Consider the following 143152-nt stretch of genomic DNA (forward strand, 5'->3'; position numbering starts at 1 on the left):
GCAGGGACAGATGAGGTAGGGAGGGAGGGAAGAAGGGAAGAAGGAAGGGAAAGAGAGATGCAGGAACTGAAGGAGAGGAAGGAGATTAAAAGAAAGAAGGAAGGAAATGGGAAGAAGGAAGGAAGATCAGGAAGGGAAGGAGAGAGGCAGGAACAGAAGGAGGGAGGGAGAGAGGAAGGAAGGAGGGGGATGAAAAGGAAGAAGGAAGGTAATGGTAAAAAGAAAGGAAATAGAAGGAAGGAAGGAAATGGAAGGAAGGAAGGAGGGGGAGGGAGGAGAGAGGCAGGGACTGAGGAAGTAGTGGGGGCGGAAGGGAGAGAGAGAGGAAAGAAGGAAAGTAGGAAAGAAGGAAGATCAGGAAGAGAAGGAGAGATGCAGGGATTGAGGGAGGGAGAGAGAGAGAGAAAGGAAGGAAGGAGATGAAAAGAAAGAAGGAAGGAAGATCAGGAAGGGAAGGAGAGAGGCAGGAACTGAGGGAGGGAGGAAAAAAGAAAGGGAGGGAAGGAAGGAAGGACGATGAAAAGAAAGAAGCAAGGAAATGGGAAGAAGGAAGGAAATAGAAGGAAGGAAGGAAAAGGAAGGAAGGAAGGAAGGTTTATCTAATTTAGAACAAAGAGGCCCTCAAAAAATCTCAGAGGTTGAGCAATTTCTGTACAGCATCTCCATTTTATTACATCTAATTAATATCTTGCACTGGTTCCTATCCAAACCACTCACTTTATTTCAATAAATGACTCAGCTCACATTAAGCCTCCCTAGTTAAGTAGAATAATGTTTGCCAGACTGATCCTGGATGGGTGGAATTACATATCCCATCATTCTTGAATAGCTTGGCCAATGCAGCCTGGAAAATCATACCTGAGTGGGCAGGTTTGGGGCATTGGAGAGGAACCTCAGGGTTCAAAATATTTCATTGCCATTTTTTACCATTACAATATTTCATTACAATTTTAGACACAAGCCTCCTTCAGACACAGGGAGAGATTTGATGCTCTGAATAGAAAAAGTCAGACCAACTAAGCAGATACCTCTAAGGGATCAGAAGGAGAGGAAATCTTGAAAGAATGAAATCTTGACAGGAATCTTGAAATGGTGGAATCTTGAAAGGATTGCTGAAAGGATAGAATCTTGAAAAAATGCTTGAAAGGATGCATTCTTGGAATTTTGGATGCAATTCTGAAAGGAAGGAATCTTGAAATAATCTTGAAAAGATATTTGTTTGTTTTAGTTATTTAGTTATTTAGTTATTTGGTTATTTAGTTATTTAGTTATTTAGTTATTTAGTTATTTAGTTATTTAGTTATTTAGTTATTTAGTTATTTAGTTATTTAGTTATTTAGTTATTTAGTTATTTAGTTATTTAGTTATTTAGTTATTTAGTTATTTAGTTATTTAGTTATTGAATTTATATTGTCACCTATTCGTCCGTGGCGACTCAAGGCGGCTTACAGAATATAAAACCACTTTTAAAACAATAAAACTAACAAAAAGAACCAAATAAATTAATATAGTACAACACGACAAAATCACTTCCCACCCCCAGCTCCGGCAACAGCTGATCACACGAGCCATTGAATGGGCTCCATCTCACTCTGGGTTCATCAGGCCCGTTGGCAGAAACAGGTCTTCAGAACCTTCTGGAAGAGAATTATAGTGGGAGCCCTTCTAATCTCTAGGAGAGGGGATGATGTTCCGGAGAGAGGGAGCCACCATGGAGAAGGCCCTTCTTCTGGGTCCCACCAAGTGTATCTCCCTCAGGGATGGGATTCTCAGCATTCCCCGCCTTCCCGCTCCGATGCAGCTCCCGCAGGAGAGGTGATACTTGTGCACACCAGGGCCTGCAGAAAACCATGCAGGCCACTGCATTTTGCACCAACTGGAGCTTCCGGGTGCTCTTCAGGGGCAGCCCCATGTAGAGCGCATTGCAATAGTCAAGATGGGAAGTATCATATTTTTCCGAGTATAAGATACACCTTAGTTATGGGGGAGAAAATAGGGAAAAAATTCTGCTTACCAGGTATTCATTTTTATTCCCATAGCACCAGAAAAACAAGCAAACACAATAGTATAATAAAATGACACTTTTTGCCACTTTTTTTTCTTCCCCCAGGAACATCTTAATAAGCTTAACTAGATCTGGGCATTCAGCCCAAAGCAATTCACACCTCGTAAAATGTAACAAAGCTGAATCAACAAACCAGCCCAGGCTTGCCTGAAGGAAACCATTGAGAAAACTCAGATAGCCAATAGGAAAAATACCTGCCTTGCCCTTAAAGGGATTACTGTATTTTTCAGAGTATAAGATGCACCGGCCTATAAGACGCACCAAGGTTTTGAAGAGGCAAATTTTAAAAAAGGTTTTGCACTCTGCAAATCTTCCAAAAGCAGCCCGTTTTTGGGGGGGAAGCAGGCCTGTTTTCGTTTAAAAGGGGGCATGGATAGCCTTTAGGAAGCTTATAGAGTGCTCCTGTGGGCTGGGAGGTAAAATTGAGCAAAAAATGGGCTGTTTTTTGCTCATTTCTGCCCTTCCCAGCCCCACCAGAAGCTCTCTAAAAGCTTCCTAGAGGCTCTGCACGGCCATTTTGGTGAATGGGGCGGGGTTTCAGGAGGCAAAAAACGATGTATTCAGTGTATAAGATGCACCATAAGACTCATTTTTGAGGGAAAAGGGTGCATCTTATACTCCGAAAAATACGGTATCCCCAAAAGAATAGAAATCACTAGTCACAGGAACTTTCTGCCTTGCCCTTGAGAGGATTATCTCCCCAAAATAGAAACTGGACAAAAGAAATACCTGTTAAGGCAGTGCTCAAATCTTTCGTCCTCGGCTTCTCCCAGCTGGAACGAACCGGGAAATTTTTTCAACATTATGCTGCAGTAAAAATATCCGAAGCTTTTTTCAGCCCTAATGAGGTGCTAATGATCTTCTATGCTTTGCCTGAGAAGTTCACTTCACTCGTTAGCACCTCATTAGGGCTGAAAAAAAGCTTCCGAAAACCTACATTCGGAGTATGAGACGCAACAAATCTCCACCCTCTTTTAGGGGGGGGGGTGCGTCTTATAGTCTGAAAAATACGGTAACTAAGGCATGAGTGACTGTGAGTAAGGACTGTTGGTCCAGGAAAGGGCATAACTGGTACAACACCTACAATTGTGCAAAGGCCCTCCTGGCCACAGCCACCATCTACTCTTCGAGCAGGAGTTGTGAGTCCAGGAAAACCCCCAAATTACGCACAGGGTCTGTTTGGAGTTATGTCCCCCAAAAGGGTACAAAAAGTGTGTTTCTGGGTGCGGCTTATCATCTTTAAAGGCATCTTTGAGGTTTGAGACTAGATAACCTGAAGAACCAGCTTCTTCCAGCCATTTCTTTCTTTTCTTTTCCTTTTTAAAAATATTTTTATTAGACAGTTTTTTCCCATTTTTTAAAACATAAATATCATCTTTGCAACATTTATACATCAATACAATAGCAGAGTTGGAAGGGACCTTGGAGGTCTTCTAGTCCAACCCCCTGACTAGGCAGGAAACCCTATACCATTTCAGACAAATGGCTATCCAACATCTTCTTAAAGACTTCCAGTGTTGGGGCATTCACAACTTCTGGAGGCAACTTCTGTTCCACTGATTAATTGTCCTCACTGTCAGGAAATTTCTCCTCAGTTCTAAGTTGCTTCTCTCCTTGATTAGTTTCCACCCATTGCTTCTTGTTCTACCCTCAAGTGCCTTGGAGAATAGTTTGACTTCCTCTTCTTTGTGGCAACCCCTGAGATATTGGAAGACTTCTATCATGTCTCCCCTAGTCCTTCTTTCTATTAAACACCATTAAACATAGTTTTATCCGTACATGTATACCTCTATCTATCTATCTATCTATCTATCTATCTATCATCTATCTATCTATCTATCATCTATCTATCTATCCATCCATCCATCCATCCATCCATCCATCCATCCATCCATCTGTCTGTCTATTTTTACACATTTTTCATCTACTCATATAGTTATACTTATATTTCTTCTATTTCTATTACTCTCTGCATGTACTTATTTCTAAACGATACAGCTTATATCCTTCTATGTACATGTTTCTCTTATATACCTTGTCCAGTCCTATTTTATATACAGTCCACCTTACATTCCCCCCACCTCTTGTTAATTCTGCAGTTTTATGATTATTTCCCAATTTCTTAAACTTTTTTTTTACCCCTCCCCTTTTAATTGCTTTCTTATTCTTTGCATTGTTTCTCTAGCCATTTGTACCATAAATTCCATACTGAGTAATACTCAAGATCCTTCTTTATCTTTTATTTCTTTTGTGAGTCTGTCCATTTCAGCGCATTTCTTCCCGCCGTTTCTACCCATCCAGTATGGTCCCGTTTGCTTCCCAGCTTCTTCTGCGGCTGCTGCTTTTCCTTCTGCAGAAAAAGCTCAGCTGGGGAGCGCCTGGCAAAGGGAGATGCCCCATGGCTGGCAGCTCAGTCAGTACCCCCGCTGCCCTCTAGCAGCTATCTGGACTCCGCACGGCGTGTAATTACACTCCGGGAGTGTCATACGGGCCATGCCCTCTCTCCACCTCTGCCAGGAAAACGTCACCCAGCACTGAGCATCTGACTTTCGCGCCAGAGGCACCAGCCGCTCTGGGCTTTCTCTTCTGCTGATGCGGCTTTGAAGCTGCTGCTGCCTTTCCACTCGGCTGAACTGCTCTGACCTCATTCCTCAGTCTGCAGAGTGGAATCCAGAGTGGCAAGTCCGATGCCCAGCAGGGAGAGTTCCATGGATCAATTGGACAGCAGCCCTCAGAAACAGCCATAAAATGACAGGGTACAAGGAGGAATGAGGCCAGGGATGGACTGACTGGCTGGCTGGCTGAAGAAGGGAGCCCTGACTGGGGTCAAGTAAGGATAACAGAATAACAAGAGTTGGATGGGACCATTTAAGTCATCTAGTCCATCCCTCCACCCAAGCAGGAAACCTGATGGTGAACCTTTTGGGCACCGAGTGCCGAAACCGGAATACACGCCAAAGTCCCAAAACCAGAATACACGCGTGCCAGAGTACTGGAAACCCAAAGACCAGCTGGCCAGAGCGCATGTGCATGCTGGCCAGTTGATCTTTGGGTTTCAAGTGCGTGCATGCACACTGGCCAGCTGGTCCTCGAGCTTCCGGCACTCCAATGCTCTTGAAGACCAGCTGGCTGATGCGCATGTGCATGTCGGAAACTGGAATAGCAGCTGTGCCCGTGCCCACAGAGATAGCACTGTGTGCCACCTCTGGCACACATCCCATCATGGCACTACACCATTTCTGACAGATGGCAGTCCAGTCTCTTCTTAAAAGCTTCCGGGGATGAAGCTCCCACAACTTCTGAAGGCAACTCCTGTTCCATGGGTTGATGGTTCTCCCTGTCAAAAAATTCCTCCTTATTTCCAGGTTGAATCTCTCCTTGGTCAGTTTCCATCCATTATTCCCTGTCTGGCCTTCAGGTGCCTTGGAAAATAGGTTAGGAGAATGTCATGGACAGATGAGTATCTATGGAGCTTCTCAGTCCAGAGACCTTATGCTATTTCAGACAAGTGGCTGTCCAATCTCCTCTTAAAAACCTCCAATGTTGGAGCACCCACAATTTCTGGTGCCAAACAGTTCCACAGGTTAATTGTCCTGTCAGGAAATTTCTCCTTAGTTCCAGGTTGCTTCTCTCCTTTATTCGTTTCCATCCCTTGCTTCTTGTCCGGCCTACGGGTGCTTTGGAGAACAAGTTCTCCTCTTCTTCTTTATGGCAGCCCCTTAGATATTGGAACACTTATGGTTGATGCAGACTTTTAAGAACCACTTTCTAGAACAAACTGCACAACCATCCCCAGGAGATGGTGAGTTCTAGTCCCGCCTTAGGCATGAGAGCCAACTGGATAACTCTGGAGCAATCCCCAGGAAAGGATGAGTTCTAGTTCTACCCTAGCCATGAAAGCTAGCTGGTTGACTTAGGTCAATCACTGTCTCAGCCCAACCCATCTCATTGGGTTATTGTTGTAGGGAAGATAGGAAGAAAGTGTATTATATATGTCCACTGCCCAGTAATAATAAGAGAAGAATATAAATAAATAACAAAATAAATAAATGGTATAGATTCTCCTGTTTGAACAGGGGGCTGGACTAGAAGACCTCCAAAGTCTATTCTCTTCTATTCTATTCCATATTTATTATTCTGTTCTCTTCTGTTCCATTCCATATTTTCTTTTCTATTCCATTCTACCTTCTCTTATCCCACCCCATCCTGATATTCTATTCTATTCCATATTTTCTTTTCTAATCTATTCTATCCCCTCCCCTCCCATCCTAATATTCTATTCTATTCCATATTTTCTTTTCTTTTCTATTCTATTCTATTCTATGCCCTCCCCTCCCATCCTAATATTCTATTCTATTCTCTATTCTGTATTCCATTCCATCTCCTATTCTATTCTGTTCCGTTCCATTCCGTTCTCTATTCTATTCCATTCTATTCTATACTCTGCATTCTATTCCGCATTCCATTCCCTAATCGGTTCTGTTTTGTTCCGTTCCATCCCATTCCGTTCTCTATTTTATTCTATTCTATATTCTGCATCCCATTCCATTCCCTATTGTTCTGTTCTGTTTTGTTCCGTTCTGTTCCTTCCATTCCATTCTGTATTCTATTCTATTCTGCATTGCACTGTATTCCATTCCCTATTCTGTTCTGTTCCGTTCAGTTCTGCATTCTATTCTGTTCTGTTCTGTTTTGCTCTATTCTATCCCTATTCCTGTTCCATTTCTGTTCTGTTCTATTCTATAATTTCTATTCTATTATTTCTGTTCCGTTCCATTCTGTTCTAAAATATTTCAGTCTTCCTTATTGGCATGATGAAGTTCTCTTCCTATGGGCCTATCTTAACAACAGCCACAAAGTAGTTATCAACTAATGAGATTGTACACTTGGAGTTGGGTGATGTCATTCAAGCACCGCCCACCCCGTTCGAACGTTACAGCCCGAGGCTCCTCCTCCTCCTCGTTCTTCCCCCTCCCTTCATCCTTTCATCCGGCCTGCCTTCCCTCTCTCTCTTTTCCCTCGGCTCGCCTCAGCCGTCATCTGCGCGTGCGTGTCGGAGACGCGGCTCCCGGATTAGCGCGCGCGGGAAGGGGGAGGTGGGAAAAATAATAATAATAATCCAGCGCGCGCAGGCGCGCTTTGGCCTTTAGGAAACACGCATGCGCTCTTGACTTGCGCTTTTGGGCGGGAAGATTCCGGAGGTGAGAGCGGGCTTGTAAACGCCTGAGGAGAATTTGCATGCTTAGTATATAAACTAGTTAAATCCTCTTTTTTTCTTCTTCTTCTCACCTACAAGCGACCTCTCTGCCTTTTTTGCCCGTGAAGCATTACGAATCACCTCAGCAAATGCCTTTCCTTTCTTCATTAATCCGATTTTTATGGCCCAGGGAGAGAAAGAAAGACCTTCCTAATTTGCAAATATGAGAAGGAAGGGGTGGGGGGAACCACACCGCCCCTCAGAAAAAGAGTGGAAAAAGCAGTACTGAGTAGAATAGAATAACAGAGTTGGAAGGGATCTTGTAGGTCATCTAGTCCAACTCCTTGCTCAAGCAGGAGACTGGAGGACAATGTCAAAATGACAGAATGATCTCGGTTCAAATCCAAGCAAGCCATTCAACATCACAATAATCCAAGCATATGCCCCAACCGTTCTTATTGCAAAATTCAGGTTTAAATTGAAAAGTTGGGAAAACCAGGCCATTCAGGTATGATTTAAATCATATCCCCTATGGATATAGAGTGGAGGCGATGAATAGATTTAAGGAATTAGGTCTGGTAGACATACGTAGTGCCTGAAGGGCCATGGATGGAGGTTTGTAATATTGTACAGGAGCCGCAACTAAAGAAAAAGAAATGCAAGAAAGTGAAGTGGCTGTTTGATGAGGCTTTACAAATAGCTGAAGGAGGAAAGCAAAAGACAGAGAGGGAAAAAATATGCCCAACTGAATGCAGATTTCCAGAGAATAGTAAGAAGGCCTTAAATGGCAACGCAAAGAAATAAAGGAAAATAATAGATTGGGAAAGACTAGAGATCTCTTCTTAAAAAATTGGAGACACCAAGGAAACATTTTGTGCAAAGGTGGACATGATAAAGGACAAAAATGGTAAGGACCTAAAAGAAATCGAAGAGATTAAGAAGAGGTGGCAAGAATACACAGAAGAACTATAATGTAATGATCTTAATGTTCCTGATAACCACAGTGGTGTGATCACTGATCTCAAGCCAGATATCCTGGAGTGTGAAGCCAATTGAACCTTAGGAAGCATTACCAACAACAGAGCTAGCGGAAGTGATGGTATTCCAGCTGAGCTATTTAAAATCCTAGAAGATGAGGCTGTTAAAGTGCTGCACTCAATATGTCAGCAAATTTGGAAAACAACAATGATCACAGGATTGGAAAAGAGCAATTTACAATCCCCAAAAAGGCAAAGCCAAAGAATGACCAAACTACTGTACAATTGTGTTAATTTCACGTGCTATCAAGGTTGCACTCAAAATCCTACAATTTAGGCTTAAGTAGTATGTGAACTGAGAATTACCAGAAGTACAAGCTGGGTTTCAAAGAGTGGGAACTAGAAATTAAAGTGACAACATTTGCTGGATTATGGAGAAAGCAAGGAAGCTCCAGAAAAACATCTATTCTGCTTCACTGACTATGCTAAAGTTTTGGGTTATGTGGATCGCAACAAATAGTGGCAAATTCTTAAAGGGATGGGAGTACCAAATTACCGTATCTGTCTCCTGAAAAACCTGCATGCCGGTCAAGAAGCAACAGTTAGAATTGGACATGGAACAACTGATTGGTTCAAAACAGGGAAAGGAGTACGATAAGGCTCTTATATTGTCACCCTTCTTATTTATCTTAGAGTACCACATGTGAAATGCCAGGCTAGATGAATTATAAACCGGAATTAGGATTGCCAGGAGAAATATCAACAATCTATGCGGATTATAGCATTTTAAGAAGAACTAAAGAGCCTCTTAATGGTGAAAAGGGAGAATGCAAAAGTTGCCTTGAAACTCAACATAAAAAAACCCTAAGATGGCATTTGGTCCCATCACTTAGTATAGCCTTTATTGTCATTGTACATCATGTATACAACGAAATTGGTTAATTTCATTGTGTACATGATGTACAATGACAATAAAGACTATACTAAAACTTCCTGGCAAATAGAAGGGAAAGAAATGGAAGCAGTAACAGATTTTATTTTTTTGTGCTCCAAGATCACTGCAGACAGCAACTGTAGCCATTAAAAGAGGCTTGCTCCTTGGGATGAAAGCTACAACAAACCTAGATAGCATATTAAAAAGCAGAGACATCACCTTGCCGACAAAGGTCAATATAGTCAAAGCTACGGTTTTCCCAGTAATGTATGACCGTGAGAGTTGGACCATAGGGAAGGTTGAAGCACCAAATAATTGATGCTTCTGAATTGTGTTTGAGAAGAGTCTTGAGGGTCCCTTGGACTGCAAGGAAAACAAATCAGTCAATCTGAAAGTAATTCAACCCTGATTGTTTTTTGGAAGGACAGATAGTAAAATTGAAGCTCAAATACTTTGGCCATCAAATGAGAAGAGAGGAGACTCATTGGAAAAGATCCTGATGTTGAAAAAGATTGAAGAAAAAAGGAGAAGGGATGGCAGAGGAGGAGATGGTTAGATAGTGTCATGAATGAACATGAATTTGAGCAAACGCCGGAAGACAGTGGAGGACAAGGAAATCTGCCATGCTATGGTCCATAATAATAATAATAAATTTGAATTTATTAGCCGCTCCCTTTCCAGGCAGGACTCGGGGCGGCGTACACTAGGACATATATAAACATACATATATACAAAGACATACATGCACGGAGGAGGTAATAGATTACAACATTTAGACAATTAAAACCATTAACATACCCCAATAATAAAAACCCAATATACAATAAAAATTTAAAATTTAAAAAAGACAGTCAGGAGGAATATGAAAAATTACGGTTGAGCCAGGCCAGATAATTGAAAGAGGTGGGTCTTCAACTGTACACGGAAGGAGCGGAGATCGGAAATAATCCTGATGTCACGGGGGAGGTCATTCCACAGGGCTGGGCCCATCACAGAGAAGGCTCTGCTCCTGGGTGTCGCCCCCCGACACTGTTTGGTGGACGGCACCCGGAGAAGTCCCTCTCTGTGTGAGCGAATTGGTCGTAGGGATGTGTGGGGCAGGATGCGATCCTGCATGTAACTAGGTCCTGTGCCATGAAGCGCTTTAAAGATCATAATCAAAACCTTGAAACGCACTCGGTATTGGTGTTGCAAAAGTTGGACAAGACTTGGTGACTAAGCAACAACTCTGGAGGAGCAACTGTTCAGAGTAGAAGTGGGCAATCTCATGATATCTCCTATTTCCAGAGAGAATTTGCTAGCCAGAATTCACCTATGTCCACTGCAATGCCGTCTCCACTCATCTGGGGATATCCAGTTTGCCTTGAAGCCTCACCAGAAGCTCAATCCTTACTGGAAGTTGTGATCTTTTATGCAAATGTATTTGAATTATTAACAAGGATCACAAACTAAGGAACAGCCTGTTAACAGACCTGGTCTTTGAAAGATGTAATGTGCTCCTATTCTGAGACCATGCCTTGATTCAGCCATCTTAAACAACTTATCAACTAAGCTCCAGCTTTTTGTGTAGAAAAGTGCTGTAGAAGCTTAATGTTGAGAAATATTTGTCTTCTCTGGAAACTTCTTTTAACTCTTTTGTTCTTTTTATCTTGCCCAAAATAGGTAGCTCTTCTTTTTGAATCCACTTTTATGCTATATAAAGTAATTTCTCATGAAAGCTTTGCTTGCATCCCAAACCATTCTTACATCTGTACCTTTAAGATTTCTTTTTTAAAAAACAAACTCCCAAAAGCCCCATCTCGTATTTCATTTCTTGTGTGTATTTACTTTTTCTGGTTTCTAAAAACAAATGTTTGCGCACTCTAATATGTTTGATTATTGTAGTTCCTTGCCTATTCACTGCCACATTAATAAAATTGGAGTCGCTTATATTTCAAATAGACTAAAATTCATTGAGAAAATAACAATTTTCTTATTTTTGCAACAGAAGCAAGGAAAGCAACATTGTTTCAATATATTCACTTTGTCAAAGTTAATTATGTATTTCAGTAATGATGTTATTAGTTTGATTTTGAAACTGTTTCAGTACATAAATGTTGTACAAGGACAAATTCATTATAATATATACAGATGATGTATCCTAATCACAAGTAGCCAATAGTAAATAGTTGCCTAGATTGTACGCAAGTCATGCATTTGTTTATAAGAACCTGCAAGTATGAAAACATGAAAATACAAATGAAAGCTTTTCCTCCTTTTTGCAAATCATTTATTTCAAATTAAGATCACCATTTTTTATTTTAGCTTTGAAAAACCGATGTATTCAACATTTAAAATATTTTCTTCCCTCTAGCTTGCCAAGTTAAGGAACACATTTCTGGCAAAATGTTCTACATGCAGCTGCTTATGAATAAGCGTGGGCCTTTGTCCAAGATATGGCTGGCTGCTCACTGGGATAAGAAAGTCACAAAGGCTCATATATTTGAATGCAATTTAGAAGCTACCATTGAAAAAATACTATCCCCTAAGGTATGTCTCTCATAATATGTCACCAAAAATAATGTCTCCTATTTTTACTCAGCACTGGGTGTGGCATTGTAAATTACATTCTGCAGGAAGACCTTGAAGATCTGGATAGGTTTAGTCTTGCAAAAATAAAACCCCAAAACTAAAAAGGGTTGTTACACCAAAGAAAGTCAAGAACTCCATCATCTCAGTATGTAAGATACAGAATAATGTTTTTAAGTTACAGGAAGGCAGATTCTAGCTTAAAATCAAGAAACAGTTCCTAACCTTAGGAAAAGTTCAATGGTAGAACCAATTATCCGGAGTGATGGTCAACGTATTTTTACTATACACATATCCACACCAGACAGCCAACTGTTAGGGGTGTGTAAATTGAGTTCCTGTACTAAACAAGGGCCTCAGTGGCTAAGACACTGAGCTTGTCAATCAGAAAAGTCGGCAGTTTGGCGGTTCCAATCCCTAGTGCCATGTAACGGAGTGAGCTCCCGTTATTTGTCCCAGCTTCTGCCAACTTAGCAGTTCGAAAACATGTGAAAGTGCAAGTAGAAAAAATAGGCACCACCTTTGGTGGGAAGGTAACAGCGTTCCTTGCACCTTCGGCATTTAGTCATGCCGGCCACATTACAACAGAGACGTCTTTGGAAAGCGCTGTTTCTTCAGCTTTGAAATGGAAATGAGCACCGCCCCCTAGAGTCGGGAATGATTAGCACATATGTATGAGGGGAATCTTTACTAAAGAGCTTGGACTCATTGGTCAAAATCAGCGGTTCTTAACCTTTTTGAAAAAATCGCCCCCTTGAGCCATTGAGGAAGTTATCATCGCCCCCCTCCCCCAACATAACCTCTCAATCACAACACGGGGAAATAATTCTTCAATTTATGCAAAGACATTTTTTGTTTGCTTTAAAATTGTCATCAGGACATATCGCTGCAAATAATTTATTTCAAGTCTTTTTCCCATATCTCAACTGTGTGAAAAATTCTGATGTCACCCATCACTTTACTCCCAAACTTCATGATACATGTATTTCATTATTATTTATTCAAGACACTTAAATGCAATGACCACTGAAAGCAAAATTCAATTGCAAGAAAATGAAATGCCCCCCAAAAAGGTCTTCGAAATGAAAGGCACTAACTGCAAATTAAATTTTTGACTTCACTGGCACACTATAAAACACACATGGACATCGCTAAACCTAGTTTCAACAGTTACGTTGATATTACAGCTGACATCACAGGGGACAGCCACTCAGCATGCGATGTTTCGAAAGAAGCGCTCGCTCCTCCATCACTGCCCATTCTGGCCAGTGGCGCACCACTGTATGGGTAGAGTGATAGAGGCTGCTGCGCAACGCACATGAAGATGAGTGATGCGTATTCACATATGTACGGCGTTCTGTACTGAAGCTAGATGGAGGAACATTTTAAACCACAGTTCAATCCACTAATAGCGAGCGATCAGATGTTTTTGTACGAGAGATATACAGCGGTTCACTGTATGAAAAAAGTCTCAAAAGTGTCCCCAAAACTTCTTGCTCCATCGTCCTCATATCGCCCCCCCTTCCCTTCCTTTGCCCCCATGTCGTCCCTTTTCGTTCCATCACCCCCCTGAAAAATGAAATTGCCCCCTGGGGGGAGGGGTGATATCGCCCAGGTTAAGAACCAGTGGTCTAAATTACCCCTTTCAACTTCTGCAAATGGAGCCATTTTTAATTATTTAATTTTTATCCTGCCTTTATTACTTTATAAGTCATTCAAGACAGCAAACATTCCTAATACTTCTACTTTCCCCACAACAACAACAACAAACCTGTGGACTGAGAGAGTCTAATTCACCTAAGGTCACCCACCTGGCTTTCACGCCTAAGGCGGGACTAGGACTCCCAGTCTCCTGGTGATTGGCCCAAAGTCACCCAGCTGTCTTTCATGCCTAAAGGGGGGAAGGGGGCTAGAACTCTCGATCTGGTGATTGGGCTAAATTCACCAAGCCAGTTTCATGCCAAAGTCTGGACTAAAACTCCCAGCCTCCTGGTGAATGGCCCAAAGTCATTCAGTCGGTTTTCATGCCTAAGCACGACAAGATTAACCCAATATTTACTGAAAGTGGTGCCTTCTCTTCCCATTTGGATACCATTAGCTACTCTCTGGGACTGGTTTTAAGAAAAATGAGAACCAGGAAAATTACTCTTAATTCTATTGCGATCTTTCCCATAAATAATACCAACTTTTGCTTCCCAGTTTAAAATTGCTCTTCGTACCTCGGGACACCTTTTGCTAGGAGTGGTGAGGATCTATCATAGAAAAACCAAGTATCTTTTGACAGACTGCAGTGAAGCCCTACTTAAAATGCAATCAACTTTTCAACCAGGTATGTTTTTCCCCTACTTATTATTAACAAGCAGCTTATTAATGGTAGCATGAAGAAAGTGCTTTACTTTTCAAAAACAAAGAATGTGGTTCACAGGGATTCAGAATTCATGACATGATACTTGGAAGACAATCTCAAGATCAGAATCAGAATAAAGCTGGAAGGGACACTGAAGGTCTTCTAGTCCAACTCCCTGCTCATGTAGGAGACCCTATACTATTTCAGACAAGTAGTGGATCATAAACTACTTCATGTAGAGATTGCAATTCTAAAAACCAAACTAGAAGTAAATTCCAAAGACTACAATGGGGCTTATTTCTGAATAGTCATGTCTAGAATTGCCCTAGCAGCAGAATATTTTTGTAATTGTAATGGTATCATTCAATTGACAAATCAGGTAGTATTTTCTGCCATATAATTAATGACCACTAGGTAAAAATAAAAATAAAAATGTGAGTACATTTGCTAGGTGCCCTCAAACACTTGTCCATTTTTATATTGCATGATATATAAAGTTACATCATCTCACAGTTAATCTTAACGTTATGTATTTTTCTTTAGGGCTTGTTGACCTTCCAAAAGGAAATTCTGAGGCAAATTATGATGCCATCACACTGCCTGAAGAATTTTATGATTTTGACAGTCAACTTCCAGACACGAAGTAAATATTTTCCAATGGTTGTTTATTGCTAAGTATAGAACAAGTGAGAAGGGAGTGAATTCCCTCTGAAGTCCCATTTCTCAGGGATGGTGAACCACTCAAAACTTTACAATAGAAAACATGCATGCTTCTACACAATGCATGTGAAGGAACACAATCACAATCCTCTTTCTCTGCTACAGGTAGTCCTTGACTTATAACGGTTCGTTTAGTCACCACTCAAAGTTAACAATGGCATTGAAAAAAGTGACATGACTGTTTTTCACAATTTTGATCATTGCAGCATCCCGATTGTCATGTGATTAGATACTTAACATACCTAATGACGGTTGCAGTGTCCTGGGGTCATGTGTTCGATGTCAATGGGGAAGCCAGATTCGCTTAACAACTGTGTTACTAATTTAACTACTGCAGTGATTCAATTAACAACCGTGGCAAGAAAGCTTGTAAAATAGGGCAAAATTCATTGAACAAGAAAAATTCAGGGCTCAGTTGTGGTCATATGCACACTACCTGTACTGCCCCACAGTATATATATATTGATGACAAATTTGAACAACTGTCTCTCCTTGCCTGACAAATCCACAGTTCTATATATCTATACTTTATCACTTTAATACGGCTTTTCTCAGTGCCATTTAGTATTCTGCTCTCATTTCCCCTCCTCTTAGCATCCTGAAATATCAAACAACTCTATTTTCTAAACCGTTATAACTGGATTGTAAGGAGTCACTTCTCTGTTTTCAGGCCACTTACCCAGGCTAGATTTACTGTAGTTCTGAAGAGCACAGAGCACTATTTTCTAAAAAAAATTCTTCATGGGGATTAATTGCACTTTCTTAAACTTTTCTGACAGTCCAGATTAATGTTTTTATGATAATGATAGACTGATACAATACAGGTGGTCCTTAACTTACACCAGTTCATTTAGTGACCATTTGAAGTTGCAACAGCATTGAAAAAAACTGACTTACGACCATTTTTCACACTTACAACCGTTGTAGCATCCCTATGGTCACGTGATCAATATTTAGACACTTGGCAACTGGCATGTCCCTATGAAGGTTGCTCTGTCCCAGGGTCATGTGATCCCCTTTTGCGACCTTCTGACAAGCCAAGCCATATTCACTTAACAACCCTGTTACTAATGTAACCACTGCAGTGATTGATTTAACATTCTCTTAACAACTATGGCCAGAAAGGTTGTTAAATGGGGCAAAACTACCTTAACAAATGTCTCACTTAGCAACAGAAATGTTGGGCTCAATTATGGTCGTAAGTCAAGGACTATCTGTACATTGTTAGTTTCTAATTCTTGAACTGTATTTTTGGGGTGAAGATAGATGAATGAAGTAACTGAAGCAGCCCTTGTTGCTAAATCTGTGCTCTTAACCATTTCTTAATCCCATTATGGCATAGTAAGTGAAAGGCGATGGAAGTACAATTTAACTAGGACCAAATAAAATATTATATGGATATGTTTTTTGAATTAGGAAGTTACGGTCCAGTTACATAGCATTTCCTAAAATTCTTCCTTCCTTCAGTTTATTTTCTTCTTTTCTAATAGTGCCATTGAGGTCACCCAACATTTTACATTGCACCAGAGCAAAACTGAGGATATCACATTGACAGAATTTTATGGGCGGAATGTTCTCAACAGTGGCAATTTTGGTGAGGTTGCAACTTTTTTCTCTCATAAATCAAAATATAAAAGGTTTTAATTTTATTTTCAAAAGTTGCGTTCTGGGTTCATTTTTAAAAGCTGCAAAGCATTTTATATGTCCGAGATGTATAAACATAGCTGAGTTATTCATATATGTTTCTCACAGATGAAGAAATTGAAATTCCAAGGCACGCTAGCTTTTTCAGTGACAGTTTCATAAATAGCTCCAATAGTCTCCTGGCTGATCACAGTTCTTCGAATTTAACTGGAGACAAAATTGTATTAGAGTATGATGGATTTGGAGATGAAGGAGCTGGAAGAGATATGATTGGTAGGTATGAACAAAGTCCAGTCTAACTATAACCCACCAATAGATTTTCTAAGATGTGCATAAGTTGCCCATAAGTTTAATAACTTTGTTATGTTCTAGTAAAGCTTTTGCTTTTTTCTACATAATCTCGACTTACGACCACAACTGAGCTCCACATTTCTGTTGCTAAGCAAGGCAGTTGGTAAATGAGTTGTGCTCCATTTTATGTCCATTTGCCATGGTTGTTAAGCGAATCACTGCAGATGTTAAGTGAGTCATGTGGTCGTTAAGCGAATCTGGCTTGCCCCATTGACTTCGCTTGTCAGAAGTTAGCTGGGAAGGTCGCAAATGTTGATCATATAACCTGGGATAGTGAAACCGTCATAAATACATGCCAGTTGCCAAGTCAAGTGCCCAAATTTTGCTCAAGTGACCATGGGAATGCTGCCACAGTCATACAGTAAAAGTGTGAGAACTGGTCATAAATTGCTTTTTTTCAGTGCCATTGTAACTTCAAACAGTCACTAAACTTCTAGAAGGAGGAGGAGCTTCCCAGGGGCAATGGCGGACCTTCTCGGAGCTCCCTAGGACGATGGGGCTCCCTGACGGGGGTAGCGGGTGTTTTCGCCCCCCACTTGTCATTCTGGGGGCCTGGAACTGTTGAGCGGCAACCCTGGCTCCTGTTAAGAACAGCTTGGCCCCCTCGGGGGGGCCAGGCAGCCAGGAGGACAGGAGAAGGAGGGAAGCACACCGGTGACAAAAGAGGCGAGAACGAACCCAGAGGCTGGGCCGCGGCAGCAGAGTAACGGTGAGGAGGTCTGCGCGGCTGCCAGGGCGGTGGAATAACGATTCGGCGGGAGAACGGCTTGGAGCAGCGCCTGGACGTTCGGGGGGCGACACCTGGCCTTACGGCCCGACCGGCGGTGGCGACAGCGGCGGTGGCGGCGGGAATGGCGCCGGAACATCGGGTGCCATGCCTTCTTTCTTTTTTCCCGGCCATGGTGAGCTGCCTGATTGGGAGGCCGGTGGGGTTTGGAAAGGAGCCGCGGGAGCGAGGAAGAAAGCCAGGGGGCCGCCGGAGGCCACGGGCGGCCTCCAGAAGATCAGCAGGCCGGGAAACTTTGCCTATGCCCCCCCTCCCCCGCTGAGCTGTGATTTCCGCCTACACCCCAAGAACTGCCTCTGGGCCCCGATTGTGGATTGTGGATTGTGGATGCTTGCTTCCTCTCCCCTCTCTCTCGCTTTTTAAGAGCTCTGATCTCCAATTTACACCCTGGACTTGTATTTTGACACCCTGCTACAAATGAGACCCTGCCATAGCCATGGCTTGAAACTAACATTATAATCTATTCGAGGTCTGACCTTCTACGACTGCGAGGGTCCCCTCTCTCGCAGGCATGCCCCCCTGCCCTGGCCAGGGCCCACCTCGATGAAGGGTTTATTAACCCAGAGAGGTGGAGGAAGCGGGGGATTAGGGGTTTTTTAGTGAAATGTTTTTTAAAGGTTTTAAGGGGTTCCGGGGTGGGGGGGAGGGTTACACAGCCCAGGGGTGTGGATATAGCCAGGCGAACAGGTGGGGTCAGGAGGGAAGGGAGCGGAGTGGGGGAGGCGGGGGAAAACAGCATTCCTACAAGGGGCTCCGCAATAACGACGGTCGTAGGGAGGGGCGGGGGCGAGGACATTAGAAGAACGTGTAGTCGGTTGGGAGACCGTGGCTGCTGGACATGCCCGGTCACGTGCACCAACCCCCGCAGTCTAGGTGGACAGGATCGGCAGAGCCTGGGCCTTAGGCTGATGCTGTGTAACGCGAGGTCCGTGGTTAACAAGGCCCCCCTCATCAGTGACTTGATCACAGAGGGGGAGCCGGACCTCGCAGGAATAACGGAAACCTGGTTGGGCCCGGAGGGGGGGTTGCCCCTCGGGGAAATGTGCCCTCCAGGTTACCGTGTATTCCACCAGCCACGGGCCCAGGGTAGGGGCGGTGGGGTAGCGATAATCATTCGGGAGGATCTGGCGCCAAGAGAATTCACTGTGTCGCAGATATCTGGGTGTGAGTCTCTGGGCGTGAGATGGGGCCCAGGGAGACAGTTGGGCCTGTTGATAGTATACTTGGCTCCCCGCTATACATCAACGGCCCAGCCCGGACTCCTCGAACGGATCGCTGAGATGGCGGTTGAGACCCCCAAGCTATTAGTGATGGGGGACTTCAACCTGCCGTCGATGGGAGAAGCATCCGAGGTAGCTCGGGAATTCATGGCTTCCATGACAGCCATGGATCTGACTCAAGTAATTCAGGACCCCACACACGAGAGAGGCCACACACTGGACCTTGTGTTTGTCTCCGACCAGTGGACGAGTGATCTGGGAATAGGGGATTTAGCCATCACGCCCCTGTCATGGTCAGATCACTCACTTCTCTGGCTGGACTTCCCTGGCGCTACCACCCGCCACGGGGAGGTGGAACCAGATTGTCCTAGATGGTTCCGCCCCAGGCGTCTGATGGAACCAGATAGGTTCCAGGCGGAGCTTGGGCCACCTCCTGCAGACCTGTCCCGCTCCCGGGCAGAGAACCTGGTAGCTGCATAGAATAGTGTGGCTGCCGGAGCCTTAGACCGGGTTGCACCTTTGCGGCCTCTTCGGTGGCAACGATCGACCCGGGCTCCCTGGTTTAACGGGGAGCTAAGGGCGATGAAACGCCACAGGAGACGCCTAGAGAGCAAGTGGAGATCCTCCCGCTCCGAATCTGACCGAACACAGGTAAGAGCCTACTTAAGGACCTACCTTGTGGCAATAAGAGTGGCCAAACGCCGATATTGTGCCACCCTTATTGCGTCCGCAGAGAACCGCCCTGCCGCCCTGTTTCGGGTGACCCGCTCCCTTCTGTCACAGGGGCAGCGGGATCCCCCCTTGCAGGGCAGGGCAGAGGAATTCGGGGAATACCTGCAGGATAAAATCGATCAGATCCGGAGGGAATGGACCCCCTTCAGTGCTCCAGGGGGGGCGCCCGAGGCGAGTCTTGAGAGACCACGCTGGGAGGAGTTTGACCCTGTGGTCACCGAAGATTTGGACAGGTTGCGCGGGCGACTGCGAGCCACCACATGTTTATTGGACCCGTGTCCCTCCTGGCTTGTACTGGCATCCTGGGAGGGCTCACGAGGCTGGCTACTGGGACTGGTGAACGCTTCGTTGAGTGAGGGCCTTCTACCAGCCACCTTGAAAGAGGCGGTGGTGAGGCCCCTGCTCAAGAAGCCTTCTCTGGACCCAACGGAGCTAGCAAATTATCGTCTTGTCTCCAACCTTCCTTTCTTAGCGAAGGTTGTTGAGAGTGTGGTGGCTCAGCAGTTCCCGCGTCACCTGGAGGAATCTGATTATCTAGACCCGCGCCAGTCCGGCTTCCGACCCGGACACAGCACGGAGACAGCCTTGGTCGCGTTGGTGGATGATCTCTGGAGGGCAAAGGATAGGGGTTGCTCCTCTGTCCTTGTCCTATTCGACCTCTCGGTGGCTTTCGATACCATCGACCATGGTATCCTATTGCGCCGTCTGGAGGGGTTGGGGGTAGGAGGCATCGTGCTGCGGTGGTTCCGCTCCTACCTCTCTGGCCGGACGCAATGCGTGTTGGCAGGGGAGCAGAGGTCGACCCCGAGGCCCCTCACTTGTGGGGTCCCGCAGGGGTCGGTCCTCTCGCCTTTCCTGTTCAACACATATATGAAGCCGCTGGGCGAGATCATCCGTGGTTTTGGGGTGGGATACCATCTGTACGCTGACGACACGCAGCTGTACATTTCCACCCCAAACCACCCCAACGAGGCCGTCGAAGTGATGTCCCGGTGTCTGGAAGCTGTACGGGTCTGGATGGGGGACAACAGGCTCAAGCTCAACCCCTCCAAGACAGAGTGGCTGTGGCTTCTGGCTTCCCTGTTCAACCAGTACATTCCATCTCTGGCCATCGGGGACGAGCAATTAGCCCCGGTGGAACGGGCGTGCAATTTGGGCGTCCTCCTAGATGCCCGGCTGGCTATGGATGACCATGTGGCAGCTGTGGCGAGGGGGGCGTTCCACCAGGTTTGCCTGGTGTGCCAATTGCGACCCCTTTTGGACTGGGATGCCCTGCGCACAGTCACTCACGCGATGGTGACGTCCCGCCTGGACTACTGCAATGCTCTCTACATGGGGCTCCCCTTGAGGTGCGCCCGGAGATTGCAGTTGGTCCAGAATGCAGCCGCGCGGGTAATTATGGGGAGATCGAGGTTCTCCCATATAACACCTCTCCTGCGCGAGCTGCACTGGCTTCCTGTGGCCTACCGGGTGCGCTTCAAGGTGTTAGTTACCATCTTTAAAGCGCTCCATGGCACAGGGCCTAGTTACCTGCGGGATCGCGTTCTGCCCCACACATCCCTGCGACCTATTCGCTCGCACAGAGAGGGACTTCTCCGGGTGCTGTCCTCCAGAGAGTGTCAGAGGGCGGCGCCCAGGAGTAGGGCCTTCTCTGTGATGGGCCCTACCCGTTGGAATGACCTCCCCCCAGACATTAGGACAACAACTGACCTCCGCTCCTTCCGCACGAAACTTAAGACCCACCTGTTCCGACTAGCCGGCCTGGCTTAATTTAGAGCTTCTCCACCTCTTGGGCATTTTAATTGTTAATTTTAATTTTTTAAACTTTAACTATCATTGGGGTTTTTAATTGTTTTTAATTATTGTAATTTATTTATTTATTTCCACCTCCTCCATATTGTATTGTTGTGACCGCTGCTAATGTACGTCGCCCCGAGTCCCTTGGGGGAGAGGGGGCGACTAAGAAGTCAAATAAATAAATAAATAAATAAATAAACGAATGGTTGTAAGTTGAGGACTACCTGTATAAAATATGTAGCTATGTACATAAAAATAGGGTGGTTTTTAAAATATATATATACTATAATTATTTTTTTAAGATGATGTTCTTGGAACTGACCAGAATGGCCTCCTTGCAATATTTGACATGGAAGAGGAACTTCCTTTACCCCACAAAGATTCAATTGATAACAGAAAAGGTGAGTTTGTAGCATGTTGTTGTTATTGTTAATTGTGTCCCACCCATCGCGACCCCATGGACCATGTTCTTCCAGGCCTTTCTGTCCTCTACCATCCTCTGGAGTCCATTGAAGCTCACGCCAACTGCTTCAGTGACTCCATCCAGCCACCTCCTTCTCTGTCGTCCCCTTCTTCTTTTGCCCTCCATCTTTCCCAGCATGAGGCTCTTCTCCAGGGAGTCCTTCTTCCTTCTCATTAGGTGGCCAAAGTCTTTGAGTTTCCTCTTCAGGATCTGGCCTTCTAAAGAGCAGTCAGGGTGGATCTCCTCTAGGACTGACCGGTTGGATGGCCTTGCCGTCCAAGGGACTCGCAGGTGTTTTCTCCAGCACCAGAGTTCAAAGGCCTCCATTCTTTGGCGCTCAGCCTTCCTTATGGTCCAACCTTCACAGCCATACATTGCAACTGGGAAAACCATAAACCTTGTCTAGACACACTTTTATTGGCAAGATGATGTCTCTGCTTTTTAGTATGCTGTCTAGATCTGCCATTAGAGTTTGTAGCTACTTTACTTTAAACTGTTTTACTAATGTGAATAATGCTTCTAGAAATTAAACTTCTAGACAGATAAACTATATTAGTTGGTAACTGCAAATATAACATTGTGGCTTATTGTATTTTATTGTTAAGTGTATTTATTATGGCATTAGCTCCCATAGAATCAGCTTATTCGTATGTGTATGTTGTTATTTTTACTTATAAATTACTATTTTAAAAAAATCTTAGTAGTAAATAAGATCAGAATAAATGAAAAGCAAAAAAAGCCGATTTTTCTGTGGCCATTTCTGTATAACATTTTCTTCTTAACAATAAGAAAATTAGCTATACATGTCAACAGTGTTTAAGTAAAACATGATCATCATAAAACTGACAGAGCAGGAAATAGAGTGGGTAGGTGGGTGGGGGGGTGGATGGATAGATAGATGATAGATAGATAGATGATAGATAGATAGATAGATAGATAGATAGATAGATAGATAGATAGATAGATGACAGATAGATAGATAGATGATAGATAGATAGATAGATAGATAGATAGATAGATAGATAGATAGATAGATAGATGATAGATAGATAGATAGATAGATAGATAGATAGATGATAGATAGATAGATAGATAGATAGATGATAGATAGATAGATAGATAGATAGATAGATGATAGATAGATGATAGATAGATAGATAGATAGATAGATAGATAGATAGATAGATGATAGATAGATAGATAGATAGATAGATAGATAGATAGATAGATAGATAGATAGATAGATAGATAGATAGATAGATAGATAGATCGGTCCCAAGCAGGCTTAACCTAAAGGTGAGCTCCACTGAATTCTCTCGCTGAGCAGAAATTGGGCTCAGTGACCTAAATAATACTCCTAACGCTGTGATTGTCTGAATCAGCAGAAGCAACTTTGGATCCAGACCTGTCTGTATCTAAACATGGAACAAGAAATCATCAACGGAATGAACAAACTTTATTGTGCAGTGAGGAAGATGGATTTGTTCTTTGTCCTATTGTCGATCCAGGTTAGAATTGTTTGTTTCTATCTGGAATAAAAATGCAATATAGAAGTGATGACAAATCCAGAAAAGCATTTCACTGGAAACATTTTTTTTCAATAGAAGTGGTCATCTGTAAGTCTTCTTTATTTTCTAAAAAGGATTGTCTTCATTACGTTACATTCATTTGCTTGTTTATTTATTCATAGGATTTGCCTACTGCCCGTAATCAAATTCTAAACAGCTTACAGAACCTACATAAAAAAATACAGTTCAAAAGAAAATATAATTACTTACGATAGTAAATCTAAACCTAATTCTCTACTTTTCAGCTCCTAAAGTAAGCCCGCTGAAGAAACAGACATGGGAATCTATTTTATTGTTAAAGAGCGTATCAGAACCTTGAAAAGCTAACAGACATTCCCTCTCCTTCATCAACCCCTAACCCTAACACCTCAGACCAAAGTATCTGTGGAGATTCTCAGCCATCCAGGTCATGGCTGTCCCATATGCTTTTGAAGAGGCAGCTAGAAGATGCTTTTTCAAGAGGCATCTGGACTTTCTGGTTTTTCTTTGAAGACATTTCACTTCTCATCCAAGAAGTTTCTTCAGCTCTGATTGGATGGCAAAGGATGGAAGGATTTATATTCCTTGCAGACATCTGGTCATTTGCACCCTTTTTAGAGAGACGTTGAGGCCACTTGGAGGTTTCTCTGTTTCCTCGTTGGTCACCTGAGAGGTGCAGATGGGTGTGGAGCCTTCTTGGAACTGTTGAAAGGACTGTGTTGTAGACTGGAGAGAGATGATGTCGTATCCTTCCCCCTCTGTTGAGTGAGGGCTGTTCAATTGTGACATAAATGGCCTCTTTCAAACCAGCGATCCCCTCTGTCGAAAATGTGGACTTTGCTGTCTTTAAAAGAGTGCCCTTTGTCTTTCAAATGCAGATGGACTGCTGAATCTTCTAGACAAAAGGATGCAAATGATCAGATGTCTGCAAGGAATATAAATCCTTCCATTCCCTACCATCCTGCCAGAACTGAAGAAGCTTGGATGAGAAGTGAAGCATCTTCAAAGAAAAAACCAGAAAGTCCAGTTGCCTCTTGAAAAAAGCACCTTTGGGACCTTATAGCAAAGAGAAATAAGGCAGTGCAAACTTGAGTTTCTTTCCTACCCACTCTTCCCTTTAACAGTTCAGTTGGGGTTTATGTAATGGCTGTTGAATTCCTCCTACAGGAATTCATCTACATATAGTCCTTAACTTATGACCACAATTTAGCCCAAACTTTTCCTTGCTAAGCAAGGCAGTTGTTAAGTGAGTAACATGGTTGTTAAATGAATCTGGCTTCCCCATTGACTTTGCTGGTCAGAAGGTCGCAAAAGCGGATCACCAGACACTGGGACATTACAACCGTCCTAAATATGAGTCGGTTGCCAAGCATCTGAATTTTGATCACGGGGCCATGGGGAGGATGCAACGGTGATGTAAAACATAGTCATAAATCGCTTTTTTCACTGCCATTGTAATTTTGAATGGTCAATAAATGAATGATTGTAAATCGAGGACAACCTGTATATAACCCTCTACACTAATTTAAATGCTGCCAGCTGGACTTGCCCACTCAGGTAGGGGCAGAACAGTATAGCACCTTGCCCCAACTGCCAACCTTTGCAGGAAACCCAAAAGGATACTCTGTTGAGTAACTGGAAATGGAAGGAGGATAAGAATAGTCTCACCACCTCTATTTAAGTTCGACCCCAAATCTTTCAAGAGAGTGACCAGTGTGGTTTACCTCAGAAGTCCCCAAACCCCAATCCAAGGACTGGCACCTGTCTGCGGCATGCCAGGAACTGGGCTGCACAAACAAGCGAAGCCCCATCTGCGGGATGCAGGCAGCACACGAAACCATGATTCCTCCAGTCCGTGAAAAAAAACTTGCCAGTCCCTGGACCGCAAAAGCTCAGGGACCATTGGTTTAACCTCATACCAAGAACTGAACCTACCAGAGAGGTCTAGATCAGTGCCTGCCTATCAACCACCTTTTATATGTATATATATTTTAACCTTATGTTCTGACCCAGCCTTATGAAAAACAAGAAACAGATTCCTTGTATGAAAACCCCTTCTTTATTTATCTCTTGTGAATTAATGGCATTCACACACCAAAAAGTCCAGGCAATAGACCTTCAAGAAGTTAACTGCAGTAACATACATTATTAGTTCCTTGCAGTGGAAGGATTCAAAAAAAATTACTACCAGTTTTGTGGGTGTGGCATAGTGGGCGTGGTGTGGCATGGTGAGCATGGCAGGGGAAGGATACTGTAAAATCTCCAATCTCTCCTCACTCCAGGAGAAGGATACTGCAAAATCCCCATTCCGATCAGCTGGGACTTGGGAGGCAGAGAATAGATCGGAGCAGGGCCAATCAGAGGTGGTATTTACCAGTTCTCTGAACTACTTAAAAATTCTGTTACCAGTTCTCCAGAACTGGTCAGAACCTGCTGAATACCACCTCTGGTTCCTTGCAATAATTGCCAGGCCATGAGCTCCCAACTGAAAGGCTGCAAATTATGTTTTGGCAAGCAGTCTTTGTGGCACGAAACACCATGAGCAAAATCTTCAGAAATACGAACTGTTGTCTCCTATGACAACCGCTCCCCTTTCCTTCTATTTATTCCCCAGCCAGGGAGGGGCCATTCAGCATCCATGTGTGCTTTGCTTCCTGTGTCAACTCCTTGCCCTCCATTGTTCTCTTCTCCTAACAGCTCTGCGCATACGTGCATCTGGAACAGCTGTTCTTCCTCCTCACTCATATCAGCCTCCAAAGGCAGCTGCCTCTCTGGTGGCTGGGAAATGTCGGCTGGCCCTGACTCTATCTCTGTGTGCGCCCTGAGCATTCATCAGAGCCTTCCCCAGGCCCCAGAACTGGCCCAAGTTCTTCCCCAACCTCCTCATCGTCTGCTCCGCTGGCAGCTGGCAGACCACACCTTGTCCTGAACAAAATAAATATATGTATATGTATGTAAAAAAAAAAGTGGAAGTTTTTTTGCAATACCGACATTTTATTAGCCCTGCAAACCTAAATATGGATTAGTAGTATAATGTGATTATTATCTGCTTATCACTCCCTGGTTGGTACGTAACGTGTCCTTTGTGTATGTCTCTTGTTACGTAGCTCTCCTAAAGAAACAAAGAAGTAAAAGGAAAAGGAAGTTACTTGTTGACACGGTGAAGCAGCTCAGCAGAGCCTCCATGCAAAAGCAGCTTACAAGTTACGAGGACACGCTAGCCACGTTGCACATCGCACCTCCAACCAGGAGGCTGATGGTTTTGCAAGAGTTGGGCAGCGTAGACAAACTTATGACCAGACCCACCCAACCTTTCTTTAGTGAAGATCTGCAGAGGGTAACAATTTTAGGGTCTTACATGCTGTTTTCATTGTTGCTATATAACACAAAGTAGGCCTATGTAAGCCTTCACCGTCCTAGATGGTTTCATAGATTTAAATTATGGGTGGAAGGAAGGGGAAGAAGACCTAGTGAAGAGTTTCTCATAATGATGACTGTTTGGTTCTTTTGTACATTCAACACTATTTTTGACTGCCTGAACAAGTTCCTGCAGGGTTTTGAAAACATTCCTAGGGCTGAGAGAAAGAGACTGGCCCAAGATCACCCAGGTGACTTTATATCTAAGGCAGGACTAGAACTCAGTGTCACACAATTTTTAGCCCTGATGCCTTAACCGCTACATCAAACTGACTCTTCTGTTACAGGGGAGTCAAAATTAAGAGTGAGTTCTTAAGGGTTACTTATGGGATTTCCTGGGCATCTAATCAGATCTAATCAGATATTGTGGGGAAATGACACAGGCCTTTAACCTTATACACCACCGTTTTATGTATAGAATAGAATAGAATAGAATATTTATTTCTAAGCCGCACCCTCTCCCGAAGGACTCGGGGCGGCGTACAATAAAACAAATAAAATACAAAGTACAATACAATACAATACAATACAAATCTGGACAGGACATACATATAACAAGGACGTATATAAGACGTATACAAGGAGGAGGTAGGCTGATAGCTAAAAAACAAACAATTAACAATTAAAACAATTAAAAAGTCACAATATTTAAAAACCCCAATAAATAAATTCAATTGAATTATACTAATAAAAACCCGTCAGGAGCGATATAGTTAGATCATGGTTGAGCCAGGCCAGCTACTTGGAATAGGTGGGTCTTGAGCTTAACTCTGAAGGAACGGAGGTCAGACGTAGTCCTAATATCCGGAGGGAGGTCATTCCACAGGGCTGGGCCCGCCACAGAGAAGGCTCTACTCCTAGGCGCCGCCCCTCGACACTGTGTGGTGGACGGCACCTGGAGGAGTCCCTCTCTGTGCGAGCGAATTGGTCGCAGGGATATATGGGGCAGAATACGATCCCGCAAGTAACTAGGTCCTGAGCCATGGAGCGCTTTAAAGATAGTTATCAAAACCTTGAAACGCACCCGATAGACCACAGGAAGCCAGTGCAGCTCGCGCAGGAGAGGTGTCACATGGGAGTACTTAGTACTCCCCATAATCACCCGCGCGGCCGCATTCTGGACCAACTGCAGTCTCCGAGTGCATTTCAAGGGAAGCCCCATGTAGAGAGCGTTACAGTAGTCCAGGCGAGACGTCACCAGCGCATGGGTGACTGTGCGTAGGGCGTCCCGGTCCAATAGGGGGCGCAATTGGTGCACCAGGCGAACCTGGTGGAACGCCCCCCTGGCCACGGCTGTCACATGGTCATCCATGGACAGCCTGGCATCCAGGAGGACGCCCAAATTGCGCGCCCGCTCCATGGGGGCAAGTTGAATGCCCCCAATGGCCAGAGATGGGATTAACTGGTTGAACCGGGGGGCCGGAACCCACAGCCACTCCGTCTTGGAAGGGTTGAGCCTGAGTCGGCTGTCATCCATCCAGACCCGTACGGCTTCCACACACCGGGTACCTCCTTGAAGTACTGCCAAATATTTGGCCTCTGCTAAGAAAGTGATGTCTAATTCAGGGATCTCCTGAACATGGCAAATTAGTATTAGTTACTATTCATCAATTACATCAGGATCCCCAACCATGGCAATTTTAAGATTTGTGGACTTCAAGTCCCAGAATTCCCCAGCCAGCCATACTGAGCTATGGAATTCTGGGAGTTGAAGTTCACAAGTCTTAAAGTTGCCATGGTTGGGGATCCCTGATGTAATTGGTGAATAGTAACAGTGACAGTTAGTGTTTAATGATCAGGAGTGCTGATTGTCCTTTGCTGGGAAAGCAATCAAAGCCTCACCAAGATGTGAATACATCACTAAATGTAAAAGTGAAATATCCAACAATACGATCCCTCCGTCGTAATTCGGGTAGGTAGTCTTTGATGCAGGCTTTTCTGCGTGGTTTCTTCATACATATCAAATATGACTGTTAGATATATATCCTGCCTTTTATTCATGAATTCAAGGCGGTATGTAGTGCTCTCTTCCCCCATTTTTCCCTAAGGAGAGTTTAGCTAAGAACAATGTTTGGCCCAAAGCCCCCCCAAGGCAGGGACCTCAGGGACCACTAAATTCATAATTTTAAATCCTGCAGACCACTAATATGAATTAGTGACGGGATGGGGTCCTTCAGGCACTTAGCTTGGCCACCTGTTAGTGGAGAGAAGCGCCCGGGGTCAACCCTAGGTTTATTGTCCATTGCAGCTAGGAATCTCAAATACGGCCAAAAATGAATGTTTGTCTTGTAGCCAGCCCAGCCGCTAGATCGGCCCCCTGCAAACTCTGTCTTTTGAGGAGCCCGGCCGAAGTTTCACGCACCGCTCACTGAAGCGCCTGGACTCCCAGGGAGGGAAGGGCTGGACCTTCTAAGCAAGTAGTCAAGCTAAGTGCCTGAAGGACCCCATCCCGTCAGCGAGCAGGAGTAATTGCTTCGGCGGGCCATATCGAGCCCGGGGGCCATAGTTTGAGGATCCCTGATTTAGTGCAATATAAAAAAATGCAAAGATTTTTCTGCAGACCACCAAAATTTTCTCACAGACCATCAGTGGCCCATAGACCACCAGTTGGTAACCGCTGCCCCAGGAAACCTCCATGACTGAACAATTAAAATGTAGGCAGTCCTCAACTTGCAACCAAAACTGAGTACAAAACCTCCGTTGCTAAGCAAGGCAACCCTTGTGAATTTTTACCCCATTTTACGATTTTTCTTGCCACTATTGTTAGTCGATCGCTGCAGTTGTTAAGTTAGTCACACGGTTGTTAAGTACATCTGGCTTCCCCATTGACTTTGCTCGTCAGAAGGCCATTAAAGGGGATCTCCCCCCCCCCCCCGGGACACGGCCACAAATATGAATCAATAGCCAAGCATCTGAATTTTCTTCATCTTACGATGGGGATGCTGCAACGGTCATATGTGTAGAAAACGGTTATCAGTGGATTTTTTCAGTGGCCTTGTCATTTCAAATGGTCACTAAATGAACTTTTGTAAAGTAAGGTCTTCCTGTATAGTCCTTTTTGCAAATGATACCATGTTCGTCATGCCAGGAGATGATTGGCTATTTTTTCCCCTTCCTGTTTCAATATAGCCTTGGCACCTGATGTGCTTTTTCCAGCATTAGTCAATGGTTATAATCCAGCAGCAACTATAATGAAACCTAATTGATAGATTCCCGGGGCAAAACTGTTTTCTAAATTGATCCGGGCTGAACAGAGGGATCACTTTGTAGAGCAATAAAAAGCTTCTTGGCAAGATTAAAAAGCAGATTACAGTTTATGTGAAGGCTCACATTTGAAGTAGACGGCTATATACCTAGACGTTACATTTAATTATGAATTAAACATTGCTCAGTAGCCGTAGGAAGCTCTCTGCAGCAACAAAAAGCTTAAGCAACGTAAGACATATCAAACTACCTCCAGTTAATTTTTTGGGGTTTTTTGCAGCTCTTTGCAAAATGTCTCAAGACCAGAAGAACAAAATGGCAACAAAAGACTGAAGAAAGAAGCAGACGACAAACTGCCCAAGGCAGGACTCTAGATTTTTTCCCCCCCTTACAATTCTTTAATATAATTACAGGTAGACCTCGACTTATGACTCCAAAGTGAGCCTAAAATTTCCATTGCTAAACGAGATGTTTGTTCAGTGAGTTTTGCTCCGTTCTATAATCTTTCTTGTTAAGCGAATCACTGCAGTTGTTAAATTAGTAACACGGCTGTTAAGTGAATCTGGCTTCCCCACTGACTTTGCTTGTCAGAAGGTCGTAAAAGGGGGTCGCATGAGCCTGGGACGTTGGTCCCATCATAAAGAGAAGTCAGTGGCCAAGTGTTTGAATTTTGATACGTGACCCTGGGGATGCTGCAATGGTTGTAAGTGGCATAAGTTACTTTTTTCAGTGCCGTGGTAATTTCAAACAGTCACTAAATGAATGGTTGTAAGTCGAGGACTACCTTTAATTGCCTACCTTTTTCTTTGAGATCTTAAGGTAATTTTCCAGTGTTCCCCTGAGTTTTATACTCACAGCAAACTGCGTGGTTGATTGGGCTGAGTGAGAAACATTTATCCAAAATCATCCAGCGATCACTGAAGCAGGACTTGAACCCAAATCTCCCCAGTCCAGATACAGGATCTAGATATATAAGGCTTCCATCTGCATTCTCACCTCTGCTCTCCTCACCTGTATATGAAGGATGGCACTGCGTTCATTGCAGTGTCCCAGAGCCAAAGAATAAGTCTCTAGGGCAGAAAGTCCTCAAATTCACAGTTGTCGAGTTACGACTGCAATGAAGCCTGCCTATTATGATCATAAATCATAATTATGATTTAAGTTCAGTCCTCACCGGGCTCAAGGTTAACTCGGCCTCCCATCCTTCCAAGGTGGGTAAAATGAGGAGCCAATTTGTTGGGGGCAAGAGGCTGAATCTGTAAACTGCTTAGAGAAGCTGTAAAGCACCATGAAGCGGTATATAGTGCTATGGCTATCTATCTATGTCTTCTCTCTCTCTCTCTCTCTCTCTCTCTCTCTCTCTCTCTCTCTGTGTGTGTGTCTATCTCTCTGTGTCTATCTCTCTGTCTCTCACTGTTTCTCTCTCTCTCTCCCTCCCTCCCTCTTCTCTCTTCTCTCTCTCAGAATGCAGTATTTCAGCTAATTCTGCCCACAGCCTGAAGTTCGATCATCACCATTCAAGGTCGACTCAGCCTTCCCTCCTTCTGAGGTCGGTAAAATGAGTACCCAGATTGTTGGGATCAAGAGGCTGATTCTGTAAACCGCTTAGAGAGGGTTGTGAAGCATTGTGAAACGGTATATAAAGTGCTAGTGCTATTGCTCCCTCTCTCCTCCCCTCCCTCTCTCCCCCCTCTTCTTTTTTTGCAGTTTTTAAGCAACCACAGCAGTCATAAATGCAAACCCATTGTTTGCTATGGGCTCGGTTTTGCCAAAAACTGGTAGTAAGCACCAGTTTTCCACAAACCTGTCATAAAATGCTGTCAAGCGACCGCAGATATTGCAAACAGTCATGAATGCGACTGTGCGACCAAGCTTCCAAAGTGTGGTCACATGACTATGAGGAGGAGGAGCAACAATCAGAATTTCGGATTTGGGTCATAAATTCTCTTTTTCAAATAGATTGTTACTTCAAACAGTCACTGTGTGTTCTGTCCTAAATCGAGGACTATCCGTAACAAAGGTTACATCTTTATGTTAATTCAAATATTTGCATCCATTTTTAAGGCAAAATAACGCTTATATTTAGAAAAATTGGATCCATCAACCTTTCCTTCAGTTTAGATCAGTTTTAAGAGCATCTTAAGGAATACAGGCATATAATCAAATCTGCCAAGCCAATATGAATAAAAAATCCCAAAGTGGCCAGAGGGATAATGTTTACCTAAAGAAGATAAAACTACAACTACGGATAATTTCAGAAGAAAAGATTGAAGAACTTTTTTTTTTTTTAACGAAACGTATCTTGAAGTAGTACCAGGAGAAGGGAGGGGGAGCTAGATTATGGGTAACATTGTGGTATTTGTTAAATTTAAATCATTCACATTTTTTCTACATTTTTACTGCATTTGTTTTACATCCTCTTCTATCTAGTAAAGACAATGGGAATAAAGACTACAGAAGTGGCACCTCATTGCTTTGTGAAGAAAAAAAATCTGAAATGTTTGACTAGAATATGGTGAACTGCAATCTGGACACGTTGGAAATTTCAAAATTTAAATAGTATAAACTGAGATTATATGCAAATGATTACCCTGTTTCCCCTGAAAATAAGACTTCCCCGGATAATAAGCCCAATCGGGCCTCTGAGCGCATGCGCTAAAATAATCCCTCCCCCCAAAAAATAATCCCTCCCCAAAAATATTGTAATACAGCAGCAGTCATGAGGTGACCATGCTCGCTGCCTCCTGCACCTCAAAAATAATAAGACCTCCCCGAAAATAAGGCCAAGTGCTTATTTCGGGGGTCAAAAGAAACACAGTATTTATTGGTAATGGCAATTAATTGGTAAGTACATTGGACAAGAATTAACTACTTTCTCTTATTATCAATATAGACCTATCAATAGCAGAAAGCTTAAATATACAGCAGGACATAAATTATCTCCCAAAAGAATCTGTGTTACAAAGTAGCAGAAGTGAAAGAGATGACAATACAGTTTTTAAAACTATGGTAAGTATTTTCAGGACAAATTAAGCTTTAATATTTTTAGGCAATTTCCATCAAAATGGGTAAACGACTTCTTACAAAGTTGGCAAATTACAGTTTAATCCCCCTAAACTTTCTAAAATGTTAATATTTAACTTCCAGTCTAAAATCCCATCACACTCTTGAACAGGAATGAGACAGATATATTTTTGACTTTCCAAACTTCGTTCCTATTTGGTTCCTATTTATTCCTATTTGGTTAGTGTTTTTACAAATATTTGCCAAATCCTTCTCTACTTAACTTTTGGAGATCACAAGCTTATCTGAGGACTGTGACTTAATTGAGCAGTTATTTATATTTACTTATTAAAGTATCTATTTCTAGCTTTTCCCATATCAAAGCATAATTCATGATGATTTAACAGCATTAAAAATTCACAACAAGTTTGAGCCACAGTTAAAATGTAAATTTTGTAAAGAGACAGTTCATAAATATTATGGGCGATATGATTCCAATTCCATTCACAAATGCCCAAATAAATGGGATTTATATCCTTATTTGCCTCCAGGAATGATTATATGACTCTTCCAGCCCCGTTTTATCATGATGTTAATCCTCTGGTTGGATTAAAAGATAAAGTTTGATCTCAAATTATCCAGTGAGGTGATAAGCTATCCAGTTGAATGGGGATTTTATAGCTTCAGTTCAATACTCTCCATATATAGGAGAACTTTTTTGGGGGGGGGGGGGACTCAGAAAAAGAAGTCAAAAGAGTGGCTGCAGGATTTGGGCTTGGCTAGTCTAAAGAAAAGAAGAGTTGGGGTGACATAATAGCAGTTTTCCAGTATTTGAGGGGCTTCCACAAAAAAGAGGGGGTCAACTTATTTTCCAAAGCACCTGAAGGAAAGACAAGAAACTGTTTAAGGAGAGGATCAACCTGGAATTAAGGAGAAACTTCCTAATATGAGAGCAATCTACCAGCGCTCCAACACTGGAGAGTTTTAATAAGGGACTGAACAACCATTTCTCTGAAGGCTCCGGGGGGGCAAAAAACCGGCCCTACGAGCAAACAGGAAGTCTGTTCCTGAATTTCCGGTTAGCCCGTAGGGCCGGTTTTTTGCGCTCCTGAGGCTTCAGGGAGGGGCGGAGGAGGCTGTTTTCCCCCTCCCCAGGCTCATATAAAGTCTCTGGAGCCTGGGGAGGGCGAAAAAAGAATGGCAAAAATGGGGGGGGGGCACTGGTTGTGTGCGCATGTGTGCTGGGGTCGTGCACATAGCATTATGGGTGTGGCACATTCATGCACGACCCCCCCCTGCACTCCCCCCGCTTTTGGCACGCGAGCCACAAAAGGTTCGCCATCACTGGTATAGGTTCTCCTGCTTGAGCAGGGGGTTGGACTAGAAGACCTCCAAGGTCTCTTCCAGCTCATTCTATTCTATTCATACTATTCTGTATTTCTAATTAAGAATTGCCTGAAACAGAATTGTTGGCAATAGGGTTGTCATGTTTCCCACTTGTACCTTCCATTAATTTTCTCACGATTTCTTTTTCTTTGTGAAATATAAAATTCAGCAGAGAAATGCAGACTTTCAACCATTCGTTTTCTGCAGAATAATAAACACAGGAGCAGAACAGAGCAGAGCTGACACAGATCCATTTCCCACCCACCCCTCTTCTTTTAATACCAGGAATCAGTTAACGAAGTGCCTGCTTTGTCTGATGACCTCGTATCATCCTCTTCAGTACAACAAGAATCCGAAAACGAGCAAGCAGTCTTGCAAAATGTAATGATTACAATCATCTAAACTTCTCTACCGAATAGTGACCTGTGTAGCACTCGTGGGACTATCTGAATCTGGACAACGGACCCGGGGGGGGGGGGTTAACCTACTTACACTACTCTTTTTTTTGAATGGGGAAAAAAAATTTCAAAGATCTTTCCCTTCCAGCTAGTCCTCGAGTTACAGCCGTTCATTCAGTGCCGTTGGAAGTGAAGACAGCACTAGATGAATGGCGGTTAAGATCGGTCCTTGGAGTTCTGGCCATCCCAGCATCCCCCTGCAGTCACATGATTGCAGTCTGGATATTTGGCAACCCGTTCCTACAACCGATTGCCAAGTGTCACAAGAACACAATTTGCCACTTTCCTTGCCGGCTCCGTGGTGGGATTCAGCCAGTTCGCACCACTTCGGCAGAACAAGGTTGTTAACTTTCTGAGCAGTTTGGTGAACTGGTTGTTGGCAGAAATCATTAGGGCAGAGAACCGGTTGTTAAATTATTTGAATCCCATCACTGCGGCTTCCCCAGAAACTCAAAAGGAGAAGCCAGCAGGGAAGATCACAAATCACTGGGTTAAGTATCCCCCACCCAAATACCTCTCCCTAACCCTTCTTTCTGATGGTTCCGCCCCAGGCGCCTGATGGAACCAGATAGGTTCCAGACAGAGCTTGGGCCACCTCCTGTAACCTTGACCCGCCCCCGGGTAGAGGACCTGGTGGTCGCGTGGAACAATGTGACTACCGGGGCCTTGAACCGGGTGGCGCCTTTGCGGCCTCTCCGGCGGCAACGATCCACCCTGGCCCCTTGGTTTATCGAGGAGCTGAGGGTGATGAAATGCCGCAAGAGACGTCTAGAGAGTCGTTGGAGATCCTCTCGTTCCGAACTTGATCGAACACAGGCACGAGCCCATTTAAGGACGTACCTTGTGGCATTGAGAGTGGCCAAACGCCAATATTGTGCCACTCTCATTGCATCCGCAGAGAACCGCCCTGCCGCCCTGTTTCGGGTGTCCCGCTCCCTCTTGTTTCAGAGGCCGCGGGAGGCCCCTCTACAGGGCAGAGCAGAGGAATTTGGGAAATATCTGCAGGATAAAATCGCTCAAATTCGGAAGGATTGGGTCCCTGTTAGTGGTCCAATGGAGACGTCCGTGGCGAGTCTTGAGGAATCGACCTGGGAGGAGTTTGACTTGGTTGCCATCGAGGATTTGGACAGAATGCGTGGACGACTGCGACCCACCACATGTTTATTGGACCCGTGCCCCTCCTGGCTTGTACTGGCATCCTGGGAGGTTACACGAGACTGGCTCCTGGACCTAGTGAACGCCTCGCTGAGCGAGGGGTCTCTCCCGGCCGCCTTGAAAGAGGCGGTGGTGAGACCCTTGCTCAAGAAGCCTTCCCTGGATCCTTTGGAGCTGGCCAATTATCGTCCTGTCTCCAACCTTCCCTTTTTGGCGAAGGTTGTAGAGAGTGTGGTGGCCTACCAGTTTCCACGGCATCTGGAGGAAAATGATTATCTAGACCCGCGCCAGTCCGGCTTCCGCCCCGGTCACAGCACGGAGACGGCCTTGGTCGCGTTGGTGGATGATCTCTGGAGGGCCAGAGATAGAGGTTGTTCCTCTATCCTGGTCCTATTAGACCTCTCGGCGGCTTTTGATACCATCGACCATGGTATCCTGCTGCGCCGGCTGGAGGGGTTGGGGGTCCGGGGCACCGTTTTGCGGTGGTTCGGCTCCTACCTTTCTGGCCGGACGCAGCGTGTGTTGGCAGGGGAGGAGAGGTCGACCCTACGCCCCCTTACTTGTGGGTGCCACAGGGGTCGGTCCTCTCGCCACTCCTGTTCAACACATATATGAAGCCGCTGGGTGAGATCATCCGTGGTTTCGGGGTGGGATACCATCTGTACGCTGATGATACTCAGCTGTACTTTTCCACCCCGAACCACCCCAACGAGGCCATCGAAGTGATGTCCCGGTGTGTGGAAGCCATACGGATCTGGATGGATGACAACCGACTCAAACTCAACCCCTCCAAGACGGAGTGGCTGTGGGTACCAGCTCCCCGGTTCAGCCAATTAATTCCATCTTTGGCCATCGGGGGCATTCAACTTCCCCCGTGGAGCGGGCGCGCAATTTGGGCGTCCTCCTGGATGCCCGGCTGTCCATGGATGACCATGTGACAGCCGTGGCAAGGGGGGCGTTCCACCAGGTTCGCCTGGTGCGCCAATTGCGCCCCCTACTGGACCGGGACGCCTTACGCACAGTCACTCATGCGCTGGTGACGTCTCGCTTGGACTACTGTAACGCTCTCTACATGGGGCTTCCCTTGAAATGCACCCGGAGGCTACAGTTGGTCCAGAACGCAGCCGCGCGGGTAATTATGGGGAGTACTAGGTACTCCCATGTGACACCATTCCTGCGCGAGCTGCACTGGCTTCCTGTGGTCTATCGGGTGCGTTTCAAGGTTTTGATAACAATCTTTAAAGCGCTCCATGGCTCAGGACCTAGTTACTTGCGGGATCGTATTCTGCCCCATACATCCCTGCGACCAATTCCCTCGCACAGAGAGGGCCTCCTCCAGGTGCCGTCCACCAGACAGTGTCGAGGGGCGGCGCCTAGGAGTAGAGCCTTCTCTGTGGTGGGCCCAGCCCTGTGGAATGACCTCCCCCCGGATATTAGGAATACCTCTGACCTCCGCTCCTTTCGTGTAAAGCTCAAGACCCACCTTTTTCAAGTTGCTGGCCTGGCTTAACTTTGATCCAACTATATCGCTCCTGACGGGTTTTTTATTTGGGGTATTTTAATTGCATTCAATTTATTTAGGGGTTTTTAAACATTGTGTTTTTACTTGTTTTTATCTATCAGTTCACCTCCTCCTTGTATATGTCATATATATGTCTTGGTATATGTTTTGTTATATGTATGTCGATATATTTATTTCCTATGTTTTGTTGTACGCCGCCCCGAGTCCTTCGGGAGAGGGTGCGGCTAAGAAATAAATATTTATTATTATTATTATTATTTCTGTCCGTCACTAAGCTTAGCACTCCGTGCACTCCCAGTTGCTACCCTGTTTCCCTGAAAATAAGACCCAGCTGGAAAAATAAACACTAGCGTGATTTTTTCAGGATGCTTGTAATATAAGCCCTACCCCAAAATAAGCCCCAGTTAAGATCGTCAGCCAGACCGATGCATTTAGTAACACATTTCCCTGAAAATAAGACCTAACTGGAAAATAAGCCTTAATGCGTCTTTTGGAGCAAAAATTAATATAAGACCCGTTAATAAAATTAATATGACCCGTTAATAAGACTGATTAATATAATAACCAGTGTTATTTTGGGGGAAACACGGTATCATCAATCCCAACGTTGGGCAATGCAATTTCCTGATCACTTCCCACAACCAAAGTTAGTGGGGAAGCTAATAGGAAGTTGCATGACCCAGGCCCACAGGTGACTGCTGCTAGATGGGGGAGAAAGTGAGGGGGGGCGAAGGATGGGGAAGGATGTGCAGCAGAGCACAAGGGAGGGGCAGGGTCTATGCAAAGGTGCAAGTGTGTGTGTGAGGTGCTTCATAGTAAGGTGAGGGGTGCAGGTTGGGGAGGGAGCAAGTGGTGCCTAAGGGTCGCCATGAGGGTCAGGGAGGGTACACAAGAAGTGCAGCATAGAAAGAGTGGCCAAGAGGTGCCATGGGATAAACTCTAGTGTAGAATAATAAAATTTTAATTGGGCGCTTTTTATTTGAATATGATTTGCACTGTTCTTTGCTCATTATGTTCGTAAGTTATTTCATTTTTTTTAAGTCCTTTAAGAATAATCAAATATAACTTTTAAAAAATTAAATAACGCCCCTGATAGCTCTGTGTTCTATGGACAGTTTTACTGATACATTTAATCAACTTTATTAAAGCATAGAAAATTTAGTTATGTGGTCTGGTTTGCCAAATCAATTAGGTAGAACAAATGTTCCAAGTGAAATTTCTTAGAGAGGATGGTGACAAGGCTTGGGAAGTCATATATGAACTATGTCTATTCTTTATTTTTTATGCTGCCTTTTATCTTCATTCAGGTGAATTTTATCAATAAGTAATTGTTTTGATCTGCGATACAGGGATCCCAGGCAAGTAACATGGACAATGAAGAACAAAGAAGAAGTAAGAGAACATTAAAGCTGTTAAATACTTTCCGGGTAAGATATTATCAAATATAATAAACTTTTCTTCATATGTTATTTTATCACTGAAATGGCCTGATAACTGCAGTTTAAAAGGATGTGAAACTTTTTTTTAAAAAAAAGTATAATAGTAACATATAGAAAACAGACAGAAAAAAACCAAATATATGTTGATTAAGAATAAAGGAAAAACCTGCAGTGTTGGGGCATTCACAACTTCTGGAGGCAAGTTGTTCCACTGATTAATTGTTCTAACTGTCAGGAAATTTCTCCTTAGTTCTAAGCTGCTTCTCTCCTTCATTAGTTATTAAAGCAAATTAAATGTGAGTTAGGAAAAGGCAGAAACAATGAGAGAAAAGACCTATATAATATCCATGGACATATTAATATAAATACATTCGATATTTAATCATATGATTAGATCTAAAAAACACATTGCTTCATCTTCTCAGTTTAGGCCACAAAGAATTTTTCAAAAAAAACCCAACCAGACGCACATCCCGAATCTGTTCTTTGAAATCAAGAGGATATTTGTCAGATTTGCCATTCTATTTCTGTAAAATCATCCTCTTTGCTGTACCCCAGGCTCAAGCCAAAGCTCTTCATGAAATGGCAGATAGCGTGTTTTAGAAATATAATCCAACCTCATGTTAAGGTCGTTATCATTTTTACCAGGCCGTAATTCTAGCCAGCTCTTATGCCTAAACTGCCAGTGACTCATCCTTATCCTGCTTTTTCTGAACTGAAAATCAAAAGGGAAAAAAAGAATAATTTATCCTAATGCCAGCTGACTTGCGTTTCCCTTTCCCCAATGTTCGGTTGAAAAGATTTGCTGATCTATTCAGATATTCATACAAGTAGTCCTCGACTTACGACCACAATTGAGTCCAAAATTTCTGCTGCTAAGCCAGATGGTTGTTGAGTGAGTTTTGCTCCATTGTTTGACCTTTCTTGCAACAGTTGTTAAGTTAGTAACATGGGTGTTAAGTGAATCTGGCTTCCTCATTGGTTTTTGTTGTTGATGTTGTTTTTTTGCTAGAAAGTCCCCAAAAGTGACTTTGGGACACCGTAAATGTCATAAATATATCCCATTGTTAACGATCCTGTGACATGGGGATGCTGCGACAGTCGTGAAAAATGGTCATAAGTCACTTTTTCCTTCGAATGTGAAGGTTCAAAGTTACAAAGGCACCGAAAAGAGTGATTTATGGTTGTTTTTCAAACTTAATTGTTGCAGCATCCCCATGGTCACGTGATTGTGGTTGAAGGCTTGGTAACTACCGTATTTTTCGGAGTATAAGACACACCTTTTTCCCTCAAAGAAGAGGCAGAAAATATGGGTGTATCTTATACACTGAATACAGCATTTTCTACCTCCTGAAACTCCACCCCCTTCACAAAAATGGCCGTGCAGAGCATCTAGGAAGCTTTCAGAATGCTCCTGGGGGCTGGGGAGGGCAGAAATGAGGAAAAAATGGCCCCCTTTTTGCCCCCCCCCCCAGCAGTGCTCTATAAGCTTCCTAAAGGCTATCCATGCCCTTTTTTGACAAAAAATGGGCACGTTTTTGCTCGTTTTGGGGGGGCCCTCCACCCCCCCCCCCCGGAGCACTCTACAAGCCTCCTAAAGGCTATTCCTGGCCTTTTTTAAAAAAAAAAAACGGGCCTGTTTTCGTGGAAAATGGGCTAGATTTGGGAGGTTTGCAGAGTGCAAAAACTTTTTTTTAAAAAAATTTCCTCTTCAAAACCTTGGTGCATCTTATACTCCGAAAAATGCGGTACTTGGGTTTATGGCAGTTGCAGTGTCCCTGGGACCTTTTGTGTCCTTTTGACAAGCAAAGTCAAAACCTTCACAACCATGTTGCTAACTTAACCAACTGTGGCAAAAAAAGGCCATACAATGGGGCAAAAATCACTTAACAACTGTCTTGCTTAACAACAGAAATTCTGGGGCCCATTGTAGTCGCAAGTCTAGCACAACCTGTATATAAGAAGCCCCATACCCTACTTAATACAATTAGGACAAAAATATTAAAACATGAAGCGTTACAAATTAAAACATTCCAATGGAGAGCAGAGTGGGCCAACACATAACCAGGATGGAGATGGACCATCTCATCTATTAACCACCTTCAGAATGGAACATCCCCCTCTGGGCTCTAAATCAGTTGGCAGAGCCAGGACTTCAGGCCATTCCAGGAGGACAAGAGGGTGGGAGTGGATTTAGTCAGTGGATTGCCCCTTGTGGCTGCCTGCTTGACAATGTAGGGCTTTGTTTCCAATTCTGCCCATTTGTTCTTCCATCTTACACTCTCTATCCCATTTTCCTATTGCCAGTTCTTGGTCTGTATGAACTGCCAAAGGCGCACAGCCTCTCTCATAAAGCTGCTTATTGTCTACTTCAGATGCAGAATTAGCCTCCCCTCTTAATACACCCTCATCAGTTATTTCGTTCGTTCGTTCTCCCCCGCAGCACTTCGAACAGCATGGTGCAAAGTCCTTCAGCTTTCTCTCCCTCTGCAAGGACCAGAACAAGAAAGAGGTGGCAGAGAACTTCTACAGCTTGCTGGTTCTCCAGAAACAACGAGCGATTGAGGTGGCCCAGTCGGCTCCTTACGCCGACATTATAGTGACTGCGGGACCCAAGTTTCGTATTCTCTGAAGACCAAAGAAAACCCATTCGGAACACAGATTGGAAACTGAACTTTAAGCAAATGTCAGCATCCCTTCTCCGAGTCAAGTAGAGACAACTAGCAATGAGTAAGCTGTCATGTAAGTAGCCTGCCTAGCAGTCAAGCTGAAAGTTAAGAAAAGGATAGGTTTTAACCAGTATTAAAAGTTACAGGGACTACTTGTTTCTTCATGTTTAGTTTGCTCATTTTTGGTTCTTCATGCTTATTTACTGAGTTGCCTGCTTTCTGGCAGTCCCTACAAGGAGTAGATATGGAGCAAGGATGCTGTCTCCAAAGTTCCACTTATTCAAGCCAAAAATAATAGAGGTGGGGGGCCAGTTCTTCCCTCCCCTTCGTCTTGGACCTTATCTGAATCTCCTAGCTGGCTCTTTTCTTCTTGTCTAAGAAGGATGAAACGATAAAATAAAATAACTTGCCCAGCAGAAAGTGATGGGAGGGCGGGAGTAAGAATATGACAAAATAATGTGGAAAGGTTTTTAAGCTAATGTCTAATTACGATATTTATCCATGCTGGTTTAAAGTATGGATTTTACTGTACGTTATTTTGTTCTTGAAAGCTTTGGGCTACAATGTGGTCTTAATTTAATTTATTAAATGTCTTAAACACCACAGAGAAGCACAGTGTTTTGTTTTGTTTTAAGAAAAAGGTTAATTTGGTCATTATAAGAACTGCGGGACAAGCTTCAACTGCCATGCCAAGTTCTGCCCAGCCTCTGTTTAAAGACTCCAAGGGAAGAAGAGTCTTCCATTCCTAAGGCAGGGGTGTCCAAACTTGGGAACTTTAAGACTTGTGGACTTCAACTCCCAGAATTCCCCATGCTGGCTGGGGAATTCTGGGAGTTGAAGTCCACAAGTCTTAAATTTCTCAACTTTGGACACCGATGTCCTACGGCAGTAATGCCAAAAGCGGGGGGAGCGCAGGAGGGTAGTGCGCAAGCGTGCCATGCCCATAATGCTATGCGTGCAACCCACCCCCACGCGCATGCACGCGTGACCAGCAAGACCCCCCCCTCCCCCTGCTTTTGGCACGGTTTTTTCACCCTCCCCAGGCTCCAGAGACTTTTTCCCGTTGATCTTCTGCCTCGCTGATTTCAGGCTCCGGAGGCTCCAGAGGCAGCTGATAACTGTCAGACAGCCCTGGCCCCCTCTCTGCCTCCAACACAGAGCCCTCGTCAGAGCCTTCCCCAGACTCCAGACTGGCCCATCTTCCTCCCCAACCTCCTCACTGTCTGAATCTGCTGCCAGCTCTGATGGCCGCTGGTGGGCTACAACAGTGGGAATAATCCAGGAGTAACCCATAGGCTCTACATCTACTCCAATGGGATGTTATTTGAGTTACTACACCAGAGGTGGTGTGCTGCTGTTTCGCGCAGGTTTGGGCAAACCGATAGTGGCGGCAGCGCAAGGCTCCGCCCACCCACCGAGACGTCATCAGGTACCTTCCGCATGCACACTCCTGCTACCGAACCGATAGTGAAGATAATAGGATACCATTACTGTACTACGCTGGTAATTTTTAATGTGCCTAACCTTTTAATAATGCAGGATCCGTTCAATAAACCAAAGCAAAGCAGAATTGCCTGGTTTCCTGGGCCTTTGTAACTGGCCTACATAGACTAACGTTAACCAAAAGAAGGTAAACAAAGATGCCTCTTTCCCAATTCAGCTCTTCTTTCTATAACAAATTGCCGATGCTCTTAAGACTTCGCACATATTGCTCAAAGATGCAGCACAACTGGTTTTTATTTCCAGCAATATTTTGCCTGAAACTCTTCGGAGAGACTATTCAAGGAAAATTGCACCTTTCTTTCCAGACTAAACTGACTCGCCTCCATTTGGCAGCACAGAAAGCTGTTTTAAACTGAAAACGCACGGACGGTCCAGTTAGCTCAATTTTGCCCCAGGGAAATCCTGCCCCGGTACCACTGAGCTCGGAAGCCTCTATTGGGATCCAATTCGCCCCTGCCTCCGTTTCTTTTTTCCTCTCAATTTTTAAGAAGAAGCAGGCATGCCGAGAGAAGCAAGGTATCCGTCTCAGCCAACGCCTACATTTCCAAGTTACTCTTAGGACTCCATGGAGACCCATCATCAGCCTGGTGAAATAAAATCGCCAACCTTGTTATTGGATATGTGGGCTCACAGGCCCCGTTAAAGCAGCCAGTTTAAAAGGAACCACAGCCTATTTCGACATTCCCAAGTGTGCCCCATTTAATGGCATCTCACCAAGCCGCGGTTTCCCAACTTTTTAGGAGGAATTTCCGAGCTGTTTTTGTGAGCTTCCAGGCAATTGCTTTTATTGCTTTTACGGATTGCTTTTATCCGTAAATTGCTTTTATTTCAATGTCTTTTTTTTTTTTTTTTTTGCAATATGTAAATGCAGATTTACTAGGGAGAATGGCGGGAGAATGGAGCGTTCCAGCTGGCAGAGAAGATGATGAAGGGCCTGCTGTCTTCCTGCTTAGATCAACACTCACAAGTTGGAAGCCAGTAAAGGGCAGAGGGATTGTTGACTGACAAGGAGGTGATAAAAATTCGGATCTCTTTTTCAAGAGGCAGCTGGATTTTCGGGGGGGCGGAGGAGGGGGTTTGAAGGTGTTTCAGTTCTTATCCAAGAAGCTTCTTCAGCTCTGAGAGGATGCAATCCTTCCATTCCCTTCCATCCAGTCAGAGCTGAAGAAGCTTCTTGGATTTTTCTCAACGTCTTAAAAGAAAGTCCAGTTGCCTCTTTAAAAAGCACCTTTGGGACAACCATGACCTGGATGATGGAGAATTTCAATTCTTCTATTTATGCCACATCAGACGTTGGCGATCATGTTGACGATTCTATTTTTATAGGATACTAGCTGATAATCCGGGGCTGCCCGGGTATTTATTTATCCCAACCCTCCTTCCATGAACATCGCTGCAATTTCTAATGTTGAATTTACCAGAGGGAGCCCCCTTGTGGAGTACTGTGAAGCCGTTACCATGGCAACTCCACAGCGCTGTACAATAGAAGCCATTTTAAGGCACAACAGGCTGTATCTTAACAGAACACACACCCAGAGGGGTGTTAGGGGTGTCTTTCCCCACACAGTATTTGTTTCCAGAGGGTAAGTCATCTGTGTACCTGGTTAGATTGAAATTGCTTGAGGAGTTCCAGAGTTATGCTGGAACACACTCACACACACACAGGGCCATTTATATATATATATAGAGAGAGGGAGAGATCAGAGGTGGTATTCAGTCAGATCGCACCGGTTCGGCTGAACCGGTGGCAGAAATTTTGCCCTGTTTGGCGAACTAGCAGCAATGGCCGGCTGGCCATGCCCCGGAACTGGTCCCCCTGTCGTCAGTTGCTTACTCCGTCTGCCCGGTTGACACGCCCACTCAGTCACATCCCCCCATCTAGCCACGCCCACCAAACCAGTAGAGAAAAATTTTGGAACCCGCCACTGATATCGATCCTATTTTTATCAACAGCCGCACAAAAAGGTGCTGCTGAGTTTTGCCCAAAGCGGTCCCTTAGATTTGGAAGCCACAATGTTTTTCTTCTGCCTGGACCGCGTCTGTCTTCCGTCTTTCCCTGGAGGATGAAGTGAAGGATGCCGGATTTTTTCAGGTGTTGCATTCACAGGTCCGAAATATTCTAACTTTTCGCTTTTTGATGGTTTCCCTTGGCTTCTCCCCTTCTCATTTCTGACTTTGTCAACCCAGCTTCTACGTCACAGCTGCCTGTCAATCCACATTTCCAAGGCTTCTGGTCTCTTCAAGGGGCTTTCTGTCCGAGACCAACTCTCCCCTCCGTAGAGTGGGATAGAAAAGCTGTAGCATCTGACAGGCCTGATTTTCAATCTTGCATCGTGACTGCAGAATTTCCATAGACACTTTAAAAATTCGGGTGTTGCAGCATCCCAGGGGACACGTGATTGACATTTGCAACTGTCCCAGCTGGCTTCCAACAAGCAAACTCAATGGGAGAAGCCGGATTTGCTTAACAGCCACACGATTCACTTAGCAACTGCATTTACTTAAAAAAAGGGGGGGAAAAGGTCATAAAATTGGGTGTGACTCACTTAACATCCTCCTCGCTTAGCAACGTTAATTGTGGTCCCAGTCATCATAAGTCAAGGACTACCTGTATATTGAGACATTCCACTTAGCCGCCCTTAATCAGCTCGTTTCATCCTTCATTAATCCATATCCACTAATATTTGATTCGCTTTTATTTTTCCTCCAAAGAGCATGACAACAGCGTACTAATAAATGAGTAAAGGAAAGGGGAGAATTCACACTGTGATGAGGCTGAGAGAAAGCTATCTAATAAAACATTTAAGAGGAGAACGTTATTACTGCTAAGCAGTGTGATGTAAACCTCCAGGGAATAGCACACAATGAGGAAAAAGACATCCCTGAATTTAGAAATGGTAACATTAGAGAAGCATAGAATGAAACTCTTTTCAACAAACTACTAGGAGTTACGCATACAAAAATACAGAATAACAAGAATTGGAAGGGACCTTGGAGGTCCTCTAGTCCAATCCACTGTTTGAGCAGGAAATCTTATATCAACCTGTTTGTCCAACCTCTTCTTGAAAACTTCCAGTGTTGGAGCATTCAGAACTTCTGGAGGCAAGTTGTTCCATTGGTTCATTGTTCTCACTGTTAGAAACTTCCTCCGTAGTTCTAGGTTGCTTCTCTCCTTGATGAGCTTCCACCCATTGCTTCTTGTTCTGCCTTCAGGGGCTTTGGAGAATAGTTTGACCCCTTCTTCTTTGGGGCTACCCTCCAAATATTGAAAGACTGCTGTCATGTCTCGCCTAGTCCTTCATTTCATTAAACTAGAGAGACCCAATTCCTGCAACCGTTCATCATACGTTTTAGCTATCATGCGATTTCCAAAATAACATATTTTATTTCTTTTATTTTATTAAATTCATAAAGCACCCAACTCTGTACTTGAATCTATCTACTTACCTACCAACCTATCTATCCAACCTATGATCTATCTGTCTCTATGATCGATGATAGATAGATAGATAGATAGATAGATAGATAGATAGATGATAGATAGATAGATAGATTATCCATCCATCCTTCCATCTATCTAACTACCTACCTACCTACTTACCTACCAACCTATCCATCCAACCTATGATCTATCTGTCTCTATGACCAATAATAGATAGAAGATAGATGGCTAGAAGATAGATAGATTATCCATCCTTCCATCTATCTATCTAACTACCTAGCTAGCTAGCTACCTACCAACCTATCTATCCAACCTATGATCTCTCTCTCTCTATGATCGATGATAGATAGATAGAAGATAGATAGATTGATTGATTACCCATCCGTCCTTCCATCTATCTATCTACCTAGCTAGCTAGCTACCTACCTACCAACCTATCTATCCAACCTATGATCTATCTGTCTTTATGACTGATGATAGATAGATAGAAGACAGACAGACAGACAGATAGATAGATATAAATTATTCATCTGTCTGTCTGTCTAATTTATATGCTTCCCATCACACAGTTTGAGGTGACTCTGGACAGCTTACAATATAATTAAAAAGTAGAGATATAAAAACAATTAGAAAAATAAAATGATTATAATTACAAAAGATCAATACAGACTGAATGGTGTATGTACCGTATTTTTAGGAATATTAAGACGCACCTTTTTATCTCAAAAAAGAGGCTGAAAATCTAGGTGCATCTTATACACTGAATACAGCATTTTTTGCCTTCCCAAACCCCGCCCCCTTCACTAAACCTGTGCAGAGCTTGTAGGAGGCTTTCAGAGAGCTCCTGGGGGCTGGGGAGGGCAGAAATGAGTGAAAAACGGGCGTTTTTTGTTCAATTTTGCCTCCCCAGCCCCCAAGAGCACTCTATAAGCCTCCTAAAGGCTATGCATGCAATTTGTTTGACAAAAAATTGGCCCATCTTCATGAAAAACGGGCCATTTTTTTCTTGTTTTTTGCCCCCCCCCCCCCGAGCCCTCTACCAGCCTCCTAAAGGTGATTCATGCCTTTTTTTAAAAAAAAATGCGAGCCCATTTTCGTGAATAACAGGCAATTTTTGGGAGGTCTGCAGAATGCAAAAACTTTTTTTAAAATTTGCCTCTTCAAAACCTTGGTGCATCTTATACTCTGAAAAATTATTTATTATTATTATTATTATTATTATTATTATTATTATTATTATTATTATTATTATTATTATTATTATTATTATTATTATTATTTCTTAGATTTTTAAACCGCCCCCTCTCCCAAAAAGGGACTCGGGGCGGTGTACAGTCAGTGCATAAAATACAGACATAACAATAAAATACATTTAAAATACATTAGAGGGGGAGATAGACTGTACAAGAAATAAATACCTAAAAACATCCCAATTAAAACCCCAAACCCAATTAAAATAAATCCCCGGGAGGTAAAACTAAGAAAGTGCCAAGCCAGCTGATTGAAATAGGTGAGTCTTTAACTTTTGACGGAAGGAACGGAGGTCAGTGGTAGTTCGAATATCAGGGGGGAGGTTGTTCCAGAGGGTTGGGCCCATCACAGAGAAGGACCTACTCCTAGGTGTCGCCCGCTGGCATTGCCTAGCAGACGGCACCAGGAGGAGCCCCTCCCTGTGTGAGCGGATAGGTCGCAGGGACGAGTGTGGTAGGATGCGATCCTGCAGATAACTAGGTCCTGTGCCATGGAGCGCTTTAAAGATGGTGATCAATACCTTGAAACGCACCCGGAAGGCCACAGGTAGCCAGTGCAGCTCGCGCAAGAGAGGTGTTACGTGGGAGTAACGTGTACTCCCCATAATAACCCGCGCGGCTGCGTTCTGAACTAGCTGCAGTCTCCGGATGCGTCCCAAGGGAAGCCCCATGTAGAGAGCATTGCAGTAGTCCAGGCGAGACGTCACCAGCGCATGAGTGACCGTGCGCAGGGCACTCCGGTCCAGTAGGGGGCGCAATTGGCGCACCAGGCGAACCTGGTGGAACGCCCCCCTTGCCACGGCTGCCACATGATCCTCCATTGACAGCCGGGCATCAAGGAGGACGCCCAAATTGCGCGCCCGCTCCACAGGGGACAGTTGTTCGCCCCCTATGGCCAGCGATGGAGTCAGCTGGCTGAACCGAGGTGCCGGTAGCCACAGCCACTCAGTCTTGGAGGGGTTGAGTTTGAGTCTGTTGTCCCCCATCCAGACCCCGACGGCTTCCAAACACCGGGACATCACTTCGACAGCCTCGTTGGGGTGGTTTGGGGTTGAAATGTACAGCTGAGTATCATCAGCGTACAGGTGGTACTCAACCCCAAAACCACGGATGATCTCACCCAGCGGCTTCACATATGCGTTGAACAGGAGGGGCGAGAGGACCGACCCCTGCGGCACCCCACAAGTGAGTGGCCTCAGGGACGACCTCTGCCCCCCTGTCAACACACATTGCTTCCGGTCGGAGAGGTAGGAGCCAAACCACCGCAAAACGGTGCCTCCGACTCCCATCCCCTCCAACCGGCGCAATAGGATACCATGGTCGATGGTATCAAAAGCCGCCGAGAGGTCTAATAGGACCAGGATAGAGGAACAACCCCTATCTCTGGCCCTCCAGAGATCATCGACCAACGCGACCAAGGCCGTCTCAGTGCTGTGCCCGGGTCGGAAGCCGGACTAGCGTGGGTCTAGATAGTCGGATTCGTCCAGGTGTCGTGGAAATTGCTGCGCCACCACATTCTCAACAACCTTCGCCAAGAAGGGGAGGTTGGAGACTGGACGATAATTAGCTAGCTCCATTGGGTCGAGCGAAGGCCTCTTGAGCAAGGGTCTCACCACCGCCTCTTTCAAGGTGGTTGGTAAGTATCCCTCACCCAGTGAGGCGTTCACCAGGCCCAGGAGCCAGCCTCGTGTCACCTCCCAGGCTGCCAGCACCAGCCAGGAGGGGCACGGGTCCATTAAACATGTGGAGGGTCGCAGCCGTCCACGCAACCTGTCCAAATCCTCGGGGGCAACAGAGTCAAACTCCTCCCAGAATGGTCTCTCAAGACTCGCTGTTGGCGGCTCGTCTGGTCCACTGACGGAGGTCCACCCGCTCCGGATCTGATCGATTTTGTCCTGAAGATATTCCCCAAACTCCTCTGCTCTACCCTGTAAGGGTGCCTCCCGCGCCCCCTGTGACAAAAGGGAGCGGGTCACCCGAAACAGGGCGGCAGGGCGGTTATCCGCGGACGCAATAAGGGCAGCACAATATCTACGTTTGGCCGCTCTTATTGCCACAAGGTAAGTCCGCAAATAGGCTCTTACCTGTGTTCGGTCAGATTCGGAGCGTGAGGACCTCCACCTGCTCTCTAGACGTCTCCTGTGGCGCTTCATCACCCTTAGCTCCTCAGTGAACCAAGGAGCCCGGGTGGGTCGATGCCGCAGGAGAGGTCGCAAAGGCGCAACCCGGTCCAAGGCCCCAGTCGTCGCCCTATTCCAGGCAGTCACTAGGTCCTCGGAGCGGGAGCGGGACAGGGCTACAGGTATTGGCCCAAGCTCCGTCTGGAATCTATCCGATTCCATCAGGTGCCTGGGGCGGTACCAGCTTGTAGAGTCTGGTTCCGCCTCCTCGCGGTGGGGGATAGCGCCAGGGAAGTCCAGCCGGAGGGATGAGTGGTCTGACCATGACAGGGGCGTGATGACTAAATCCCCTATTCCCAGATCAAAAATACGGTGTGTGTGTGCGCACACGCACACACATGTATGTATGTATGTATGTAAACATACACACACACACATATGCGTGTATATAATTTTTATATATAAATCTCATATGCTGTCTGTGTGTGTGTGTATAATAAAATAAATCCATATATATAGACTTAGTCATATGCAAGCTTTTTAAAATGCTTTTTAGCTTTGTCTATTTTAATTTTTAAGAACATGTTTAAAATTATTCATTGTTCGTATTCCACCCTTCTTACGGTGGTCTATGAGCCTAACTGATATCACCAACTAAATTATTTGCTTGGCTCTGCAGAGAGGCAAACCCAATTGCCAGCTGTCCTTCTGAAAGAATTCATTACCTCGCTGTGGTCTTCCATGAGACAATATCAAGATAAAATGTCTTTGACCTTCTCGTCCCATCTTGCCTTATGAAATATCTGTCAGGCCTGCAGCCATCTTTTCTTTTGGGTCTCTGGCCTGCCACACTTTCTATTATTCTACCATGCATTTTCTCTTTTGTGGGAAAATGGGAGGGGGGATTATAAGGAGTTAGATGATATGTAGCCATAACAACATTCTTTTTAGAAAGTCAAGGTCATCCTTTGTCTTTGCACCTCCGCACCTGACCAGAACTGGATGGGTGGAATCTGCCAGTATGGCAGTGGGAGATTGGGCCATGGGATGGACTTGTGGGTGTGGGGGCAAGATCTTGAACTTTCAACTGGGTGGGGAAAACCGGGAAGCTTTCAAATTCGGGTTTTCCCAGATGTGCCAACATGGCTCCCTTCATCAATTGGAGCTTTGAGCAGCACTTTGCCTTGGACTCTGATTTACTTTTGGATGCTATTTGGAACCTTGACAATATCACTTCCAATTATTTCCTGTCAACCCCACCACTCACCCAATTTCCAATTAATGATAATAAAGTTATTCTAAGGAAAGCTTTGGACAAAGAAAACGGATAGAGGAAGGCAGAAATAATCCTCAGACGCAGAAATATAGGTAGTCCTCAAATTACGGCTGCCATTGAGCCCAAAATTTCCTTTGATAAGTGAGACCTTTGTTAAGTGAGTTTGCTGCTGTTGTTCGTCGCAAAGTCTTGTCCGACCCTTCGCGACCCCAACCATAATAATAATCATTTACTAAACATATATGCTGCCCAACTCTTCCAACAGCTCTGGAGAGCTCCTAATCAAACCCCCCAAAATTGACCATAAAACATTTAAAAGGAAGAAGGGAACTGCAATGAAATGGTTCCATTCACCAAATAAAAACCTTTTTTTTTTTGCTAGTGACTTGAATGCTGTTGAATGCCTTGAACCAGAGACCTGCAGAAACTGAAGTTTTGTGTGTGTGTGTGCGCGCGCACACACATACACACACACAAACACAAATGATGCAAAACACTTTCACCCTTGCTGGGCTGCTCCATGCAAGGCTGAGAACGGAAGTGAGCAGTGAGACCCATTTAAAGGTATAGCAGAGGTGAGAAATCCAATCCCCTTGGAACTGGCTTTGCAGACGGCGGTCTCTTTAAGAAGGAGTCACGGAGCCAAAGTACGCAGCTGTCTGGGCAGAACCACCCTCCTCCTCCTCCTCCTCCCCACCCTTCTGGGCCCCAGACAGTGAGAAGACCTCATCTCGGCTGCCTCTCCTCCAAGCATCCCCCCCCCTCCCCAAAAGCTCAGCACCATGGAAGGGGACAGCAGAGGAGGTGAGGGTGTCATAACATTGGTCCTTTGACTAAGGATGCTTTTGGGGGAAGGTGATGGGGGGGGAGGAAGCAGGGAAGTGGAGGATGCACCTGAAGGGCTGGGGGGGGGGAACCAGGAAGAGCATCCTTCATCCCTCCGCCAGCAGCTGCATCCGTCTCTCTCTTTCTCTCACCCCCGCCTTTTCTCTTGTCTTCCTTGGCTGTCGACAGGGCGCTAACCGATCTGGCAAGCATCGGCCCGCCTCCTATGAGCACTGCAGTGGGGCTGCACGCTTCCCCCACTCCTCTCTTCCTCTGTCTCCCCGGCTTTCTAAGAGGTGCCCAAGCCAAGATCTGCTTTGGGGCATCGTCCCTGCCATCTATTTTCCAGCTGGCCTCTCTCAGGTGAGTGCCACCGTCATCCTCAGCACCGGTGCAGCGGTCCTGAGAGGGAAGGGGTTAAAATTGCACGGGTGGGAGAAGTTGGGACTTGTGCAAGTGTGCAAAGGGCCGGGTTTGGTCAACCGGAGGGGGGGAGCTGTCAGGGATCACACAGCATGACTCATGCCTTCCGCCGGCTTTTGGGAGGAAAAAACCCCGTAAAGTTGGTCCATGAAAGGCAGACCGTTTGCTTGCAACAATCCCTCCCCCCCAAAAAATATGGATTTTTTTGCAAGCAGGAAAACCGGTTCTGGTGGGTGGGGAGATTTTGCACAGATCTGCGGATCAGGAAAAGAAATATATTGTTCATCCTTTCCCTGGTTGGAAAAGTGGATGTCTGGCTGAGAAACCTTCCTCGTCCTTCTCTAGAACATCCAGAAGGATCCTGGTTTAGCTTACATGGCTTGTAAACCAGACCACAATGCAGGGACAAGCAGGGTTTCCAAGAGGCCAAAGCTTCTCCTAAAATTGGGCTGAAACAAAGCATTTTGGGGTCATTGCTGCAGTCTCTTAAAATGAGGATAAGCCACCCAAATTTGTCCTTCTGGCCTTATTCTCCCTTTCTCCATCCAAGGTCATTGGTAGATGTTCTCCTGCCTTTAGAATCACCTTGCTTAGTTCCTGTTCAAAGGGGCGTGAAGCAGATTTGTTTAAAAAGGCGATGACTTCGTTGGGAATTGGTGTGGCCTTTTAAAGAATATTTTTTTCTCTCCGATCTTCCCCTTGCCTTGGACACCCCAAAATCTTTCGGTCTTAGTCCTGACTTTTGCATCAAGTTCTCTGCAGTTTCCCAGGCTTCTTCAGGCATAGGATGGGAAGAATAACCTTCTGTCTCTCTGCAGAATGGCGATTTATAATGGTGGATTTATTTTCTCCCTTGGGGAAACCTTTCCCCAAGGCAAAAGATGGCTTTTGCCACCTTCTTAAGCACTGTTCCCAGTCGAGCAGGGCCTCCTTGGATGCAAAGGTGGCATTTTGTCTGCTGTAAACAACCAAATCCTGCATCTTATGACTTCTGAGTCATCCGTAGGTCCTTAGCATCCCTGAAAAGGTTAGAATAGATTCTTTCAAGTGTAATTAACATCGTGGCTACCTTGTTACAGTATATAGGAGATTTCCTTCCCACCACCCTTGACAAAGGATGCAGCCTTGGGGGTTTTTCTGATGATACCGTAGTTGTACCATAAGTGATACCGTGAGAATAACACAATAACAGAGCTGGAAGGGACCTTGGAGGTCTTCTAGTCCAACCCCTGTTCAAGCAGGAGACCCTCACAGAATTACAGAATAACAGAGCTGGAAGGGACCTTAGAGGTCTTCTAGTCCAACCCCTGTTCAAGCAGGAGACCCTCACAGAATAACAAAAGTTGGAAGGGACCTTGGGGGTCTTCTAATCCAGCCCCCTGCTGAAGCAGGAGACCCTTACAAAATTACAGAATAACAGAGTTTGAAGGGACTCTGGAGGTCTTCTAGTCCAGCCCCCTGCTCAAGCAGGAGATTGTTACAGAATTACAGAGTAACAGAGTTGGAAGGGACTCTGGAGGTCTTCTAGTCTAGCCCCCTGCTAAAGCAGGAGATTGTTACAGAATTATAGAATAACAGAGTCGGGAGGGATGGAAGGAGGAAGGGAGGGAGGGGGGGAGAAGGAAGGAAAATGGGAAGGTGGGAAGGAAGGAAGGAAGGAAGGAAGGAAGGAAGGAAGGAAGGGAACGGAGGGAGGGTGCTTCTAAACACAACTTTATTTGTTGGTCCTTGGTGCTCTCTGAGCTTGCTTGTTTTCTTGCAAGCATTTCATGAACCAACTGGGTAACATCATCAGTGCTAGAAGAGAGCGGAGGTTAACCTCTATTTGTATACAAGTGGTTTGCCCTGGTAGTGTTTTTGGAAGTATGTTCCCCCTCTCCTAATTCCTTCATTAGGATACTGTTTCCTCCTTGATTACTTGTCTGGTGTTAATCCATGCTTATCTGGATTTCTCTTTCTGTGGAGTCCTTGGTAACTCTCTGAGCTTGGCTGTTTTCTTGCAGTTGCTATTAATGATATTCCCTAGATGGGTCATGAAACGTCTGCAAGAAAACCACCAAGTTTAGAGATGCCCATGGTTCATTCCTGAGTGGCAAATATTCTCTCCCATCGGTACAGCATTCCTTGCCTTATGAGTCACACAAGGACATTTTTGTTAGCAAGCTCCATGGAAGACCGAGACTGGATTACTGTGACGCACTGGGGCTCAGCAAAACTTGGAAGAAATGCACCGATTCGCTAAAGATCTCGTCAAATCATTCTGTTGGGACTTGTGAAAATTTTCATAGATTATCCGGATGGTTGCAAAATCAAAATGCAATGTTGCACGTTCTTTTCCCAATAGAGAAGATTGCAAATGAAATGAAACAAAATGAAATTCAAGGGTGAAAAGAGTCAGGTTCTACATTTAGGCAACAAAAACGAAATGCACAGGTACAGTATAGGTGGTACCTTGCTCAACAGTAGTAACTGTGAAAGGGATCTTGGAGTCCTAGTGGACAACCGTTTAAATAGGAGCCAGCCGTGTGCAGCAGCTGCCAAAAAAGCCAACACAGTTCTAGGCTGCATCAACAGAGGGAGAGAATCAAGATCACGTGAAGTGTTAATACCACTTTATAAGGCCTTGGTAAGGCCACCCTTGGAATACTGCATTCAGTTCTGGTCGCCACGATGTAAAAAAGATGTGGAGACTCTAGAAAGAGTGCAGAGAAGAGCAACAAAGAGGATTAGGGGACTGGAGACTAAAACATATGAAGAACAGTTGCAGGAACTAGGTATGTCCAGCTTAAGAGAAAGAAGGACTAGGCGAGACATGATAGCAGTGTTCCAATATCTCAGGGGTTGCCACAAAGAAGAGGGAGTCAAACTATTCTCCAAGGCACCTGAGGACAGAACAAGAAGCAATGGGTGGAAACTAACCAAGGAGAGAAGCAACTTAGAACTGAGGAGAAATTTCCTGACAGTCAGAACAACTAATCAGTGGAACAGAAGTTGCCTCCAGAAGTTGTGAATGCTCCAACACTGGAAGTCTTTAAGAAGATGCTGGATAACCATTTGTCTGAAGTGGGTGTAGGGTTTCCTTCCTAAGCAGGGGGTTGGACTAGAAGATCTCCAAGGTCCCTTCCAACTCTGCTATTCTATTCTAAATAGGGCTGAGTGGCACAATGACTCTCTGGCAGCCTCAGTCAAGAATTCAACCAGCAGTTTAAACTTCCTGTCTATCAAAGTTCTTCTCGACCAACTAAGCTATCATTGGTTTAGTTCACATTCGTTGTTTTCTTCTCTCCATTTTTTGACCTGGATAAGCCACAAACTGGTTGTCTCTTGATTGTTAATGCTTCTATGCTTCCTGTTACTTTGACCTCCAGGATCAAACTTTCCTCTTAAATGTTGTATCATTGAGGCCCCATCGGTCTCTCAACAATAAATACAGTAAATGGAATCCAAGCAAAGAATTTAACAAGGTGGCTTGAGGATTTGCTGCTTTTAAAAATAGAATGGTCAAGAGAAGGAAGGAAAGAAGGAGGGAGGAGAGGAAGAAAGGGAAGAAGAGAAGAAAGGGAGGAAAGAGGGAGGGATGAACGGAGGAAGGAAGTAAAGGGGAGCAAGGAAAGAAAGGGAGGGAGGGAAGATGGGAAAGAATGAGATTGGAAAGGGGGGATGGAGGAAGGAAAGAAAAGAGGAAGGAAGGATAGAAGGGGAGCAAGGAAAAAGATGGAAGAAGGAGGGATGGAGGAAAGGATAGGTGAGGAGAAGGAAGGAAGGGGGAACAAGAAAAAGAAGGGAGGGAAGGAAGGAAGGGAAGAAGAGAAGAAAGGGAGGAAAGAGGGAGGGATGAACGGAGGAAGGAAGTAAAGGGGAGCAAGGAAAGAAAGGGAGGGAGGGAAGATGGGAAAGAATGATATTGGAAAGGGGGGATGGAGGAAGGAAAGAAAAGAGGAAGGAAGGATAGAAGGGGGAGCAAGGAAAAAGATGGAAGAAGGAGGGATGGAGGAAAGGATAGGTGAGGAGAAGGAAGGAAGGGGGAACAAGAAAAAGAAGGGAGGGAAGGAAGGAAGGGAAGAAGAGAAGAAAGGGAGGAAAGAGGGAGGGATGAACGGAGGAAGGAAGTAAAGGGGAGCAAGGAAAGAAAGGGAGGGAGGGAAGAGGGGAAAGAAGGAGAGAGGAAGGAGGAAGGGAGGGATGGAGGGAGGAAGGAAAGTAGGGGAAGCTAGGGAAAGGATGGAAGAGGGAGAGATAGAGGAAGGGAAGGATGGGTGAGAGGAAGGAAGGAAGGGGAGCAAGGAAAGTAAAGGAGGGAAGGGAGGAAGAAGGGAAAGAAGGAGGGAGAGGGGAAGGAAGGAAAGAGAAAAGGAAGGATGGAAAAGGGAAGGAAAGGGGAGGGAGGGAAGGAAGGAAAGATGAAAAGAAGGGAAGGAAGGCTAGAGAAACTGATTGGGAGGAGCCCAGTAGGACAACCACACACTGCCGCGTGAGCTGGTCCAAATCGCAAGAACCAATTGTGACACACAACCAGTGGCAGCTGCGTGAAGACGGAGGACGACACATGTATTCCTGCCCTCGAAAAATGCTTAGTAGCCCAGGCACATGCTGAGTTAAGCTGCAGACCAACAAACCAAAGTTAGTTAGCAGAGGAAGGAGAAACATGGGAGCGCACACAGGAGGTGATGCCTGAGAGATAAGCAGGACCAACCCAGAGTGCCAGTTCTCCTGGCACCCCAGAGGCAGGGAGACACAGCGAAAGCGACATCACCCCACCAACTCAATTCTGTGAACATGAATCCCTCAATGCTCAGGTTGGCTGGCACCTTAGAAGAGCAGTTTAAAAAGTATTGATTGCTTTTTAAACAGCTTTTGAAAGTTTGGTAGTTGTCGCTTTTTTTTTGTAGATGTGAGAAGAGTTGGTATCTAACTATGGGTCCTTGATGCTCTCTGGGCATGATTCTTTCCTTGAACCTTTCACAACCCAACTAGATCACATTATCTAGTTGTGATCTATAACGTGAAAGTAATTATCACATTATCATTATCTATTATCACAGTTTTTTCCCCAATGCAGTCGCTCTGCTTAACAACTAATTCCCACAACACTGTCAATAATTTACTATATTACTATTATTCTTCTCCTCCTTCCTAGTATCTATCTCTCCTCACTTATGACTATAACCATCTTGCTTGTATCTTTACAATTTATATTGGTTTTATTTGTTTCCTAGTACGACTTGTTAGCTTATTAGTAACCTATGATTATCACTAAGTGTTGTATCTTTTTATTCTTGATGAATGTATTTTATTCTCCTTATGTACACTGAGAGCATCTTCTGCACCAAAGACAAATTACTTATATGTCCAATCACACTTGGCCAATAAAGAATTCTGTTCTGTTCTGTTCTATAATATTCTCCTTTTCTATTCTATTCTCTATTCTATTCTCTATTCTCTATTCCATTTTCTCTTCTATTTCCATTTTCTCTTCTCTTCTATTTCTATTTTATTTTCCATTCCAATTTCTATTCTATTCCATTCCATTCTATTCCCTATTCTGTTCCATTCTATTCATCCTTTTCCTTATTCTATTCTCAATTCCATTTTCTCTTCTCTTCCATTTCTATTCTATTTTCTATTCCATTTTCTATTCTAATCTATTCCATTCCACTCTACTCCACTCCATATTTATTCTATTTCTATTCCATTCCATTCCATATTTTCTATTCTATTCTATTCCATTCCATTCCATTCTATTATCAATGCTAGAAGAGATTGGGGTTGGCATGTATATAAACAGAGAGCAAACCCCACTCCTTTGCAGCACTGATGATGTTACCTAGTTGGGTAATAAGATGTCTACAAGAAAACAATTAAGCTCAGAGACCACCAAGGACCCCTTAATTCAATCCTGAGCTACAAATATTCTCTTCTATCGGAGTGGTACCTAAATTTGACAAATAGGTAAATATACAAACAAACGTAGACTACTGTAGGATACTTTCTGCATAGGTTCAGAAGAACTTCAGTACAGGTAGTCCTCAACTTACGACCACAATGGAGCCCAAAATGTATGTTCCTAAGTGAGGCCTTTGTTAAGTGAGTTATGCCCTGTGTGATGACTTTTCTTGCCACAGTTATTAAGCGAATCATGGCATTTGTTAGGTTATTGACACGGTTGTTAAGCGAATCTGGCTTTCCCATTGACTTGGCTTGTCAGAAGGTCGCAAAAGTGGATCACATGACCCCAGGATGCTACGACCGTCATAAGTATGAACCAGTTGCCAAGCATCTGAATTTTGATCATGTACCCATAGGGGGAATTGCGGTGGTCTTAATTGTGGAAAAACAGTCTTAAAGTTATATTTTTCAGTGCTGTTGTAACTTGGAACGGCCACTAAATGAACCGTTGCAAGTCAAGGACTACCTATAAAGCATCTTTGGCAGCTGCTCCTCTGTCCCCTTCCCATGTCTGCTACCCTTGCCTGAAAACATTATTGCAATGAAGCTGAGGTTGACTGACAGTTGCAAAGATCAAAGCCCTCCTAAGAGACAGATATCTTGCTATTTTCATTTCATTCCATAAGATGAGTAGAAGCTGCAGGCATTCTTCATTATGCCTCGCGCAGAACTCTTTTTTCAAACCTAAAATGTCACCGTAGAGGGAATCCGTTGACAGGTAGAAGATAGAATGTCGTCAAAATTAAATACTGTCCTGCTTGCCCCTCCAACTGAAATAAAAACAACCAGATCTCCAAAGGCTTCATGCCGGAATCTGAGCCATGTACAAATACAGGCGCAAAGTAAAACTGGGATTTTCTGCATCCTTCCTACAGTGTAAATTGTAGATTTCTACGGAGATTCTCGGTCATACGGGGTTGTCCCAAAGGTGCTTTTTCAAGAGGCAACTGGGTTTTCTTTGAAGACAGATCTGCACAATTGGGGAAACAAAACAACCACTTCACCAATGTGTGCCGCAACATAGGAGAACAGATCCCCTCAAGACAAGATTCAGCCGTCAACCTGCATTTAAAAGAAAAAGGGCCCTCTTTTGAAGACAGCAAAGTCCATATTTTGGACAGAGAGGATCGCTGGTTTGGAAGAGGGGTCAAAGAAGCCATCTGTGTCCAAATTGAACAGCCCTCTCTCAACAGAGGGAGAGGAATACAACATCACCTGTCTCCAATCTATGAGTCTTTTCATCAGTTCCAAAAAGGCTCCACGCCCATTTGCACCGCTTAGGTGGCCCTGAGGACACAGAGAAGCCTCCAAGTGGCTTCAATGACTTTCTAAAAGGATGCAAATGACCAGCTGTCTGCAAGGAATATAAATCCTTCCATCCTTCACCATTTAGTCAGAGCTGAAGAAAATTCTTGGGGGAGAAGTGAAACGCCTTCAGAGAAAAAAAAAACCCCTGGAAAGTCCAGCTGCCTCTTGAAAAAATACCGTTGTAAATTGGATTGGACAAAGAGCAACTTGCTCTAAGAAAAGGTGCGCCGAACTGAGCTTTTTCCTTTGCATCCTCTTCCAGATTTTTAGTTTCCAAAAGACATTCCAAGCGAGCCCAGTTTGTAAAGTTCAAAGTCATATCATCTCTGTTTTATGGGTTTGATGCTTTTGGAAATTATGGTGGAGATTTCCCTAAGATGTAGAGGTTGCCGGTGGTCGGTTGGAGGACAAACGCAACCAAGTTGCTCTTGATTCGTGCTTAATCATGGGTTGTTTTCCCAGCACGTCAGCAAAATGTTTTCCGAGCTCTTCAGTCATTAAATCTGAGACTTGGGACCTCCTGCCTGTCCTTCACAAAGGGCTTGAGATAAGATCCAGGGACATCAGGATCTTCTACCATCTCAGAGTTGCCCATCAGTCTTTCTAGAACAAACAAATTCAAGATGATATGCGATGTCCTGCCATGGGCAGGAGGTTGAAGTAGAAGACCGCCATTGGATTCTGTTCTGTTCTAGTCTATTCTGTATTGTATTCTAGTCTATTCTGCATTCTGTTCTATTCGATTCCGCATTCTATTCTATTCTGTTGTGGGAGCTTCATCCCTGGAGGCTTTCAAGAAGAGATTGGACGGCCATTTGTCAGAAATATTGTAGGGTCTCCTGCTTTGGTGGGCAGTTGGACTAGATGACCTACAAGGTCCCTCCCAACTCTGTTAATTTGTAATCTATTCCTTATTCTATTCTATTCTGTTCCTTATTCTGTTCTGTTCTATTCTATTCTATATTCTGTTCTATTCTCTTGCATTCTATTCTGTTGTTCTCTTCTGTTCTTATTCCATTCCATTCTCTATTCCGTTCCATTCTGTTCTGTTCTGTTCTTATTCTATTCTATTCTATTCTTTCTTATTCTATTCCATCCCATCCTATTCTTTCCTATTCTATCTTACTCTATTCTATTCTGCATTCTGTTCTGTTCTATTCTACTTACTCTACTTTACTCTACTCCACTCCACTCCAACCCAACCCATCCCATCTTACTCTACTCTACTCTACTCTGCATTCTATTCTGTTCTCTACCCCTGGACTTTGCAGAAAACTGCCCACTTCAGATGTGTTTCTCTCCATGGGTAGGAAAGTTTGAAATGACCCATTGCTGCTTCTTTCAGCATAGACATTTTGGTTCTTTGACATTTGACCTAGCTTCATACCTGAGAAACATAAAATACAAGCATCTCCTGTCAAATTTGCAGTGCAGAAGGGAAGCCTCCGATGTTTCGTGATCCAGGGGTTATGCACTAAGTTGGATTCAGCTCTCTTGCTTTCAGATGTCCTGGTTTTGGTCTGGCCTAAATTAATCAGGCCCCAGTCTGTTGACTTTGAGCCAATCGCAAACAGATGTTGAATTCTAGTCCTGCCTTAGGCATGAAAGGCACCTGGGTGACTTTAGGCTAATCACCAGGAGACTGTGAATTCTAGTTCTACCATAGCCATGAAAGCTGGCTGGGTGACTTTGGACCAATCACCAGGAGACTGTGAATTCTAGTCCCGCCTTAGGCATGAAAGCTGGCTGGATGACTTTGGACCAATCACCAGGAGACTGTGAATTCTAGTCCCGCCTTAGGCATGAAAGCTGACTGGATGACTTTGGGCCAATGACCAGGAGACAGTGAATTCTAGTCCCACCTTAGCCATGAGAGCTGGCTAGGTGACTTTGAGCCAATCGCCAGGAGACAATGAATTCTAGTCCAGTCTTAGGTCTGAAAACCAGCTGGGTGACTTTGAGCCAATCGCCAGGAGACAATGAATTCTAGTCCAGTCTTAGGTCTGAAAACCAGCTGGGTGACTTTGAGCCAATCACCAGGAGACAATGAATTCTAGTTCCATCTTAGCCATGAAAGCTGGCTAGGTGACTTTGAGCCAATCACCAGGAGACAGTGAGTTCTAGTCCCATCTTAGGCACAAAAGGCAGCTAGGTGACTTTAGGCCAGTCTCCCTCCCTCCCTTCCTCTCTCCCTCCCTCCCTCCCCCTCTCTCTCTCTCTCATCTTAACCTACCTCACAGGGATGTTGTTATGGGTGGAAAACAGGAGGACGAAGGAATATTAGGCAAAATGCTCACTGCCTCAACTTGCTTTTCAAAGCAATGAAGGTGGGATTAAAATGAAATAACAAACGTGCAGAGCGCCAAGAATGGAGAAGGGTGTCCGGTGTCCCTTTGGCTCAGATCCCAGCTGTGGTTTGCCTAAATTGTCTCCTGCTGCAGAGACATCTTCAGCAAATGACCTTTTGGCAAGCTTTCCTAATTGCTCCCCTACGCGTTACATAAGGTCTTCTCTGCCACCCATAGTAGTCGTTTTCCTTTCCTCCCACACATGCAGATCCTCTCCAGAGGATTAAAGGCCTTGTGCTGAATTTCCTCCGGCTTGGAGCAGCCTAGGCCAGGGATGGCAAACCTTTTCGGCACCGAGTGCTCAAAGTGGAACGTACATGCATGTGCCTGCATTTGCATGCGCCACAGCTGACCAGCTGGCCGGCGCATGCATGCCTAGTTTTTGGACTTTTTTCAGGTTGTTTTCAGACTGTTTCAGATCATTTTCTGGCCCATTTCCAGCGTTTTTTTCAGCCTGAAAATGACCTGGAAAACACCCTGAAAATGGGTTTTGGCCGTTTTCCGGGCTGTTTTCAGGCCATTCTCCGGCGCCTTCGAAGACCAGCTGGCCAGCGTGCATGTGCTTGCGGGAAATGAGAAGAGCAGCTGGCAACGGTGCATGTGCCCACAGAGAGGGCTCTGCATGCCAACTTTGGCACACGAGCCATAGGTTCAACATCATGGGCCTAGACCCTAAAGGCACAGGCGCCTGCATAATTCTGAATTTTTATACGTAGATCTGGTGGCACCCTTGGCCCATCATTCAGTCACTCTATTTATTTCACTTTGATCCCACCTTGATTATTGTTTATAAATAACTCAAAGAGGCGAACATATCTTCCTCCTCCTGTTTTCCCCACAACAGCAAACCTTTTCATGCCTAACGTGAGATCATCCGTGGTTTTGGGGTTGAGTATCACCTCTACGCTGACGATACTCAGCTGTATATTTCAACCCCAAACCACCCCAACGAGGCTGTCGAAGTGATGTCCCGGTGTTTGGAAGCCGTCGGGGTCTGGATGGGGGACAACAGACTTAAACTCAACCCCTCCAAGACTGAGTGGCTGTGGCTACCGGCACCTCGGTTCAGCCAGCTGATTCCATCGCTGGCCATAGGGGGCGAACAATTGCCCCCTGTGGAACGGGCGCGCAATTTGGGCGTCCTCCTTGATGCCCGGCTGTCAATGGATGACCATGTGGCAGCCGTGGCAAGGGGGGCGTTCCACCAGGTTCGCCTGGTGCGCCAATTGCGCCCCCTACTGGACCGGGATGCCCTACGTACGGTCACTCATGCGCTGGTGACGTCCCGCCTGGATTACTGCAACGCTCTCTACATGGGGCTGCCCTTGGGACGCGCCCGGAGACTGCAGTTAGTTCAGAACGCAGCCGCGCGGGCTGTGATGGGGAGTACGAGGTACTCCCACGTAACACCTCTCCTGCGCGAGCTGCACTGGCTACCTGTGGTTTTTCGGGTGCGTTTCAAGGTGCTGATTACCATCTTTAAAGCGCTCCATGGCACGGGACCTAGTTACTTGCGGGATCGCATCCTCCCACACACATCCCTGCGGCCAATCCGCTCTCACAGGGAGGGGCTTCTCCTGGTGCCGTCCACTAGGCAATGCCAACGGGCGACACCAAGGGGTAGGGCCTTCTCTGTGATGGGCCCAACCCTCTGGAACGACCTCCCCCCCGACATCAGAACCACTACTGACCTCCGCTCCTTCCGGCAAAAATTGAAGACTCACCTGTTCCGATTAGCAGGCCTGGCATAATTACAACTGTTCCTCCTGGCAAATGCACTATTAACTGGTTATTTTAGGGGTATTGTTTTTAATTTATTGTGTGTGTTTTAGGGGTTTAAAATTTAAATTTATGTTTATATATACTGGCTCTGTACAGTTCTTTTAATTCCATTTTAACCTCCTCCATTCCAACTGTACATATTCAACTTTTTATTGTATTTTGATATATTTTGCATGGACTGTACACCGCCCCGAGTCCCTTTTGGGAGAGGGGGCAGTCTAGAAGCACGGTAAATAAATAAATAAATAAATAAATAAAAACGCGGGACTTGATCTCATCATCTCCTGGGGATTGGCACCAAGTCATCCAGTTGGTTTTCATGCCTAAGGCAGGACTAGAACTCACTGTCTCCTGGTGAACGGCCCAAAGTCACTCAGATGGCTTTCATGTCCAAAGCATGATCTAGAACTCACCATCTCCTAGTGATTGACCCAAAGTCTCCCAGCTGGCTTTTGTGCCTAAGGCAGGACTAGAATTCACCGTCTCCTGGTGATTGGCCCAAAGTCACCCAGCTGGCTTCCATGTCCTTGTGCCTTAACCAACAGACCAAACTGGCTTCATCCATCTTTGGTGTAGTTCTTATTTTGATGTGTTACTTTGCTCACCCTGTTGCTTCAGCTTGTTGTGGGTGAAGAGGACCCATTCTTTCTTCTCTCTTGTAGCTCTTCCGAGTCACAATTCCTTTTTCCTCTTGTAAGTATATCCTATAATTTCTGCCCCCTAATTATATATCTTTCATCAGTGAAGGGCAGCTTGTTCCTCTTAGCTCAATCTTCCAGCCTATCCAGAGTAGATCACAATCTCATTCTCTCATCCTGGATATTCCACAAAAGGACCAATTTTGTATCAATTGCAAATCTTCTTTTTTTTTTTTTTGCAATTATCACATTTTTAAATAAAAGATATAAAACCTAACATTAACTAATGTTGAAGATAAAGGGAGGGAGGAGAGAAGGGAGGAAGGGAAGGGTGAGGGGAAAAAGGAAGTGGGGTAGGAAAAGGAAGGAAGAGAATATGAGGGCGAGGGAAGGAAGGAAGAGTGAGGAAAAGGCAGGAAAGGAAGGAAAGAAATAAAAGGGGGAGGAAAAAGAAGGAAGATAGGGAAGGAAGGGAGAGAATGAGGGAAAGGAAGAGAAGGTAGAGGGAGGGAGGGAAGGAAGAGTGAGGAAAAGGAATGGCAGGAGGAAGGAAGAGAAGAATAGTGAAGAAAAGGAAGGAGGAGAAGGTGGGTGGGAGGGAGGGAGGGAGGGAAGGAAGGAAGAGTGAGGAAAAGGAAGGGCAGGAGGAAGAAAGAGAAATAAAGTGAGGAAAAGGAAGGAAGAGAAAGGGAGAGGGAAGGAAGGAAGAGTGAGGAGAAGGCAGGAAAGGGGGAAGGAAGGAAAGAAAAGGCAGTGAGGAAAAGGAAGGGAGGGAGGGAAGGAAGGGTGAGGAAAAGAAGGAAGGGAGGGAAGGAAGAAAGGAAAGAAGTAAGGAAAAGGAAGGGTGGGAGGGAAGGAAGGAAAGAGATTGTAATGAGTGAGGGTCTGCCTTAGCACTTGGCCACCCCAGGTGCCCCCAACACAAGTGAAATTTAACTGGCCACACCCACACTGGCCACACCCACTCCAGCCCTCGAGGTGTAACACAACCCTCATGTAGCCCTCAATGAAATCAGGTTTGACAACCCTGAGTCACATGGTCCAATCACGGGGCTGTCTGGTTGCCTGGTGACATCACTGCTTCCTCTGACCAGGTGTGAGAATGACCTTGGTTCCCAAGAGAAAGTATTTTGTTTTGGCTACAAGATCCCAGCTATCTCAAATCCCCTCTCCCATCCATATCCCTCAGCTCCAGTGTGGCAACACTGAGTCATTTTTTTCAGTAAGTTCGAACAGTCCCTCAATGAACTGTCGTAAGTTGGGGACCGCCTGTCACTGTGCAGAAATGTGCACAGCTGATTTCAGTTTGGGAATTTGGTTTTTGCTAGGGATGCAGGATTATAATGGAAGAGGGAGGGAAAAAGGGGGGAATGGGGATATAAATAAGTCTTCTAAAGCTTCTGCAATTCCGCCCCCCCCCCCTCCTCTCTCTCTCTCTGCTGTAATGGTGACAGTTTCTCCTTGCTGAGTCACTGGTCTTCCAAAGGCCTCTCTTAATATTCTTCCCCTTAACAGCAAGGCGTTTATTTAGAGCACTTAGTGAGGGCTTCCGATTCAATTTAGATTTTATATTTTTACTAGCTGGATAACTGTGCCTTGCAATGAAACTGTTAGATTGGGTAATGGATAGGCACACACAGGCTTAACGGTAACAACAGCTCTTTATTAACTACAATCCAGTGAAGGTTGAGTCTGACAGCAGCCCTTTTATAGGGAGCTGTCAGACCAATAGGATTAAACCTCTGTTCCCGCCGGAACAGAGGACCTTGGTGGAAACCACTGTAGTTAGTACAAATATCTAACAGAAACTATGTGATCGGGCAATGCAGGAGAAATTCAGTTCACAATCCATTGGCTCAGCGGTGGTCGTTGATTGAAACACATAAGGGAATATCGCTCCCGCCACCTTGAATCCAGAAGCAGTTCCATAGGTGGAAGGCGTAGACATTTTGATGAGGTATTGACGTCTAGTAATATAAGGAGCCCCAGACCACTCCTGAGTGAAGGAATGGAACGTCTGCCAGTTTGAACTGAGGTAACGAAACATGAGGTAACTGGCAGTTGGAACAGAGTTCTTTTCAGGTGGGGAGGGGGAGTAGAACTCCTTAGCATCAGAATGTGTTCTCTGAGCTTGGTGGTTTCCTTGCAGACATTTCATGACCCAACTAGATAATATCAGTACTAGAAAGGAGTGGGGTTTGCAGAGAGGAGGAGGAGGAGGAGGAGGAGGAGGAGGACTGTGAGATCCTTGGTGCTCTCTGCAGAAGTTTCATGACCCATCTAGGGAACATCATTAGAGTGGGGTTTGCAGAGGAGGAGGATTATGAGGTGCTTGATGGTCTCTGAACTTCATTTTGTTTTCCTGCAGACGTTTCATGACCCAACCAGGGAACATCATCCGTGCCAGTAGGAGGGTTGCGCTCAGTTTCTTTTCCAATGGCTTGCCCTGTCAAGTGTTGCTGGGGGTGATCTTAGAGGTTCTTTTATTGGGCTGTTTACCATTAGCTTGGTTGCCAGTTCCTGGATTAGGATATTGTTTACTTCTTAAATGTTAGTCTGATGTTTATCTTGAGGTTAATCTATGCTCTTCCGGTCAAAAGATTGGTCTTTTTGAGCTTAGCCAGTGGAACAGCTTGCCTCCAGAAGTTGTGCTCCATCACTGGAGGTTTTCAAGAAGGGATTCCCTTTCTTGAGTAAGGGGTTGGTCTAGAAGACGTCAAAGGTCCCTTCCAGCTCTGTTATTCTGAATGGCTTGATTCCAGACATTCTGGCTGCTCCATCAATGGAGGTTTTGAAGAATAGACTGGAAATCTATTTGCCTGAAATAATAATACAATAGCAGAGTTGGAAGGGACCTTGGAGGTCTTCTAGTCCAACCCCCTGCCTAGGCAGGAAACCCTATACCGTTTCAGACAAATGGCCATCCAACATCTTCTTAAAGACTTCCAGTGTTGGGGTATTCACAACTTCTGGAGGCAACTTCTGTTCCACTGATTAATTGTTCTAACTGTCAGGAAGTTTCTCCTCAGTTCTAAGTTGCTTCTCTCCTTGATTAGTTTCCACCCATTGCTTCTTGTTCTGCCCTCAGGTGCCTTGGAAAATAGTTTGACTCCCTCTTCTTTATGGCAACCTCTGAGATATTGGGAGACTGCTATCATGTCTCCCCTAGTCCTTCTTTCTCTTAAGCTAAACATACCCAGTTCCTGCAACCGTTCTTCCTTTAGTCTCCAGTCCCCTAATCCTCTTTGTTCCTCTTCTCTGCACTCTTTCTAGAGTCTCCACATCTTTTCTACATCGTGGCGACCAAAACTGAATGCAAATATTCCAAGTGTGGCCTTACCAAGGGATTATAAAGGGATATTAACCCTTCACGTGATCTTGATTCTCTCCCTCTGTTGATGCAGCCTAGGACTGTGTTGGCTTTTTTGGCAGCTGCTGCACACGGCTGGCTCCTACTTAAATGGTTGTCCACCGGGACTCCAAGATCCCTTTCACAGTTACTACTACTGAGCAAGGTGTCACCTATACTGTACCTGTGCATTTCATTTTTCTTGCCTAAATGTAGAACCTGACTCTTTTCACCCTTGAATTTCATTGCATTCAAATAGCAGAGGGCAGTGATAGTATAGACCCAGTGCCCAAACCTGGCGTCCGTGCATGCCCAAACTGAAAGGTGCACGTACGCATAAATGCAGACATGCACGTATATGCATGCATGCATGCATTGAAATGCACAAAATTGCAGAAGCACAGACGTATATAAATGCATGCATGTGCAGATATGCACGCATGCGCAGCAGAGATCCAGGGCAGGGCATCCCAACACCAGCAGTGTGGCAAGAGGTAAGAACTTTTTCTTCCACAAGCTTCTGTTTCGTTAACAGGTAAACAGAAGCTCATGAAAGAAACACCATGGAGCATATCTCACCTGGGGCAATGGTGCGCATACCAGCAGACAGGGCTCCACGTGCCACCTCTGGGTCTCCTCCTTGAGCAGGGAGGAAGGGGGTTGGACTAGAAGACCTCCAAGGTCCCTTCCAACTCTTGTCATTCTGTTCGTCGGCCTACCCTTCTCCTTCTTCCCACTTCTCTCCTGCAATCTGTAGGCATCACTATAGCTGCCTCCTTTTAACTCACAGCATGCAAGCAAGCCAGTTGATGACTAATTTTGGTGCATTGCTCTCCCCCGCCCCCCTTCCAGCTTCGTGTCTTGGGGAGGCCAAGCATTGTCTTGGGAGCTTTTATTCCGACAGGCAGCCGGCTCTGCGCTCAGCTGCAAAACTCCCACCGCTTTTAAAATCCTTTTTCACAGAGGAAAAACTAGGAACAGATGGACACCTGAAGAAGGATTCTCATGTTCTCGTGGGATTCAGCCACTTCGAACTGGTAGACACCCTCCCCGGCTCCATAACGTCCTATGTAGCCTTGTTTTTGACGCCACTTACGAGCAAAGCGCATGCGCGGAAGGCGTGTGCGTGAGGCATGGAAGGCACATGCATGCACAGTGCAAGCATGTGCCATCCAGTGGTGGGTTTCAAAAGTTTTTAGAACCTCTTCTGTAGGTGTGGCCTGCTTTGTGGGATTGGCTTGCTGGCCATGTGACCGGGTGGGAGTGGCCAACTTGTAAAATGTGGTGAAACTCACTTAACAACGCTGTTGCTTAGCAACGAAATGTTGGCTCAGGAACGCTGGCATTTGAAGCAGGCAAGTCTTAAAGCTGTCAAGTTACAAGACCCTTGCACCCCTAACCCTTTAGGGAAAAATACCCCAGGGGTGTTCAAACTTGAGAGCTTTAAGACTTGTGGACTTCAACTCCCAGAATTCCTCCTCTTAATCTTCATCTTGATGATGTGCGAACGGGCGGGGGGAGGGAGCTGGAACCGGTTCTAAACAGCATTGCAGATTTGTGGAACCTCTTCTAGAGAAGAGCTTAGAACTGGCAGGAACCCAGCCCTGGTGTGTGTGCGTGCTCTCGCATTCGTAAAGTTCTGTGATTCCCACTCCTAAGGCGGTTGTAAACGTAAGGGCCTTTTTCTGTGCAGCGAGGACCAGGGGACCAAAGTCTGGCCTGTTGGATGAACACGAAAATTGCTGTGAAAGGAATTGCAGGCAGTCCTCTACTTACAACCGCAAGCGAGCCCCAAATTTCTGTCGCTAAGCGAGAGAGTGGCTTTGCGAGTTTTGCAACCTTTCTTGCCGCTGTTGTTAAACACGTCACTGCGCTTACGAAGCTCGTCACCTGGTTGTTAAATGAATCTGGCTTTTCCATCGAAGGTCACCAAAGGGGGATCGCGTGACACACACACACACACACACACGGGGAGAACACAACCGTCGTAAATACAAGTCAGTTGCCAAAGCATCCACATTTTGATCACGTGACCCTGGGGAAAGTGCACCGGTCTTCAATGCAAAGAACGGTCCTAAACCACATCTTCAGTGCCTTTGGAACTTTGAATGGTCATTAAAAAAAATTGGGCGTAAGTCAAGGACTGCCTGTAATTCTGAATTTTGACATGTTAAATGTTATCCTCTTATTTTCAGTTAATTTCCTGGGTCTGTGAGATGGTTCCGGCGATTAGAATAGAATAGAATAGAATAGAATAGAATAGAATAGAATAGAATAGAATAGAATAGAATAGAATAGAATAACAGAGTTGGAAGGGACCTTGGAGGTCTTCTAGTCCAACCCCCTGCTTAGGCAGAAAACCCTATATCTAGAGGTGAGATTCAGCCAGTTCGGACTGGTTCGGGCAAACCAGTTGCTATGATTTTGCGCAGTTCAGAGAACTGGTGAAATTGGCCACTGGCTAGTCCTGCTTACCTCGCCCTGCCCTGTGGTCTCCGGATCAGCAGCTGATTCTCTCCGCTGTTGCTCTTGCTGGGAGAGAGCGACCACATTCCTTGTGCAGGGGGGCAGAGGTCGACCCTGAGGCCCCTCACTTGTGGGGTGCCACAGGGGTCGGTCCTCTCGCCCCTTCTGTTCAACGCATATGTGAAGCCACTGGGGGAGATCATCCGTGGTTTTGGGGTTGAGTATCATCTGTACGCTGATGATACTCAGCTGTACATTTCCACCCCAAACCACCCCAACGAGGCTGTCGAAATGATGTCCCGGTGTTTGGAAGCCGTCGCGGTCTGGATGGGGGACAACAGACTCAAGCTCAACCCCTCCAAGACTGAGTGGCTGTGGTTACCGGCACCTCGGTTCAGCCAGCTGACACCATCGCTGGCCATAGGGGGCGAGCAATTGCCTCCTGTGGAACGGGCGCACAATTTGGGCGTCCTACTAGATGCCCGGCTGTCGATGGACGACCATGTGGCAGCCGTGGCAAGGGGGGCGTTCCACCAGGTTCGCCTGGTGCGCCAATTGCGCCCCCTACTGGACCGGGATGCCCTACGCACGGTCACTCATGCGCTGGTGACGTCTCGTCTGGACTACTGCAATGCCCTCTACATGGGGCTTCCCCTGGGACGCGCCTGGAGACTACAGCTAGTCCAGAACGCAGCCGCGCAGGCCATCATGGGGAGTACTAGGTACTCCCACATAACACCTCTCCTGCGCGAGCTGCACTGGCTGCCTGTGGTTTTCCGGGTGCATTTCAAGGTGTTGATCACCATCTTTAAAGCGCTCCATGGCACAGGACCTAGCTACCTGCGGGATCGCATCTTGCCGCACACATCCCTGCGAACAATCCGCTCTCACAGGGAGGGACTTCTCCTGGTGCCGTCCACCAAGCAATGCCAACGGGCGGCGCCTAGGAGTAGAGCCTTCTCTGTGATGGGCCCAACCCTCTGGAATGACCTCCCCCCCGACATCAGAACTACCACCGACTTCTGCTCCTTCCGACAAAAACTAAAGACTCACCTGTTTCGATTAGCCGGCCTGGCCCACTCATATTTTTATCTTACCTCCTGGCAGATATTTTTAATTGGAATTTTTGGGGAACTATTTTAAATTTAATTCTTTGGGGTATTTTTAGGGGTCATTTTTTAAATATTGTATTTTAAATGCTTTACTTGAATGTACAGTTTTTATAACCTCCTCCATGTAAGCATTTAATTATTTAAGTATTTAAATATTTAAGTATTTGTTTATTTATGTATTCTTTTTATGTATTCCATCGACTGTACACCGCCCCGAGTCCCTTTTGGGAGAGGGGGCGGTCTAGAAATATGAATAAAAGTAAAGTAAAGTAAAGTGCAATTTAGCAGTTGTGAGCCGCCACTTTCCTCTAAGCCCCATCCGGAAAGTGTGCAGTACAAAGAAGCAGCATTCAACATGGCTGCTCACATTTTCGGCGAACAGATTGTTAAGTGGGCTGAATCCCACCACTGTCTATATCATTTCAGACAAATGGTTTTCCAACATCTTCTTAAAGACTTCCAGTGTTGGGGCATTCACAACTTCTGGAGGAAGGTAGTTCCACTGATTCATTGTTCTAACTGTCAGGAAGTTTCTCCTCAGTTCTAAGTTGCTTCTCTCCTTGATTAGTTTCCACCCATTGCCTCTTGTCCTGCCTTCTGGTGTCATTTGATTGGAGAGTCATTTATCCAGAATGCCATAGCGTCTCCTGCTTGAGCAGGGGGTTGGACTAGAAGACCTCCAAGGTCCCTTCCAACTCTTGTTATTCTGTAAGGGTCTCTTGCTTGAGCAGGGGGTTGGACTAGAAGACCTCCAAGGTCCCTTTCAATTCTTGTTATTCTGTAATTCTGTAAGGGTCTCCTGCTTGAGCAAGAGGTTAGACTAGAAGACCTCCAAGGTCCCTTCCAACTCTTGTTATTCTGTAAGGGTCTCTTGCTTGAGCAGGGGGTTGGACTAGAAGACCTCCAAGGTCCCTTCCAACTCTTGTTATTCTGTAGTTCCATAAGGGTCTCCTGCTTGAGCAGGGGGTTGGACTAGAAGACCTCCAAGGTCCCTTTCAATTCTTGTTATTCTGTAATTCTGTAAGGGTCTCCTGCTTGAGCAGGGGGCTGGACTAGAAGACCTCCGAGGTCCCTTCCAACTCTTGTTATTCTGTAATTCTGTAAGGGTCTCTTGCTTGAGCAGGGGGTTGGACTAGAAGACCTCCAAGGTCCCTTCCAACTCTTGTTATTCTGTAATTCTGTAAGGGTCTCCTGCTTGAGCAGGGGGTTGGACTAGAAGACCTCCAAGGTCCTAAGTTGCTTCTCTCCTTGATTAGTTTCTACCCATTGCTTCTTGTTCTGCCCTCAGGTGCCTTGGAGAATAGTTTGACTCCCTCTTCTTTCTGAGATATTGGAAGACTGCTATCATGTCTCCCCTGGTCCTTCTTTTCATTAAACTAGACCTACCCAGTTCCTGCAACCGTTCTTCATATGTTTTAGCCTCCAGTCCCCTAATCCTCTTTGTTGCTCTTCTCTGCACTCTTTCTAGAGTCTCCACATCGTTTCTACATCGTGGCGAACAGAACTGGATGCAAATATTCCAAGTGTGGCCTTCCCAAGGCACTTGGTTGTTGTTGCGTAGAGCTTTCAGCAGCCCACTTAGTTTGTGTCATCCACAGATTTGATATGCATCCACCGAACCTTTTTATTTGAGTCATTAATAAAATCTGGGCTCGAGACCAAACACTTTGGCACGTCTAAATGTATCATTGCAGTTGAGGAATTGCTGGAAGGACATAATTTTCAATTTTAGATGCGCTTTGCACTCCACGATGAGCTGTTTGGCGATCAGAGGTCCACGCTACATAGGTAGTCCTCGACCTACGACCACAATGGAGCCCAAAATTTCTGTTGCTAAGCAAGACAGTTGTTAAGTGACTTTTGCCCATTTCACGACCTTCCTTGCCATGGGTTGTTCAGTGAATCACTGCAGTTTGTAACACGGTTGTTAAGTGAATCTGGATTCCCACATTGACTCGTCGTAAGTGTGAAAGGGGGTCATCAGTTCCTTTTTTCAGTGCTTTTGTAACTTTGAACCGTCACTAAAAGAACTGTCATAAGTTGAGGACTTACCCATACTTTATAAAATGATTTGCTAAAACTGAGACAGATAATACTCATCCGATTCCCACGATCTATTTTGATAAAATCATGCAATCTATGGTAGATATTTTAGGGATCTCCTCTCTACTACAATGCCTCATTTAATGGGTTAGGAACAGAAGAAAGAAAAGAAGAGAAAGAGAGAGAGAGAGAGCGGGAAGGAAGGATGCACGGAGAGGAAGGAAGGAAGGAGAGAGGGTAGTGGAGGGAGGGAGGAAAGAAGAAAGAAAGAAAGATGTGGGAGGATGGGAGGTTGAACTTGAAGGAGGGAGGGAGAGAGGAAGAAAGGAGATGGTAGAAAGGGGAGGGAGGGAGGGAAGAAAGAATAGAGAGAAAGAAAGAGAGAAAAAAGAAAGGTGGGAGGTTGATCTTTATGAGGGAGGGAGGAAGGACAGAGAGGGTAGAAAAGGGAGGGAGAGAAGGAGGGAGGAAAGAAAGAGAGAGAGAGAGAAAAAAAGAGAGAAATTGGTTGCATTGAACCCAGAACTCATCTGCTAGATGTCACAGCTTCCTGGTCTTAATTCTCACCCTCACCCTTCCTCCTTCTCTCTTCTCTTCCTTTTCTCCCCCTCCCAGCTGGCCTGGGCTTCACGGCCAAAATCTCTGCTTTGACTGCTATGTCCTTGCCAGGAAGCCGAAGACCCTCGACGGGATCTCGCAGGTGAATATGATTTCATTCTTTCTCCTTCCCATCGCAGGCGGGACCCCGCGGCAGCTGCCCTGTTCATGGCAAAGCGCCCCCCCCCCGTCTCTCCACTTAATTCCCATGAAAGTTTTCCCATGAAAACACACCTTATCTAGTGGTGGGTTGCCAATTCTTTTACTGCCAGTTCGGGCATGCTCCTGCAGGCACTCGCGCAACGCTTCTGTACATGCGCAGAAGCATCGGGGTGGATGGACGGAGCCTCCCGCTGCCTCTACTACCAGTTCGCCCAATCCGCGCAGAAACAGGAGCAACCCCCACCTCTGGCCTTATCTAACAGTCCTTTTGAGGGATGACCCCATGCAGGGGTCAGGAAAATGGCATCCGTCATGAAACATCAAATTCCACCCACATTTTATTTTATTTTATTATTTTACTTTACTTTTATTTTGTTTTATTTTAGTTTATTATTTTTATTTTATTTTACTTTATTTTACTTTACTTTATTTTACTTTATTATTTTTATTTTATTTTACTTTATTTTATTATTTTATTTTATTTTATTTTACTTTATTATTTTTATTTTATTTTACTTTATTTTATTTATAATACAATACAATAGTAGAGTTGGAAGGGACCTTGGAGGTCTTCTAGTCCAACCCCCTGCCTAGGCAGGAAACCCTACACCGCCTCAGACAAATGGCTATCCAACATCTTCTTAAAGACTTCCAGTGTTGGGGCATTCACAACTTCTGGAGTTTCCCAGTTTTTTATTTCTGTGTTTCCCCGAAAATAAGACAGGGTCTTATTTTCTTTTGACACCTCCCCCCCAAAAATAAGTGCTTGGCCTTATTTTCAGGGAGGTCTTATTATTTTTGAGGTGCAGGAGGTGGCGAGCGTGGTCACCTTGTGGCTGCTGCAATATTTTGTTGCAACATTTTCAGGGAGGGTTAATTTTCGGGAGGGGAGGGACTTATTTTAGTACATGTGCTCAAAAGCCCAATTGGGCTTACTATCCGGGGAGGTCTTATTTTGGGGAAAACAGGGTACTTTATTTTACTTTATTTTATTTTACTTATTTTATTTTAATTTATTTTATTTTACTTTACTTTATTTTTACTTTACTTTATTTTTATTTTATTTTACTTTATTTTATTTTACTTCATTATTGTTATTTATTTACCTGCCTTTCTTATTTTTATAAATAACTGAAGATGGCAAACATACATGATATTTCTTCCTATTTCTTCTATGTTCCCCCATAACAACCCTGTGAGGTGGGTTGGGCTGAAAGAGGCATCCTGGCCCAAAGTCACCCGGCTGGTTTTCATGCTGAAAGCAGGACTAGAACTCACCGTTACCTGGTGATTGGCCCAAAATCACACAGCCAGCTTTCACGCCTTAAGGCAGGACTACTGCATTTCCACGAAAATAAGACCCAGCCTTAGTTTCTTTGCGCCCCCAAAATAAGCGGCAGATCTTATTTTGGGGTGGGAGGTCTCACCCGCTTATCTTCCGACCACCGCAGCCAGGCCTCCCACACTCTGATACCTGTTGCGTTGCTGCCCGTTTCCTTCTTCAGCCACTCACGGCTCAACTCCGCAAGGCTCATGTGCAGCTGCCGCCACTTGCGGCAAGAGGCTGCGTGGTGTTCTGAGCCATTGCATGCGCGAGCAATGGCACTGGTGCAACAAGCCTTGCGGCGTCCTTCCATAAGCAGTGGCACCAGCCCAATGCGCCATGTGGCGTCCACGGCTGTGAGCAGCCACAAGCAGGATGTGCAGAAGAAATCAGGCCGCAGCGCAACAGATGTGGGGCCTGGCTGCAGCGGTCCTGAGGTAAGCAGGGGCAAAGCGCGTGGGGCAGCTCCACCTCCTCCCATCCCTGCCCTAGCGTGATTTCTACCCTTGCGCCTTCCCCCACTTAATACAACAGAGGGTGGGAGGGTCTTAACTTGGGCTTGTTTTAGGGGAAGGGCAGTGATGGCTAAGCCTTTTCTCATAGCATGCTGAAAGCATGCGTCTCCGTTCATGCCCACACCCATGATGCAATATGCGTGTGACATCCCCAGCATGTGAAAAACCACCCCCACCCCCCGTTTTGGGCCTAGAAGGGCTCTCTGCAGCCTCCTGGAACCAAAAACGGGCCGTGGGGCAGCGCAGTGCACGCCCCCCCTGTGCTCACCCCACCCCACCCCACGCATGCACGGCAGAGACCTGAAAATCAGCTGGCCAGCCGGAGGCACACGCACATGGAGCTGGCTGGGATGATGGCTCTGCGTGCCACCTGTGATAAGCGTGCTATAGATTTGCTGCCATAGGGGTAGGGCTTATATTAGGCACAGGCGTAAAATGGGGGAAGACGGTAGAACTCACCGTCTCCTGCTGATTGGCCCAAAGTCACCCGGCCAACTATGGCAGGACTGGAACTCAGAATCTCCTGGCTGCCTTAACGACGAGACCAAACTGGCTCATTTCATGAGCATTATATAAACTTTATGCACAAATAGGCAGTGCTTTGATAGCGCCATCCAAGCCGCCCTCTTGATTTGGTTCCCCCATATCCTTGGTCCTTCTGCTCCAATTTCTTCCCTTGTGATCAAACTGAAGCTTGAAGAAGCTTCTTGGATGAGAAGAAGTGAAACATCTTCAAAGAAAACCAGAAAGTCATTTATGATAAATGGACTAAACTCGGTAATAAAAAGGCATTTTTTTTTTCTAAATTAGATAAATTAAAAAAGGATACAGTATGCTCACAAGAAGTACACATCAGAAAAAACATTTTAAAACTTTTGGAGTATCCAAAATTGGAAGAATTATACACAGCATTGACACACAAAAGTAAAAGAGGAGTAGCACTATATATTAAAAAGACAATAGAGTCCAAACGTTTGCTGATAGAAGGTAAAATATTTAGGAATTCAACTAACAGTAAGATGCACAACATATGCCCCACTCCAGGGTAAGGTTACTGTAAAATCCCCATTCCCTCCCAATCAGCTGGGACTCGGGAGTCCCTTTTTGGGAGAGGGGCGGTCTAAAAATCTAAGAAATAAATAAAAAGAGAATCAGATTTGGGCGGGGCCAGCCAGATGTGGGGGGTATTTGCCGGTTCTCCAAACTACTCAAAATTTCCACTACCGGCTCTCCAGAACTGGTCAGAACCTGCTGAATGCCACCTCTGGTGCCAGCCAGCTGATGAGCAGATCCACATGTGTGGCAGTAACCAGAAGACTTGCTGGCCGGCACACATTTGTGCACCGGAAACCATAAGTTCATTTTCCGAAACGCGCACGTCCCTGGGCAGCTCCTCTTCCGGGTTGTGGCCCAGACGAGCATGTGTCCACGCCCATTTCAGCACTTGGTGCCGAAAAGGTTCACCTTCCCTGGTGTAGGGTATCCTGCTTGAGCAAGGGGTTGGGCTAGATGACCTACAAGGTGCCCTCCAACTCGGTTGTTCTATTCTAAACTATTACGGCTGAACAGTTCGTGGAAGCTAAGTTTCTCATTGGAGGTAAGAAACAGTCGATTCAGGCGTGCAGCGAAGTACGTAGATTTAAACCAATGTTTCTCATCGTTGCTACTTTAAGATGGGTGGACTGAAATCCGTTCATCTTAAAGTTGCCATACTTGGAAAACATTGTGCTAGATGGGTATGATGAAGCAGATGGACATGATTGGCAAGGACAAAAGAAAACGATTTGTGTCAAAGAGTATAGTATAAACTACCATAGTTACATTTTCTGCTCTTTCGTATTTTCTACCATTAATTTTCTCATCCTTTTTTGTGTGTGTGTGTTTTGCGTAAGATTGCTTAGCCTGGAAAGAAAAACTTTATTTTATGGCTTTACCCAATGATCTGAAACTTCTCCAACAAGTTCCTCTACTTTTGTTTGCCGTTTTCCCCCTCAACTTCCTTAAATATCAAGGGATTCTCCCCACATCACTGTGTTAGCTTCCTTTTTTTTTTTTTTGCACCATTTCCAAATCACCTTTTGGGGATCCAATGACCAGCAAGAACAATCATTGGTATTCCAAGGCTGGGTCGCTCTGTAGATTTGCATGTAGGCATTGTGATATTGGAAATTTGACTTTTTCTTCCGAATGTGATAATTTAATTATTGATAGTTTGATTTTCCTTCTTCTACATGTGATAACTTCATTATTAGTACTTTGATTTTCCTTCTTCCATATGTGATCTTAATTATTGGTACTTTGATTTTCTTTCTTCTGTGTGTGATAACTTCATTATTAGTACTTTGATTTTCTTTCTTCCGTACGTGATAACTTCATTATTAGTACTTTGATTTTCCTTCTTCCATATGTGATCTTAATTATTGGTACTTTGATTTTCTTTCTTCCATATGTGATAACTTCATTATTAGGACTTTGATTTTCTTTCTTCCATACGTGATAACTTCATTATTAGTACTTTGATTTTCCTTCTTCCATATGTGATCTTAATTATTGGTACTTTGATTTTCTTTCTTCTGCGTGTGATAATTTCATTATTAGTACTTTGATTTTCCTTCTTCCATACGTGATAACTTCATTATTAGTACTTTGATTTTCCTTCTTCCATATGTGATCTTAATTATTGGTACTTTGATTTTCTTTCTTCTGCGTGTGATAATTTCATTATTAGTACTTTGATTTTCCTTCTTCCGCGCGTGATAACTTCATTATTAGTACTTTGATTTTCTTTCTTCCATATGTGATCTTAATTATTGGTACTTTGATTTTCTTTCTTCTGCGTGTGATAACTTCATTATTAGTACTTTGATTTTCTTTCTTCTGTATGTGATAACTTCATTATTGGTACTTTGATTTTCCTTCTTCCGTGTGTGATAACTTCATTATTAGTACTTTGATTTTCCTTCTTCCGTATGTGATAACTTCATTGTTGATAGTTTGATTTTCCTTCTTCTACATGTGATAACTTCATTATTAGTACTTCGATTTTCCTTCTTCCATATGTGATCTTAATTATTGATACTTTGGTTTTCCTTCTTCTGCGTGTGATAACTTCATTATTAGTACTTTGATTTTCTTTCTTCCGTATGTGTTAATTTCATTATTGGTACTTTGATTTTCCTTCTTCCGTATGTGATAACTTAATTCCCTAGCATGCATGGCCATCACTGAGCGTTCTGGGAGTCGGTCCGCATATCTGAAGATGCCCAATTGGGGGAGAACTGAGTTAAGGAGGGCAAGAAGGGGGAAGGATCTATAGACCATCACCCCACATCCACCCCTATATATGCACCCCTTGGTCCTGCTGTTGCTACTAGTAGATACGCTTTTGCCCCCTTGCATTGTGATCTTCCCCCTCTTCCCTTCTCCTGTTTGTATGGCCCTGCTTTTTACCTTGATTCTCTTCTCCTGTCTTGTGCATTTGTGTTCCCTCGGGTTGTGGAAGCCGTGAGTTTCACGAACGGAGTGGCTCAGCCTCCCTCTTTAAGTCTGCAACGGCCCCAGCCACTCCAACTGAGAAACAGCCTCTTCTTCCTGCCTCCAGGCGCCCCTCCCCGCCCGTCAGTATGCGCGACACCTACGGCACCTCTTCGCTCAGCAGCAGCAGCAACTCCGGCTCCTGTAAGGGCAGCGACAGCAGTCCCACACCAAGGTAACCCCAGGGGGCGCCGCTGAGCAAGCAATGCAGGTCCAGGCCAAAGGGCCAATCTGCCCGGTCCAGGGGGCGATGGCATGGCATTTGTCCTGATTTTAATCCACACGCTATCCCAGTTTTGCTTCAGTTGGCAATGCTACATATTACAATGCTGACTCTGCCCACTGCCTGCAGTTCGATTCTCACCAACTCAAGCTGACTCAGCCTCCCCTCCTTCCGAGGTCAGTAAACTGAGGACCCAGATTGTTGGGGGCAAGATGCTGACTCTGTAAACCGCTTAGAGAGGGCTGGAAAGCACTGTGAAGTGGTACAAAAATTTAAGGGCTATTGCTATCTATCTCTGTCTCATCTCTCTCTTTTTGTCTCTCTCTCATTGTTTCTCTCTTTCTCTTTCTGTCACTGTCTATCTATCTCTATCATCTATCATCTACCACCTATCTATCTATCATCTATCTATCTATCTTCTATTATCTATCTACCTACCTACCTACCTATCTCTATCATCTACCTACCTATCAATCTATCATCTCTGTCTGTCTATCTGTCTGTCTGTCTATATCTATCTATCTATCTATCTATCTATCTATCTATCTATCATCTATCTACCGACTTACCTACCTACCTATCATGTCTGTCTGTCTATCTATCTATCTACCTACCTACCTACCTACCAACCTATCATAGCTAGCTAGCTATCTCTATCATCTATCTATCTAACTAGCTAGCTATCATTTCTTTCTTTCTTTCTTTCTTTCTTTCTTTCTTTCTTTCTATCTATCTATCTATCTATCTATCTATTTATCATCATATATCTACCAACTTACCTACCTATCATATCTGTCTGTCTGTCTGTCTATCTACCTACCTACCTACTTACCAACCTATCATAGCTAGCTAGCTATCTCTATCATCTACCTATCTAACTAGCTAGCTGTCATCTACCTACCTACCTACCTATCATATCTATCTATCTATCTATCTATCTATCTATCTATCTATCTATCTATCTATCTATCTATCTATCATCTATCTATCTATCTTGAAGTTCACTTCCAATTTTGATAGCCTACTGATCCTCTTCGTGTATGTTGAGCCCAAAATTTCTGTTGCTAAGTGAGACACCTGTTAAGTCAACTTTGCCCCATTTTACTGTCTTTCTAGTCACATGGTTGTTAAGCGAATCACCGAGGGGGTTAAGTTAGCCGCACGGTTGTTAAGCGGATCGGGCTTCCCCATTGACTTTGCTTGACCCTGGGATGCTGCAACCGTCATAAACATGAGTCAGTTGCCAAGCATCTGGATTTGGATCGGGTGATCTTGGGGATGCTGCAACAGTCGTAAGTGTGGAAAACAGTCATAAGTTCCATTTTGCAGTGCCGTTGTAACTTTGAACAGTCACTAAATAAACTGTTGTAAGTCGAGGACAGCCTGTAATAATAATGCAAAATCAATAAAAATCCATTGAAAACCCTGGAAAGATGAAACGGCCTTCATTGGGGGCAGAGATGAAGTGAGTGTGAGGCCAAGCCAGCTCACCTGGAGAAGTACTGCCTGGATGGGAAGCAGCTCTCCCCTTCTCTCCTCTTCCTGGTGAGAAGAAGGCTGGTTCTGGGCGTTGACCATGAATTTGGCGAAGAGGCAATAAAATTCAGAGTCTGGCTAGTCCCTACGAGACACGTGCCTTATGTGTTATGAGGATAAAGTCCTGTCTTCCTTCTAAATGTCTTCTCCAACCCCGCCGTCCATCCCACGTCCTTCGTCTCCTACGTGTTGCTTCATCAGCCACTCTAGACTAGAGCGAGGAGAGGACCAGGGTGGTGGTTTTTCCCTACTACCCCTTGGGAAAACTAGAAGGCAGGGAGCATCTTTTGAACCGAGCACACCTGAGCCTCGCACTCACAGCAATGCAGTCGGCTGGAGGAAGGGACAGCAAGGTCTTGCAGTTGTGGGAACCAGTCATGCACAAAAGGGGATAAACATCCTCGGAGATCCATGGGATTCAATGGGAGGGAGGGAGATGTGAAGAAGAGAGGAAGGAGAGATGGGAAGGAAGGAGAGAAGGGAAGGAGGAAGGAAGAAAGGAAGGAGAGATGGGAATGAGGGAAGGAAGAAAAGAAAGATGGGAGGAAGGAAGGAAGGAAGGAAGGAGAGATGGGCAGGAGGGAGGAAGGAGAGATGGGAAGGAGGAAGGAAGGAGAGATGGGAAGGAGGGAGGAAGAAAGGAAGGAGAGATGGGAAGGAGGAGAGGAAGAAAAGAAAGATGGGAGGAAGGAAGGAAGGAGAGGTGGGAAGGAGGAAGGAAGAGATGGGAAAGAGGGAGGAAGAAAGGAAGGAAGGAGAGATGGGAAGGAGGGGAGGAAGAAAAGAAAGATGGGAGGAAGGAAGGAAGGAGTGATGGACAGGAGGAAGGAAGGAGAGACAGGAAGAAGGAAGGAAGGAAGGAGAGATGAGAAGGAGGAAGGAAGAAAGGAAAGATGGGAAGAAGGGAGGAACGGGAAGGAAGAAAGGGGGAGGAAAGGAAAAAAGACAAAGAAAGAAAGAAAAGTGGGAAGGAGGGGAAGGAAGGGAGACAGATGAGAAAGAGAGATGAAAAAATGAGGAAGGAAAGAAGTGAAAAAAGGAAGGAAGAAATGAAGGAGGTTAATGGGGCCTTCCTCTCTTTTCAGGCGCCCCATGAAGTACCTCCTGTGTAGTGACAACCATGGGATCAAGCCCCCAACCCCTGAGCAATACCTCACCCCCCTGCAGCAGAAGGAGGTCTGCATCCGGCACCTGCGGGCCAGGCTGAGGGACACCCACGAGAGGCTGCAGGACAGGTGAGCATCTGGGGCAGAGAAATGTCCTCATTCACCAGGACCTTGTGCCCCCCGTGGTTCTTTGAGACGTTATGGCTGTCTCCCCTGCCACCAAGGGGTAGGCGATGAGACGCTTGGGTTACGGCAGGCTGTGAGAACCAGCCCTTGGGCTAGCACACTCCACAACTCCTCCAACAACATCAGCGGAATTGTCCTGCAACTCACCCTGCTGGATGGACTCGCAGTGTTTGCCCACAGAAGAGAATCTCTATGGCTCAAGGTTGAACTCAGGGGTCCCTGGTGCTCTCTGAGCTTGCTGGTTTTCTTGCAGAATGTCGGGGTTCCAAATAGCATCCAAAATTAAATCAGAGTCCCAGGCAAAGTATTCCTCAAAGTTCCAATTGATGAAGAGAGCCTTGTTGGCACATCTGGGAAAACCCGAATCTGAAAGCTTCCCGGTTTTCACCACCCAGTTGAAAGTTCAAGATCTTGCCCCCCTCACACCCACAAGCCCATCCCATGGTCCAATCCTCCATTGCCACGCTGGCAGCTTCCACCCATCCAGTTCCGGTCAGGTGCAGTGGTGCAGAGACAAAGGATGACCTTGGCTTCCTAGAAAGGAATGTTGTTATGGCTGCATATCATCTAACTCCGTACAATCCCCCCTCCCATTTTCCCACCATAGAAAATGCCTAGTAGAAGAATAGAAAGTGTGACAGGCCAAAGACCCCAAAGAAAAGACGGCTGCAGGCCTGACACTGATGTTTCATGACCCAACTATATAGCATCATCAGTGCTAGAAGGGACTGGGGTTTGCAAGGAGGAGGAGGAGGAGGAGGAAAGGAACTATGGGGTCCTTGGTACTCTCTGAACTTTGTTGTTTTCTTGCAGACATTTCATGACCCAACTAGGTAACCTCATCAGTGTGAATAAGTGTGGATTTTGCTCATCAGTGCTAGCTGGGAATGGGGTTTGCAGAATGGGGGAATAAGAGAGGAGGAGGAAGAGGAGGAGGGGGGGACAATGATGACTGTGGGATGTTGGTTCTTTCTGAACTTGGTTGTTTTCTTGGAGACATTTCATGACCCAGCTAGGGAACATCATCAGTGTGAGTAAGTGTGGAGTTTGCTTCCTGTTTATATACAGTAGCTTTCTCTGCCAGTGTTGGTGGGGGGGGGGGGGGTTATGGTTTTCTCTTTGGTAGTTTCTTGATTGGGATATTGTTTTCTCTTTGGTTGCCTGGTGATAATCCCTGTGTCAGGGTTCTGACCAATGCCCTAACTAAAATCCTGAGCTTCGAGCTGTGATTCAAAAGAAATCCAGTTATTTATTACGAGTTTCATATCGGCACATACCCAAGCGAAGCCAGCTCTGACCCCACGTAATTTATGTTCCGTCTCTGACCCTGTTTCCCACCCCCCCACCCCCAAGGTGCATCATCAGTCACATTCTCCAACGAAGCAATTCCCCGGCTTGTAGAGATCACTCCCCGCTGGCCACTGTGGGTAACCCCGGAGACAGCCTTGACAGAGAGATGCCTGGAATGTGCTTTTGTTTTGACTGATGTACTGCCTCGCTGCAGCTGCAAAGTTCATTTCCCCATTCCCTTCCCCCTTGCCTATGGCAACTCGAGAGCAGGCCAGGGATGCTTCATGAGTTGACACTCTGTGATTGTAAGTCAAGGACGACTCGTGCATCAAATGGGGTCTCTGAAATATTATCCTCTGCCTACCAAAAACTCCATTCAGCACTGTATGAGTTATACTCTCCAGTAAGTGCAGAGACGGTTGCAGAAAACATGAAAAGACATCAGCACTGTCCTCTAAGTTGATATGCTGATTCAGTTCTGCAGAGGAAGGATTGAGTCTCTCGCCTGCACCTCCGTACCTGTCTTTTTGTTTCGCTCTGCAACCCAACAAGGCAGACAGAGACTTCAGAGGAGAATCAGAACTGCAGAAAAAACAATGGCTGCCAACCTGCCTTCCATTGAGGACCTGCACACTGCAGGAGTCAAAAAGAGGACCATGAAAATATCTACAGACCCTTCGCATCCTGGACATAAATTGTTTCAACTCCCACCCTCAAAACGAGGCTATAGGGCACTGCACACCAAGACAACTAGACACAAGGACAGTTTTCCCCCAAACGCCATCACTCTGCTAAACAACTAATTCCCTCACCAGGATCAAACTATTCACTAAGGCTGCATTACCATTACTATTCATCTTCTCATCGTTCCTATCCCCCATCTCCTCCCACTTACGACTGCAGGACTGTCACTTTGTGGCTTGTTTCCTTACGATTTATATTGATATTGATGGTTTCTTGATTGCTTATCTGCACCCTATGACGATCATTAAGTGTTGTACCTTATGATTCTTGACGAAAGTGTCTTTTTATGTACATTGAGAGCATCTGCACTAAAGACAAATTCCTTGTGTGTCCAATCATGCTTAGCTAATAAAATAATTCTATTCTATTCTACTCTATTTTCTATTCTATTCTATTTTATATTCTATATTCTATTTACTCTATTTTCTATTCTATTCTATTTTCTATTCTATTCTACTCTATTTTATATTGTATTCTATTTTCTATTCTATTTTTTTCTATTCTATTTTCTATTCTACTCTACTCTATTTTCTATTCTATTCTATATTCTATTCTATTTTATATTCTATTCTTTTCTTTTCTATTCTATTCTATATTCTATTCTATTCTTTTTCTATTCTATTCTATATTTTCTATTTTATTCTATTTTCTATTCTATTCTACTCTTTTCTATTCTATTCTATTTTATATTCTATATTCTATTCTATTCTATTTTATATTCTATTCTTTTCTATTCTATTCTATTTTCTATTCTACTCTGTTTTCTATTTTATTCTATTTTCTATTCTATTCTACTCTATTCTATTTTCTATTCTATTCTTTTCTATTTTATTCTATTTTCTATTCTATTCTATCTTCTATTCTACTCTATTTTCTATTCTATTCTATTTTATTCCTATTCTATTCTATTCTATTCTATTCTCTATTCTATTCCTATTCCTGTTCTATTCTATTCTATATGTAGAATTTAACACAACCCCAAAAGAATGTGCTCTGGTGTCCAGTTCGGAAGCTCACCTTGCAACCAGCCCAATGACCCTCTGCTTTTCTGTCTCCTGCAGGGATGGCGAGATTGAAGACCTGAAGACTCAGCTCTCCAGGATGCAGGAAGACTGGATCGAGGAGGAGTGTCACCGTGTGGAGGCCCAGCTGGCCCTCAAAGAAGCCCGGAAGGAGATTAAGCAGCTCAAGCAGGTCATCGACACCGTCAAGAACAACCTGATCGAGAAAGACAAAGGCCTCCAAAAGTACTTTGTGGACATCAACATTCAGAACAAGAAGCTGGAGACACTGCTGCACAGCATGGAGGTGGCGCAGGACGGGACGGTCAAAGAGGAAGGGCAGGGCGAGTCGGCCGGGGGGTCCCCCGCCCGCTCACTCACCCGCAGTTCCACGTACACTAAGTTGAGTGACCAGGGAGCGACGGACAGGAACATCGGCGGCTCTCAAACCATCTCGGTGGACGACGGAGCTGATAGCGGCTTCGTGGCTGCAGAGAACTCCTTGAGCCGGACAGATATGCTGGACCACAGCAGCCTCCTGTCCTCAGGGGTGGACTGTGGCCCCGACGACGCCTCGTCCCTGCACACCTCCTACACCTTGGGGTCCCAGATGCCCACCAGCTCAACATACGAGAAGCTGACGGGATCTCAGCACAGCGTGGAAGCCGCCGTACAAGCCAGCTGCATGCAGGAACAAGCCATCCAGACGGACTTCGGACATTACCAGCCAGATCTGGACACCATCTTGGAGAAAGTCATGAAGTCTCAAGCGGGCAGCCTCGCCAGCCCCACCTCGGAGTGGCCCTCGGAGATAGAGGAGGTGGCCGAGCCCACCAGCTCAGAGAGTGGCGTCGCCAACTGCTCGAACCCCACGGACAGGACGGCCCCCGAACCCTTCTCGGTTGTTGTGGTCAGTGCGGGAGAACTCGCCGAGAAGCCCGATGGCCAGCCGGCCTCGCGAAACCCAGCGGTGCATCAGCCGTGCAGCGCCAGCCCTTCCGTGAGCATCGTCTGCACCCCTGAAGATGAGGCAACCGATCAAGGAGAGGACACCGCAGTAGAGCCCAAAACTTACTGGAGCCGCCACTTCCTTGTAGATCTCTTGGCGGTGGTTGTGCCAGCTGTGCCTACAGTCGCCTGGCTGTGCCGTTCACAGCGGAGGCAGGGGCAGCCCATTTACAACATCAGCTCTCTGCTGCGGGGCTGCTGTACCGTCGCCCTCCACTCGATCCGGAAGATCAGCTGCCGGTCGGTCACCAATGTGAACAGCTCCTGCTCTCAGCCATAACTTCTTCCTCCTCCCCCACCCAACCAGCTCTTTCATGTGCACGCACATCTGCTTTGTTGCCCTCAGAGCCATCCAGGTTTAGGGGAAACCACGATTGTAAATCCCCGTTACGCGCACTTGAATTTCTCTTCCCTGTTACCCCGATTTATTGAGCGCGCAGACAGGCGTTGACCGGCATCTGATGTGCTGGATCTTGATTTATGCAAATCGCTTGGGAGAAGCCATCGCTGTGGTGACCCTGGCGCAGCGTGGACAGGACAGGACCGTCTTCTCGCTAAGAAACCATTTTCTTTCAGGGATGCTGCTGTTGAAAACTTTGCTTTAGGAAAACATGTGTCGTGTTTCCTACACGATTGGCTGATTCACTTCTCCCTCTTCTGAACATCTGAATGTTTTTGAGTGGTGCAGAAAACGTTACTCCGTTGCCACGGCCTCCTCCCTCTTCTCTCTTTCCTGCTTTTCCCAAGTTTCATCCTCTAACCAGCCCTGAGACTACCTCACCTTCCCTAAGCCCTTTCCCATTCTGCTTTAAGTCCAGGTCCATCCTTGTTCTTCACCCAACAGGGACCTTCTCTTGCAACATGGCTGGCTGGGGAATTCCGGGAGTTGAAGTCCACCATCTTCCAGTTGCCAACTTTGAAAAACACTGCAATAGAAGAAGGACGATGTCTGTTTTGCAGAGAGGAGGCAGAGGGCATGTTGAAAAGGTGTTTGCGACATCAGCTCTCCAAATTCCACTGGTCCCCTTTTCTGCCCACCCACAAATTTCCAGAGGTCTGACTATCTTCCGTCTCGTTGCAAACTGCTGGCTTCTTCCCCTTGTTTCTTGTTATCTGAGACAGGGATCCCTAACCCCCCTGGTCTGCAGTCTGGACCCAGTCTGTGGCCCCTTTGGGAACTGGGCTGCGCAAAGCAGTGGGCAAGGGCACAAGCGTGCGAAGCTCCATTTGCCAAAGCGGTAAGAGCGCATGCAAAACCATCTCCTGTCCCCCACCACAACCGCCGCCACCACTGCCAATCTGGGGAGCCAGAAAGGTTGGGGATCATGGATCTAAAAGAGATAAAATAGAGAGGAAACCCCACTCCCTTCTAGCACTGATGACGTTATCGAGTTGGGTCATGAAACGTCTTCAAGAAAACCACCAAGCTGAAAGAACCCCAAGAGAACCCCACAGTTCCTTCTTCTCCTCCTCCTTTTCACAAACCCCATTCCCTGTTGCTGAGTTCGGTCAAAAAACCGTGCTCATCTTCCTTCTCCCCGCAAACCTTGCTCTCTTCTAACACTGATAATGTTACCTGTTGGAGTCGTGAAACGTCTGCAAGAAAACCACCAAGCTCAAAGACCACCAAGGACATCCTAGTTCAACCCTGAGCCACACATATTCTCTTCTAATGGTATCTAAGATGGTGCGGAGGTCTCGCAGAATTCCAAATCTTGAGCTGGACATTTGGGGGGGACAGGATTGCTAGTATACATGAATCCCAATACTTTCTAGCTGACCCCAGTTCAATAATAGACCTAAGGTTTGTGAATCACTACATTTATAAGCTTGTTCCATCGCCATCGCCGCCACCTTCCCTTTTGATACAGATGTTGTCCTTAGTCAAACTACCCTTGTGTGTCTAGTGAAGAGAGTACACACCCATATCACCTTTGTACTTCGAATAACGTTAAAATGACCCTTCCTGCGAAGATCGGACGTTTCACTGGGTTTTAGAATGCAAACTGTAGGCCATCATCGCGTCCACTGTTCGAATTTCTCTCTTCCCCCAGTCCTCAGACTACTACAGCTAGTTGATGTACCGTAGGAGAGAGGGGGGGAAACAGCACACTCGTCACTTTGTTCAGAGATTGTGTACTATCACGTCGCCTCTTCCGGGGCTAACCCTTGGCGAACCTTGCCTCGGATTACGTCCTGCCTGCAGATCCAACACGATGGGACTTGCGACACCGGTTTTTTGAGGATACCGGGGAACGCAACGTCAGCGCAACACACAGTACAGGAAATGTAGACAGGGGTTCCACATGCCCTCTTTGGTTTCCAGCCCTCCTTTCGAGAAAGACGGAAAGAGGACCTCGGCCGCCATTCCCTTCACCTCCCAAGAATGTTGTGAAATGTGTCGAACCGTGAGTGCAGCGTGCAAGGGTGCCTGCGGACATGTCGCTTCCCCCCCCCCCCCGTCATGTTCATGAGACTTTCTGAACCGTTAGCTCCGAGCCTGCTCTGCTCTCCGTGTTTCGGGAACGAAGATGAAGAGAAGGCAGAGATATACCTCACGTGGAGCAACCTGCTGTCCCCTCCCCTCCTGGGGGTGGGGGGTCCAAGAAGCCCTTAAGTTTGTTGTTGTTTAGCTTTGCACTATGTTCACTTTTAGCAAACTTGAACGCTGCTGTCCTGGTTGATCGACGGAGTGGTGGGTTGCTCTCTTCAGCAATGCTAACCCTTTCTTTGTAAACTGGAGAGGCTAAATATGGAGCAGGCTCCAGCATACTGTTGCACCCCCACCCGTAGGCAAGAATGTCGAGCTACCAGCTTGATGTAACTCTCCAGGCCCGGACATGGACCGTTATTGTAGTACCGGCCTAGGAAAATGTGCCTCCTTTGGGTTTCCATTGTTTGCTTGTAATGTGTAGAACGAACGATCAAGGGAGTAGAGGAACTGACTAGGTAGGGATTAAACTCCACATCTGTTTGAAGGGGGGAGGGGGGGAAGGGATAAAACGATGTCACGCTGTCTTAAACCCCATGGCTGTCTCATTTCATCCAAGCTAGCAAAAGGCTCCTATTTGCAGCCGCCCGTGAGCAAAAGCAAGGGCTAGCTAGGGCCCCTCTTGCAAGAGAATGCAAACTCTCTTAAGATCCCTTTCGCTGTGGGGCAAGCCACATCATGACCAAGCGTCAGTCATCACACTAAACTCTTATACGGCGGGCTTGTTTGTGTGTTGTGCGTGGGTTTGCACTGAACCGTGAGGAAGCCTATCCTGGCTTGTGAATACCATGTTGTGAGGTTAATTTTCCCCGTTAGGGAAAGTTGTCGGTGTTTGCGCCCAAGAATAAAAGTTAGTCACTCATTTATCGAGAGAATGTTTCGATGGGATGAGAAGAGCCACATCCGCTCCCAGGTATCTGTGGACACCTGGAAAGAGCCTAGAAAGTGACGGATTTTTACCAATTGTTCTGCTAAGTTATGGCGGAGTTTGTTTAATGCCTGAACATTTTTCTACACAACTGCCCAGCTCTTTCCCAAACGACACTGTGGTTGTGTTCACACAACCTGCAAAACCACAGTCACTGTACTGATCCATTTCTCTGCATACACAGACAGAGGGAGGATAATCCCACCCAACAGGTTGCATTGAGACGCCATGCACAAAAAGCTAAGCCAGGCCTTCAGCACGTTATGCTGCTAAATTCAATAGACTTGGTCATGTTCCATAAATACAGGTAGTCCTCGACTTACAATGATTCGTTTAGTGACCGTTTGAAGTTACAACGGCACCGTAAAATGAACTAAGGGCCATTTGTGATGCTTACAACTGTTTTAGCATCCCCTGGCCGTGTGATCAAAATTGGCTACAGGTATCCTCGACTTACGACCACAATTGAGCCCAGGATTCATGTTGCTAAGTGGAAAAAAAATTCATTCAGTGAGTTTTGCCCCATTTAACGACTTTTCTTGCCACATTTCTTAAGTGAATCGCTGCAATTGTTAAATGAGTAGCACGGTTGTTAAGTGAATCTTGGCTTCCCCTTGGACTTTGCCTCTCAGAATGTCCCGAAAAATGATCACATGGAACCGTCATAAATGTGAGTCAGTTGTCAAGCATTGGAATGTAAAGCCCGTGGCCATGGGGATGTTGCAATGGTCATAAGTGTGAAAAACGGTCACAATTTTTCAGGGCCGCTGTCACTTTGAACCGTCAGTAAATGGACGGTTGTAAGTCAAGGACTTAACTATATTTATGACGGTGTCCTGGGGTCATGTAATCAACTTTTGCGACCGTCTGACCAGCCAAGTCAATGTGGGAGCCCAGATTCACTTAACAACCATGTTACTAACTCAACAGCAGCAGCGGTTCGCTTAACTGTGGCAAGAAAGGTCGTAAAATGGAGCAAATTTCACTTAACAAATGTCTCACTTAGCAACAAAAATTTGGAGCTCAATTCTGGTCGTAAGACGAGGATTATACCTCTATAGCCAGTGTCTCTATATGTGACACCAGACTGCCTCCCGTCTACTACAAGGGCAGGCGATGGGACTTTTCATTCTCCGCAGAGATACACTGGAAGGGTTTGTTCATTTATTTCTATTTCCTTTATCAAAAGTCTACGTTGCCCGTCTCATGCTCAGTTGCAACGCAAAAAAAATCAAAAATGAACAAGAAACGGAATAAGTTAGGCACCAGTTCCAAAAAGGCGGCCCAAATTCCTCATCGTGTAAAGTCAGTTTTCCCAACCATTCATGGTTTACGCTAACCAGGGATTCTGAGGGTCGAAATCCAGCATAGCAAGATGCCCCAGGATGGGAAGATTGGTATAAAGCAGCGGCCCCCAAACTTGGCAACTTTAAGAGTTGTGGACTTCAACTCCCAGAATTCCCCAGCCAGCATGGGGAATTCTGGGAGTTGAAGTCCACAAGCCTTAAAAGTTGCCAAATTTCTTCTTTTTTTACAACAATTTTATTAATCGATGCTATAACGTAGGAAAAAATGCAAAAGCAAAAAAGAAGGGAAAATAGGGAAGGGAAAAGGGTGGAAAAGAAGAGGAAAATAGAAAGAAAAGGCATTGTCTTCCAACTCCCTGGAACGGGGATGTGTCCTGCGGGTCAGATCTAACCTCCCATGTGGGCTGCATGCGGCCCGCGGGCCGTGAGATTGAGGCCCGCGGGCCGCATCCAGCCCACAGGGGTGCTTAGATCTGACCCACAAGGCCATCCTGGCAACTGCAAAGGACCAGTTCACGGTGCTTCTGCCAGGGATAATTGAGCCCCCCCCCCCCACGGGCTCCGTTTTTGCTGGTAGAGGGCTGCAGAAGATCATCACGGCTAAAAATGGGGCACGGGGGGGGGATGTGCAGCCTCCCCCCCCCCGGCTCCGTTTTCACTGGCAGAGGGCTAGCAAAACGAACTGAAAGCAAAACCAAAGGCGAAGAGTTTCCCCTTTTGCATTTGAGCATCCAAGAAGGGACAGGAAAGGAGGAAGGGAAGGAAGAAGGACGAAGAAAGAGGGGAAGTGAGAAGGAAGGATGGGAAGGAAGACGAAAGGAGAAGGAAGAGGGAAGGAGAAGGAAGGAAAGAAGTCATAATGAGAGTGAGGGAGGGTCTAAGGCAGGGGTGTCCAAACTTGGGAACTTTAAGACTTGTGGACTTCAACTTCCAGAATTCCCCAGCCAGCATGGCTGGCTGGGGAATTCTGGGAGTTGAAGTCCACAAGTCTTAAAGTTCCCAAGTTTGGACACCCCTGGTCTAAGGGAAGTCCTGCTTTAGCACTTGGCCACCGTAGGTGCCCCCCGCCCAACACAAGTGATGGCGATCTGGCTGGGGAATTCTGGGAGTTGAAGTCCACCAGGCTTAAAGTTGCCACGGTTGGAGTCCCCTTACTCCAGAGAGCATCTGGAAAGCAAAATCAATAGAGGAAGCTGGATTCCCTTAACAACTGCGTGATTCACTTAACAACTGCAAGGATCCGCTTCACAGGTGTGGCAAAAATTGGACGCTGGCTCACTTAACCACCTTGTTTTACCATAGAAAATTTTGCACCCCGGTGTGGTTGTACCGGGACACAGAATAATTTTTCAGTTCAGCAGAAAATTCCCTCATTGTTGCCTGGATCAGCCTAATTCTGCTTACAGCTTACTCCTTGGGTTGTTGTGTTGAGTAGCTCCTTGCTTGGTACCCCCAGGGACTTAACTTAAAGGCCGTCTTGATTTTCAGTCAATCAGAATAGAGCTGGAAGGGACCTTGGAGGTCTTCTAGTCCAGCCCCCTGCTCAATCAGGACCCCCTATGCCATTTCTGATAGTCTCTTCTTAAAAACCTCCAGTGATGGAGCACCCACAACTTCTGGTGGCAAGTAGTTCCACTGGTTAATTGTCCTCACTGTTAGGAAGTTTCTCCTAAATTCCAGGTTGCTTCTCTCTTTGATTAGTTTCCATCCGTTGCTTTTTGTCCTGCCTTCTGGTGCTTTGGAAGATAAATTGACCCCCTCTTCTTTGGGGCAGCTCCTCAAATATTGGAACATGCTACCATGCCACCCAGGGGTGGGTTCCGGTAGTCGCTATTGCCGGTTTGCTCATGGCCATGCCACGCGCGCTTTGCATGTGGAAGCTTGATGCGCGGGCATGCCCAGTGCAATAAAAATTGCTCTGCCCATCCGCAGAAGCCAAAAAAACACCTTTGTTGCTCTTCTCTGCCCTCTTTCTAAAGTCTCCACATCTTATATTATTCTCTATTCCAGGGTAGAATTCTATTTTTCTATCATTCTAGATAAAATATTCTAGATTTGATACAGTTCTACACCTAGAAGTTTCCTAACAGAACAATTAACCAGTGGAACGACTTGCCTCCAGGAGCTGTGAATGCTCCAACAATGGGAGTTTTTTAAGAAGGGATTTTGCAACCCGTAGGTCTGGAAGGATATAGGGCTGTGATGGTCAACCTATGGAACGCCCGCCATAGGTGGCACACACAGCCCTCTCTGTGGGCACATAAACTGTTACCCAGCTCAGCTCCAGGGCAGGTGCATGCATGCCTCCAGCCGGCCAGCTGATTTTCAGGCCTCTGCCATGCATGCACAGGGGCAGAGGTGCATTTGGGAGACGTGTGCATGCATGGGGCCTCACGGGGGTTGCACGCACATGCGTGGGGGCAGTGGGAATACGGAGGAGTGCGGCAGCCCTCTTCCCCCCGTGGCCCGTTTTTGCTTCCAGGAGGCTGCAGGGAGGACTACTGGGCCCAAAGTGGTGCATGTGTCGGGGGGATTTGCGCATGCATGCTCCTGGGGCGGGGGGTAGTGCGGGGGTCTGGGTGCACACGTGCAGGGGGGGGTCATGCATGCATTGCATCATGGGTGCCCTTTCAGCACGCGGCGGCAAAAAGGTTAGCCATCACTGATATAAGGTCTCCTCCTTGAGCAGGGGGTTGGACTAGAAGACCTCCAGGTCCCTTCCAGCTTATTCTGACTGATTGATTGGGCAGGGGGTTGGACTAGAAGACCTCCAGGTCCCTTCCAGCTTATTCTGACTGATTGATTGGGCAGGGGGTTGGACTAGAAGACCTCCAGGTCCCTTCCAGCTTATTCTGACTGATTGGGCAGGGGGTTGGACTAGAAGACCTCCAGGGTCCCTTCCAGCTTATTCTGACTGATTGATTTGGCAGGGGGTTGGACTAGAAAACCTCCAGGGTCCCTTCCAGCTTATTCTGACTGATTGATTGGGCAGGGGGTTGGACTAGAAGACCTCCAGGGTCCCTTCCAGCTTATTCTGACTGATTGATTGGGCAGGGGGTTGGACTAGAAGACCTCCAGGGTCTCTTCTAGCTTATTCTGACTGATTGATTGGGCAGGGGGTTGGACTAGAAGACCTCCAGTGTCCCTTCCAATTCTGTGAAACAATGAAGCCCCTGAAATAAGAAACTTCCCTGCCCCCAGAGTCTCATCACTGTGCAAGGTCTTTCCTGAAGAACTGAAAAGGAATGGAGAGAGAGAGAAATAGATGGAGAGAGAGAGAGAGATGGAGAGGGGGGGGGAGGCAAATAAGCAAAGGAATTTTTGGTAGGGGACGAAGAGCAGCAGAGAAGTGGGACATAAGGTCAGCAAAGATGGAAGGAGGATATTCTGCCCTTGAGTTTGGCTGAATGGCACTGCTGATGACCTCTGGCAGGACAAACGCAGCCCCAGGCTCGGGGGGGGGGGGTGTCTCCAGATCGGAAAATCTGGGGAACCCTCTTGTCACTGATACACCCTGGAGATGGAGCATAATAAATCTTGGCTGCTGGTGGGCAAAGAAAATCTGAATTCTTTGAAGCTATTTGCAAACGAGGGCCCCCGTCTTCTCAAGATCCTCCAGCCCATTGGGTGAGGGGAGAAACACTAGATCCGTGATGGCAAAACTATGGCACCCGTGCCACAGATGGCGCACGGAGCCCTCTCGACGGGCACAGGAGATGTTCACCCCAGCTCAGCTCCATTGCGCATGCATGCGCACCTCTCACCGGCCAGCTGGTCTTCAGGTCTCTGCTGTTTATGCTGGAGATGCGCACTCATGTGGAGCGGGTGGGGGCTTGCGCACTCATGGTGGGATGGGGGGAAACAGGGGGAATAGGAGGTGTGCCCCCCCCCACAGCCTGTTATTGGTTCCAGGAGGCTTCAGGGAGGCCTACTAGGCCGAAAATGGGGTGTAGGGGTGCAGCATGCATGCGCAGGGGAGCAGGTGGGGTTGTCACGCATTGTATTAGGGGTTGCTTTCGGCATTATGCAGGGGTGTTGCGCGCACATTGCATTATGGGTTGCTCATTATTAGTGCTTTCGGCATGCGATGACAAAAAGGTTAGCCATCCCTGCACTAAGTCACTTGCAACGCCCCCTTATGCAACATGTGGGGGTCTGTTTCCAAAGTTGGCTTGTCTTTCGTGGCTGTTAAGACTGGATGGGTGCCCCCCTTGGTTTTCCAGAATGGTCTCACCTGCCACGGACCTGCTTTACGTCCACCACTTTGGCAACCGCTTGTCCCGATGACAGCCGGTCCCAGGTGCTCTTTAAAGCAGCCGTGTCTGGTTTGGATTTGAAGCAACCTCCTGAAGGAGCCCAGAATCTCCCCTATCCCTCTGGGGTGAGGCTGCACAGTCTCTCCTGCCGCGGGCTTGCTTTACGTCCGTCATTTTGCAAAACGTTGGTCCCGAGGACAGCCAGGTGCTCTTTAAAGGAGTCATGTCGGCAGGCAACTTTGCAAACTGGGAACCCCAGAATCTCTCCTAACCCACTGGGGTGAGGCTGCACAGTCTCACCTGCCATGGACTTGCTTTACGTCCACCACTTTGCAAATTGTTGGTCCCGAGGTCAGCCAGGTGCTGTTTAAAGCAGCTGTGTCGGCAGCCAAATTTGCAAACCAGCGACCCACTCCAGAATCTCCCCGATCTCTGTGAGGTGAGGCGGCACAATCGCACCTGCCACGGACATGCTTTACGTCCAGCACCTTGCAAACCATTGGTCCCAAGGATAACCAGGTGCTCTTTAAAGCAGCCGTGTCGGCAGTCAACTTTGCAAATCAGCAACCCACCCCAGAATCTCTCCTAACTCTCTGGGGTGTGGCTGCAGAGTCTGTCCTGCCACGGGCTGGCTTTCCATTTGTCCTGAGGACAGCCGGTCCCAGGTGCTCTTTAAAGCAGCCGTGTCGGCAGCCAACTTTGCAAATCGGCAACCTATCTTCACCGTCTTGAGTTTGGATTGGAAGCAGCCTCCTCAAAGACCCCCGAATCTTCCTCATCCCTCGGGGGTGAGTCCGGAGGGGGCAACTGAGAGCGCCGGGTTTGAAAACGGGCAAAGAGGTTGTGTGCAAACTTCTGCAGCTGGGCAGAGGGGACCGCTGCACCTGTTGAACTAGCACGTCTCAACGGAATGGGGATTTGGTGGGGAAAATGTGTTTGGTATGCTAGGAAACCAGCCTCGTGTGTCATGTATTTGTGGTTGTGTGTGAGTGTGTGTGTACATACATTTGTTAGGCTATCCAAAGCTCTGCCAGGAATTACCACGTACGACTATATTTGAAAGAAGAAGAAAAATCTATATATTTTTAAATACAGAACTGAACGGCTGTGTGCGCACTCTTGGACTTTAATTCCCATTGTTCTGTAACCTTTGTCTGTTTGGTGGCTGTAATAAAAAAAAAATTGTTTGGGTCACTAGAGGACTCTGTTTCTAAAGTAAAGGTAAAGGTATTCCCCTTGCACATCTGTGCTAGTCGTTCCTGACTCTAGGGGGCGGTGCTCATCTCCGTTTCAAAGCCGAAGAGCCAGCGCTGTCCGAAGACGTCTCCGTGGTCACGTGGCCGGCATGACTCAATGCCGAAGGCGCATGGAACGCTGTTCCCTTCCCACCAAGGGTGGCTCTTATTTTTCTACTTGCATTTTTATGTGCTTTGAAACTGCTGGGTTGGCAAAAGCTGGGACAAGTAACAGGAGCTCACTCAGTTACACGGCGCTAGGGATTCGAACCGCTGAACTGCCACCCTTTCTGATCGACAAGCTCAGCGTCTGAGCCACTGAGCACTCAAAAAGGGGAGACTTTCTAGAAATCAAAAATAAAAGACAGATAATTCTCGACATACCAACTGTTCACTAGGCAACTATTTGAAGTTACAGCAACACTGAAGTGACTTACGACCGTTTTTCACACTTACGACCATTGTAGCATCCCCGTGGTCACAATTCAGGTTTTTGGCAACTGACTCCTATTTATGATGGCCGCAGTGTCCCGGGGTCATGTGATCCCCTCTTGTGACCCACTGACAAGCAAAGGCAATGAAGAAGCCATATTCACTTAACAACCGTGTGACTAATTTAACAACTGCAGTGATTCACTTAACAACGGGGACCGGAAAGGTGGTACAACGGGACAAAACTCAACTGTCTCACCTAGCAACAGAAATGTGAGGCTCCATTGCGGTCACAAGTTGAAGACTCGGTATAGGATGCAGAATGCAGAATCAGAGAGTTGGAAGGGATCTTGGAGGTCTTCTAGTCCAGCCCCATGCTCGAGCAGGAGAGCCTGTGCCAGGAGTGTCCAATCTTGGCCGATGGAAGACTTTTGGACTTCAACTCCCAGAATTCCCCAGTCAGCAAATCAATTTGGCTACTTTAAGGCTTGAGGACTTCAACTCCCAGAATTCCCCAGCCAGCAAATCACCAATTTGGCTACTTTAAGGCTTGTGGACTTCAACTCCCAGAATTCCCCAGCCAGCAAATCACCAATTTGGCTACTTTAAGGCTTGTGGACTTCAACTCCCAGAATTCCCCAGTCAGCAAGTCTCAAATTTGCTACTTTAAGGGTTGTGGACTTCAACTCCCAGAATTCCCCCATCAGCAAGTCTCGAATTTGGCTACTTTAAGGGTTGTGGACTTCAACTCCCAGAATTCCCCAGTCAGCAAATCACCAATTTGGCTACTTTAAGAATTGTGGACTTCAACTCCCAGAATTCCCCCATCAGCAAGTCTCGAATTTGGCTACTTTAAGGGTTGTGGACTTCAACTCCCAGAATTCCCCAGTCAGCAAGTCTCGAATTTGGCTACTTTAAGAATTGTGGACTTCAACTCCCAGAATTCCCCAGTCAGCAAGTCTCGAATTTGGCTACTTTAAGGGTTGTGGACTTCAACTCCCAGAATTCTCAGCTGGTAGGTCTCCAAACATGGCCACTTTTAAGACTTGTGGACTTCAACTCCCAGAATTGCCCAGCCAGGAATTCTGGGAGTTGAAGTCCACTCCTCTTAAAACATATTGGCTGGGGTGTTCTGGGAACTGAAGTCCACACGTCTTAAAGAGTAGCCAAGTTTAAGAAACATCGATCATGGTTAAATCATCTTAGGCTGTTCCAGCAGTGGCCAGTGGGGAAAAAATGGCATTTTCTCAAAAAATCATATCTTGAGGTATAATATTGACTGCTTCCCTTCCTACTGCCGAAGCAATAGCCACCATTTCAAGACTGAAAATCTTTTTTCTGGTGGGCCAGATGTTAACGGTACGATAATTACTGAGGCCTAGAAACTTGAATGCATGTCAAAAAGATGAAAGCAATATATTTGTCCATTTTCCCCCTCTTCTTGCTAGAATAATTCCAGAAAATTCCAGACAGTTGTGCAGCTCACATCAGAGATAAAACGAAGGAGGCGAAAAATTTATATATCGGGGACCGAACGATCCATGGACGACTTCACTAGTCCGCTTGAGAGCCTTACGGAAGAGAAGCAAAGAGACAGAATCAGCCTCAGTTTTAAAAACACAGATAGTCCTCGACTTACAACAGTTCAATTAGCGACCGTTCAAAGTTACAACCGCACTGGGAAAAAGGGACTTACGACCATTTTGCACACCTATGACCGTTGCACGTGATTCTCACGTGATCAAAATCCAGATGCTTGGAAATTGACTCATATTTATGAGTCCTGGTCTCACGGGGACTCACTTAACAACTTATAATTCAAACCTTAATTGTAGTCGAAAATCGAGGACCACCTAGAGATTGTGTAAATCGTGGTCTGCTATGCTCATCTGTGTCTCAGCCCTGTTTTTTTCCCTTTGTCCTCCTTTGGATTATTTGCCGATGCTTCATAAATCAACCTCAGCTCTAGTTTTTGTCTTGCTCTGATCTGCAACTAGGCACCAACTGGGAGGATGCTGGGTGCAAGTGAAACTAGAACTCCCCGTTGTAATTTATCAGCATCCTTTGAAACCTGCTCGTTCAGCCCTCGGAACAGAGGTGGATTCTTACCGGTACAGTCCAGTTCAGCCGAATAGGTAGTAACTCGGCCATACCAATTCTGTCTTCGGCATTGCCATCTTGATTTTCTGATCAAGATTTTCAATCTTCATTGAAAAAAATGTAATTTTCCCCCTTTTTTAATGGTGGGCATTCATGCCAGTCCCAGAGATGGGCCATTTTTCACAAAAATGGAGGTGTTTTTGCATTCCCCCACCCTCCAGGAACACTGCAGACTTCACCAGGGCTGGGGGAAGGCAAAAATTACCCCGTTTTTGCAAAAAACGGAGCATTTTTTGCAAAAACGTAGGCGTTTTCCCCTTCTCCCAGCCCTGGTGAAGCCTGCAGAGCGTTCCTGGGGGCCGGGGAGGGCAAAAACCTTTTTTTTTCCTGACTGGTTAGTTTGCAGGCTCTGGAGCCCCCTTCCGCCCTCCCCCCCGCCACCCCATTGAAACTTTTCGCCACCGTTTCAGTGGGTATGGCTTGGTGAGGGGGGGGGGTCACGCAACTGAGTGTGTGTGAGTGATGTCAAGTTGGCCACGCCCACTCAGTCACATGCCCCTCCCCTCTAGCCACGCCCACCAAACCGGTAGTAAAAAAAACCGTTGAAACCCACCCCTGCCAGGGAGACGTACTTTTTGATCATGTGCTCGTAGATCACGGCCGGGACGATGGTGAGAGTGATGATCTTTCCAGCGTTGGCGAGGATTTCGGTGATCTCCTTGTCCTGGAGAAGGGAGAGGCTACAATCAGGTTACGAGGCGTTGCAAAGAGGGAGTACAGCAGCGTTGGAGGAGTTCCTGGGGCTCTCTGAGGAGGAGGAGGAGGAGGAGGAGGAGGAGGAGGAGGAGGAGGAGGAGGAGGAGGAGGACGACGACTATGGGGTCCCTGGTGCTCTCTGAGATTGTTTTTTTTTTCCTACAGAAGTTTCATAACCCAACTAGGGAACATCATCAGTGCTAGAAGGGAGGAGGATTTGCCGAGAACAGGAGGAGGAGGAGGAGGAGGAGGAGGAGGAGGAGGAGGAGGAGGAGGAGGAGGGCTGTGTGGTCCTTGATGTTTTCTGGGCTTGGTACTTTCCTTGCAGACATTTCATGACCCAGCTAGGGAACATCATCAATGCTAGAAGTGTGGAGGAGAGGAGGAGGAGGACTGTGGGGTCCTTGACCCTCTCTGAGCCTGTTTTGTTTTCCTGCAGACATTTCGTTACCCAACTAGGGAACATCATCGGTGCATTTGCTCTCTGTTTATACACCAGAGCAATCCCCATTCTCTTCTAACCCTGATGATGTTCCCTAGTTGGGTCACGAAACGTCTGCACGAAAACTACCAAGCTCAGCGAGCACCAAGGACCCCCTCAGATCAACCCTGACCTACAAAGACTCCCCTGTATTGGGGAGGGAGGTTTTCGCCCAGTGAAGGACTTCTGCCGTCGCACAAGGGGGATTCTCGCTCACACGCAAACACACACAGACACACTCTCTAACTGCAGTCTGGATTTGTGTCCTCCTTCTGCTTCAGTGGCGGAAGGTTTTGCCACTTCTCAAGGTCATCTTTCTTTTAAAACCGCCTCTGTCTTCGGTGGCCCTGTTCCAGCCACAGCCGCTAAGTCCGCAGTTCTGCAGTTCTTCTTGTCTGCCACGTTCCCTTCATCCGTTCAATTTACGCCCGCACGAAAAATCTATGTGTGTATGTGTGTATGTTCCAGCATAACTCTGGAATGCCTTGAGCAATTTCAACCAAACTTGGTACACAGATGACTTACTCTCTGGAGAAAAATACTGTGGGGTAAGACACCCCTAACACCCCCCCCCGGGGGGTGTATTCTGTTAATATATAGGCTGTTGTGCCTTAAAATGGCTTCTACCGTACTGCCTTAAAATGGCTTCTACTGTACAGCAGAATGAAGTTGCCATGGTAACGGCTTCACAGTACTCCACAAGGGAGCTCCCTCGGGTAAGGGAGAAAATCCAACATTAGAAATTACATTTGGTTCGGACATTTCCCCCCTATAAATAAATACCAGAGTAACACCGAGTTATCGGCTAAGACGCGGCCAAAATCAAAAGGAGTTTGGTGGGCACCTTTTCCGACTAACAAATATGGTGAAAATGCAGATGCTTTAAAAAGCTTTGAAGCTTTGGAACACCTTGAAAAGCTTCTGCCTCTTCATCACATTTTTTTCTACTGGCGGTGCTCGACTTGCAACCGCTCATTTAGCGACCATCCGAAAGTGTCAACGGCACTGAACAAAGGGCCATTTTTTCCCCACCCTTAATGGCTGTTGCAGGATCAAAAAAATTCAGATGCTCGTCCACCGACTCATATTTATGACGGTTGCAGTGTCATGCGATCTCCTTCTGTGACCTTCAGACAAGCGAAGGGGAATGGGGAAGCCAGATCCACTCAGCAGCTGCGTGACGAATTCTACGAAGGCAGCGATTCACTTCACAGGTGCGGCAAGGAAGTTTGTAAAACAGGGTCAATCTCATTTAATAAATGCCTCACTTAGCAACAGAAACTGTTGGGTTCCATTGTGGTCGTCAAGGACTATCTGTAGTCAGAAAAAGGGCCACAAATGCCCAGGGTTGTTTTTTTTTTGTCCTCTAAGAACATATATATATATATATATATACAGAGAGAGAGAGAGAGAGAGAGAGAGAGAGAGAGAGAGAGAGAGAGAGAGAGAGAGAGATGATAGATAGATAGATAGATAGATAGATAGATAGATAGATAGATAGATAGATGATAGATAGATAGATAGATAGATAGATAGATAGATGATAGATAGATAGATAGATAGATAGATAGATAGATAGATAGATAGATAGATAGATAGATAGATAGATAGATAGATAGATAGATGGTTCATATAGGTACGGTTATTCTGCCTGAGCAGGGGGTTGGACTAGAAGACCTCCAAGGTCCCTTCCAACTCTGTTATTCTCTTCTAAAGGTTCCCCTCGCACATCTGTGCTAGTCGTTCCTGACTCTAGGGGGCAATGCTCATCTCCATTTCAAAGCTGAAGAGCCAGCGCTGTCCAAAGACGTCTCCGTGGTCATGTGGCCAGCATGACTCAACGCTGAAGGCGCACAGAATGCTGTTCCCTCCCCGCCAAAGGTGGTTCCTATTTTTTACGTGCTTTCAAACTGCTAGGTTGGCAGAAGCTGCGACAAGTAACGGGAGCTCACTTCGTTATGCGGCGCTAGGGATTCGAACCACTGAACTGCCGAACTTTTTGATCTTAGCCACTGAGCCACCGCACCCCTTAGTTCTATTCTATTCTATTCTCTATTCTATTCTCTATTCATTCCATATTCGATTTGATTCGATTCAATTCTCTATTCATTCCATATTCTATTCGATTCGATTCAATTCTCTATTCATTCCATATTTTATTCTATTCTATTCTATATTCATTCCATATTCCATTCCATTCTATATTCTATTCTATTCTCTATTCATTCCATATTCTATTCTATTCTATTCTCTATTCATTCCATATTCTATTCTATTCTTACATGCAGCAAATGTTCATTTCTTCTTCTTTATTTATTGTTCCCCTTTTCCTTCTGGCTTCCCGTCCTGTCCAAAAGATGATAGACATTGACAGGAGCCATAAATAATTCAGGATTTTTTTCTCCCTGCCTGAATTGGAGGCTAAATCCCGTGCTGGAGACCGAAATCTCCCTCAGAACGGCTGAAAACAAGAGAGAGTTGCACAGATTTGCTTCCCGGATTCTAAAATGGGAGGCAAAATTCACACACACGTACAACACACACACACACAAAAAGTGGAGGCTTTCAACACAACTTTTCTTGGTTTCTTCCCGACTGCATCACTCCACCCTGGTGTGATGGATGATATTTCAGGCAGTCCTCAGCTTACAACCATTCATTTACTGACCGTTCAAATTTACTACAGCACTTTCAACCGATCAAAATGTGGGGCCTTGGCAAACCGGCATCGCTTTACGACGGTCGCCGCGCTCCAAGGTCATGTGATTGCTAGTGGCGACCTTGCCTGCCGGCTTCTGACGAGCCAAGTCCATGGGGAAAGCCAGATTCGCTTAACGACCGCATGACTCGCTTCGCAACTGCAGCGGTTCGCTTAACGACAGTGGCCACGAAGGTCACCGATCAGGTGTGACTTGCTGGACAATCATCTTGGCTAACGACGGGAATCCTGATCCCAGTCGCGGTCGTAAGTCAAGGACTTCCTGTCTTCTAGACTATAAAACCGGGTGCAAAAGGCAGCTTTAACAAAAACGGCCAAGTTTCTAGTCCTGAAGACCCGGAAGAGGGTTCAAGTCATCCAAGCTTTCTCCACCAACTGTTCCGCGTTCGATGCTTACCTTCAGGCCAATGACGTTCTGTCCGTTGACTTCGCAGATGTAATGCTTGGTGAGGAGTCCGTTCCGGGCTGCAGAACTGTCTCTGGCCAGCGAGGTGATCTGGCCTCGCTTAATGACGAAACCCACATGGCCGGTGCCGTCTTTGTGCATGGTTACCGTTCGCTGGAAAGGCCTAGCAAACACGGGGGCAGAGGAGGACGAAGGTCAGGCTTTCTCCTGACTGTTGCAATCGGAATATTGGTTTTTGACAACCGACAGAAAACAAGAGAGTTGGAAGGGACCTCATAGGTCATCTAGTCCAACCCCCGGCTCAAGCAGGAGATTCTATACCAATGATGCAGAGGTGGGTTGCTCCCGGTTCAGCTGGGATTGGGTGAACTGGGAGTAGCGGCGGCGGGAGCATCCACCCACCTGCCCTGACACTTCTGCTCATGCGCATAAGCATCGCGCGCAAGCAGGAGCACGAGTGGGAGCACGGCCGAACTGGTAGTAAAAAATTGGCAACCCACCACTGCAATGATAGCTAACCTTTTTTGTTGTCATGTGCTGAAAGCATGGATGCGCATGCAACAGCCTGCACCCATAATGCAATCCATGTGAACCACCACCCCGCCTCTCCAGCGCATGCATGCATTACACACACAATGCCCAACTTTGGGTCTTGCAGGCTTCCCTGCAGCCTCCAGGGACCAAAAATGGGCTGCAGGGGGCGCCACATTCCCTCCGCTGCCACAATACACGCATGCATGACTGATCTCTGACCCCCTCATGCATGTGTGCATGTCTCCCGCATGTGCTCCACCCTCACACACACACCCCATGCATGCACGGCAGAGATCCCAAAATCAGCTGGCCGGTGGGAGGAGCACGCTCATGCGCGGTGGAGCTGAGCTGGGGCGACAGTTCATGTGCCCGGAGAGAGGATTGTGCATGCCACCTGTGCCATGCATGTCATAGGTTCGCCATCACGGCTCTATACCATTCTGGACAAATGATTGTCGAGTCTCTTCTTGAAAAGCTCCAGTGTTGGAACACTTACAAGTTCTGGAGGCAAGTGTCAGACCTCCAGCCCTGTTCCTTTTAGGATCTTTGGCCTGCCACACTTACTATTATTCCACTATGCATTTTCTATGGTGGGAAAATGGGAGAGGGGGATTGTATGGAGTGAGATGATAGGTAGCCATAACAACATTCTTTCTAGAAAGCCAAGGTCATCCTTTGTCTCTGCACTTCTGCACCTGACCGGAACTGGATGGGTGGAAATGCCAACACGGCAGAGGAAGATTGGACTATGGGGTGGACTTGTGGGTGTGGGGGGGCAAGATCTTGAACTTTCAACTGGGTGGAAAACCCAGGAAGCTTTCAGATTCGGGTTTTCCCAGATGTGCCAATATGTCTGTCTTATTAAATTGGAACTTAGAGCAATGCTTTGCCTTGGACTCTAATTTTGGATGATATTTGGAATGCTGACAGCAAGTTGTTCCACTGATTAATTGTTCTGCTGGCCAGGAAATTTCTCCTTATGACTTAATATCCAGTCCTTAGTTCCAAGTTGCTTCTCTCCTTGATTAGTTTCCATCCATTGCTTCTTGTTCTGCCCTCAGGTGCCTTGGAGAATAGTTTGACTCCCTCTTCTTTGTGGCAACCCCTGAGATATTGGAAGACTGCTATCATGTCTCCCCTAGTCCTTCTTTCTATTAAACTAGACCTACCCAGTTCCTGCAACCGTTCTTCATATGTTTTAGCCTCCAGTCCCCTAATCATATTTGTTGCTCTTCTCTGCACTCTTTCTAGAGTTTATACAACACAATACAATACAATAGCAGAGTTGGAAGGGACCTTGGAGGTCTTCTAGTCCAACCCCCTGCCTAGGCAGGAAACCCTATACCGTTTCAGACAGCTATCCAACATCTTATATAAATATTATGGTCATCATACAAGCCATCCAAACCCTTTCATGGGGTCATCGATGTTTCCAGGTATACAGTTATGTCCCAAGATTTGAGGGGCTGCCATACAGAAGAAGAGGACAACCTATTCTCCAAGGCACCCAAAGGCAGGACAAGAAGCAACAGATGGAAACGAACCAAGGAAAGAAGCAACCTGGAACTCAGGAGAAACTTCCTGGCAGGGCAAACAATCAACCAGGGGAATGGCTTTCCTTCAGATGTTGTGAATTCTCCAACACTGGAAGTTTTTCAAGAGGAGACTGGACAGCCATTGGTCTGGAATGGTATAAGGCAGTGACCTTTTCGGCAACGGGTGCCCAAATTGGAATGCGCGGGCATGCATGCATGCATGAGAGTGCGCCAGAGTTTTGGAAACTTGAAGATCAGCTGGCCACTGCACACATGCCTGATTTTTGGGGCATTTTGGGCAGTTTTTCAGGCCTGGAAATGGCCCAGAAAGCAGCCCAGAAAATGGCTCAAAACTTGTCTGAAAACAGTCTGAAAACAGCCCCAAAACAGCTCAAAAAACCTCTGTTTTGGGGGCATTCTTCAGGACGTTTTCCACGGCCAGTGAAGATGAGTTGCTGGCATGCATGCGCTCACCAGAAACCAGAAGAGCAGCTGACAACGGCACATGTGCCCACAGAGAGGGCTCTGTGTGCCACCTCTAGCACGCATGCCATAGGCTCACCATCACGGGTGTAAGGTCTGCTGCTTGAACAGGGGGTTGGACTAGAAGACCTCCAAAGTCTTATTCAAGTCTTATTCTGTCCAGAAGAGAAGTTGTCAACATTCTCCAGAGGACCACATGGACCGGAATCTCACAGATGAGGAGCCTGGTCCCAATGGGCACAAAATGGACCTGTCTGACTACCGTCCTCACCTGTCCCGAACCACCATAAGGATCTTCTCCGGTGATGCTTTCTTTAGCGCCCGCTTCGCCTTGTCCATGTTCCACCCCGCGCAGTTCCTCCCGTTGATCTGGAGGATCTGATCGCCGAAACGCAGCCCCGCCAGAGCTGCCGGAGAGTAGGCTTTGACCAACTGCACAAAGAGCCCCTGCGGGAGAAGATAGGGTTGGTTCCACCTTGTGAGGACCTGTTCTGACCCATCTCCCTAAACACGACAAAGTTTACTGAAGTGAACTGAAAAATTCCTTTAATTAGGAGCGCCGGCAACTCCGGAAAATGTTTCTTTCTCACCGCAGGCTAACAAGTCCATCCGGCAGGGAGATGAATAGTTGTCTGACACATCATCTCCGCCCCCTGCCTTTGATCCCCAGAGCTAGAATGGGTGTTTTTTTTTTAGTGGCTCTTCCATCCCAAGGACCGGCCCATGGATTTCTACTGCTCTCCTCTCCTCTGCCTTCTGTGCATCCACGCGTCAGGCACTGGACCTAGCTGTTCTTCCTCGTCCTCATCAGCCACCTCCAGACCTGGAGGCTGTTGACTGTCCATCTGAGGACTGACGGACAGCTCAGACTCCGCCTCTGTCTCTCTCTCTGCCAGCTCTTCTCCCTTGGAGCTCTCTTGATGCTGATCCTGAACTCCCACAGCCTCCCCATCCTCCTCTGATTCGGCTGCTGGAGGTCACAACAGTTTGGGATTGCAGTTTAAGGTTCTTTTCTAAAAACTGAGAAACGGTCACTCCACATTCAAGGTGTGTCTTGGGCACCCAGACGTATGGATGCCCTTGGGGCAGCCCATCCTTCCTTCCCCCCTCCAAGGAAGAAGATGACAATGGCCCACAGGTTCTGAAAGGGTTTCCAAGAAAACAGCAGGCATGTGTCCACGTAGTTGCCAGGGGTCAGTTCTGCCTTGAAGGCACACCAATAAAAATCAATCAATCAATCAAACTGCCATCTCTTGATTTAACGGTAGTTATCTGCTCAATTCCCCAAGTTTCCAGGTTCCCAATAAGAACTCGAAGAGATGTTTAAAAACATGCCTGCCAAATGCTGGAAATTATAACCAAACTCCAGGCACGTCCTATCATCCGTGGTCGACATGTGTGAAAGTAAAGAATTGTTGGATAAAAATACATACATGGTTAGAAAAAAAATGTTAAAATTGCATATAGATTATAAGACAGAAATATTTTTATTAGGTATAGTACCAGAAAAATATAATAAGGGGGATTTGTATTTAATATTGCATGTTTTGATGGCTGCAAGACTTTTATTTGCACAGTATTGGAAAAATGAGGAAACGCTGAGAGAGGAAGATGTAATTAAAGGTGCCTACAAGGTTGATTGATTTGTGGGCCTTCAAGCCAGAGTTGACTTTTGGCGATTATCTAGAGAAGTCCCTGCTGGATGCAAGTTCTTTTTTTAATATAGTTTTATTTATACATTTTCAATTAACGTACATAAGTGCTTTCTCAGCAGCATATTGTCCGCGTCAGTTTTTTACATAGTAATGTTTCCCTGTCTCCTAATTTCTACTTCTATTATCCAACCATTTACAAAACAAATCCCCGAGGAGGAGCCACGCGTCGCAGCGTTACCGCGGCTTTTCTGGTTACTCCAGATGAGCCGCTGAATCCCGATCGTTTGGACGGTCCGATTGGGCCCAAGCTGTCCCGTAGAGACAGTGGGAGGTAAGGGGAAACTCCGGGGGATCCAGAGACACCCGCAAAGTCTCTGGGAACCCTGGGGAAACCCCTTTTTGCCGGCGATCAAGAGCCAGCCCCCGGACTGCCCAAGCTGCAGACGGCTCCGCAAAGCAAGAGCAGGAGAGAAAGAGAAAGAAGCATGCCGCGTTTTGGTGAGACTATTTGAAAAAGTCTTTTTGTTTGTTTGTTTAAATCATACAGAGGACACCCTTAAATCGGAGACTTAAGGAAAATAACCGGAGACTTAGCGGCGAGTTTGAACAGAGTTAATTGAAACCATTTGGGGTTTTTTTTCCCCCTTTTTATCTACCGGAAGCCAGACTGGACTTTTGTTACAGCTGTTACAATTGTTGTTGAAGCCCTCTGTTTACTTTTAACTTCCTCCTTTTTTTAAAGTGATTTTATTAGAGCCATTTTTTTTCCTTTTTGCTTTACTTTATTCCTTTTAATGCCTGAAAGACCTTTTTTCTTTTTTCGTAGTCTAACTTTCCCTTTTACTAAAGGCAGCGCTTTAAGGGGCGAGGGACTGGATAAACACTGCCATCTAGCGGACTTTGAAACATGGTTACTAATTCCTACTGCTGGGACTATTTTGAGAAAAAAACTCCCACCCAAGGACAGGACCTGATAAGAGGCAAGAAATACAGCTGTTTATTGCAGGCTGTTTCTTGTGGAGCTTTAAGGTCTGGAAACTTATCTTGGAAGACTTATAAGAGAAAACTGGAGTGACTTTGGAAACTACACCGAGTGTTTATACTATTCTGCTGGGGATGTGATGATTTTTCCTTTTCCTGGTTGGTGCATGTGTGGTTTGCTACACTATAAATCTCTTTTTTATTTTCCCGAAGTCCTGAAGCCTGGAAGCGCTGAATTTTTTTTTTTCCTGGTCCCTAAATTTTTTCTTTTTTTCTCTTCTTTTTGAAATAACAGAGAAACAATTTTTTCTTTCTTTCCTCCCACTCCCTTCATCTACCCCCATCTTTCTTATACGGATTGCCTTTTTTTATCTCTTTCTTTTCTTGCCCCTCTCTTTCTTCTACCCCTTTTCCGTATCTTTTATCATATTTCCCATATTCTGTGCTCTCTATCTAAATCTTGACCTCTCCCCTTATTACTCTTATCTAACTACTATACACTCTTTCTCCCCTTCTCCTCCTCCCTTCCTCTTTTCTTCTTCTTATCTTCTCTTTCTCCTAGTGTTTATTGCAATTGGACTGAACTATAAAACGAAGAAGAAGAAGAAGAAGAAGAAGAAGAAGAAGAAGAAGAAGAAGAAGAAGAAGAAGAAGAAGAAGAAGAAGAAGAAGAAGAAGAGAGAATAAATTAGCAAGATGAGTAGAAAGCCAACACCAGTGGGCTCTACAACAACAACCCCTGCCTCCTCACCGGCAGGAGGACAAAGATCAATACAATCTATGATACAACAGGAAAAAGAGAAGACCATATCGTTAGATTCAATTATGCAATCAATACAGAAACTGCAAACAAGCTCCGATGAAAAATTGGATACACTTATAAAGAAAATGGACAATATGGAAATGAAGATGGAGAACATAGAAAAAAAAAACAGATGAAGCAGAGAGAAATATAAAAGATATACAACAGTGGGTCAAAAAACAAGAAGATGATATGCAAAAAATTGCTGAAAGAGAGAAGCAAAGAGAGAAGAGGGATGAAGAATTTGATTCTAGATTGAGTGAAGTGGAAACAGAAAGCAATGCAATAATTGGATGGGAGATGGAGCATTCCGAATATTTTCTGAGGTTTCAAAATATAGTAGAAGAAAAGGGTGAAAATCTGCCACAAATAATATCTGACTAAATAGAAAGATTAGAGAAGAGGAAGAAATAAAGGGAATGACTATTAAAAAGGAAGAATACAAGCTGCAAGCATTTGCTGACGATTTAGTCTTCATTCTTGAGGAGCCTTTTCAATCTGCACCTAAATTGATAGGAGAAATTGAGGCGTATGGAGAAGTTGCAGGTTTGAAAATAAATAAAGACAAAACAAAGATCTTGACAAAAAATATACCCTGAAAGCAAAAAGAAGAATTGGCGGAAATTTTGGAAATGCAAATTACAAATAAAGTTAAATATTTGGGGATTCACCTAACAGCTAAATGTGGCACTCTCAAAGAAGATAATTATTTTAGACTGAAGCAACAAATTGCAACAGATTTGGCGAAATGGGAGAATCTTCAATTATCAATGATTGGTAGAATTGCAACAATCAAAATGAATATCCTACCTAGACTGCTATATTTGTTCCAGACTATTCCAATTAAGTTGGGGAAAGGCTATTTTGAAGAATTAAATAAAATGGTGTTGAAATTCATATGGCAAGGGAAAAAAGCAAGAATAAAACGTAAATTGTTACAAGATGCCAAATCAAGGGGAGGATGGGGCTTACCCGATTGGGAGTTATATTACCAGGCAGTTAGTTTGATGTGGATTAAGGAATGGATAATGCTAAGAAATGCTAGGCTTTTGAATCTAGAGGGTCATGACTTGTTGTTGGGATGGCATGCATATTTATGGTACAAGGGAACTAAAACGCATGGTTATTTCAGAAGGCATTTTATAAGAGAGGCTCTGTTATCAAATTGGGAGAAGGTTAAGAGGTTACACTACTTGAAAATTCCAGTCCGGATATCAACTATTGAAGCCTTTTCATATCCAATACTATATAAAAGGGAAGAAACAGTTAGATATGCTGAATTATTGAATACAGAGGGTGAACTCAAATCCATACAAGAATTGAAACAGGAAGGTATTGAACTCAATTGGTATTCATATGTGCAACTACATTCTAGATATAATGAAGATCGAAAAAATGAGGGCTTTTATGATAAAATGACTGAATTAGATAAAATCTTAACAGGTAATGATGAAAAAGTAATTTAAAAATTTTATGACTATTTATTAGAGGTGAAATTATATGAAGAACAAGTGAAAGGAACTATGTTAGCTTGGGGAAAAAACTTTGGACATGGGATTGACTTAGAAAAATGGCAAAAACTGTGGACTCAAAATTATAAAATGACAATGTCAACTGCATATAAAGAGAACTTGTATAAGATGTTTTATAGGTGGCACCTATCCCCATCGAGAATAGCAAGAATGTCCAAGAATAAGTCTGAAAAATGCTGGAAATGTCAACATACGCCGGGCACATTCTACCACATGTGGTGGACTTGTCCTGAAGCTAAAAGATACTGGACTAAAATACACATGTGGTTGGAGAAAATGATAAACATATAGACTTGAAACCAGAACTTTTTTTATTGGGAATAATACCAGAAATATACAATAAGGACTTGAAATATGTGATCATAAATGTGTTAACAGCTGCTAGAATTGTATTTGCTAAAAACTGGAAAAATGAGAAATTACCAACAGAGGAAGAAATTGTTCGGAAAATAATGGACTGTGCTGAAATGAGTAAACTTACATTTGAAATTAGAGAACTAGAGGATGAGCAATTCTATAAAGTATGGGATTTGTTTTACCAATGGTTGGATAAAAAAATCTGGAAATGAATCTTTTTTCCCCCCTTCTTTATCTTATCTTATATGTAATAATAATAGAAAGCTATACTTAATGTTGTGAAAAAATTTCCTTTCTTTTCTTTATTTCTATATATGTTAAGCTTTTACTATGAAACAGACTACTTACTTATACGATATAAGAATAATAATGTATTTAATATATAAGAGTGAGATGATTTGAATTGTTAGGTATGATTGTAGCTGGTGACTATTTTATAATATAAAATGGAATAATGATGATGTGATGAATAATGGATATAAATATAGATTGAAATACTTAATGACCACATGGATTGACAAATAATAATGGAAAATTATATTCGGAGTTGTGGATGATTGGAAATTCTATGGTTAATGGAAAGCAGAAATGTGTTATATGAATTAATGAGAATTTTTTTACTTAATCTTTATTCTTATTTTTTAGAGATTGGTGATATAACTTTATGAAGACTTATTGTTACCTAGTAGATAATTATGGATGTAAAGAAACGAGGGTTGTCACAAATGAAAGAATATTAATGGTAATTTGAACACACAATGCTCAATGAAATATTTAACTATGTTTAATGGATAATTAGTGACTTTATTCTGAATTGTAAAAACCGCTGCACAAAAACTTGTAACCAAACGACATGCTTGATGAAATTGTGTTTTTTTCCCCCTCCTTGCTCTTGTTCTGTATGTGTTGTTTTGTCTTTTTTAAAGAAAAAATAAATAAAATGTATATATATATAAAAAAACAAATCCCATATTTGAAAATACTCTGCATCTTCCTTTTCTTTTATCTTTAATGTCAGTCTATCCATTTCTGCGCAATCTAGCATTTTTTAAAATTGCATCTTCTTCTCTCAGCGGTTCCTCATTTTCCAATACTGGGCGAATACGATTCTTACAGCCGTCAAAACATGCAATATTAAATTTTAAAAATCCCCCCCTTATTATATTGGTCTGGTACTATACCCAATAAAAAAATATTTCTGGCTTATAATTATATGCAATTTTAACATTTTTTAAAACCATGTATGTATTTATATCCAATAATCAGAGTTGGGTTCTTACCAGTTAGGACCAGTTTGGACCAGTTTGGCTGAACTGGTAATGATTTGGTGGCCTGGTTCGCCGAAACCAGCAGTGACCCAGGCTTGCCACGCCCCCGAACCAGTTCTCCTACGAGTCTGCCATCTTGATTTTCGGTTCTGCAGATACACAGAACAATTGTAATTGCGCACATTTAATCCCCCCCCCCTTTTAAAAAAGTTTTGCACATGTGCAGGTCTATTCTTCTGCAAGTGCGTGTGCACCGAACTGGCAGTAATGCAAGCCACCCCTGCCAATAATTCTTTACTTTCAGACACGTCCACCACATATGATAGTATGTGCCTGGTGCTTGATTACCTTTTCAGCGTTTGGCAGGCATGTTTTTAAACGTCTCTTCTCTTGTTCTTATTGGGCACCTGGAAACTTGGAAGTTGAGCAGATAATTAAAGTTAAATCAAGAGATGGCGGTTTGCAGAGATTTGTGGCGTGTCCGTCATTCTCTGTCGATGTGCCTTTGCAGATTGACAGTCCTAAGCAAACTCCAGAGGGGGCTCCTCTTGCATTTAGCCAAGAGATTTAAACTTTTGACTCAAGCGTTGATTCGACACCAACATTGCCACCGGATTAACTCAGTAGGTGACAATTAAATAATCCTCTGCCTTTAGGTCACCTCCAAGGGAAGAAGCGTTTTATCGCTGGTTTAGCCAGCTCTCAAAGGAGATAAAACCATCTTGTGGCAGATAAAACCACTTAACTCTCGTCAGTCCTATTATTTCAATCCTACCCCCAGATCCACCTAAGACGGCCAGGTGGGAGAACGGTAGTGGTCCCAGGATCGTCCAGCAATTGTAGATTTCCCCAGGTCTTAGGCTGCTTAGGAGCCCCTATCCAAAACTGACTGTCAGGCCTGCAGCCATCTTTTCTTGTGGGTCTTTGGCCTGTCACACTTTCTATTATTCTGCTATGCATTTTCTATGGTGGGAAAATGGGAGGGGGGATTGTAAGGAGTGAGATGATATGTAGCCATAACAACATTCTTTCTAGAAAACCAAGGTCATCCTTTGTCTTTGCACCTCTGCACCTGACCAGAACTGGATGGATGGAAGCTGACAGTGTGGCAGTGGGAGATTGGACCATGGGATTGACTTGTGGGTGTGGGGGCAAGATCTTGAACTTTCAACTGGGTGGGGAAAAACCGGGAAGCTTTCAGATTCAGGTTTTCCCAGATGTGCCAATATGGCTCCCTTCATCAATTGGAACTTTGAGGAATCTTTTGCCTCGGACTCTGATTTACTTTTGGATGCTATTTGGAACCCTGACACTGACCTTATCAATGGTCCTCAGCTTCAGTCCGGTCTTCCCACGTTCGTCCTTGCATAGGTGGATCTCACGCAAACCGGGTTTGATCTCCGCCCGACGCAGCCCTGCATCGCTTCCCGTGACGGGAGCCACCAACGGCCCGTGAGCTGAGGAAGAGGGGCCCACAGCCTGCCAGGGAAGCCAAGTTGAAGAAGCAATGCAGAAGGAAAGAAATTATTCTCCTCGGATTCAAGAAGATTGGTGAAAGTCCAAGTTGAATCTCAACTTTTAGGGTTGAATCCATCAATCCTGAGGGGACTGGAGGCTAAAACATATGAAGAAGGGTTGCAGGAATTGGGTATAGCAATAGCCACTTAGACTTATATACCGCTTTACAGTGCTTTACAGCCCTCTCTAAGCGGCTTACAGAGTCAGCCTCTTGCCCCCAACAATCTGGGTCCTCATTTTACCCACCTCGGAAGGAGGGAAGGCTGAGTCAACCTTGAGCCTGGTGAGATTCGAACTGCCAAATTGCAGGCAGCCGGCAGTCAGCAGAAGTCACCTGCAGTGCTGCGCTCTAACCACTGGGCCACAGTGGTCATGGCTGATTTCATGAAAAGAATAAATCTTCGGAAATCGTGGGCGCTTCATCACTGGAGGTTTTTAAGAAGAGACTAGACAGCACTTGTCTGAGATGGTGTAGGTTCTCCTGCTTGAGCAGGGGGCTGGACTAGAAGACCTCCAAGGGTCCTTTCCAGTTCTATTCTATTCTAAATTCTAAGGACTAGGGGTGACTTGATAGTAGTGCTCCAATATCTCAGGAGCTGCCACAAAGAAGAGGGAATCAAACTATTCTCCAAAGCACCCGAAGGCAGGACAAGAAGCAACAGATGGAAATTAATCAAGGAGAGAAGCAACCTGGAACTAAGGAGAAACTTCTTGACAATGAGAACAATTAATCAGTGGAACAACTTGCCTCCAGAAGCTGTGGGTGCTTCATCACGGGAGGTTTTAAATAAGAGATTGGACAACTATTTGTCTGACATGTTATAGGCTCTCCCACTTGTGCAGAGGGTTGGACTAGAAGACCTCCAAGGTCCCTTCCAATTCTGTTGTTCTGTTATACGCTTCACACTTTAACCCATCCAAATCCATTGGTTCTGAAGAACGTCAAGAAACTTGAAGAATATTTATTGAAGCAAGCTAGGAAAACCAACGCCTTGGCTCTGTCAACTGAGAATGGTTTCATAATCACCTTGTCGTCTCTACAGTTCTGGATGATGACATGTTGATGGGATGCTGGACTAATCTTGCTCCTTAAATTGCCAAAGAAGATGCAGGATGATGGCCTCATGCAACAGCTCCTGTTCCCTCCCACACAACATCAAAACCAGCCAACATCCAGCAGTGAGTCACAAGCGATCCCCTGACCCTCAAAGAGCTTTATGAGTGATGGTGTCACTCTTTTTAATGGGGACCGGAGAATCAGACAATGATTGCATGTGTAGCCATGGAGACACACGGCTCCCACCCATCCCAGATGTTACGTGTCCTTCTTCTGAAAACAAATCAACATCTAGATTAGAAGCAGGGACATTTATCTCAGAAGAAACAACCATTAATATTTTGCAGAAGATAGAATAATAGAGGTCTGTAGAGATTCTCCGTCATCCATGGTTGTCCCAAAGGTGCTTTTTTTCAAGAGGCAACTGGACTTAACTTGTTTTTTTCCTTCTGAAGACATTTCGCTTCTCATCCAAGAAGCTTCTTCAGCTTAGATAGGATGGTGAGGAGTGGAAGGATTGACGCTCCTTGCAGACAGCTGGCCATTTGCATCCTTTTAGAGGGTCGTCGAGGCCACTTGGAGGTTTTCCTGTGTCCTCAGGGTCAACTGATTGGTGCAATGTAGTCTGCATTTTTCCCCTCTGCAACCATTCCTATTCCCACACTACTCAAAGGGTCTTCATCCCAAATTGTATTAGCCCTAACTCTAAAAGGAGGCAAATGACCAGCTACCTGCAAGGAGTATAAATCCTTCCCCACCATCCTGTCTGACCTGAAGAAGCTTCTTGGATGAGAAGCGAAACGTCTTCAAAAGGAAAAACAAGAAAGTCCAGTTGTCTCTTGAAAAAAACACCTTTGGAGATAGAATAATTGAGTTGGAAGGGACCTTGGAGGTCTTCTAGTCCAACCTCCTTGCTCAAGAAACTATACTTTTCTCAATAAATAGAGTTAAGGATTGTTCTTATGTAGAGATTCAAACTGAGGCAGGACGAGACCTTATACCATTCTGGACAAATGGTTATCCAAGATCTTATTAAAAACATCCATAAAATAAAATCCATGGAATAGAATAACAGAGTTGGAAGGTACCTTGGAGGTCTTCTAGTCCAACCCCCTGCTTAGGCAGGAAACCCTATAACGTTTCAGACAAATGGTTATCCAACATCTTCTTAAAGACTTCCAGTGTTGGAGCATTCACAACTTCTGGAAGCAACTTCTGTTCCACTGATTCATTGTTCTAACTGTCAGGAAATTTCTCCTCGGTTCTAAGTTGCTTCTCTCCTTGATTAGTTTCCACCTATTGTTTCTTGTCCTGCCCTCAGGTGCCTTGGAAAATAGTTTGACTTCCTCTTCTTTGTGGCAACCCCTGAGATATTGGAAGATGCTATCATGTCTCCCCTGGTCCTTCTTTCTATTAAGCTAGACATACCCAGTTCCTGCAACCGTTCTTCATATGTTTTATCCTCCAGTCCCCTAATCCTCTTTGTTGCTCTTCTCTGCACTCTTTCTAGAGTCTCCACATCTTTTCTACATCGTGGTGACCAAAACTGAATGCAGTGTCCCAAGTGTGGCCTTACCAAGGGATTGTAAAGTGGTATTAACCCTTCACGTGATCTTGATTCTCTCCCTCTGTTGATGCAGCCTAGAACTGTGTTGGCTTTTTTGGCAGCTGCTGCACACGGCTGGCTCCTATTTAAGTGGTTGTCCACTAGGACTCCAAGATCTCTCTCCTAGGTTAGTTACAAGCTATCATCTCCTGTGTGAACATGGATCTATATTGGGGGGTGGAGGAAGGCGCATGGAATCTCTGCCACAGCTGCGTTCAAAAATGCTTACAGAATTGCCTGTTGGGACGAGGCCCAAATTCCTCTGGATCTCTTCACTGGAAAGGGAGAGTCCCATGTAATCGTTGAGATCGTCAAGGTTTGGGTACAAAACTGGGGGTGCTGGAAAAAAAAAAGGAAGGAATAAGTATTTATTCAAAGGATTGTCCGGGGGGTATGATTTGGTCTTGGCTCAGACGAAATGTGAGGTTTCCTAAAAATGCCCTAATTGATTCATAAGTATTGAGTTATGTTTCAATGCAAAACTCGTCATTTATTAGGAGCACCCTTAGGCAAGATCTGTTCGCAGTCAAGTCTATGCTTTGTTTGATTTATTGCTGAACTTTACCCCTGTTCCTTCCCTCCCCCCAGTCTGTGTCATAAATCACATTTCACATAATCACATTTCACATAAATCACTATTATTCTACTATGCATTTTCTATCGTGGGAAAATAGGAGAGGGGATTGTACAGAGTTAGATGCTATGTAGCCATAACAAGATTCTTTCTAGGAAGCTAAGGTCATCCTTTGTCTCTGCACCTGACCGGAACTGGATGGGTGGAAGCTGCCAGCATGGCAGTGGGAGATTGGACCATGGGATGGGCTGGTGGGTGGGTGGGGGCAAGATCATGAACTTTAACCTGGGTGGGAAAAACCCAGGAAGCAAGCTCAGATTTGGCTTTTCCCAGATGTGCCAACATGGCTGTCTTAATCAATTGGAACTTTGAGCAATACTTTGCCTCGGACTCTGATTTACTTTTGGATGCTATTTGGAATCCTGACACAATGATTGCTTGGGCCAAAAACTTTGGATATAAGTACAAGTCCCAGAGGTGCTTTTTTCAGGAGGCAACTGGGATTTCTGGTTTTTCTTTGATGATGTTTCTCTGCTCAGAGCTGCCAGAAGACAAGAACAACTAAGAAATCAGGGTCGACTTAGGAGTAAAGCCTCACCTTGGAGGTGATTGGCCCCTCCCACAGGAAACAAAAGAGGGGCGAATGGGGAGGGGGCTTTTGCAGGAAACCATTCATTCCTTCGGTCGTGTCAAGAGTGGAAAGTTCTGTTTGTGACTATAAGAGACTCTGAGCCAAGTGTTGCCTTGCCCTGCATTTGGAAACGAGTTATCTGGCAGCTCTCCAGACGAGATAAGTTTCGTGTGGATAAACATTCCTTGCAAAGACTGTTTGCTAAGCCTGGCTGACTGTGAATGAAAGGAATTCACGGTCGTGTAAATAAAAGGGGTTTTGCCGGGACCAAGACTCTGCTACTTGCTTTTCAAGGAAGCTTGGGTCAGAACAATTCCTTTCTTGGGCCCACCTGTTCCCAGTTCCCCCCCCCCCCGTTCTCCATGCCACTTCTTTGCGCCACCATCCTGCTTCTGGCATGAGCTTCAGAAGGAAGCATCCCTCTTAAAAGGTTGTGGGCTCCTGGCTGTCATTGCTTGGTTCTCAATAGAAGAACTTGTTTTGATGATCACCCAAAAGATTGGATTATGTCTGAAGGACCTTACCATCTGCTTTGGGCGGCTCCGGCATCTCTCTCGCAGTAGGGGCCGGAACTGGGGGCCCGGGCTGTGGCCCTACAGCATTGTCCTGGGCCTATAATGATAAAAACGAGAAGACAGGAAGGGCATCCCTCTCTAGCTTGAAAGACAAGACAATACCGATCTCCTACAGTTTCATCTCTAAAGGACATTCCTTTTTTTAACGTATTTTATTCTCTTACATACCATTGTAAGTATGCATTCACATAATTGTGATTCTTCTTTGCATTTGTCATTCTTATACATTTATTATTCCATTTAATAGGTTATAATGTACAGTCTGGGTTGCTTTATTTAGCATCCCTTCCGCCTTATTTTCCCTTTCTTTTCTCCCTCCCTCCCTTCTCTCCTTTCTCCCTTCCCCCTTCCTCCCTCCCTTACCTCTCCCCTACTTCTCTCTTCTTCTTCTTCCCCTTCCTACCCTCTCCCCTTCTCTTTCTCTCTCTTCCACCTCCCTCTCTTTACTTCTTTCTTCCTTCCCTCCTCTTCCTCTCGTTCTCTCCTCCTCTCTCCCTTTCTTTTTCCGTTGTTATAGGTGTCTCTTTCAAATCTCAGTTTATGTTTTCTTGGGATGGTATTTCCGCAAACCCAAATATAATTTAGTATCATTCCTTATTCCCTTTCCTTCGCATCGCTAATCTATCCTATGTTTTTTCCCCCTTTATCTCTCTCTCTCTTGAATATATACTTAAATATTTAGTACTTTCTTTTCTATTTTCCCCCTATTCTATTAGCACAATCTAATATATTTTTATTAGGTATCTCTTCATCTGTTGGTAACTTATTTAATTTCCAATTTTGGGCAAATACAATTCTCGCTGCTGTAGTTACATGTATAAAGAACATTCCTTGTTGGTCATCGAGGACCATGAAGGACTTTGGCCATGAAGGATCATAAGACCTTCTGGGAGTTGAAGTCCACACCTCTTAAAAGTTGCCAGCTTTGAGAAAGACTACAAATAGATCATTGCACTGTGGACAGATCTTACAGCCAAGAAATTGTTTTTCCATAGTATTAAATGAAATTTGGAAAGGTACAACTTCTGTCCATGAAGTCTGCTTCCTTCTGCAGCAGGAATAAAATGAAAAATATGAATCAGCCATATGGCCGAATGATATTTTAGAAGAGAGTGCCTAAATCATCATAAATCACTCCAGACAGACCAGAGTTGAGGTTTGATGCTCAAATTTAGACCCCTTTGAACCAGGAAGAGAGAGACCAAGGCAATCCAAGATCTGAAGATGAAATTTTCTGATGGCTACAGGAGAACGATGTTGAGTCACAAGCAAAATGACTGAGTTCCTGAGAGCGTGGCTCAAAGCAGAAGATGCATCTTGGCTTCCTAGTTTGCTTCAGTAAACATTCCTTGAAGTTCTGGATGTTCTTCTTGGGATTGCACCCAAGGTTAAAGTGTGAGGGGTGCATAACAGAAAAACAGAAGGGACCTTGGAGGTCTTCTAGTCTACCCCCCAGCTCAAGCAGGAGGCCCTACCAGTGACTGTCCAGTCTCTTCTTGAAAATCTCCAGTGTTGGAACATTCACAACTTCTGCAGGCAATTTCTGTTCCACTGATTCATTGTTCTAACAGTCAGGAAATTTCTCCTCAGTTCTAAGTTGCTTCTGTCCTTGATTAGTTTCCATCTGTTGCTTCTTGTCCTGCTCTCGGGTACCTTGGAGAATAGTTTGACTCCCTCTTCTTTGTGGCAACCCCTATATCCGTGATGGCGGACCTATGACAGGGCTGCCAGAGATGGCACGCAGAGCCCTCTCTGAGGGCGTGCGCACCATTGCCAGCTCCTCTGCGCGGATTTTGCTTGGGGCATTCATTTAACTCCGCACTTAGGAATCTCACTCAGATCAAGTTTATTATCAGGCATTCTTAATAGCAGAAGTTAGAGTCCAGTGTTAAGATGCTTCTGACTTTCCATAATCTGTCCCCTCACATGGTGTAAAAAGATGATGATTTCGCTCCCATGCTGAGCGGAGGCACAAACATCACTTCTCTGGTTCACAAAGGCATTTAAAATGACCGCCTGTAATCTCTGCATGCGGGCAGAACGCCCCCGTGGCCAATCAGAAACACAGATGCGATCCCATGTCATGGAACTACATTTCCCGTAACGCAGTCTCTGGCTACATTTCCCAGGTGGTGGCTTCTTAAAAGGAGACAGCTCTTAATTCCTACACTAACTGTATACTGCTGGGGCATCACACTGCCTGTTGTGGCCCAGCAACGGCCAGCTGAGCTGTTGGTGGACTCTGACGGCTCAGACCATTGTGGGACTGCTCTGGAGGATGAGGAAGACTCTGGAGGGTGTTTGGAGTCAGAGCAGGAACTAGAGAGGCCTGTTGGCCACCAGGTGGCATCTGGGAGCAGTGAGGAGGAACAGAGGGAGGTTGTCCCTGATGTGCGTATGCGTAGAGCTGAGAGGAGAAAGGAACAGCTGTGGCGAAGACGTCATAGAAGGAAGTAGGGACAGGTGGCTAAGGTTTGTTTGTTTGATTGTTTGTTTTGTTTTATTGGATTTATATGCCGCCCTTCTCCCAAAGGACTCAGGGCGGCATATAGCATTAAAAAACACATATTACAAAAGTTAAAAGGAAATTAGAAACAATCCAAAAAACAAACCCAATTAATATAACACTAACATTTTAAAAATTAGGTAAAATTAACAGGCCAGGCCGGCTTGCGGCCCCTCCAAAGAGTTTATAGGTGGAGCGACGGGAGGGGAATCTTTGCAGGAAACAACAGTCCATTTTACTAGCCGTTGAGAAAGCATTCCGTAAGTTTAATCTTGGGTTCTTGAAGATAGCGTTCTAGGCTCCAGCCAACGGGTGGCTCTATCTCTGTAATTAGTCGTGGCAGACAGCCAAGCCTGGGTCTGCATATTCATTGGAATCACGGGACAGAACAGTGCCCTATGCCATTTCAGACAAATGGTTATATCTTCTTTCCAGAAATGGAGCACTCACAACTCCTGGAGACAAGCCGTTTCTTCGACGAAACTAGGAAAAATTGCCCAACCGTTGGCAAGAGCTCAACTATCCGGTTCCAGGTGTTGAAATCTAGCCCGTCTCAAGAACAGCAGAGAGGAAAGTTGGAGAACAAGAAAGGCAACTGAAATAATTTCATTGCATTCTTCTTGGCAACGATGGTAAGACTTCCCACTCCTAGCGGGTTGGTAGGATGAGGCCATCTTTTGGTGTTTCCAACTAGGAAACCCACAGGAGCCTCTCCCAATACTTTGGACTGAGCTCCCATCATCCCCAGCCCAAGGACAGGGTTGGCCAACCTTTTTGGCACCAAGTGCCCAAAGCAGAATGTGCACATGTGCTGGAGCGCCAGAAATCCAAAGACATGCATGCGCCCGCCACCTGTTCTTCGGGTTTATGGCATGCCCATGCGTGCCAGGCAGCTGGTCTTCACAAGTGCTGGAGCGCCATAAACCCAACAACTGGTTGTTGGGTTTATGGCAAGCGCATGTGCTCTGGCCAGCTGGTCTTTGGGTTTCTGGCACTCCAGTGTGCATGAGCACCAGCTGGTCGGTGCACATGCGTATGCTGGAAACCAAAAGGCCAGCTGGAGATGGAGTGCGTGCCCACAGAGAGGGCTCTGCCTACCATCTCTGGCATGGGCGCCATAGGTTCGCCATCCCAGCCTCAGGGCTTGGGAATTATGGGGCTGAAGTCCATGATTTGGACTTCAGTTGAGGAAGGCTGGATGGAGCAGATGGAGAAAGGAAACATACTTTGTGGTAACGCATTAATAGAGGAGGGCTGCATTTCTTTCTCCTGTGCTGGAAGTCCTCACCATATGACTGCACTTGAGTCCCAAAATTCTGTTGCTAAGTGAAACAGTTAAGTGAGTTTTGCCCCATTTTTACCACCTTTCCCATTGTTAAGTGAATCGCTGCGGTTGTTAAATTAGTCACGCGGTCGTTGTGTGAATCTGGCTTCCCCCATTGACTTTGCTTGTCCGAAGTAACCCTCGATTAACAAGTATTCATTTAGTGACCATTCCAAGTTGGAACAGCACTGAAAGAAGTGACTTATGACCTATCCTCACACTTATGACCATTGCAGCATCCCCACAGTCATGTGATCAAAATTCAAGGGCTTAGAAACCGGCATATCCTTACGGCAATTGCCGTATCCCACAGTTATGTGATCGCCACTTGTGACCGTCCCTGCTGACCTCCAACAAGTCACTGCAAAAAGCCAGATTCCACTTAATGACCACCTGGTTCATTTAATGTCAGGGATTCACTCAACAACCGTGGCAAGAGAAAAAAAATTGGGTGTGACTCACTTAACAACCACTTTGCTTAGCAACAGAAATTCTGGTCCCAACTGTGGTCATAAGTCAAGGACCACCTGTGCTTGGCATCTCTTAAAACCCAGAACGGAATCTGTCTATCACTTTGTCCCTTGCATTGCCCTACTCCAAGTGGGGCTTCCGCAGAGAGGAGAAGAAAGCAGTTCGCACCGTCAACATGTGATAAACCTTCATATCTTCCAGCGATGGGTACAAGGTTGACATGGCGGAGGCCGAGTCGCTAAACGGAACCAATTGGAAAGGCACAGGGTACACCGTCAAGGACGATCCGTCCTAAATCATCCAACTTCTTTCCAGAGAAGATGTCCTTGTTGCTCAGCCCTATAATTAAAGACAAACAAACTAATGAGGTGTGTTTAAATCCGATTTGCATAAATAAGTCAAACATTCCACAGCTAACATTTTTTAATGCCACCCGTTTTTCCCGATCTACAAATTCTAATTTTTGCTCCTTTTTAGAAATCTTTTCTAGCCAGGATTTTCTGCGTCTTGCAAATTGCAGACAATCCTCGACTTACGACCGTTGGTTCAGGGACCGTTCAAGTTACAACGGGGCTGAAAAAAAAGTGACTCGGGACCTTTGTTCACACTTATGACCGTTGCGACGTCTCCATGGCCATGTGAAAATGAAGACACTTGGCAACTGGTTCATATTTATGACGGTTGCCATGTCCCGGGGTCGTGTGATCCCTTTAGCGACCTTCTGAAGAGCAAAGCGAATGGGGGAAACCAGATTCACTTAACAACCGTGTTACTCACTTAACAACTGCGGTGGTTCACTGAACAACTGTGGGAAGAAAGGTCGTGAAACGTGGATTTAAAACAGTTAACTGTTTTGCTTTGCAATGGAGATTTGGAGCTCAGTTGGGGTTGTATATCAAGGATTGCTTGTCCTTGCTTTCATGTATTCTCATTGAAGATTTGACTCGGTGATTCTAATTAAATACACTTAATTAATCCGATCTCAGGTTTTAAGAGAAGGAGAGATTAATCTAGTCACTTGCTTGCCAGAACACAGAATAACAGAATTGGAAGGGACCTTGGAGGTCTTCTAGTCCAACCCCCTGCCCATGTGGGAGACCTATACCGTTTCAAATGGGTTTCCAATCTCTTCTTAAAAACCTCCAGTGAGGGAGCAGCCACATCTTCTGGAGGCAAGTGGTTCCACTGGTTAATTGTCCTAATTGCCAGGAGATTGTCTATCTCCTTAATTCTAGGTTGCTTCCCTCCCGGATTAGTTTCCATCCGTTGCTTGTTGTCCTGCCTTCCGGTGCTTTGGGGAAATAGTTCTTGTTTGGTTTTGAGTGTTGAAATTTCTCAAACATCCAAATTTCGTGGAAAAGAGGATCCCCAGATTTACAAAACCAGAAGTGAGAATCAGAATCGAGCTGGAAGGGACCTTGGTGGTCTTCTAGTCCAGCCCGCTGCTCAAGCAGGAGGCCCTATACCAGGGGTGTCCAAACTTGGCAACTTTAAGACTTATTATTATTATTTATTTATTTCTTTGGATTTCTAAACCGCCCCCTCTCCCAAAAAGGGACTCGGGGCGGTGTACAGTCAGATAAAATGCAGATAAAATACATGAATAACAATATAAATAATATAAAAACAATTAAATACTAAACATTTAGATGGAGGAGATAAGACTGTACAAGAAATAAATATGCTATGGAAACCCTAAAAAACATCCCCAATTAAAATACCCAAACCCAATTAAAATATATCCCCGGGAGGCAAAACTAAGAGAGTGCCAGGCCAGCTGATTGAAACAGGTGAGTCTTTAATTTTTGACGGAAGGAGCGGAGGTCGGTGGTGGTTCTGATGTCGGGGGGGAGGTCATTCCAGAGGGTTGGGCCCATCACAGAGAAGGACCTACTCCTAGGTGTCGCCCGCTGGCATTGCCTAGCGGACGGCACCAGGAGGAGTCCCTCCCTGTGTGAGCGGATTGGTCGTAGGGACGTGTGTGGTAGGATGCGATCCTGCAGATAACTAGGTCCTATGCCATGGAGCGCTTTAAAGATGGTAATCAATACCTTGAAACGCACCCGAAAGGCCACAGGCAGCCAGTGCAGCTCGCGCAGGAGGGGTGTTACGTGGGAGTATCGTGTACTCCCCATGATAACCCGCGCGGCTGCGTTCTGAACTAGCTGCAGTCTCCGGATGCGTCCCAAGGGAAGCCCCATGTAGAGGGCATTGCAGTAGTCCAGGCGAGACGTCACCAGCGCATGAGTGACCGTGCGCAGGGCACTCCGGTCCAGTAGGGGGCGCAATTGGCGCACCAGGCGGACCTGGTGGAACGCCCCCCTTGCCACGGCTGCCACATGCTCTGCTGGCTGGGGAATTCTGGGAGTTGAAGTCCACAAGTCTTAAAGTTGCCAAGTTTGGACACCCCTGCCCTATACCCTTTCAGACAAATGGTTGTCTAATCTTTTCTCAAAAACCTCCAGTGTTGCAGCACCCACAACTTCTGGTGGCAAGCAGTTCCACTGATTAATTGTCCTCACTGTTAGGATGTTTCTCCTTAATTCCGGGTTGCTTCTCTGCTTGTTTTGTTTCCATGAATTGTTTCTTGCTCAAAGGAAAATATTAGTCACTTAAAGAGGCTGGAAAATAAAACTCCATCTCTCTCTCTCTCTCTGGTTTTCATATTGCGTGAATGGAGAAAATAAGCCGGGATTTTAAAACAAAATTGTAAAAATATGGATTTGAGTTAAATGACTAATTGACCATTAGAAATCAGCCAACCAAGATCAGCGCAGATGGGGACTGCAGCCAAGAAATGCTCCTGGGGAGGAAAACTATGGCAACTCCACCATACTAAAAAGCAGAGACATCATCTTGCCAATAAAAGTGCGTCTAGACAAGGTTTATGGTTTTCCCAGTTGCAATGTATGGCTGTGAAGGTTGGACCATAAGGAAGGCTGAGCGCCAAAGAATGGAGGCCTTTGAACTCTGGTGCTGGAGAAGACTCCTGCATTGAGTCCCTTGGACTGCAAGGCCATCCAACCGGTCAGTCCTAGAGGAGATCAACCCTGACTGCTCTTTAGGAGGCCAGATCCTGAAGGGGAAACTCAAATCCTTTGGCCACCTAATGAGAAGGAAGGACTCCCTGGAGAAGAGCCTCGTGCTGGGAACGATGGAGGGCAAAAGAAGAAGAAGGGACGGTAGAGAAGGAGGGGGCTGAATGGAGTCACCGAAGCAGCCGGCGAGAGCTTCAATGGACTCCAGAGGTTGGGAGAAGACAGGAAGGCCTGGGGGAATGTGGTCCATGGGTCGGACACGACTTCGCAGCTAACAACAACAAATGATGCTTTGCCACTAAAGCCAAAGCAACATGGATTATTTAGGCAACAGGAGAAATTTGTGAGTGGAAGGGACACAAGTGAGACACCAAACACCCTCAGGAACTGTGAATTTCCCTTAAAATTAAAATTCAGTTAGTCCTCGACTTATGAACACAACTGACTGAGCAAAACATTTATACGGTTAAGACAGACATCCGTTACGTGACTATTGCCCCGTTTTGCAACCTTCCTTGCCTCGGTTGTTAAGTAAATCACTGCAGTTGATAAGTTAGTAACCCGGCTGTGGAGGAAATCCAGCTTCCCCACCAACTTGGCTTGTCAGAAGGTCGCAAAAGGGGATCATGTGTCTCTGGGGCACTGCATAAGTACATGCCAGTTGCCCAGCCTCTGAAATCTGATCACGTGATGAGAAGGGGGTGCTGCAACGGTCATAAGTGTGAAAAAAGGTCATAGATCGCCTTTTTCAGTGCCTTTGTAACGTTGAACGGCCACTAAATGTACTGTTGTAAGCTGAGGACTACCTGTATTATAAATCCAGGTTTGCATCCTGATTGGGACTAAAGGAATCTTGGAATCTCTCCAAGGAGAATATGCTGGGCTGGAGTTTCTCAAACTTGGCTATTTTAAGATGGCCGGACTTCAATTCCCAGAATTCCCCAGCCAGCATGCTTTAAGAGGGGTGGACTTCAATTCCCAGAATTCCCCAGCCAGCATGCTTTAAGAGGGGTGGACTTCAATTCCCAGAATTCCCCAGCCAGCATGCTTTAAGAGGGGTGGACTTCAATTCCCAGAATTCCCCAGCCAGCATGCTTTAAGAGGGGTGGACTTCAACTCCCAGAATTCCCCAGCCAGCATGTTTTTAAGATGGGCGAGGGGGATTCAACACCCAGAATGCCTCAGGCAGCAATGCAACCTTCTCACAAGCAAAGTCAATGGGGAAGATGTGACTCGCTTAACAACCGATTTGCTTAGCAATTCTGGTCCCAATTGTGGTTGCAAGTTGAGGACTATCTGTAAAAATCTGTACCACCCAACTGCCAGCATCTCTGGGCAATATCGACATTATTCTCTCTCTCTCTTCGCCTCAACAACCTTATTTGTTTAACCACGTTCTGCTCCATCCTTACATCCGGCTTTCTCATCAGTGGAAGCCCCTGGAGAAAAGAGACATTGTCTGCCTGCCTGCCTGCCTGCCTGCCTGTCTGTCTGTCTGCCTGCCTGCCTGCCTGCCTGTCTGTCTGTCTGTCTGTCTGTCTGTCTTCCATCCTTCCGAGGTCCGTAAACTGAGGACCCAGATTGTTGGGGGCAATATGGTGATTCTGTAAACTGCTTAGAGAGGGCTGGGAAGGACTAGGAAGTGGTATAGAAGTCTAAGTGTTATTGCTATCTATGTCTTCCATCTCTCTCTCTCTCTCTCTCTCTCTCTCTCTTTCTGTCTGAATATCCATCTATCCATTGACCCATCCATCCATCCATCCACCCATCTATCTATCCATTGGTATCTATCTATCCATCTGTCTATCCATCTATATGTACCCATCCATCTATCTATCCATCGCTATCTATCTATCTATCTATCTATCTATCTATCTATCTATCTATCATCTATCTATCTATCTATCTATCTATCTATCTATCATCTATCATCTATCTATCCATCCATCCATCTATCTATCCATCAGTATCTATCTATCTATCTATCTATCTATCTATCTATCTATCTATCTATCTATCTATCATCTATCATCTATCTATCTATCATATTCATGTAACTGTCTATCCAGCTACTGTTTTTGTCTATCTATCATCTATCCATCCATCCATCTGTCTACCCATCCATCTATTTATCTATCCATCGGCATCTATCTATCTATCTATCTATCTATCTATCTATCTATCTATCTATCATCTATCTATCTATTTATCCAGCCATCTATCCAGCCATCCACTATTGGTCGCCATCTTACCCAGCTTACAATATTAAAAAGATAAAACTTTACCAATAAAATACTACCAAAATACAATATTATTCCTTTGGCTCCTCCAACATTGAATACTTTACATTGTCCCCTCCATTTACCTGCACAGGTACGTCGCACCAACAAACTCCGTTGGAGGAAGCCGTCTGGAGGAGGAGACAGTCAACAGGAAGAGAAGGGAAAAGAGCTGGATCCCCCACTGATGCCAAGCAGGTTCCTTACCTGTCAGACTCCTCAGGTGAGAATGCTGTTCCCGGCTACTGTCCTCCCAGCCAGATGATAACAGAGACTGGAAGAGGAGGAGGAATCAGCTGACTGGGAGTGAAACTTAGCTAGGTGGCGAAAGAACCAGGTGAGGCTACTTGGATGACGTCAGGGAAAGAAGCTGGCTGAGGTTTGTTCCACCTTTACCTGTGTGGCTTCTTTTGCTGGGTGATGAAAATGACAGATAGGTGCCAAACAGCACTTTGTCTGACTTTGGAGCAGACAAAGAGTTTTGCTCTGACACACACACACACCTCCCCCCCCCCTCAACCTTGGCAACTGTAAGATGGTCGGACTTCAATTCCCAGAATTCCCCCAGCCAGCAAGTTTTTAAGATGGCCAGACTTCAATTCCCAGAATTCCCCAGCCAGTAAGTTTTAAGATGACAGGATTTCAGCTCCAGAATTCACCAACCAGCACGTCTGAAGATGTACGGACGTCAACTCCCAGAATCCATTAGCCAGCATGCTTGAAGATGTACGGACTTCTTCAATTCCCTGAATTCCCCAGCCAATATGCTGGCTGGGGAATTCTGGGAATTGAAGTCCACCCACATAAGTCACTGAGGTGAAAGAAATCCTGTTCTAAGCAAATCTACCCAGATGTGTCCAAATGAGGTGTCCATTTCTGCAGGGCCTCTATATAATGTATTGTAACCAATAGCTAATAGCAAAACTCCAACTACAAATCCAAACCTTTGCAAAGAAGCTGTTCCTCAAGAAACTCCAAACCTTTCCGTACCCCGGATTTTGAGATTGTACATTCGTTGCCTCTGGCCACCTGCTTCTGTGGAAGGGGTCTGGCAGTATTTGAGGGGTTTCCCTCAAGCACCAGAAGGCAGGACAAGAAGCAACGGATGGAAACTAACCAAGGAGAGAAGCAACCTGGAATTAAAGAGGAATTTGCGAGGACAATTAACCAGGGGAACTGCTTGCCACCAGAGGTTGTGTGTGTTTCATCATTGGAGGCTTTTAACAAGAGACTGGACAGCCACCTGTCTGAAATGGTATAGGATCTCCTGCTTGAGCAGGGGGCTGGACTAGAAGACCTCCAAGGTCCCTTCCAGCTTGATTCTGATCTTGCAAATCTAGCCCCAACGGGGCTTCCTAACTGGCAGGCTTAGATTCCAGAACCACCACATCACCAACTGGTATTAAAGCAATTTCCGGTAAGTTTTCCTTTGCTGATGCAATCTTCCCACACCTTGCGGGGAGGGGGGGGTTGCAGAAGTGAAGGCCCTTCTGCATCTTCATGACAGCCTATTAAATTATGATCCATGTTTACAAGGCCTCGGTAAGGCCCTACGTGGAATCCTGGTCACCACAATGTAAGAAAGATGTTGAGAGTAGAAAGAGTGCAGAGAAGAGCAACAAAGAGGATTAGGGGACTGGAGGCCAAAACATATGAAGAACGGTTGCAGGAACTGGGTCTGTCTAGCTTAAGAGAAAGAAGGACTAGGGGAGAGATGATAGAAGTCCTCCAATATTTGAGGGGCTACCACAGAGAGGAGAGGGGTCAAGCTATTCTCCAAGGCACCTGAGGACAGAACAAGAAGCAATGGGTGGAAACTAATCAAGGAGAGAAGCAATGTAGAACTAAGGACAAACTTCCTAACAGTGAGACAAATTAACCAATGGAACAACTTGCCACCAGAAGTTGTGAATGCCCCAACACTGGACGTTTTTAAGAAGAGATTGAATAGCCATTTGTCTGAAATGGTATACGCTTTCCTGCCTGAGCAGGGGGTTAGACTAGAAGACCCCCAAGGTCCCTTCCAACTTTGTTACTCTGTTAATTTGGCAGAGTAAGTCTGATCACATAAATCTCCCACCATCTCTTTTACAATTTGAGAAATTACAGAGGGTTTCCCCCCACCCCAGACTTTTTCCCTACCTGTTATGCAGCTCAGAGCTATGCTGTCTCTTATTACCTTATCTCTTATCTAGGCAGCATCTCTTCATCTCATCTTCCAAGGCCGGTTGTTAACTGAGCCGCAGCCAGTTTTAGGACCTCTTTTTTTTTTGCTACAATTGCTAAGTGGATCAGAGCAGTTGTTGAGTGAATCATGCAGTCGTTAAGTGAAACTGGATTTCCCCCATTGACTTTCCTTGTCAAAAGCCGGCTAGGAATGTCACAAATGGGAGGTTACAATCATCATAAATACATGCGACTGAATTTTTTGATCACATGACTGTGGGGAAGCTGCAACGGTCATATCTACGAGGACCAATTATGTCACTTTTTTCAGTGCTGTTGCTACTTTGAAAGGTCGCTAAACAAATAGCTGTAAGTTGAGGACTACCTGTACTATATACGTCATGGGCGATGCTCTTAGATTAGCAAGAGGAGCTTAAGTGATGGGGAACATAGAAAACTATTAATGGTTTGAAATAATTTTGCCAAGTCCTCCCCAAACTTATCAGTTGGATTTAAAGTTGGCTTCTCCAATAGGCACCACCAGGGGGAACTTTGGTCCTGGACTGCCGGCAATTTGGCAGTTCAATTCTCACCAGGGTCAAGGTTGACTCAGCCTTCCCTTCTTCCGAGGTTGGTAAAATGAGGACCCGGATTGTTGGGGGCAAGAGGCTGACTCTGTAAACCGCTTAGAGAGGGCTGTAGAAGCACTGTGAAGCGGTATGTAAGTCTATTCCTTCCTTCCTTCCTTCCTTCCTTCCTTCCTTCCTTCCTTCCTTCCTTCCTTCCTTCCTTCCTTCCTTCCTTCCTTCCTTCCTTCCGTGGTGGCTCAGTGGTTAGAGTGCAGTATTGCAGGCTAACTCAGTGCTCACTGCCACCAGTTCGATCCTGACCGGCTCATGGTTGAAGCCTTCCATGCTTCCAAGGTGGGTAAAACGAGGACCCAGATTGTTGGGAGAAAGAGGCTGACTCTGTAAACCGCTTAGAGAGGGGTGGAAAGCACTGTGAAGAGGTATATAAGTCTAAGTGCTATTGCTATTGAGCCCCTAAAAGCTATTTGCCTTGAGGGAGACAGTGGATAACAGAATACAGAGTTAGAAGGGATCTTGGGGGTCTTCTAGTCCAACCCCCTGCTCAAGCAGGAGACCCCCTGTACCATTTCAGACAAGTTCCAGTCTCTTCTTGAAGACCGCCAGTGTTGTAACACCCACAATTTCTGGAGAGAAGCTGTTCCACTGGTTAATTGTTCCCACTGTCCAAAAATTTATCCTTAATTCCAAATTGCTTCTCTCCTTGAGTTTTTAACCATCTGTTGCTTCTTGTTCTACCCTCAGGTGCCTTGGAGAATAGTTTGACTCCCTCTTCTTTGTGGCAACCCCTGAGATATTGGAAGACTGCTATCATGCCTCCCCTAGTCCTTCTTTTCATTAAACTAGACATACCCAGTTCCTGCAACCGTTCCTCCTATGTAAATTATCTTTGTTGGTCTTCAGAGTCTGCCATCTGCAGGAAACTCCTTTGCTGAAAATCCAATTAATGCAGAGGAGAACTTAGTCAGTCCCGAGTCAGTCTCGGAGGCAGATTCATGTTTCCTATTTTCCAGGGTTATCCAAGGAGCAGAAGGAAACTGAAAATACATCAGCAGAGACTGGTGGGGAAAAATCTGCATTTCTCTAGAGGTGGCAGTAGATGCAAGCTTACAGCACCACCTGGAGGCCAAAGGTGGGATACTTTCAAGCAAAACTCACCTGTAGTTGGGGAAAAAATTATACAGGAAGTCCTTGATTTACAACCACTCATTTGGTGACCGTTAAAAGTTACAAGGGCACTGAAAAAAGTGACTTATGACCAGTTTTCACACTAAGGGCTGTTGTGGCATCCTCAAGGTCACATGATCAAAATTCGGATGCTAGGCAACTGGCTCATATTTGTGACGGTCACAGTGTGCTGAAGTCACGTGACTTTCTGACAAGCAAAGCTGACGGGGAAGCCAGATTCACTTTAACGATCGTGTTACTCAGCTTAACAACGGCAGTGGTGCACTTGACAGCTGTGGCAAGAATGGTCGTAAAATGGAGCAAAACTCACTTAAATTTCTCACTTAGCAACAGAAAATTGGTGTTCAGTTATGGTCGTAAGTCAAGGACTACTTGGAAAGGAGAGCAGGGGGAAATCCCATCTTCAGCAGAAAAGGAGGAAGAGAAGAAAAAGAGCTTGCAAATCAAAGCTTGCAGAACATTTATCCTGCACTACTAGAGCAAAGGAAGAAATAATTTTGCACACCTGTGTATTTGCATGCGACACACTACTCAGTTATCCAGGGTTTGAGCTCCATTTTCTGGATTGGAATAATTGAGTGAGACCAAACAGGCCTGTGCCACCCCAACTCCCGAAGTATTATGTTGTATTAAGACTAGGGGAGACATGATAGGAGTCCTCCAATATCTCAGGGGTTGCCACAAAGAAGAGGGAGTCAAACTATTCTCCAGGGAACCTGAGCATAGAACAAGAAGCAATGGGTGGAAACTAATCAAGGAGAGAAGCAACTGAGGAGAAATTTCCTGACAGTGGGGACAATGAATCAGTGGAACAGAAGTTGCCTCCAGAAGTTGTGAATGCCCCAACACTGGAAGTCTTTAAGAAGATGTTGGATAGCCATTTGTCCGAAGTGGTCTAGGATTTCCTGCCTAGGCAGGGGGTTGGGCTAGAAGACCTCCAAGGTCCCTTCCAACTCTGCTATTGTATTGTATGTCTATCTTGGCTTTTCCACCTCTCTGATTAAACATGTTACTTGTGCAAAGCAGCAGGTAAGATAAACACATGTCTGAAAGAGGCCAAGTGAGGCTGCAATATTTCATGCCAGCATTAATTTCGGAGGGCGTAGTACCAAATTCCCCCTTTCCATGTTCTCCTGGCCCAATTTAGGAGACGTTGTTTAGCCTATGGAGATTCTCATTCATTCTAGACCATGGTTGTCCCAAAGGTATTTTTTCCAAAAAGCAAATGGACTTTCCTAGGGTTTTTTTTTTTCTCCTTGGAAATGTTTTGCTTCTCATTGAGAAATCAAGAAAGTCGAGCTTTCTTTTGGAAAAGCACGTTTGAAACAGGCCAAGATGTTTCCCCCCCACACACACACTTTTAACAGGTGTAGGCTGTCTAATCTCTTGTTACAAAACCTCCAGTGGTGAAGCAACCACTTCTGGTGGCAAGCAGTTCCACTGGTTCATTGTCCTCACTGTTAGGAAATTTCTCCTTAATTCCAGGGTGCTTCTCTCCTTGATTAGTTTCCAACCGTTGCTTCTTGTCCTGACTTCAGGGGCTTTGGAGAATAGCTTGACCCCCTCTTCTCTATGGTAGCCCCTCAAATATTGGAAGTGCTATAAAGTCACCCCTGGTCCTTCTCTTCATTACACCAGGACTGACAAAAAAATAAATGCAAATAGCTGTGTTTCTCCTTGCAATAGGTTGGATTCTGGTATTTGGGTTGCTCTGGTTAATGCTGCAGTGATCCAGGCAACAGGCACAGAATATGGATGCCAGGAAGGTGCCATGTGGGGCATCTGGTCTTAACTACCAGGATAGGGCTGCCCAGGGAGATCCCTTGGGGACAAGCCAGCTCCAAACAGCAGGAGTTAATGGCTGACCTCTCTCCCAGCACAAGCAAGGTCAGCTGTGGTAAACAAGTGGGCTTTTCCCCGGAATTTTTATTTGCAAGAGCAGCAGCTGGAAGGACTGCTTAGGAAGGGGGGGAGGGGGTTACACCATAAAAGGGGAAGAGACCCCAACCGAATGGAAATACAGGTGGTATCCTTAGAAGATGGAGTAATAAGAGCTGGAAGGGACATTGGGGGGGGGGAGGGAGGGAGGGAGGGAAGGGTGGAAGAGAGGAAGGAAGGATAGTAGGTGAATGGGGGAGGGAGGAGAGATGGGGAGGGAGGGAAGAAAGGAAGGGAGGTGAAGGGGAGGGAAGGAGGAAAGAGAGATTGCAGGGAAGAAAGAAAGAAAGAAAGAAAGAAAGAAAGAAAGAAAGAAAGAAAGAAAGAAAGAAAGAAAGAAAGAAAGAAAAGAAAGAAAGAGAAAAGGAAGGAAGGTGGGAGGGTGGTATTGATTAGGAAAGGAGGTGAGAGATGGGAAAGAGAAAGAAAAGGGAGGGAGAGGGAGGGAGGAAGGAAGGTGGGAGGGTGGTATTGATAAGATGGGAGGTGAGAGATGGGAAAGAAAGAAAAAGGAGGGAGAAAGGAAGAAAGGATGAAAGAAGGAGGGAAGAAAGATTTGGAGTTTAAGATGGAAGGAAGAATCTCCTGGAGTCTGAAGTACATGTATGAACAGCATTATTGAATAATAGGATACCATACTTGAGGTCTTCTAGTCCAACCCCCTGCTAGAGGAGACCCTAAATCATTTCAGACAAATGGTTTCCCAAACGGTGAAAGCCTCCAGCAATGGAGCCACAACTTGACTTACAACCATTCATTTAGTGGCCGCTCAAAGTTACGACAGCACTGAAAAAAATGACAACCATTTTTCACATTTAACGACCATGGCAGTATCCCCGCAGTTACGTGGCCAAAATTCAGACTCTTGGCAACTGGCATGTACTTAGGACGGTTGCTGCGTCCTGGGGTCACATGACCCCATTTGGCCACCTTCAGATAAGTGAGTCAACCAAGAAAGCCAGATCTGCTTAACAGCCATGTGACTCACTTAGCAACAGCAGCAATCGACCTCACGACTGTGGCGAAAAGCAGTCGTAAAATGGTGATCAAAGCTTCCTTATCCAATGTCTCACTTAGCCACAGGAATTCCAGAATTGATTCTGGTCATTAAGTCAAGGACTATCGGTGTGTGTGTGTATGTATATGTATGTATGTATGTATGTATGTATGTATGTATGTATGTATGGTATTTTTCAGAGTATAATACGCACCAAGGTTTTGAAGAGGTCTTTTTTTTAAAAAAAAAGTAGGTAGGTAGATAGAGGGATAGAGAGAAATATAGTAGGTAGGTAGGGAGAGTGAGTAGTTAGGTAAGTAGATAGATAAAGGGATAGAGAGAGAAATAGAGAAATACAGTAGGTAGGTAGGGAGAGTGAGTAGTTTTAGGTAAGTAGATAGATAAAGGGATAGAAATAAGAAAAATACAGTAGGTAGGTAGGGAGAGTGAGTAGTTAGGCAAGAGATAAAGGGATAGAAATAGAGAAATACAGTAGATAGGTAGGGAGAGTGAGTAGTTAGATAAAGGGATAGAGAGAGAGAAATAGAGAAATACGGTAGGTAGTTAGGTAGATAGAGGAATATATATAGTCTCTCTGTCTCTCTCTCTCTGTCTGTCTGTCTCTCTCTCTCTGTCTCTGTCTCTCTCTGTCTCTCTGTCTCTCTCTCTGTCTCTCTCTGTCTCTCTGTCTCTCTGTCTCTCTCTCTCTCTCTCTCTCTCTCTCTCTCTCTATATATATATATATATATATATATATATATATATATATATATATATATATATATATATATATATATATATATATATATATATATATATATATATATATATATATATATATATATATATATACACAATAATAATACAATACAATACAATACAATAGTAGAGTTGGAAGGGACCTTGGAGGTCTTCTAGTCCAACCCCCTGCCTAGGCAGGAAACCCTATACCGTTTCAGACAAATAGCTATCCAACATCTTCTTAAAGACTTCCAGTGTTGGGGCATTCACAATTTCTGGAGGCAATCTGTTCCACTGGTTAATTGTTCTCACTGTCAGGAAATTTCTCCTCAGTTCTAAGTTGCTTCTCTCCTTGATTAGTCTCCACCCATTGCTTCTTGTTCTACCCTCAGGAAGCAATGGGTGGAAACTAATCAATATATATATATATATATATATATAGATAGATAGATAGATAGATAGATAGATAGATAGATAGATAGATAGATAGATAGATAGATAGATATAGATATAGATATAGATATAGATATAGATATATAGATATATAGATAGATAGATAGATATTGATATATATATATATATTGAGATATATATATATATATTGAGATATATATATATATATTATTATTCCTCTATAGTCGGAGCTGCCGTCTTTCTATAAATCTTGGTGTGTGTGTGTGCAGAGTGCTGGCTTTGTTTCAGTAAGTGGAATGATTGGATGTGTGGCTGTATCATGATTGGTAGGTTGGTGCTGATTGGTGCTGGCTGTGTGTTTGTTGTTCTTTTGTGTTGTAACGGCCTAGGTGGTGGGTAGGGCTCGTTTGTTGGCTAGGGCTGGTTTGCAGATGTCTGGTAGGCGGGAGGTATCATCACATTTATTCATGTTGTGGGGGTGTTTCTCTATTTTGATGGCTTTCATGATTATTCTCTCGTTGAAGTGTTCAGTTTTGGAGATTAAGTTGGTTCCTTCAATATTAATTTCATGTCCTGTAGCTTTAAGGTGCTGGAAAAGGGAGGACGTTTGTTCTTTTTTTCTGACTGCGTTCTTGTGTTCTGGGATGCGTGCATTTATTCTCCTATTAGTTTGTCCAATGTACGTTGCAGGGCAGATTTTGCATGGTATTATTTCGTAGACTCCTTGGTTTTCTAGCTGGATTTTGTCTTTGGGGTTTCTTAAGATGTTGGCTATTTTTTGGTCAGTGGTGAAGGCTGTCCTGATATTGTGCTTGTGGAGAATTTTGCTGATTTTATCTGTGGTGCCTTTGATGTAAGGGAGGAGGGCGATGCCGTTGTCCTGTTCTGTGTCTCGGTTTTTTGGGGGAGTCTCCCTTTGGATTAGGTTGGTAATTCTTTTTCTTTGGAATCCGTTGGAGATTTCAGTTTTCAGGTGGTCTTTGTCGGCTAGGAGTTTGGTTCTGGAGACGAGGGTCTTGGCTACAGAGTTGATCTATGCAGGGTGGTGATAGGATTGTGCGTTTAAGTAGCAGTTGGTGTGTGTTTTTTTCCGGTAGATGGTGTGTCCTAGGGAGCCATTGGGTTTTTTGTAGATTGGGACATCCAGAAAGGGAAGTTGGTTGTTTGCTTCTATTTCCATGGTGAATTGCATTTTGGGGTGTAGGCTGTTGAGATGTGCGAGGAAGTTGTCCAGTTTTTCTTTCCCTAGTGGCCCACGGGATTCACGATATATATTTGTTTTCGTAGATTTTCACGGGTGTAGGTATGCTGGTCTTGTTGTATTCAGGTCTTTTCCCGTGTAGGATTGAGATTGTCTTGGCAACGCTTCGGCGAGGTCCCACTCGCCATCCTCAGGATGGACTCTAGCCGAAAACTCCAGCCTGAAGATGGCGAGTGAGACCTCGCTGAAACGTTGCCAAGACAATCTCAATCTTACACTGGAAAAGACCCGAATAGAACAACAAGACCAGCATAGATAGATAGATAGATAGATAGATAGATAGATAGATAGATAGATAGATAGATAGATAAGAGATAGAGAGAGAAGGTAGGTAGATGTTTCCAGGTGTATTTATCCATGTGCTGGAGAAGAAAATTGCTGACAATCTGCAGCACCTAAGACTTTGTTTCTGCTGGCACTTGATCAATCTAATTTTGGTGAAGGGGGTGGGGCTTCAGGAGGCCAAAAATGTTGCATTTGGTGTGTAAGACGCACCCAGATCTTCAGCCTCCTTTTTGAGGGAAAAAGGTGCATCTTATACTCCAAAAAATACAGTATGTGTATGTGTATGTATATGTATGTGTGTGTGTGTATGTATGTATATGTATGTATATCAAGAGAAAACCACTCACCACCAGGCCTGGGAGGGGTTTGAGAAAAGCTGATAAAGCATTTTTATTGCAGTAATAAAACTCTATACGTTCGCATGATGATGATGATGATGAGGAGGAGGAGGAGGAGGAGGAGGAGGAGGAGGAGGGGCTTGGGAGAGAAGTGGGCAGTGGCGATTCTCTTACCAAAACTCACGACGGGGAAGAAAGGGGAAAGCCGGAGAGGGAGGGGGTGGAGACCGCCGAAAGGAGGGATGGCATATGGGGTAGGGGCATATGGGGGGGGGGGGAAAGTGGGGGTCGCAAGAGCTGCAGACGACCAGCATCAGTTTTCCATAGAGAACTTAACGGGCATTTGGGGGGGCGTGGGTGTGTGAGTGGCTGGGGAGGGGAAGGGCAGGATGTTTATTTTTTTCCCCTCCTCACTTTACGGCGAACAGCAGGACTGGAGTTTCGCTCGTCGTCGTCAGGCTGCTGGAAGTTTTTTTTTAAAAAGTCTCCAGGGGCGGAAAAAAATTGAGTTTTAAAAGCCACGGATCTCTTCTCATGGCGAGAAACCGTCTTTCCCCTTGGATGGAAGCGGTTTGGGGAGGGGGAGGAATATGGGGGGAGGACGTAGGACCCTCGGATGTTGACAGAGCTGATGGGAAGGGGGATTCCCCTCTCTAAAGCCCCTCCGATGGGCTTGGCGGGGGATTTTCCAGCAACTTTTGAACACGATCCTTGCAACAACAACAAAAAAGATTATTTTTTTTACAGAAGGGGAACGAACTAGAAAGCCTCAATTGTGCACAACTCCAGCCTGCAAACCCCCCCCCCCAAATAATAAGATTAAAGGACATGATTGTGTGTTCCCCTCCCTCCTTCCCAACCCACCCAAAATAATAATAATAATAATAATAATAAAAATAATAATAATAGCGGAGGTTTATAGCACAGGGCAGTTGGGGTCCCCAAACACGGCCCCTTTAAGACGGACGGACTTCGGCTCCCAGAATTCCTCTGACTTGAGGAATTCTGGGAGTCGAAGTCCGCTCGTCTTAAAGGGGCCGCGCCTCGTTTGGGCGTCGGGTTCAAACCAAACGGTCAGAGGGGGAATACGGGGAAGCGAAGGAACCGAGCGGCTCAAAAACATTCAAATCGGGGCGGAGGGCGACACCGAGTGGTGGGTAGCCGGGGAAGCTCCATAGAAGGCGGTGTGCGTTCGTCTCGAAGCGAAGGTCTCTGGGATTCTCCGTGGGCCGAACCTGCGGAGGGAAAAATCAGAGCGTGGATTGGCGGCTGCCCCCCTAGATGGGGGGGGGGGTTGTTAGTTCTCCTTGACATGGTTTCCCCGGCAGAAGCCGGTTTTTCCCCATCTCTTCGTTCCTGGGAGTTTAGACAAAAGGTGTGTCACAACAGGGGTGTAAGGTTGTAAAGAATCAAATTCAGAGACCATCAAGGATCCCCCAGTCCTCCTCCTCCTCCTCCACAAACCCCTATCCCTTCTAACACTGATGACATTACTTAGTTGGGTCATGAAATGTCTGTAACAAAACAACAAAGCTTAGAGGCCACCAAGGACCCCACTGTTGCCCTGTTCCTCTTTGTCCTCCTGTTTCTCCTCCTCTCCACAAACCTCACTCCCTTCCAGCACTGATCATGTTGGCTAGTTGGGTCATGAAACGTCTGCAAAACAACCAAGCTCAAAGATCAAAGAAGACCCTGGTCATTCTCCTCTTCTCTTCTTCTTCCTTCTCTCCCACTCCTCTTCTCCTCCTCCGATCCCTTTCTCCTTCACTATCACACCTTCTCCTCCCCCTGCTCCTCTTTGCAAATCCTCTTCTAGCACTGATGATGTAACCTAGTTGGGTTGTGAAACGTCTGCAACAAAGCCACCAAGCCCAGACAGCAACAAGGACCCCACAGTTCTCCCCTTCCTCCTCCTCCTCTACTCCACACCCACCCACTCCCTGCTAGCACTGGTGATGTTACCTAGTTGGGTCGCGAAACGTCTGGCACAAAACCACCAAGCTCAGACAGCACCATGGACCCCAAAGTTCAACCCTCAGCTTCCCTTCCATCGGTACGCCTTGCTCTACCAAGCCGACAGACCCTCCCCAATGCCCCCCACCCCCACCCAAAGGGCCCACTTCCCCCCATCCCAATGCCCGATTTGGCAAAGGCCACAGCCCGGCGCCTTGCGAGAGGATCGTTTACCCCAGAGCAGGGAGATGGGAGGACGGAGGCCTCTGGGTCATTCAATCCTTAGAAGCTCCACATCAAAAATTAGGGTGGCATTCCCTGGGATGATGCCAGGATGACCGGTGGGCCCGTAAGCGTAATCTGGAGAGATGATCATCTTGGCTCTCTGGCCGACGCTCATCTGGGAAAACAGAGAAGAGGGAGACGGTCAAGAGGGTGAGAAGAAATCCAAGCATGTAGAGATCGTGTGAATGGGAGGACTAGAGTTAACTCAGGATTGGTGTTTCTCAACCTTGGGACCTCGCAGATGCGTGGAGTTCAACTCCCAGAATTCCCTCGCCAGCCGGCTTATCTGCTCTTATTTGTTTTCTTGGAGACATCTCATGACCCACCTAGGTAACATCATCAGTGCTAGAAGGGAGAAGGGGTTTGCTCCCTGTTTATATACAAGTGGCGTTCGCCCCGTCAGTGTCGGTGGGAGGATTCTCCCGCGATTCCTTCATTAGGCTTTTGATCGCCTCCTAACACCGATGACGTTACCTAGCTGGGTCTTGAGATGTCCCCAAGCTCAGAGCATCAAGGGCCCCACAGAGTCCTTGGTGCCAAGGTATACACCCACCAAGACACACCTTTGGTCGAAGAAAAACGAAGAGGGTGGAGAGATACCCTGGCTTCTGCCAGCCGCCTGTCCGTTTGTGGCAACGCCAGGGTACCACACCCTGTCAAATTAGTTGCTCCTTCAAAGTCCCCTCCATGCTGGCTGAGGAATTCCAGGAGTTGAAGTCCATGTTCTGACCGAGGCTTCCCAAGAGCCTGAAGCAAACGCCTCGTCCCAACAAAACCCCCTTTTATTAATTCCCCGTGAATTCTGCTCATTCACATCCAGCAAAGTCTCTCAAGGGAGGATTTACAGTCACAGACCTTCTCTGGCTTGGAGAGCTGCCAGACTGATATCTGCAAAACCTGGCAAGGAGTCTCGGAGAGTCAGGAACCAATTAAGGGAACTAATTGTCTCCTGCAAACTCCACTCCCCTTTCGCTCCTCTTTTATTTCCTCTGGGAGGGGCCATTCATCATCATCAACCCGTTCTTTAGCTCTTCCCTTCGTCTAGCAGCTCTGCGCATGCGCACACTGGGAACAGGCTCCAGCCGTTCTTCTGCCCCACTGATGTCTGACTCCAAAGGCAGCTGATAACTGGCATACGGCCCTGGCCCCCTCTCTGCCTCTGACACAGAGCCCTCGTCCGAGCCTTCCCCAGACTCCAGGGCTGGCCCATGTTCCTCCCCAACCTCCTCACTGTCCGAATCTGCTGCCAGCTTCTCTGGCCACTGGCGGGCCACAACAGTCACCACATCCCCCAAGGTTGAGAAACACACCATCCTGGATTCAATTGTCTCCTGCCTCCAAACTTGGATTGATGGATGGAAGGACAGACAGATCAGCCGCTTCTCCTGGCCTCCAACACTACCACCCTACCTGGGCGACCCCTTCTTCCCAGCCGCGGATGACTTCCTGTTTGCCCATCACGAACTTGAACGGCTTGCCCCGGTCGCGAGACGAGTCAAATTTCTTCCCGTCTTCCAGCATGCCTGCGGGGAGGAGCAAAATGAAGCTTTTTTTTTTTCCTTCGAGCAGCGAGAGGAAGCAGACAGGAGCTGCAGGAAGGAGAAGAGCTGGGGGAGAATTCGGAGACGGGGGAAGAGAAGGACTTGGGTTTAGGACAAGGACATTCAAGACGGAGTGTCGGAGAGAGACAGAATAACAGAACAATTGGAAGGCATTTCGGAGGTCTTCTAGTCCAGCCCCCTCAAGCAGGAGACCCTCACGGAATTACAGAATAACAGAGTTGGAAGGGACCTTGGAGGTCTTCTAGTCCAGCCCTCTGCTCAAGCAGGAGACCCTTACGGAATTACAGAATAACAGAGTTGGAAGGGGCCTTGGAGGTCCTCTAGTCCAGCCCTCTGCTCAAGCAGGAGACCCTTACAGAATTACAGAATAATAGAGTTGGAAGGGACCTTGGAGGTCTTCTAGTCCAGCCCTCTGCTCAAGCAGGAGACCCTTACGGAATTACAGAATAACAGAGTTGGAAGGGGCCTTGGAGGTCCTCTAGTCCAGCCCTCTGCTCAAGCAGGAGACCCTTACGGAATTACAGAATAACAGAGTTGGAAGGGGCCTTGGAGGTCCTCTAGTCCAGCCCTCTGCTCAAGCAGGAGACCCTTAAGGAATTACAGAATAACAAGAGTTGGAAGGGACCTTGGAGGTCTTCTAGTCCAGCCCCCTGCTCAAGCAGGAGACCCTTAAGGAATTACAGAATAACAAGAGTTGGAAGGGACCTTGGAGGTCTTCTAGTCCAGCCCCCTGCTCAAGCAGGAGACCCTTAAGGAATTACAGAATAACAAGAGTAGGAAGGGACCTTGGAGGTCTTCTAGTCCAGCCCCCTGCTCAAGCAGGAGACCCTTACAGAATTACAGAATAACAGAGTTGGAAGGGGCCTTGGAGGTCCTCTAGCCCAACCCCCTGCTCAAGCAGGAGACCCTTACAGAATTACAGAACAACAGAGTTGGAAGGG

The 143152-nt window shown here is 45.5% G+C and overlaps 4 protein-coding genes across 8 annotated transcripts in view; 2 read left to right on the forward strand and 2 right to left on the reverse strand.

Moving 5' to 3' along the window:
• Positions 1–7210: 7210 nt before the first annotated feature.
• Positions 7211–42197, forward strand: RAD21L1 (RAD21 cohesin complex component like 1). The gene is made up of 12 exons (XM_081949678.1): positions 7211–7266; positions 11527–11702; positions 13941–14070; positions 14632–14731; positions 16299–16402; positions 16561–16725; positions 21642–21740; positions 23188–23310; positions 26457–26686; positions 34645–34740; positions 38844–38921; positions 41377–42197. Exons 2-12 carry the CDS (start codon positions 11559–11561, stop codon positions 41563–41565), a joined length of 1458 nt encoding a protein of 485 aa, XP_081805804.1. The 5' UTR covers positions 7211–7266; positions 11527–11558; the 3' UTR covers positions 41566–42197.
• Positions 42198–51872: 9675 nt separating this feature from the next.
• Positions 51873–89647, forward strand: SNPH (syntaphilin). 3 transcript variants are annotated; one of them, XM_081949714.1, is made up of 6 exons: positions 51873–51997; positions 52208–52381; positions 74049–74133; positions 79534–79740; positions 82410–82559; positions 85712–89647. In XM_081949714.1, exons 3-6 carry the CDS (start codon positions 74090–74092, stop codon positions 86937–86939), a joined length of 1629 nt encoding a protein of 542 aa, XP_081805840.1. In that variant the 5' UTR covers positions 51873–51997; positions 52208–52381; positions 74049–74089; the 3' UTR covers positions 86940–89647. The 3 variants fall into 3 exon arrangements, with proteins under 3 accessions (XP_081805840.1, XP_081805841.1, XP_081805842.1); XM_081949715.1 differs by having other exon boundaries at positions 79633–79740; XM_081949716.1 differs by lacking the exon at positions 79534–79740.
• A 9052-nt stretch (positions 89648–98699) lies between these two features.
• On the reverse strand, positions 98700–128809 carry SDCBP2 (syndecan binding protein 2). 3 transcript variants are annotated; one of them, XM_081949785.1, is made up of 10 exons: positions 128704–128769; positions 128583–128627; positions 123348–123518; positions 118828–118915; positions 117328–117437; positions 114235–114396; positions 106594–106769; positions 103762–103933; positions 100041–100132; positions 98700–98879 (listed from the first exon to the last, which is right to left on the reverse strand). In XM_081949785.1, exons 3-10 carry the CDS (start codon positions 123399–123401, stop codon positions 98825–98827), a joined length of 909 nt encoding a protein of 302 aa, XP_081805911.1. In that variant the 5' UTR covers positions 123402–123518; positions 128583–128627; positions 128704–128769; the 3' UTR covers positions 98700–98824. The 3 variants fall into 3 exon arrangements, with proteins under 3 accessions (XP_081805911.1, XP_081805910.1, XP_081805909.1); XM_081949784.1 differs by lacking the exon at positions 128583–128627 and having other exon boundaries at positions 128704–128809; XM_081949783.1 differs by having other exon boundaries at positions 128583–128736.
• A 9629-nt stretch (positions 128810–138438) lies between these two features.
• Positions 138439–143152, reverse strand: part of FKBP1A (FKBP prolyl isomerase 1A) — a 16742-nt gene continuing 12028 nt past the window's right edge. The window contains exons 3-5 of the mRNA XM_081946548.1: positions 142060–142172; positions 140599–140764; positions 138439–139646 (exon numbers count right to left, since the gene is read on the reverse strand). Coding sequence (XP_081802674.1) covers positions 140636–140764; positions 142060–142172 — 242 coding nt within the window. The 3' untranslated portion in view covers positions 138439–139646; positions 140599–140635. The remainder of the gene's footprint in view (positions 139647–140598; positions 140765–142059; positions 142173–143152) is intronic.

The sequence above is a fragment of the Natrix helvetica genome, assembly GCF_964273705.1.
Source record: "Natrix helvetica genome assembly, chromosome: 3".
Taxonomy (NCBI): domain Eukaryota; kingdom Metazoa; phylum Chordata; class Lepidosauria; order Squamata; family Natricidae; genus Natrix; species Natrix helvetica.

Bases quoted from the DNA above. Each gene is read 5' to 3' on its own strand.
- SNPH (XM_081949714.1), top strand. From the start codon at position 74,090: ATGTCCTTGCCAGGAAGCCGAAGACCCTCGACGGGATCTCGCAG. The intron at 74,134-79,533 runs GTGAATATGATT...GGGTTGTGGAAG, and splicing joins CCCTCGACGGGATCTCGCAG to CCGTGAGTTTCACGAACGGA. The intron at 82,560-85,711 runs GTGAGCATCTGG...TGTCTCCTGCAG, and splicing joins CACGAGAGGCTGCAGGACAG to GGATGGCGAGATTGAAGACC.
- SDCBP2 (XM_081949784.1), bottom strand. From the start codon at position 123,401: ATGTCAACCTTGTACCCATCGCTGGAAGATATGAAGGTTTATCACATG. The intron at 117,438-118,827 runs GTAAGGTCCTTC...TTTTTTTTCCAG, and splicing joins GGAGCCGCCCAAAGCAGATG to CACCCCCAGTTTTGTACCCA. The intron at 114,397-117,327 runs GTAAGCATTTTT...CTTCCCTGGCAG, and splicing joins TCGTCCCAACAGGCAATTCT to GCTGTGGGCCCCTCTTCCTC.
- RAD21L1 (XM_081949678.1), top strand. From the start codon at position 11,559: ATGTTCTACATGCAGCTGCTTATGAATAAGCGTGGGCCTTTGTCCAAG. The intron at 23,311-26,456 runs GTTAGAATTGTT...CTTGTTACGTAG, and splicing joins TTGTCCTATTGTCGATCCAG to CTCTCCTAAAGAAACAAAGA. The intron at 26,687-34,644 runs GTAACAATTTTA...TTTTAATACCAG, and splicing joins TTAGTGAAGATCTGCAGAGG to GAATCAGTTAACGAAGTGCC.